Source organism: Durio zibethinus, chromosome 1 (genome assembly GCF_047325235.1).
Source record: "Durio zibethinus cultivar Kanyao isolate XHJ-2024 chromosome 1, ASM4732523v1, whole genome shotgun sequence".
NCBI classification, from domain to species: Eukaryota; Viridiplantae; Streptophyta; class Magnoliopsida; order Malvales; family Malvaceae; genus Durio; species Durio zibethinus.
The window spans coordinates 30,508,921-30,652,670 of NC_143162.1; the positions used below are offsets into that span (position 1 = coordinate 30,508,921).

General features: G+C 31.0%; 9 protein-coding genes, 1 long non-coding RNA gene and 1 pseudogene across 31 annotated transcripts; 5 read left to right on the plus strand and 6 right to left on the minus strand.

Moving 5' to 3' along the window:
* Window positions 1-21,951: 21,951 nt before the first annotated feature.
* LOC111311225 (agamous-like MADS-box protein MADS9) lies at window positions 21,952-24,931 on the minus strand. Of its 2 annotated transcripts, none has more exons than XM_022910600.2 (7): window positions 24,566-24,811; window positions 24,328-24,394; window positions 23,728-23,789; window positions 23,542-23,641; window positions 23,394-23,423; window positions 23,155-23,199; window positions 21,952-22,273 (listed from the first exon to the last, which is right to left on the minus strand). In XM_022910600.2, exons 1-7 carry the CDS (start codon window positions 24,751-24,753, stop codon window positions 22,136-22,138), a joined length of 630 nt encoding a protein of 209 aa, XP_022766335.2. In that variant the 5' UTR covers window positions 24,754-24,811; the 3' UTR covers window positions 21,952-22,135. The 2 variants fall into 2 exon arrangements, with proteins under 2 accessions (XP_022766335.2, XP_089620618.1); XM_089764492.1 differs by having other exon boundaries at window positions 22,135-22,273; window positions 23,155-23,225; window positions 24,566-24,931.
* Window positions 24,932-30,530: 5,599 nt separating this feature from the next.
* Window positions 30,531-34,765, minus strand: PTAC6 (plastid transcriptionally active 6). 4 transcript variants are annotated; one of them, XR_002692839.2, is made up of 6 exons: window positions 34,162-34,730; window positions 33,529-33,597; window positions 33,144-33,248; window positions 31,710-31,829; window positions 31,005-31,113; window positions 30,531-30,924 (listed from the first exon to the last, which is right to left on the minus strand). XR_002692839.2 is itself a non-coding variant. In XM_022912352.2 (6 exons), the coding sequence occupies exons 1-6, from the start codon at window positions 34,660-34,662 to the stop codon at window positions 30,808-30,810; spliced, it is 1,002 nt and encodes a 333-aa protein (XP_022768087.1). In that variant the 5' UTR covers window positions 34,663-34,765; the 3' UTR covers window positions 30,531-30,807. The 4 variants fall into 4 exon arrangements, 2 of the variants coding, with proteins under 2 accessions (XP_022768087.1, XP_022768088.1); XM_022912352.2 differs by having other exon boundaries at window positions 31,005-31,094; window positions 34,162-34,765; XR_016343945.1 differs by having other exon boundaries at window positions 30,885-30,924; window positions 31,005-31,141.
* Window positions 34,766-36,593: 1,828 nt separating this feature from the next.
* LOC111312260 (ubinuclein-1-like) lies at window positions 36,594-43,772 on the plus strand. 3 transcript variants are annotated; one of them, XM_022912363.2, is made up of 13 exons: window positions 36,594-37,225; window positions 37,496-37,582; window positions 37,669-37,761; window positions 37,905-37,981; window positions 38,482-39,088; window positions 39,646-39,745; window positions 39,836-39,945; window positions 40,069-40,155; window positions 40,844-40,969; window positions 41,463-41,597; window positions 41,702-41,749; window positions 42,346-42,447; window positions 42,943-43,772. In XM_022912363.2, the coding sequence occupies exons 1-13, from the start codon at window positions 36,953-36,955 to the stop codon at window positions 43,411-43,413; spliced, it is 2,316 nt and encodes a 771-aa protein (XP_022768098.2). In that variant the 5' UTR covers window positions 36,594-36,952; the 3' UTR covers window positions 43,414-43,772. The 3 variants fall into 3 exon arrangements, with proteins under 3 accessions (XP_022768098.2, XP_089620645.1, XP_022768099.2); XM_089764519.1 differs by having other exon boundaries at window positions 36,641-37,225; window positions 40,072-40,155; window positions 40,826-40,969; XM_022912364.2 differs by having other exon boundaries at window positions 36,645-37,225; window positions 40,072-40,155.
* A 109-nt stretch (window positions 43,773-43,881) lies between these two features.
* On the plus strand, window positions 43,882-51,830 carry MEI1 (transcription coactivator). Of its 2 annotated transcripts, XM_022912360.2 has the most exons (17): window positions 43,889-44,358; window positions 44,463-44,505; window positions 44,589-44,710; window positions 44,815-44,922; window positions 45,463-45,607; window positions 45,688-45,779; window positions 46,153-46,246; window positions 46,390-46,885; window positions 47,134-47,276; window positions 47,488-47,819; window positions 48,725-48,892; window positions 49,809-50,099; window positions 50,250-50,684; window positions 50,779-50,823; window positions 50,923-51,008; window positions 51,225-51,318; window positions 51,477-51,830. In XM_022912360.2, the coding sequence occupies exons 1-17, from the start codon at window positions 44,179-44,181 to the stop codon at window positions 51,552-51,554; spliced, it is 2,952 nt and encodes a 983-aa protein (XP_022768095.2). In that variant the 5' UTR covers window positions 43,889-44,178; the 3' UTR covers window positions 51,555-51,830. The 2 variants fall into 2 exon arrangements, with proteins under 2 accessions (XP_022768094.2, XP_022768095.2); XM_022912359.2 differs by having other exon boundaries at window positions 43,882-44,358; window positions 50,779-51,008.
* A 650-nt stretch (window positions 51,831-52,480) lies between these two features.
* On the plus strand, window positions 52,481-59,557 carry NADK2 (NAD kinase 2). Of its 4 annotated transcripts, none has more exons than XR_016343978.1 (9): window positions 52,481-52,717; window positions 52,826-53,077; window positions 54,159-56,120; window positions 56,729-56,850; window positions 56,942-57,083; window positions 57,181-57,405; window positions 57,573-57,713; window positions 57,821-57,922; window positions 59,073-59,557. XR_016343978.1 is itself a non-coding variant. In XM_022912357.2 (9 exons), exons 2-9 carry the CDS (start codon window positions 52,850-52,852, stop codon window positions 59,274-59,276), a joined length of 3,060 nt encoding a protein of 1,019 aa, XP_022768092.2. In that variant the 5' UTR covers window positions 52,497-52,717; window positions 52,826-52,849; the 3' UTR covers window positions 59,277-59,557. The 4 variants fall into 4 exon arrangements, 2 of the variants coding, with proteins under 2 accessions (XP_022768092.2, XP_022768091.2); XM_022912357.2 differs by having other exon boundaries at window positions 52,497-52,717; window positions 57,639-57,713; XR_016343977.1 differs by lacking the exon at window positions 52,481-52,717 and having other exon boundaries at window positions 52,764-53,077.
* A 400-nt stretch (window positions 59,558-59,957) lies between these two features.
* On the plus strand, window positions 59,958-64,134 carry LOC149520529 (uncharacterized). The gene is made up of 2 exons (XR_016343980.1): window positions 59,958-61,389; window positions 63,654-64,134. It is a non-coding gene; the product is annotated as an uncharacterized LOC149520529 (long non-coding RNA).
* Window positions 64,135-64,214: 80 nt separating this feature from the next.
* On the minus strand, window positions 64,215-65,991 carry LOC111312261 (1-aminocyclopropane-1-carboxylate oxidase 5-like). Its single transcript, XM_022912366.2, has 3 exons — window positions 65,549-65,991; window positions 65,231-65,442; window positions 64,215-65,139 (listed from the first exon to the last, which is right to left on the minus strand). Exons 1-3 carry the CDS (start codon window positions 65,648-65,650, stop codon window positions 64,542-64,544), a joined length of 912 nt encoding a protein of 303 aa, XP_022768101.1. The 5' UTR covers window positions 65,651-65,991; the 3' UTR covers window positions 64,215-64,541.
* Window positions 65,992-73,412: 7,421 nt separating this feature from the next.
* LOC111312264 (amino-acid permease BAT1 homolog) lies at window positions 73,413-76,347 on the plus strand. Of its 2 annotated transcripts, none has more exons than XM_089764605.1 (7): window positions 73,413-73,631; window positions 73,829-74,008; window positions 74,303-74,422; window positions 74,595-74,786; window positions 74,900-75,205; window positions 75,385-75,481; window positions 75,691-75,863. In XM_089764605.1, exons 1-7 carry the CDS (start codon window positions 73,512-73,514, stop codon window positions 75,711-75,713), a joined length of 1,038 nt encoding a protein of 345 aa, XP_089620731.1. In that variant the 5' UTR covers window positions 73,413-73,511; the 3' UTR covers window positions 75,714-75,863. The 2 variants fall into 2 exon arrangements, with proteins under 2 accessions (XP_089620731.1, XP_022768117.2); XM_022912382.2 differs by having other exon boundaries at window positions 73,419-73,631; window positions 75,299-75,481; window positions 75,691-76,347.
* Window positions 76,348-76,375: 28 nt separating this feature from the next.
* Window positions 76,376-100,253, minus strand: SECA2 (Preprotein translocase SecA family protein). 8 transcript variants are annotated; one of them, XR_016343984.1, is made up of 32 exons: window positions 99,892-100,253; window positions 99,643-99,777; window positions 99,490-99,559; window positions 99,337-99,401; window positions 99,069-99,189; window positions 98,628-98,719; window positions 98,375-98,440; window positions 98,173-98,237; window positions 98,008-98,095; window positions 93,723-93,788; window positions 93,472-93,587; window positions 92,981-93,071; window positions 91,294-91,377; window positions 91,097-91,189; window positions 90,890-90,985; window positions 90,704-90,789; window positions 90,468-90,546; window positions 90,211-90,324; window positions 89,912-90,007; window positions 89,780-89,843; window positions 89,363-89,652; window positions 81,498-81,553; window positions 80,284-80,401; window positions 80,117-80,197; window positions 79,575-79,654; window positions 78,572-78,626; window positions 78,425-78,494; window positions 78,091-78,280; window positions 77,878-78,001; window positions 77,399-77,548; window positions 77,211-77,315; window positions 76,376-77,027 (listed from the first exon to the last, which is right to left on the minus strand). XR_016343984.1 is itself a non-coding variant. In XM_089764584.1 (32 exons), the coding sequence occupies exons 1-31, from the start codon at window positions 100,072-100,074 to the stop codon at window positions 77,234-77,236; spliced, it is 3,171 nt and encodes a 1,056-aa protein (XP_089620710.1). In that variant the 5' UTR covers window positions 100,075-100,253; the 3' UTR covers window positions 76,376-77,027; window positions 77,211-77,233. The 8 variants fall into 8 exon arrangements, 5 of the variants coding, with proteins under 5 accessions (XP_089620710.1, XP_089620706.1, XP_022768108.2 ...); XM_089764584.1 differs by having other exon boundaries at window positions 77,211-77,398; window positions 77,474-77,548; window positions 98,375-98,437; XM_089764580.1 differs by having other exon boundaries at window positions 76,376-77,000; window positions 77,211-77,398; window positions 77,474-77,548.
* Window positions 100,254-112,294: 12,041 nt separating this feature from the next.
* APPR6 (Tetratricopeptide repeat (TPR)-like superfamily protein) lies at window positions 112,295-115,499 on the minus strand. Of its 4 annotated transcripts, XM_089764621.1 has the most exons (5): window positions 115,366-115,487; window positions 115,187-115,256; window positions 113,469-115,051; window positions 113,255-113,328; window positions 112,682-112,820 (listed from the first exon to the last, which is right to left on the minus strand). In XM_089764621.1, the coding sequence occupies exon 3, from the start codon at window positions 115,009-115,011 to the stop codon at window positions 113,569-113,571; it is 1,443 nt and encodes a 480-aa protein (XP_089620747.1). In that variant the 5' UTR covers window positions 115,012-115,051; window positions 115,187-115,256; window positions 115,366-115,487; the 3' UTR covers window positions 112,682-112,820; window positions 113,255-113,328; window positions 113,469-113,568. The 4 variants fall into 4 exon arrangements, with proteins under 4 accessions (XP_089620741.1, XP_089620751.1, XP_022768119.2 ...); XM_089764615.1 differs by having other exon boundaries at window positions 112,295-112,820; window positions 113,255-115,051; XM_089764625.1 differs by lacking the exon at window positions 115,187-115,256 and having other exon boundaries at window positions 112,295-112,820; window positions 115,366-115,445.
* A 12,372-nt stretch (window positions 115,500-127,871) lies between these two features.
* Window positions 127,872-128,614, minus strand: LOC111310762 (putative receptor-like protein kinase At1g11050 pseudogene; annotated as a pseudogene).
* Between the last annotated feature and the right edge of the window lie 15,136 nt (window positions 128,615-143,750).

Here is a 143,750-nt window from a genome sequence, read left to right on the forward strand (position 1 = left end):
TTCTTTCAAAATATATGCACAAGTTTTACATGATAAACATAGCAGTAATTTATGTATAGTTCTTCTTTTTTTTTTCTCATATTTCATATAACTAACACTTTAATCAACTTAAGTTAAGGTTTTATCTTAATTCTATATCTAAAAAAAAATCATATAAAATCTTACTTGGATCTATTCAAATCTACTCATATTCTTTATAAATTTTTACAATATAGTTTAAGTTTTAACCTATAAAACTTTATTTCTATTTTTAAAATTTGTGCAATTTAACTTTTATTAAATTTATTCAGTCTCTTCTTACCATGTTTCCATTTATCTAAAACCATGATTTTTTCAACTTTACTTTCATCATATTTAACCTAAAAAAAAAACTTTTATTAATATTGTTTTATCTTTTCTTTATCTAGAATTCAATTGGATTATATAAATTATATATTGCTTTCAATCCGATTATTAAACAATCAGAATGAAGATAAAAAAAAATGACTGCTTAAGTAAACTATATCTCATAAATAATGCTAACACTAAATAATTCTTAATGATATTAATTATTCATAAAATATAATTTAAATGAATAACTGTTAAAATACAAATAGCAAGTTCATGTGATAAATGATTTTTATATTTTAACAAAAAAAATAAATAAAGCCCAAATTCAAATTCAAATTTTGCTTTTTTTTATTACTATTTTAACTTGCTAATTATTTGGTGGTCTTTATTACAAATGTTTCTATGATTTTCCAATTGAATTAATAAATTTTTTTCATTTTGTTTATGTAATGAACTTATTAGCATAAAAAAAATTCATCAAAATATATCATGATGTTGTCTATCTTGATTTTCACTATTGTTTACTTTTTACTATTGCTTTTATTACCTCCATTAGAAGAATTTTCATGATTTATCATATCTGTATATAATTATTTCCCATACATTTTTGTATTTTCATGTATTTCACTTTGTCTAAATTGTAAAGGTAATTAAAGTATTTAGAATTTTCATTACAAATAGTTTTAATCATTTGATTCAATATTGTTTTATTTATTTTTACTCTATTATAATAAATACATCTTTAACATAATCATAAACCAACTGTCTATATTATGCTTTATTATTACAGGTATTTTTAAAAAATTTTGCTCAACAACACTTATTAGCTATTCCAACATCAATACCTATGCAAATTAATAGTTTTCTCTCAAATTTATTCAAAATGGAATTGGAAAAAACTAATGGCAGACTACGCTTGAAAAATGAATGCAAGGAATTTATTGAAGCATATAATTTTAAAAATGGTAACATTTTAATTTTCAAATACAACAACAACATGAATTTCGAAGCTTTTCCACCTGTTGAATCAACTAATCTACAAGAAATACAAGATGATATCGTCATTTAACGTGTTACATTTATTTCTTATAAACTTAAATTATGCTTATTATTTTTTCTATTGTTTCAATTAAAGAAAATTAAAAAAAACTAAATAAATTTTACTTCTGATTATAATACAAAAAATGAAGATGATACTTATACTAATAATTCTATATTCCACTATTTGATGACCAACATAAACATTAGAATAAATCCTACCTTGATAAAAAATTACTCACACACTACTACTGAGAATTACTATATCATTTTACTTATCAATAAAATTAAATAAACCATGCATTCAAATTATCTACTAATAATTTTTCATCATGTTATATATACAAAATATTCTAACTTCTTTCTATAAGTACCTCCTAGATCAACATACTTTAATCACCCTACTAATTTATAAAGAGAACAAGTCCTGGAGTGTCTATTACAATGCCTAAAATAAATCATTTACAGAAGGATGGAACAAATTCGTCATTGATAATTGCTTGAAAATTGGTTATTACTGTGTTTTTGGCATGATTAAAACCAAAACATTTAAAGTCATCGTCTATCCTAACCATGAATAATCTTTTTCATTATTATACTGTATGTGAACAATCTTTTTCATTACTTTGTTATAGAGTATAGATTTTAATTTAGCTTCTATCTTATATTTAGAAATTAAACAATATATTTTTCATAATTACACTATAAATTATATTATTAGCAGTTTGTCAATTTTAATCAAGCCGTGGCATAAAATGGGCATCAAATATAGTAACAATAATAATTGTATCTCAATTTAAATCATTAAATTGGGTCTTGACAAAACATGTGAATAAGTGATTAAAAATTTTTAAAAACCGTCATCGATTTAATAGAAACTTTTCAAAACTTGAAGTGGATTTAAAAAGATTTTGGTGGCTACTCAAAGTTTGTGCTCACTTTGAGCTGACATTTGCAAAATCTCACCTTGTTTTGATCCTTCGACATATGCACAACATAGATGTGACTTGCATGCCTTACCCATGATTTTGAAAATGGTTAAAAAGTAAAGCTTAAAGCATTTGATATTTTAATGTCATATTATATTTATATTAAGATTAACATCATAATAAATCTTTAAATTATAAAAAAATGCTTAATGTGATACCTAAATTTAATTTTTTTTTAATGTAGTACTTAAATTATAAATATGTTAACTAATAAGATATTTTCTTTTAATATAACTAGCTTCAAATGATAATATAAGGTAGACAAACAACCTTCCAAGTACCGTATTAGTTAATAGATTCATAGTTTAAGTACCACATTAGAGATTTTTAAAATTCAAGTACCATATTGAATATTTCACTATAGTTTTAGGAATTATTCATGATATTAACACTTTACATTACATCTTTTTAATTATGTTTGTTAATAACAACCATCCAAAAGCTTATTATGTAATTAATCAAATATATATGATACATATGAAAATGTCTATTTATCAAATAGTACTATTTAACAATTATTCAATTATCAAAACCTTTCAAAATTATATAACATATTTTTTTTCAGGTATTTTTAAATATTTTTTGTAAACATTTTACATGGGATTAATTTGACACAAATCTTTGTAAATAAGGTAATAGTAAAAGATGTATCTTGTATAAATATATAAAAACCAAGCCCTTTGATAAAAAAGAAAATAGTCCAATATAAATAGCTTATATTTTTGAAATGTGGATGAGTTTAAAAATAATGATATGTTCTCTAATAAATGCATTTTATTTATTTAAAATAATTTTATAATTTTTTATAATAACATTTTTTATTTAAAAATAATTAGTTAGACTAAATTAATTACATTTATTACATTTTAAATATCCAATATGTTTACCTTATATGAATAAGTTACAAGTATTTTAGTCAATAATACAAATAAAAAAAGAAACTAAATAAAAAACTAATTACTCATGAATATATTTTTATATCTTCTTATTACTTATGAAAAATTAAATGAATTTTAATGTAGTAAATAAAGAAAGAGAAATTAGTCATTTAACGAATTGACAATAATGATATCATTAAATTAGAAAAGATTTTTTTAAAAAAAAAAATAGATAGTAGATTAGGTAAGAATTCAAATTTTGTAATTTTGAAGAAAAAACTACATCAATTCTATTTTTATTACTTATTACATTATATGGCTAATAATAGTACTTTTTGAATACATTTACGATAATATTTCTTGATAGTGATATAAATAAAAATGTTTTTCCCAAAAGAATATTAAGTAAATCGAATTTGACTATTCTCCAATTTTGTTTTACTCCAATTTTATCTCTATTATCTTATAAAAAATTTATTTTGTAGTTTTATTTGCTATATTTTTGTAAATTTATTAAGGTTATAGGCATTTTTTTTGTTTGTGCAATTGTTAGGTTTTATTTTTAGAATAGTAATTTTATCAACTATATATTTTAATACAATTTTTTCTTTTCAATTTATAATTTAAAAGCAAATCTTTGATATTTTCTATATATATGTTGAATGTGATATTGTTAAGAATTCTTTTCTTTTGCAAGATATTAATTAGTATAAGCTTAACGATTTTATTTTATTTTATGAGATTACTCGATAAGGTTATGTTGATTTGCAAGATTTTACAATTAGATGCCAAGGACGATTAATGAATTTGGATGCTACCAATCTAGACAACTATGCATAGGTGGAAGCCAAATCATAAGAATTCTCAAATATTGTATTGTAAGCCAAATAGACTTAAAATGACATAGTTGATTATGACCTGGTTAAATGTCTTGGTTTCAATTGAAAATGAAAAAAATTATATTCTAAGTTTTCAGTGAATACAAACTTAGATGATGTAAGGGGTGCTAGTTTGTAATTTTTAAAAATTTTATTAAAACAATGAAACAAATTCCTCAATTTTGTGAAATTTATCACTTATTTAATTTAACAAACTCTAAAATTTTACAAATTCTAAAACTATAATTGAAACTCCTATACCCAATTTTCTATATTATTTTATATTTCTTTTTTAGATAGACATTCTTGATTCAATTTTTTATTTTGGATAGATAAATAAATATTTCAAGATGCCATATTGATATGCCACTAATTCACAACAAAAACACACACAATATTGAAATAAAAATGCCAATAGTTTGGTTTTAATGTAAGTTTAACTCATCATAATATAAGATATATATATTAATACAACTTCATCCATTTAAAGAAAATATACATACAATTAAGTTCTAAATTTAATATATTAATATTACAAAAACTTTCTTACAATTAATATAAAAATTTATTTTCACATTGATTTTTTAAAACATGTAACTTTATCTAATTGATTATTTCTATATCCCCTTAAAATTATGTGAATATATATGGTATTGTATTTAAAGTGACAATTATATCCTATATATTTAACACAAATTCATAACCTTAGAAGAAGCAGAGAGTTTTTAATTGTTATAAGCAAATTTAGAATTGTTAATTTTGTCCATAGCTTTAGGGAATCAAAGTAGCAAACTATATTGTTGATTCATTAACAAAGATGGGATTAAAAAAAAAATTTATTTTATGTCTATTGGTAGTAGACTTTAGGGGGTTAGGTTGTGGTTTTTTTTTAGAAATTAGATTATGCGTATTATTAAGTGTTGTTATAATTTTTTTTTATTTATGCATTAGAACCTTGTGTAGTGAGATTCTCAAATTTTGTATTCCTTTTGTTTTATGAATGAAATTATTCTTTTGAACAAAAAAATCTATATCATATATTTTTTTTGTTTTGTACTTTTATAGCTTTATTTTTAATAATCAAATTAATGTTATTTATTAAATTATAAATAAAATGATGATAAAAAATTATTTAGAGTGACTTAAGTTTTTTATCAGCCATTATCAATATTTTTTTTAATCATGAAAATAAAATTTAAATTGTTGTCTAAAATTGTTGAAATAATATTATATACAAAAATTATTATAGATACATTTGCCCTTAAATAATACAAATATAAAATTTTAAATGTTCAAATAAGTAATATTCGACAATCAATTTTTTTGAATGAAAAACAATAGCAATTTTCTTGACCCTAAAATTTTTAAATTACTTAATATTTTTAAATATTTGATAGAAATAAAACTTGATTTTCCAATGTTGTTATAAAAAGTCAGTACATTAAATATAGTTATATATTTATTATGTCAATACTTGCCTTCTAATATTTTATTCATAAAATTCTTTTAAAACTAATAATGTTATATATAATGAAAATTATAATCATTTACTTATTTGTGCATATCACGAGCTTAAAAGTAGTTAATCAAATAATTAGTTTCCACTCAAAAGCATGTTAGATTTAAAAATAAAAAAATTATATTAATTTTTTATAGTTAATGTGCAAAAAAAATTATTAAAAACAAAAAGATAGAGCTGCTAAATTAAAAATTATATATGCATATCAATTTTAAGTTCATGATCAACTTTCAAAATATCTTATTATTAAGCTTAAAATAAGAACAAAACATAAAGAGATAGGAAAGAAGATTCATAGTTTCTTTCCTATATAATTAATTTATTTTTATTTTATATGAACTTGAAAGACGATAGAAATTAAAGAAATTTAATTTTGCTCAATAGAAACTTTTATTTATTTTATCATTTTCTTCCTTATAATAATATTATCTATTATATATTCTAAGTTTTATTTTTTAAAATTTAATTTCCTTGTAGTATGTTAATTAGATATATAAATATTATAAATATTATATAAAATTTGAAAGTTTGGATATAATTTCAAAAAAATATTAATTTACGTATATTCATATTTAAATAAAAAAATAAATCCGTCCATAACATGAATTGCAATCTAAACTAATATTTATATTATATTACAACATATACAGTTATCAGATAAGATTTACTGATGTGCACATTTATGTAGACAATTTCTCTTTTCGACACATAAGAAAATTATTAAAATTTCTCTTTATAATGATATGTAAGATATTTTTTAATTTTAGACTTTATATCCAAAAATTTATTTCAAAATTTATTTAATTATCCAAAACTTTTAAAATTTAAATGAAAAACTAATTTAGATTTAAAATAATTAAAGGGATAAAATTATTATTTTTTATTTTATTAAGATTTTATTTAGATAAGTAAAATTAATTCTTATTTTTATTTATGGATTAAATAAATTTATTTGAAAAATTATTGGTTATCCAAATCTTTTTAAGATATATTTATTTGAAAATTTTTAATTATCCAAAATTTTCCTTGTCACTAAAAAAAATCATCTTTATTTGTTAAATACACTTTTAAATATATCTTTTTATTTTTAAAAATTAATTTTTTAATAATTTCCTAATAATTAGTTATACGAATGGGTTTGGACATGGGATTAGTCCTAAATGGCCAAATATCGAATGGAAAATCACAATTGTTCTTGATTTGTAATTAGTGCTACATTTTGAAATGCTTATATTTTTGTTACCTTTACAATTAAATTTATTGTATTAATAATTGCAAAGTTTGTCAGTGGCATATAAAAAACTTCATCTACCATTTTCAATCAAGACAATAATATATATTTTTATTTTTTAAAATTAATTTTTTAATAATTTATATATATATTTTAGATTTTTAAAATATCAAATATAATTTTATGTTAATAGACTTCATGATAATCTTTTATTATTTAAAAAGATCAAATTTACTCTATTAATAATTTTTAAATCATTGTGTAATATCATTTCTTAACATCAATTTAATTTTTTTTTGTCATTGTTCTCTGTTTTTGTGTTATCTCATTTTCTTTTTATATTACAAAGTAAAAGTTGTAGAAGCATTTATTTTTTTCTTCTTTAGATACTTATGTAAGTCCTTTGTCTTTAACTTTTACTTTTTTTATATATTACAAAATGTAAAGTTATATAAACACATGTATTCTTATATTTTATAGTTGTTGTTCACAGATCTTTTTTTCTTACTTTTGACTCTTCACTCAATTAGGTAATATTTTTTCTTTTAATTTGCTCTTTTTTTTCATATATTACAAGATGCAAAGTTACCCAAAATATTTATTCTTCTATTTTGTAGGTACTGTTTATAAGTTTTTTCTCTTTATATTTAACTTTTCACTTAATCAAGTAATTTTTTTTCTCTTAATTCAACTTTCTTATAATAGGCAAAAACACTTTCATTAATAGTCTGCTTGATTACATTGATATGAACCTATTATTTATGTCAAAATATTGTTAGAAATAACAAGAACTAATTGGATTTTGAAATCATATTCTATATATACTAGTATAAAGGCAAGCACGATGTTGTGAGTTTGTTTTAATAATGAAAAAAAAGTTGTTTGTGATTAAAGAAAAGTAGGAAATATAGTAATTTGAAGCCAAAGTCTTAAAATAGTTTAAAAAAACAAAGGATAATAGATAATGTCAAAGTTATAGCATAGTAAAGAAAGAATTTATTCATAGTTAGGATAGATAATTACTTTAAAAGTATTGCGTACGATCATAGTCAATAGACAATAATTGCCAACCTTTAAGTAATTATCAGTAACAAATTTCTTCCATCATTCTTCTACAAAAATAAAATCAAACATGTTTACTTCAACAAATGATTAGAAAAGAAACTACCTTGAAAAGTCATCTTACTTCCATCCTAGAACATGTATTTCAAATAGAGTAAAATGGGTGACTCATAGCAATTCCAAGTAGTCAATAATTGAGTGAATTCTATGGAAGCCACCTTTTTTCTTATTGAAAAGAAAACACACCTATTATAACTATGTGCGTAAAGTCTCCTTTTGCATCATTTGCTTATTTTCTTGTTGATGTTTTGGGTTAAGATAAGGGTATTTGGTGCAAAAAACATGATCTTATCTTGAAAAAAAAAGTATGACTTGAGCATTTAAGGTTAATAAGATAACAATAACATAAAAGAAAAAACATATATAATACCTGCTGCTACAACAACTCTGATGCATTATTTATTCTTTCTAGTGGCTTAGTATTATAGACTTGATCCAACATCTAGATGATCAAGATACCAAACACTTTGATTGGTAAAAATACATCTGAATCCTTTTGCAACACCCTTTGGACAAATCATAGGGCCTAACCTACAATGACAGATAATATGATTCATGTTTGTAATACAAAATAAAATTTTTTGCATGATTACCTTTTAGTTAAAACTTAAAAAGTTTAAAACCCACCAATTATACACCAAAGTTCATGGATTAAGATTTGATGCAAAAGCATTAAAGGTCTCTTTCCTAATATGAAGAATATTCAAATTCTTTATATATTGATATATTTTTAAGGAATAAATAAGTAAACATTTACAAAAAATGAAATAGTAATGTAAAATAATATTTTGATAGCTGATTTTTCTATTTACTTTTATGGGCCACGCACATTTTTTAAATATTAGGCAATTTATTTTATATTAATTTTACTACATCCCACAACTTTTAAGAAATCTTATTGAAAATATAGTGAGAATAAATAGGAGTAGACCCAACAATTTGTCATGCAAGAAAAATCCAAAAGCAAAGTCATGCTTAGAACATTAATAGCAATTGTAGAGCATGGATAAAGACATACCAATTGATAGGTGTCCAATCTTTTGAGATTGCCATTTCTTAAGCCTTAAGTACAAAAAGCTATTAGATAGTGCATGTGCTTTTTTTTTTTCCTTAAGAAATAATAAAGCAAAACCATGAACCATGAATTACCTTTTATCTAGATTTAAACATAAAATATTACATAAGAATTAAAGCAATCCACAAAAACTTTGTTTGTAAATAAAACACAACTATAACTATGGCTGCTCATTGTTTGTTGAGAATGTTTATAGCCAATTTGTGTACATTGACTTAAGTATCATCCACTTAGCATTTTTAGTTGCACTTGTTTTCCTCATAAAATAACCATTGATCAATGCTTTCAATTATTCCCACATGATGGGCCACTAATAGTTAAACTTTTGTTTCTCTAATTTCACCTTATTCCATGATTTAATTCTACTATATCTTTAATCTTAACTTAGTTACCTCTTGAACCACCAAAACTATAGCTCAACATATATAGCAATTATCTATTTAACTTTTTAAGTTTTAAATCTTTTGTCATATGAGTATTGGGTTTTTTGGACTTTTATATACTGCAGCACTTTGTTGGAGAGACAAATGTTGGTTGCCTAATTTTGTATGGTTCATGCCAAGCTTTTGTTTGCTAATTCATTGGAAATTTTGATGAGTTTTCATTAGGCTTGTTAGACAATGTATATGATTTAATCATAAGAACTTTTAAAACACTCTAGTTATTGTTAAGGTTAGCTACTATTTCATTAGGCTTGCTGGACTATCTATAATGTTTTAACTATAAGAACTAAGGTTAGACAGAGACATAATAGCATTAGCATTGCTAATAGCTTTAACAATAATTAACTTATCATATGAAATACAATAATTATCGATGAAAACTTAACTTATCATATGAAAGTAATACCTAAAAAAATAGTAAAGGTAAAAAAATACATTTTTCCTACTCCCTCTAACTGCCTGAGATTGCTATTGGTAATTGTAATAATTTGATTGAAAGTCGCTGCTTTGAATATTGGCAATCTCAGGGGAAAGCATCTGGTGTATTCAGCTTTTACCACACTTTTCCTTGAGGAAAAATTGTCTTGTTTTGTATACTTGTAGAAACTTTAAGCTTGCTGTTGTGTCTGAAAATTAATAAATTAAAATTTTTTTGAAAAGATTGAAAAGAAAATTTTAACTTGAATTAATTGAAAATGATTATGTACTATTTGAATTGTGTTGGTTGATGATAAAAACATGCTTGAAAAAGAGGTGGCAGGCCTTGGCTAATCATAGTAATTATTGTCTTTCTATTTGACATTTTGTTGGTTATTTCTAGAATTGGATTTCTAATTAAAAACCTAAGCTAAAAATGTTCTAGTGGTAGAAGATGGTAAAATGAGTGGCACTGACAATGGATTTGGAGTAAGGCTTTTTGGTGGTACGTCTAATTTTCTTCATAGCATCTTGGGCAATGTCCTAAATGCATGTAAACAACATGGAAACAAATAAATAACTGGGCATGCAAACAATTAAATATTAAAGGTAGTAATTTTTAATCTAATCATGCAGATCGCACGATCTTGCTATTAAAAGTAAGAAGCAGTAAGTGTTGATCCTAGATAAATTAGTATTGAAATAGCTAAACTTGTATGGAGCTAAGAGTAATCAATAGTTTTATAGAAACAATTAATAACTCATAGCTTAGGTTAAATCATAAATTTACTTTTTAAGAAGAATAAGTAACAATATATATCTTGAATAGTCAGTCAAAATTTTTAATTATTTCTAGTAACTTTTTTATTTAAAAAGGAATTCCTAAGTTACTTCAAAGCATAAAGATTTGGTAAAAGAAACTAAGAGCCTTTACAGAACAAACTTTCCTAGATACATTACATAATAAACCTTTCCAGATACATTGTTACAAAGTTGTACTTCACCTCAAGTTTTCTTTCTTGGAATAGAAATATACAAAATTTATATAATAACAGGAACATGAAATGTTGGAAGCATGTAATAAGAATTAGATAAAATGTTTAAAAGCTATATACTTGAAGTCCCTATTATCATAGAGAGATTCAACAGATATTGGAGCTATTGTATTTGCACTTAAAATTTCTTTTGTACATTTCACTTGTTTCTTCAATTTAGCCATTGCCTTGGGATAGTTCCTGACATCAACCTCATTTCCAATTTGTTTATTGAACTTGTCAGCAAAATACTCCACTAGTCATAATTCCATGTTTTGTCCTAGTTTTAAGTCCCAACTAATATCCTTTACTTGAAAAAATATTAAATGTTAATTGTTATGATAATAATAAACAGTTGTGCTATAATATGATATTAAAAAGTGTAACCGATCTGAACAATAAGTATCACCTAATTTATTACAGTTATTTGAAGGGTAATATAAAAAACAATTGATTATTTTTCTTGGTATAATAAAGATGCAACACTTGTCCTTATGGAATCGCTATTAGTTGAAAAACATTCCAAAAAATGATGGAGTTTTGAAAAAAGGTTCTTGTTAAATGAAAACATAAGCCAACAACAATGAGTATATGGATTATGATGATGAAATTGAAGCAATTTGTAATCTTTTAACAAATTTTTTGTAAGTTTAAACTCAACCAGACTCGAGTTATTCTCATTATGAAAGATTCTTGTTCAATTTTTATCCTTTTAATACCAAACAAACATGATCTTTGCTCATAAGTTACTATCTAAATATAACTATTGCAATCTCCTAAATGAAATTGAGCTTTGTAATGTTGAATTGCTGATACTTACCTTTTTATGTTGCTTTCTATACATAGCTGTCCATTTAAATTTTGATGACTTCAAACGGTTATGGAAGTACCTCTTGTATGTTGAATTACAAAAGAGCAAAATCTAAAAAATCTTAATGAAGAAGACTGCTTATTGCCAGTGCAATAATATAACATCAACAACTTCATATCATAACTAGATAAAAACTTACCTAAGAATCAAAATGAACAAATCTGATGCCTTTCCTTGGGTATATCTTGACACCAATAAATCGACAAAACTCTATCTTAAAGTGTAAGGTTTTCAATCAAAGAAAATAAAATTCAATGATCAAATTTTGGGCATGCTAAATAAAATAAAATGTAAGACAAATCCTGTAGGTAAATGATTTTTTTTCCTAAAATGAAATGAATGTTTTTCAAGATCAAATCATGAAATCTATTGAATGTGCTTAGAATATTCACGGAAAACATTTAGAAACCACATGATTTTCTTTTCCTAGTTAAGCTTCAATTACCTTCCCAAATGAGAAAATATTAGGCCTTTCAGACATTCTTTTAACAAATAAGGATTGTGCCTCCTTCAACTTCTTAAGTGGCTCAATTTTCTTATTCTCCAAGCATAATAAAAGTATCAACATAAAAGATGAATTGTAGCAAACAAAAACTTAAAATTTCAAATAAAGAGAAAAAAACCTTGAAATACCGGTATGATAAACCATTTGTGCTTTTTTGAATTGCCTTTGGCTTTAAGGAAATATGCATACCACTCATAAAATAGAGAATATCCTATACATATCTCATTCTTCTCCATTTCTCTAAAAATACTTTTGAAATATTTATTCCCTTCAAACTGAAAAAAAAACCCGTAAAATTGAGTTAATGCAAATATTTAGATCTCGATAAACTTATGCATCAAAGGTACCGAATCCACAGAAAAATTGAAGCATTACTTATAAGTATGTAAAAAATTTTAAATGTATGCAAAATTCAAGCAATGCTAAAATGCAAAAGCAATAAGTGATCTAAACCCTAAAAAAATCCACTATAAACATGATTCCACAAATTGAAAAAATTTCAATACTTTTTCTCGATAAGGACATATAAGCTTTAACTATATAAAATTATATAGATCACGAACAATCAAATCAAACCCATCAAATAATAGATCATCTACCTTAATCAATTATAGTAATATCTTGAACCCAATTATAATATTTTAAAATTTTCAAAAATAAAAGCAAACCATAGGAGAAAGAGTAAGTAGATATAATTACACAAATGAACCAAATCTTGATAAATTTAAGGTCGTTTCGATACTGGGCACTGTGTTTGAAAGTAGACATATAATCTAATAAAAGTTTATCGAAACTACACCAGTGCGATTCCTTGAATACCATTTGTCTAATGCCTTTTTTATTGACTTGGATTTGCAACTGGTTAGAAAAAAAATGAATTCATAGAAAACAATTCTTAAAAACTTAAGTTTTAAGAAAACAAAAAGAAAGAAGAATATAGGAGCCATGGGAAAATACCGTCTCGAACCATCGATTCCCTTTCTTTCCTATCTCCCTTCAAAATAAAAGGTTTAACAATTGTAAAACAAAGACATAAATTTTATAGTATATCAAATTTGACAGACCATTTTTTCAACTAATACTTATTGCAGTCAAGAAAATGTTTAAACCCAACAAAAAATCAAAACCCAAATTAAAGAAGAGTAAAAAAAAAAAAAAAACCAATATAAACAATCAAACCCTTAACTTTATCAATCAATAATCAAAGCTCATTTTAAAAAATTATAAAAAAAAATGAACAATGAAAACCAAAATTTTATGACTTAATAATAAAAAATATATATTATAAGAATAATAAAAAAATTGAAAAAAATAATAAAATCAAGTTAGAACCATAGAGATCAATTCAAAACTAAGTCGAAAAAGAACTTACTAGAAAAAACTCATATTTTGACAGATTCCTTAAAGGTCAATTCATTATCGAAAGAAGCCTTGTAGTTTGAGAGGGTGTTTGAAAAAAGCCATAAGAATTAAGGAAACATGAGAAGAGTTTAAGAATGTGCTAAAAGAGAACTTTCTAGATTTGCTTTATTCGAAAATTACCCATGTAATTCTATTTTAAGACATTGCTAAGGTGTGTTGACAATACAAAATTAGTGATAATTTTTATTTATAGTTATAGATAATACAAATAGCCCAATCGATCATGATTTTGTATAAAAATTTATAATGTGTTATACTTCTTCCTCTTCATAGTCGTATCACTCTTTTTATTTATAAAAAATTAAGATAAATTGAAATTCAATTTGATTTCATTCTTTTTTATTTTTCAAATCAAATCTCATTTAGTAAGCACTTGATATTTTCTTACACATAATTTTAAAAAATATGAATTTAAAAAATTAAGAATTGTCCATGAATTTGGTGACATCCAATTGTAGACATTTCTAAATTTTAAATTATGTTTCAAGTCAAACTCAAATCACCTATTCAATTTATATTTATCATTAAAATGTTAATATTTTATAATATTAAATATATTTTAAATTTAAAATTAAATATTTTTTAATATAATAATATTTTGAATCCATACTTAAAAAGTTATGCATAAAATCATAAATTCGACCCATAATCTAACTAACAAATAGGTCTATTTCCTAATAAAATTAAAAAATTATATTTAATTACGGTTCATTTGCTTTTTTTTTTAATTTCCTTTACTTGAATTTTAAAAAATATTCATTAATAAACATGAATATGAATTTTAAAATATGTATTTTTTAATTTATTTTAATTAGTTTAATTGAATTAAATTTATTTAACTAACTTTATAAGATTTGATTGATATAAAATTATCTATTTTTCATATGACAAGCAATATTATCATACCTAAAGCATATGGGATTATTTGGCAAGAAAAAAATAATTGAAATTAAAAAAAATAATTTTATGATTTTTGAAATAACATTATAATTAACCATGGTTTATATGATTTTTTCCATTGTATTTTAACTATATATTAATTTCAAGCATAAACAATTAAATATATATGATTTTGTCTTTCTTTTAAATTTTAAAAATTTGAATAACTAATAATTTTTTAAATATATTTATTTGATAAATAACATAAAATTAGAAATTATTTTACGTGTTATCATGAAAATAAAATTTTTTACACTCATAAATTATTTATGTTTACCTTTTTAAATAAATAACAAATAACTAGATTAAATGACAAGAAGTTTTTAACTTGCTACATCACAAATTAATACTCCTAAAAAAAATGGTTTCAAATACAAATGAAAAATAATTAAAAGAAAATTAATAAAGTAAGATAATTTGTCTATAACATGAATCACAATCTAATTTATTAATATAATACTTTTCTCAAATTAAATATATAAAGATCAAGCCTAAAATGGAGGTTCAAGCATGTAGGGTTTAGGTGAACAGCTCAACCTTTGAAATTTGAAACTTTACATCGAGATGATCATGAAAAATTATTGTTGTGGATAGTTACAAATTAAAAAAAAAAAACACTTATCTTTTACAAGAATTGCAATTTGAAAAGTTACTCAGAATATAATTCCTAAAAAGATTTATTATTATTATTTAATTATTTAAACCTAATGATAGCATTTAACAAATGATAAAAATTTGATCAAGAATTGATAAAAAGTAATTTTAAGAGGATATAATCAAATAATGATGCAAATGGATATTTATAAAAAAAAAAAAGTGAGATCATAAAATTTTTTTTGATAATTGCATATATGTAATTAATTTTAGTGAATAAACATAAGATGGCTGTTCTTGTGAGGGATGAAAGTAAGATATGGGATAATTCAATTTCAAATTCTTAAAATACAATTATTACTCCCTAAAAACATTTATCAATTTTTATAAACACTTTATTAATGAACTTGATATATTATAAATATATTTATTTTCATCCTAGCAAACAAGTAAAATTAAACAAGCCAAAGATAAAATGGAGATGAAAATGTCTTAATATATATTAGATTTCAAACTCATGTTTTGTTAAGGGAGTAATTTAAGAGCATAAGGATACTGATAGTATGAGAAGAAAAACCAGTTGCCCAAAGAAATAAGCGAAATATAAATCATGTAATGAAAAACACAACATCTCACACAAACAATCAATAATTCACCTCAATAACCAATGCTTCATATATATAGATAACTAGCATAAACATGATATTCAAATGAAAGATCTAAATCAAGAAACACGAAGCAGTACTGCAGTAAACAAAATAATATCCTACAATTACTAGCTAAGGTGCAAATGAAAAACCATCAACACCATACAACATGCTAGTTACTATAATGATCAGCCAATAAGCAGTAACAATATCCATTCATTGCATAAAAACCATAAATTTTACTTATCTTGAGGATAAACAAGAATCCTTTGAACAACAATAAACACAAAATACCTTATACAATATATTTGGGTTTGTGGGCAGAAGAACTTTGGCATTTTTACAAAAGCCTCGAAAGGAATTAATGCAAGAAAAGTGTCACTTGACCTTACATAAAAACAAAAAAGGCAAATCAAGTGACATATTACAATTGATTAGAGAAAAATGCCTTGTTAACAACCTGAAATTCTATAGTTTAATCCTAAAAGGTCAAAATAGCAAAAGACTATTGAAATCTTAAAGCTCAGTCATAGTGTCTATAGCTTTCAATAGTATAGCAAGACAATTAGAACAACTGACCAATAAACCTTTAACAGTCAATGATATTGGGCTACAACTATCTGATTCCACATTCACTAGTTAACATACACTAGTTCAAGGGCAAATTATAACTTATAAAAGAGATAGTTAACATGTTATATAAAAAATTTAATAAAATGGTGTGTGAAATCATACCACAATAATAAGTGGCTAAAACATAAGCATCATGAGCATAAGCATGAATCTCCATTGCCATGTTGCGAAGAGATTCATAATGTTTCGTATTCAATGGCTACAAAAAGAATTACATTCTTATCAATATATCAAGATCATCATATAATACTAACACACAGCAATCAATATGTTAATGACTATACAACAACATCTACAACTAGAAATACAACAAAGAATGTAAGACTTTTGGCACATCCAAAACAAGTATAAAATTGTATAGATGATCAACTTCATTTTATAAACCAAAAATAGTAGAGTAAAACTGATACATCATGTCTCTTCTAGGATGTTAAGTCTCATTAACATGGCATGTAACAACTAATTTTTCTACCAATTAAAACAAATAATACCTTATCCTACAGATACAAATAGGCTTTCTTTTGATGAGTTTTTGTCTTTAAGATCTCAACTTCTTTCAGCAAATAATCCTTTGTTGCATCATTACTATGCCATAGCTAGAAACTATTCCATCAACATACCAACAAAACACAACCAAAAAACACATCCTTAAGAAAATACCACATACCAATTTGATAGTAATTTCATCTCCAATTTGCACATTTACCCCTTAACAAAATCAGAAAAAAGGCACAATGCTGACAAATAAACAATACATATTTTTCATAAAAGAAATATAAAGCTATCAAAGATCTTTGGATTATTATACCTAAATAGAGCTCTCCAAAAGAGCCACTACCAATCTTTCTTCTAAACTTGAATAGTCAATTCTTCATGTTTCAATGTGAGTTTAACACATAATTAAACAATATGGTTATGTTATATAAGTGAAAGAAAATATAAAGTAATACCTTTTTATCATTTTCTTTTTGCTCAGTTGAGGACTGTATTCTTCTAGTCTGCATCAAGGATAAAACTTGAAACTCATGCATTATAAAATTAATAAGCAAAAAGCAATTACAAGGGAAAAACTTACAAAGAAGATTTTTCAAAAGAAATTACTACTAAGGGATCCAAAAGCAAGGTATATTCTAGATACATATTCTAAACCTTAATTTATACATTTATAAAATATAACCAGATAATCAATAATAACTATCTTGGTTGATGGACCAACTGGCTTTCATTTTTACTCTTTTCTTGATTGACTCATCAACTAAAGGGTATGTCAACAACTCTATCAGCCAATCATTATTCTACAAAATTCAAGACCAATAATGAAACTAAAATGCAATAAATGCTTCAACAAACTATACTTGGAATGAAACTAACCAATAATACATGTCCTTTAATGGCAATTCTATAGGCATCTAGAGATACTTGAAATTTACACTTTGTCACACATTTCCTATATTGAATTCTTTTTGAAAGAGCCTGTAATGACACATGAATATTTAAGCATCCAATAGTTCCCAAAACGACAAGTTGTTAGAGTACAATCACTAGTTAGATGAAAGAACTAATTCGAACAACAGGACTCATGCATGTGACAAACACATTTTACAACTAATAATCCTTCTTGAAAGCACTGGATTGTCTTGGTTCTCTTTTTTTTAGTGTTAATTTGTTGATTATGGAAAGAAATCCAAGTTGGGTTTCACTGTCTACCCTAAAAAATAAAAATAAAATTGTATATTTTACATATAGTAACAAAATAAATAAAACTCAAAAAATCAAAACTCATAAGATCAAACCTAAAAGAAAATCTTTTGCACTAGTCTCATACCTGATAAAAAGAAAAACCTTGATCAAACATTAGTCACAGACCCTAAGCAATCCACCATCTTTATAAAAGAAACATTACTCTTTTGCTATTTTTTCTTTTTCCCTATTTTCTTTCAAAGTTCAAAATTACTATCTTTGGTTAGCAATCCACTAAAAAACCATGTCTTTGAGCTTTAATACTTTCTCCAAAACAAATTATTGAAAAAAACCTATTTTGAAAAAAAAAATAGTAACATTCGTCTATTAAAACTAACAATTATTATACACTTTTGTTTGTTTCTCTAAGTGATCGGTCCAAAAATAGGAATATACCTACCAAAAATTTCAATATATTTTTTTCAACAATGAAACCTTAAATATCCAAAAGTTTCAACACATGAAAGAGAAAGAGAAAGGGAAATATAGCTCTTTCTCTCTCTTTTTCTCCATCTCTTTCCTCTCTCTTTCTCTCCATCTCTTTCCTTTCTCTCTCTCAATTCTTCCATCCACTTGGCTTACTCATCATTCATCTACCTAAAACCCAAATTTACCATTTAATTATTTTTTTAAGACATAAATGCCATGGATAATAAATTTGCAAACTTTTAATCTTGAGACTACTTAAATATAATAGTACATATATTAAAATAAATAATCTTTTTATTATCTAATAATCGTTTATATATTAAAATTTTTTATATAGTAAATGTATTTCAAGTGAATCTTTCTCTTTGTTTAGGGTTAGAGAAAGTATATGAAACTTAAACTTTAATATATAGCTAGGCTTATGATCCCCTTACTATTCTAACACAATAATATAAATCATACCACAATCTACCAACAAACAATGAACTTTAAGGCAATTAAATAAACATAATAGACACATAATCTTACTTGCAATGGAACTGAGAGTTTTAAATGCTTCATGCCTAATCATTGGGTGATAACTTATAATCCTGAATATATTACTAAGTGCAGCTGAAATTGCTTTATTTTGCAATTAACCCAAGGCATAAGTAACATATATTACGACAAGGTAACAAACATAAAAATCAACATAAATCCCATAAAAAAAATAATAAAAGCTACTCCAAATCCAGATTAAGTTAAGTGAGCAACTACAAACTTCTACAACCTTTGAACTGAAAAGAATAAAATGTAATCAAAGAAACACTCTCTTTCTAACTCTATCAATCTTTATTCCCTCTCTTTCTTTCCTTCTTGTCTCTCTAATTTAGAAAAAAAAATTAAGGTTTTTAAAGGAGTTAACTTTTTCGTTTGGTTGGTGAAAAATTGATAAATTCTTTTTCAGAGGGTTTCCCTTTGGATTACACTATGTTTGGATTGCAGAGAATGGAAAGAAAAGGAAAGGAAAATAAAAGAAAGTAATGGAAACAGAAAAACTCTTTCTTTGTTTGGATAAACTTTTAACTTAAAGAAAAGTAAAGAGGTGGAAACTCAATATCCTTTGGTTTTCTTTCTAATACTCACTTTTTTAATACCCTAATTTAGGGGAAAAGCTAAAGAAAAGAAAGTAAAAAAAAAAAATTATTTTTATAAATATATTATTATATTAATATTTTTATTTTGAAATTAGATTTGATTATATAACTAAAACTTCTTACAAAAATAATTTCTTTTTACGAGTATTTTATATAACATTACAGTTTATAAATATTTTATGATTTTTCAAGTTTAAACAACAAAACAAGCTAAATTATTGTCATAATAAATAAAAAAATTAAATTAAACATAAAATTAAGGGTAAATCAATAACTAACTAATATATTTTACCATATTAAACATGCTCAATTTTGTTTAGAAAGATTTATTTATACAAGCTAGGTAGTATAAAGATATACTTGTATATTATATGTTACTTTATAAAAAAAAGTTAATAATTGAAAAAAATATTATAATAAATTATTTCTTTTCCTTTTCATTATTTATCCAAACAATAATTGTTAGAATTTTTTTCCTTTCCTTTCTTTTATTATTTTTAACTATCCAAACAAGGTGTACATGTACCTTTTTCTTTCTTTTAAAAAACTTTCATTTCCTTTATTTATATGTATTCAAACATAGCGTTAAGTTTTTTTATTTGTGTTTAAGAAGCTGGATCATATTTGTCTTCAAAAAGCTTTTGGAAAGTGTTTAATTCTAAAATTATTCAAACATTTTTTTATGACATTGATGAGTTATGAATTTCAAATCAGATAGGGACTTATATTATATACAATTATATATATATATATATATTCAAATGCATTTTTCATATTTGTTTTCCATGTGATGTGTAAATTGCATTTTGAAGCTTTTTAAAATGATAAAAATAAGCAAATAATTAATTAAGAATAACTTAGCATTAATCTTTATATCCATCGTCACAAGTGCATCTCCAAGAATTCAGTTGCCTTGTTGAAAAAAAAATAGTCATCATAAAATTTTTTTAGGTATATGATTGGTTACATAAAACAACCTACCATTTTAATTAAATTCTAAAATTAATTAAATTTTATTAAAAATAACTTTTTGTCTACAAAAAATAAATTTAGATTTAAAATATGATTACGCGCAAAAAAATATATTAGTATCCTACAATGCCTATTGAAATAATGATACTTAGTAATCATATGTTATTCTTTTAACCATGATAAAATGATCTTAATTTAATGTTTAAATGTAATTCCTTTAATCTTTTTTTTATTTTAACCAACTTCATTTTTTTAATTTTTCTTTTATCCATTATTTAAATATTAAAAAATTTCAAAAGTCTTTTAGATTGTTGGTACAACTTAAGAAAAACCACTCTTTATATATTAAAGACTTTATCGTGAAATTCATTTTGTATTTTAAGAAAAGAATATAAATTTAAACATTTTATTCAATTTTTAAAAAAAATTAATTATTTTTTATAATTTTTGATTTATTTTTATTTTTATTTTTCATATTATTATTATTGTTGTTGTTATTAATCAAGCCATGCATGACTTAATAAGTGTAACCCAGCCCATTACATGTTGGATTAGGCAAGGCATGACCGATAACGCAAGCAAGTCACAAGCCGTGTTGGACTTACCCTTAAGAAAGTTGGGTCGAGTCATGTTATGGTGGGCTGGATTGGCATTTACCGCCGCCACTGTGCCTAATATTAACACTGCAAACCCAGCTTATTTTGCTAACTCTAATTTTACCTAAAATTTCATTTTCAAAAAAATTATTCAAATAACAGGTAATTTGTAAAAATTTAAACTTTACCAGGAACCCAGTCTGACTGAAATCATGCTTGATGATGCTATTAGGGTTTTGAAAAGTGGATTCAATCTGAAAAGGGATTGAGTGTTTTGGATCCTTGTTGCAAATGGTGACGATAACGGCGGACAAAGTAAAATGATTTTTTCGGTGCAAGGGGTCAGGTTGTCACTTGTAAAAGGAAGGGAAAGTTTGAAAAAGAGGGGGGAAAGCTTGAAGTGGAGGAACAACAGGCGAGAGAAGGGAAAGCTAACTGCCATGCTGAGCCATGGCTCTCTCTTTTTGTCTTTTAATATAGATCATAAAGACACTCAAAAGTAGATATAGCAATCGTCCACAAATCAAGTTCATAGTTGATATTGTAATTCGTAATACGGGTTAACAATTATTACAAGTTCATAAGGTAAATGCACGAGTTTAAGATCATCACAATCCCTGGAAGTAACACGAATATTTATTATCAGAAAGCAAGCTAGAGAGAATTTCAGGCTTCAGCTAACTAGGCCACAATCTTATTACATCCTCTCTTGTAGGTTTGGCTGTATTGGCTGCACACGGAAGGCGAAAGGCATCCGCGAGATGTACTCCCGGGCTCGCTGGCATCCACCATCCATCTGTTCTCTTGCATTATCATAAGCTATTTGCTGTTGATTCTGTTCATTACAATACCCATTCATGAATATCAGCAAACTATGGGGGCTACGAGTTTGAGACAAGAACATATAATTATTACACAATATATACAAAAATTTTAATTATCTAAAAAATAGTATATAAATGTAAACATGCATGCCAATGAAACTTTATTTGGCGTCTAAAAAAGTGGAAGATTTACATATAGAGGGATAAACAAGAGGAAGAATTCAAAGACCTTTAGCCTTCTACTGATCTAGAAAGATCCTAGCTTCCTAGGCCTGGGGCTCATATTCTTTTGTACTGCTTTAGAGAAGAACTCTATGCTCCTCTGAGGTGATATGTCACCTCAACAAGGTGCTGCAATATGCATTGTGCTTTGTTTGCATCTTAGTTGGCTACTGGGACTCTAGAGCTAACATGACATTGCACCACTCAATTAATCCCAACTTATGGGAACCCAATACCACTTTTATTTCTCTAATTTCGTTTTTATTCCTGAAAACTAGCATAATTTGTCTGGTAAGTGTAGACAACCCTATCGATATTCGATGAAAGTCGAAACTAGGTGTATGAGAAAGCTGACCTTAATTAGACATTTTCTCTGCCCCTCCCCAGTCCCCATCTTTTTTTTTTCTGCCCTTGCTGCCATTTCATAACGGCTTCTTTAATTACATGCACAAATTAATCCCAAAACTTTCAAGTTATGATCACCCTATTAGTGAAACGCCAGAAAAAATCTTCACCAAGTGCTAATTTCTGTGCGGTGCCCACTCCATTAAAACATATGCTATATAATTTTTTAAAAAACAAAAATACTAGGTCTACAAGGAGAATTAATTAAACTGAGTTTCTGAACTTTGGATGGGAAAAGATAGATGCGGTTTAGGAGAGTAAATACCACAATGAAGTTGAGCTGCTTATTGTCCTCCTCCAAGAATTTCGTCTGAGAAGCACAACCAAAAGTGTACACTTAGGCAAATAATCTTCTCAGTTAACAGATGCCAATTAAAGAATATATATGTCTATATGTGTGTGTGCGAATAAGTAAATTAATAGTAATTCTATCATCAATTAAGAGTAAATTATAATCACAAAAATACTGTACTACTGGTAATTATATTATTACTATATGCATACGTTTTTCCTTGTCACATCAAGGACGTCCATCTGTACAAAAAAAAAAAAAAGGAACCAAAATGAGATTGATAGGCTTTAACTTACATGCATATACGGGGAAGTTAAGGGAAAATAGAGTGTTATTAATGTAAGTAACTAATATACTGGCCTGTTTGGTACGGATACAGGTAAGGCCATGCTCAAGAGCCTCCTCAATGGCCATCAGCTCCTTGTAAGGCAAAGAGGTGATATCCTCCCCTTTCAAATGCCTAAGGAAAATACTTCAAACATATAAGACTAAGAGACAGATAGAGAGATGCCAAAGAAACAAAGCTGAAAAAGTATAGATATATACCTGAGTTCAATCTGCATGTTGTCATTCTCTTTCTTGATTCTATCTATTTCATTGCTGAGGTTCTGCAGTGAGTTTTTGTTTTAAGAGAAAAAAAAATCTGTTTGTTTATCTTTCCCAAGAAAATCATAGCTATATATGAGCTTATTATATATTGGTATATTGGTTAAATACTTAAATTCATGCTTTAGACCAAGAAACCCTAGAGCTTCCATCATGAACTAGGTAGATCTTACTTGGAGATCTGTTACATCTATTGTTGTTTTATGACTTTAAACTGAATCCCATATAGTTCTTTCAGTTTTTACAAGGAAAAGGAAGGTGGAGAATAACATTTTATTACCATATCTGTTGATATATGATGTTACATTTCAGATACTTTTCAACCAAAAAAATATAAGCATAAGAGAGAAAGGGCTAAAGCAGCACATCAATTCATCCCATTTGTAGATCTATTCAGGGAATTCATAGTTCATTTTTTTATATATTTCTTAGCAAGAAGGGGGTCATTTTCCCGGTACATGCCAGAGAATAGCAGATGCCCTTTGCAGGGGTCACAACAGATAGAAAAAGAAGATGAAAGAAAATTTTAATCAAAAGTACCTCATGTTTAGCATCCCACAACTTCTTTCCTGAAGTCTTCTGATATTGGTCCAAAATATTAATCAATCTTGATCATATGAGGTTTTTTTTTTTTTTTTTTCAAAAAATCAAAAGGAACAAGCAAGTTCAGAAAACCCATCAAGAAAAAAAATACAAATGAAAAAAATTCCTTGCAGTTAGAAGCAAAACCAAGAAAGTAAAAAAGAGTGAGAAAACAAGGGAGAATAAAGCATCATACGTAGTGGAAGGGCTGCAATACTCATGCATCTTCCCAGAACTAGCAAAGATAACAAGAGAAACTTTAGCATCACACATCACGGTAATCTCCTTAGCTTTCTTCATAATCCCATTCCTTCTCTTTGAATAAGTAACCTGCCTGTTGCTTGAGTTCTCAATCCTCTTAATCTCAATCTTGCCTCTCCCCATCTTTTCTCTCTCCTTGCTCTTCTGTTTTCTTTTCTTTTTTGCTTTAATTTGCTTGTAAAATGATGAAGAATGGAGCAGAAAATAAGGTTTAAAGATAAAGATAAGAGAGGAAAAGTAACAGGGAAACATTCTACATCAGGTTGGAGGATAGAAAACTTTCTTGATGTCACAGTAGGGACATGTTTGTTTCAGGGTTATTGATAAGGCTAAGCCACCTGTCTTTTCCTTAACAAAAACAACTCTGATAGCTTTGTGAGTTTTGGTTTCACCTTGTTAACCATTGGTCTTCATGATCCTCTCTATGTGATACTACCTCGTAGTATTAATTGAACGAAAGCTTTTGAAATGGAAATTTGGACAAGACTAGGGGGAAACTGATGAGATTGAGAAGGGAACAACAAAGAATTTTGTAGGGTGGCTATGTTGATACATAAACTGAAACGAAAAGAAATTGATGTGCATGTTTAAATGTTTAAAGGACACGTGTCATACTATGGGGCCTTTGAAATCGGTAATAGTGGTAGTAATCTATAATAAATCATTTCTTAACCATCAAATCAAAATCAAACAGAAGTTTTTCTTATAAAACTGAATGTGTGAATAAGTAATGGAGCTGAATTAAAGCCAAAGGTTGAGAAGGAAAAAAAACAAACACATTATAAGATGTGTGATTCTCCATGAGTCAAAAAGTATCCAGTCCTTTCATAAACAAAAGCGCTAGGAATTGGCTCGGGCAGATGGGGATCTATGCTTTTGCTTGACTAGGGAGACAACAGGCATTAGTTTCGAACATTATGCAACACTGTAAAGTTAACTTATATTAATTCGTATATCTTATTCTTATCATAAATGTATAAAATATAAAAAGTATAATATTGATTTTGATTTGTTCTCAAACCCATAAAATTCAATCATTCCCATCCCCTTTTGAAAAAGCTAATTTCGGTATTTTAATTTTAATTCGACAAATAGTTTAGATTAATTTGAACTAATAAATCATTTGTTTTGAATCCCACTTTCTTAATTATAGCAATAATTGATGATACTAACACACAAATATACCAATATACAGACGCATACATACATATTTATGGCCTCAAAATTAGATATAGTGATAGTCGAATGATCAAGTTCATAGTTGATAGTAGTAATACAGCTTAACAATTAACAAGTTGAGGTAAATTAATGCGTTTAAGATCAATCATCACAAACTATGAAATATGAAGAAAATTAAAGTTATTATTATCAGAAAGCATATGCAGGCTATAGAATTCCAGTCTTCGGGTAGCTAGATACCTGCCCCAACCTCCACAATCTTCTTAGATCATCTCCCGCATGTTTAGCTGCATTGGCTGCAGGCGGAAGGCGAGAGGAGTTTGAGGCGAAAACCTGAATAAGACAATAACTCGTTTAAGATATTGGGTTACCGGATCACCGGTTGGTTGAGTCATTTGAATCAATTCTGGGATCAACAAAAATAGTTTTAAAAAATTATAAATACATTAAAAATATTTCACCAATTTATAAATAATTCTAATTAACTTATTGTAGAATTGAATAGCATGAAAAATCAAGATGTGAATTCTATATAAAAAAAAAAAGACAATTACATAAAAATAAATTAAAAAAAGAGAAAAAATACCTTTAAGCTTCAAAGATCCAAACTAAAAAACTAGTAAAACTTGAAGGATAAACCAATGAAGCTTAGACTTCGTGTATTTTGGCCGGCTAAAAATGGTGCCATTTGTCTTAATTGGTCTTTCATATCCAGTAAAAAATGTGTAAGAAAACTAGAAAAGCAAAGGTTAGGGTTTTTGGGAAAAATTTAAAAGACAGGTTTGTGAAGTTTTTTATTAAAAATGATTAAATAAAACTTAAAATTGAAAATCAAAATGATAGATTAAAACATTTTGTTACATAGATTAAATATACAAAATTTTAAAAAATAATAATAAATTTTGATATATATATTTTTAGACAGATATTTTTAGTAAAAATATTGACAAAATTTTTACTCTTGAATAAGTATTATCAAATTTGAATCATAAATAATATTTTTTAATATTTTTTTATATATTACTGATTTTCATATTGAATTCTATTAATCTATCGATTTGAATTTTTTATTAAATTATTTTTAATAAAAAACTTCACAAATTTCACCTAAAAAAACTTCATGTAAGTTCTATCCTAGGGTTTTTCATTTCATGCATAAGATATCATATCTTTATTTTTTTAATTTTAATTTTTAGTTTTAACTCTTCTTTTTTAGCTTTCAAAAAAAAATGTAACATAAATTTCAAATTTTAAAATATTAAAAATTTAAGATGAATTATTTTGGTTAAATGACAAAAAAATTCATAATTTTTTTTGAAAAGTTAAACTAATCATGGTTTTAAAGTCATTTTAGTAAAATATATTATTGACTGGTTTAACAAAATTCATTTGATTTTTTTATGCTTATTTTTTTTAAATATAAAGGCTAAAGCCATGCTACAATACTCCTACAATGTATGCACAAAGGAGATTTTCTTTACACAAGCGTAAAGATGATATAACCTATTTATAATGTTATTATACTTCCATGGACTTTTCGAAACTGAATTCAATCAAGAGGTAACAACCAACGAATCGGTTTCGACAATAATTTCCAGAAAGCGGTCTATGTTAGCATCAAGAATAATCAAGAGAGCTTCTAGAAAAGCAAAATTTGAATATTGAATTTCTATGTATTTGGAGGAAAGCATGAGAACCTGACCTTTGTGACCGTACCAATGCGGAGCCATCAACATTCACCTTCCATACACCTTCAGGAGGGGGGATCCACTTAATATTTATCCTGTCTAGTTTGACATGTCGCCGCACTTTCAGATTTTGGATGTTTGATACGACGTCCAGAGAAGTGAAGATTGTTTTAGGAAACTTAGCTTTCATCCATCATCCAAGTCTAATACAAATCAAATTATAGAGATCATCGGACGAGAGAACTTCTTGGCTGAAGATCCTTTCGTTTAGCGCTAGCCAGACTGACCAAATAACAGCATATAGCAACGTTCCCCAAATCTGCTTGTCGGTTTTCTGCACTGCAAGTTGATTCCAAGATTGAAGTAAAAGCCTTAGAGTTCCTGGGATTGTTATGCTCCACTGCTTGCAACACCGGTTCCAGATATTTCAAGAGAAGTGGCAGGAAATAAACAGATGATTAACAGTTTCGATCCCCTCGCAGAAAGGACATTTATTCTCCGCCTTCCTTAGACAGCCTTTACTTTGAAGCACGTTCCTGAAAGGAATGCATCCTTTCACAGCTTTCCTCGCAAAGATTTCAACTTTAGGTGGTGCCACACCTTGCTAAATGAACTTTTCGAGCGATGTCGCATGGGATGAGATTTTCTCTAACTCCAGTCTGAATGATTTAGGATTAAAGACACCGTTTGTTGAGTGTGCCCAAATGGATCTATCAGGAGCCAAAGTCGATAAAAAGACAGTCTATTGTCTTCAGAAAGGCTTCCCATTGATCATACTCCCAATCAAAAACATTGTGCCTCAGTTCAATTTCCATTTCCTTCCCCAAATTCCTTGATATATCCATCTTTTTTAACAGCAAGAGCATATATTCTTCCAAAGCTCTGTTTCAATATGTGGCTTTCAATCCTTCTTTCAATCCAGAAAGGATCCTGGGACCATCACCTGCAAAGAAAAACAAACTAAAATTCAAAATTTTAGAGAGCTCTCCACCCTGCCAAGTGCTTTTTTTATGGGTTAATTACGAGAACGCTTAGAATTGGATTGATGTCACCATTGGATCACCAATTCAAACGATTCGACCAGTGATCCTATCCAGTCCTAATAACTATGATTATAACGTGAGATTGGTTACCACACATTTGTAACATACGGAAAGATCACTTTTTTTCTTTTTTTATTTTTCCCCTATATACGTACCATCTTATAAACCATCACTAGAATTTAGTAATTTAGTGTCTAGAAGTAGAATATAAGAACTACTATATAGACCATAAGCAAATTAATAGTGATTATATCATCAATTAAGAACCAATTTATAAACAGTAATATATGCATAAATTTTTCCTTGTCATATCAGGGATGTCCATATGTGCAAAAGAAAAAAAAAAAACAAAATGAGATTGATATGCTTTATGTTATAATATATATATAGGGTTATTAACGAGGCCAACCCACCTCCCTTCTTTTTTCTTTCTGAAAAGAAATGGCTTGGTTAGTTTTGGTTTCACCTTGTTGACCATTGGTCTCTGGTGTTTTCTCTGTGTGATAACTGTAATAGTCTTAATACAAGGATAGCTCTAAGGGTTAAAAACAAAGATTGAGCAGGGAACAACTGATGAGATTGAGCAGGGAACAACAAAGATTTTTTAAAGCGGCTTTGGCTTTGATGTGCGTGATACTTAAAATGAAAGAAAAGAAATTGGTATGCATTTCGTTTAATTCATGTAATTATTTTTTAAAATATTATTGAATAAATTTAAGATTTGAATTTTTAAATTTGCAATACTCCATTCTATTCTAAATTATGATTTTTTTTTAATACCATAATATAATGAAGCCTTTGAAATAAAAAATACTACCTGTTAAGGGTTTGTAGTGATGGAAACTAAATACGATCTGTATATAATAAACTAATCATATCATACTGGGAACAAAATTAATTATATCTTAACTGTCTAATAAAAATCAAAGAGATATGACAAAAAATCTAAAATCAAAGAAAGTTTTTTTTTTTTAACTGAATATGTAAATAAATAATGGAGAAATGTTAAAACGAAAAAAGTATATATGATTTTTAGTTAAAGTGTTAGGTTATTCATAAAAAAATTAAAAATATGATACAATGATACGATATAAATATAATATAAAAAAACATAAAAATGACATAATTTAAAATTTTAATAATAATTATATATGGATTTAATAAAATAAAAAATATATTTTATATTTTCATATTAAAACAAAATATTGTAATATGTAATGTTCATATAAAATATTATACAAATATATAAATTTTAATATTTTACACAACATAAATACTAAAATTATTATGTCTTAATTAGGAATTGGGTTGGATAAATGTTGGCACTGTTCTATCCCAATGCTGCTTGGAAATGTTTTCAGAAAGGAAAATTCACATAGGAATTAGGATAGTGTATTGTTTGACGAGGGAGGCAATATGCATTAGTTTTCTACATTATAATATGTACAGTATAGCTCATTTAAATATGTTAATTTAAAATATTATTCGGTAATATAATATAAATACGATAAAAAAAAATAAAAATGATACATTTTAAAATTTTAACAAAACTTATACATAGACATAATAAAAACAAAAAGATAATTTTATATTTTTCATGTTACAAATTATAACATATAATTTTTATATAAATCATTATATAAATTTAAAAATTATGTACATGTTCACTCATTCCTCTTTTATCTTGGCCTTCCCTCTTTTGAAAAAATAATGTTTTTCACTTAGAGAAAAGGGAATTCGATCCTGTTTTAAGAGTAACAGGATCATTTACACACTACCTCATCAAATTCGGAAAAAAAAAAAGTTACTTTACTATGATCTTTCGAAAAATAATTTAGCTATATTTGAATTACCAATTAATTTGTTTTGAATTTCATTTTTTTATTAATAAAATGTTTAGGCCTTTTTATGGAAGAACTTCTACATAAGGTCAATTTGTTAAAACATTTTTTAAGTTGGCAAGCTCGTGTAGAATCCGGAAAAATCAAAAGAGCACCAAGAACAATAATTACAACAAGAGCAATAATTACAAGTTCTCCTAACTACAACAACATACAACAAAATAAAACAGGGCAGGTGCCCCAAGAACATCCGGTATTTCAGCTTCAGCAGGGAACTACTGGTGAAGGAAGTCATTTTTTGCTCTCAATTTTTTTTTTTTTTTTGCAAGTTCAAACTTCGATTTCCTATCACACTGACACATCCACATAATCTGGACTTGTTGCATGATTCTCTTCTTGAAGCAACCTCTAAATTATGTTACTGGATTAGAACCAATTTGAAATGTTGAAGTCCCGTAGCTTTCTGAGATGTCTTTCCATGTCTTGCCTGCTCTTGGCCCACTCTTCCCTTTCTATTACAGTTGTTGGATCGTCTCTTTCACTCTGAAAGCATAGAAAAGAAAAGTAATTAGGTAATGTAAAACAGGCAACTACAAAAAGTGATTTGGAGCATGGAGAGTCACCGCATGAATAATTTTGAAGGAGTTTCCGTTATCACGTATAACAAGCAGGTCACTCTTTCTATCCCGGTTTCTTCCTCCTGGAACTGTGACCTATAGAAAGAATCAATAACTTAAAACATGGCAAATCACAGAATGAGCTGCAACCATCCAAAAAGGATCGCATGTTAACTTTTAAATGTAGGATGAGGAGGATTCCTTATGACCATAAAAAAAGACCAAAAAAAGTACAAGTCTTATTGCCAAGTTAAACATGTCCATACACAATTAGGAGGCTCTTTTTGGGGGTATTTTAGCATTATTTACCAATTTATATATCATAAGAAATGTAGAAACATTGTGATATTCAGTTGTTGCCACTTGTTGTTGTTGTTGTTCTTCTTCTTCTTCTTTTTTTTTTTTTTGCTTGAACCAGCAGTCATTGTTTAATATGTTATAATGTTCAAGTTGTCCTTGAAATAGGTTCTAGGGCAAGCTCAAGGATAAGAACAAGACTGCATCTTCACCCTTACAATGCAAAGCGTCATAAAATAAAATTAAAAAAAAAAAAAGAGCAGAGGAATATTTCTTATCTGAACCCACAAGGCTAAAAATTACTTAATCTAAACCAGAAAGATACCAAAAAGAGAATGGAAGACACAAATTTTGTTGTAGCCTCATGTGCAAAAGAAGAGTATTCAATGTAGATTTAACTACAAAATTTCTTACCAAAACTTTTGCTCTTGTAATTGACTTGGTCTTTGAATCAATCACATATATCTCCTCAAAGTCTAGCACAAATTCTGGGTCACTCAACCTTCGGTTCCTGTAATGTTTTGTCAAAAAAACCTGCAATAAAAAAGCAGCCAGCCATATATTGCTCAAAGAAAAACAATGATCCTATACCTCTGATTGAGATAACAGACAGATTCCCATGTATTGCAAATGAGAGGAAGATTTTTGATTGTTCCGAATTCCTAAATTCTGTAATTTGTGAATCTGACTTATATCTTTGTTTTGGTATCACATCAAGGTTAAGTTGTAATTTGCATACTAGCACCAGCTTCCACCCAATTTTCTTTCTTCTTCTATTGCTTATTCTTATTTCACAGTTCTTCTGGCATGTCCCTTTTTTTTTCTTTTTATTTCTCAATAAATCCCAAATCCTAATTGTTGCAGAGCTATAAAGAACAGACTAACTTATAAATTTATTCAATAGATGTCAAACAACAAGGTAGGCTGCAATTGACAAATACAAAAAGTAGGGCAATAATTGGGATGTTAGCTCTCTTTATGTCAAATCTATAAACTGGTTGAATCTTATGTCCAATTGATAAGCATTTAGAAAGCCTTTATCATGAATGGAAACAGCATAGAAAGATAAGTTAGATGAGCAAGATTGCATATAATAGGACATGGCTAACCCCACATAATGGTTGAGGATTTGCCGAGTTAATTAGCCAAAGATGAGATTGGACCAAGCTTATAGAGAACAGAAAAGACAGATATAACCAACTCTCCAAAAGGTGATAAAAACCTGAAAATTACATTGACAAGAGTCTACCTATAACTGCTAGCCCTTCAAAAAGGCAGTCCTAGCCTACTAATCAAGAACAGAGCTAATGTCAGCAAAGGTAGTTAACACTAGACTCCGGAGGAAAAAGGGCGCATCACACTTCTAAAAATACTTGCAAGAACATGCTTGTAGTATCCAATCCCTTTAGCAATTTTACATTTTTTTCTTTCTAAAGAGTAAAGAAAATGTCATCCCTTAGCAATATTATAACCTTCAAGGGTTGAGAAGGCATAAAATCTAAAAGCCTGGATTAGCCTTTTATTTTAATATCACTAAAATGAAGCATAGGCAAATTATGGAGTTCTATCATAGCTTTGTTGAGGAATAACAGATATTTTTGTAAGAAAGGTCAAACCAACTCAAATTAACCAAACCAAATGCTCTTGAACCAACATAAAAACGAGTTAAAGAATAGCTACCCATAATGTTATTCAGACTACAAACAAAATTAGAAAAGATACACTTGTATCAAGTACATTTTTATCTTGGAAGGGTCAGGTTTGCAGGAGGAGGGAGTGAAAACTAGAAGGCTATTGGATTCACATGTTAAACAAATGACACATTATGCCGCAACAGATAAGTCATACCTTCATGATCTCTTTCTCAGATTTATAAAGTGGATCTCGAGGCGCATCAATGGGTGGTTCCGTAACATTGTAGCAGCCATAATCACTCATTGCACAGCGGATGTACTGTAATTTTGATAAACAGAATCGCACCCATTAATGAAAACGAATCAAAAGACAAATTTAAAGCATGCCAATTTGAGTAGCCATTACCAAAAAGGTCAAATGATTATAAAAAAAAAAAATGAGACAGAGTATCATAAACAATTCAAATCTATAACACATTATAGCCACATTATTCTTCCTCCTCAGAACATTATAGCTACATTAACTTTATATAAGGAATCAGAAATTTCATGTCCAAAAAAAATAAAACCAAAAGAAAAAAAATCAACAATTACACTACCTTTTGAGGCATTGGAGCCAGAACCTTGGGAATGGAATACACATCCGTATCCGGTGGAGTAACATACATCTAAGAAAAACCATATAAAAAAAAAAAAGATAAAGATGAAAACCACATTAAAAGTCCAGAAACAAGAATTAAACACAAAAAGCTAACCAAAAACTCATATTAATGCATTGTGAACAGGGGGTAGAAACAAGAGATCACATTTTTTAGCTTAGCACGTTTTCTAAAGAAACCAGACAGAGGGCATTGATGATCTCAGTTATCCAGAGGAAAGTTGGTAACCGGAATGAGGAATTCAATTGGGCTATAACAAAACTTAGGGACAAAGCCATTATCACTCTTATTACTTTAATTGTATGGAATACTATTGCATATTGGGTTTTCCTGTAATTTGCAGGTTGTAAATACTGTAGAACGACATTCCTGCTTCTTTGGATAATGAAAATTAGCTTAAAAAACAAAATTTAAGTAAAACCCATATCCAAAAAACCAACAAAAGTAACACAAAACGATCAGAAACAACGATGCAAGTGCAGAAAAAAAATTCTACCAATATCCATAACATATATAAAAAAAAACCCCCGAAACCAACAGGGAAAAAATTAAAATGAAAGAAAACTCTCTAACCTCCCTGAAATCATAGACATCATTATCCGGGTCGGGTGGCTTCCGAATAAAAAAGTCACAATCCAATAAGCTGATCTTATGAAACTCCTCCTCGTTTATCCTATAATCCACCACCATATCCGAGTCCCATCCTTGAGTCGACACAAAGCTCTTACTCTCAATAATGGCAATGTCCACGTCAACAGTAGTAGCGGAAGCGGTAGCAACAGAGGCGGCCTCTAAAGGGTCGTATTCGACTTCAAAGTCTTTCGTGTTGTCGAGTTCGACTTCTTCTTCGTCCGCGTCGTAGTCGCTGGGTCCTCCCGGATCGGCGTCGCCGTCGCCGTCGTCGACTCGGACGAGGAATGAGGGTTTTAGGGTGGGGGTTAACGGGAAGTGAAGGGGTTTGGGCTTGAGGGAAGGGAAGGGAAGGATGGAGCGGGTGAGGAGGAGGGACGAGGAGTATTTTGGGGTGAAAAATGGTGGGGTGGGGAAGAGAACGGCGGTGGCAGTGGAGGTCATGGTAGCTGGAGAAAGGGGGAGGGAAAGAGCTGACAGTTTGGCTAAGATTTTTGAAATACTTCAAGGAAGCATCTTAAAATCATTTTTTTTTTATGAATTATTTTGAATAAATTATTTTTGTCTTTGAGAAATATATATTTTTAGATAAATTATTCCATGTAAGTTGAAAAGATAAAATTTCTTGATGCAATTTTTTACCGTTCATTCAACCTCATAAAAACCTTTTTTGTAAAGGAGGTTAGTAAAATAAGAAAAAGGATATATATAATTAACTATTAAAATTTAAACTTTAATTAAATGTCATTTTTAAAATAATTAAATAAAGCCAAATATCGAGTTAATGATTTTTTTTTTTTTTTGCTTTTGGAGGGATATTGTCTAATAATGACGTTATATAAATTAGTAATTTGTCTAGTGTTCCCAGTTAGGATAATTTTTTTTATTTAGATAGCTTTTGTTATTTGAAAATATGAATTTTCTTATTAAAAAATTTGTTTTTTCCATATCCTAATATATATTAATATCACTCTAATTATATGTTGTTAATAATGATAATTCTAAAAATGAAATAAAATAATAAAAATAACATAGATTAAAATTATTATTCATTAATTATCTAATTTATATCATAAATATAATTGCAAATGTAATTGATATCTTTTGTTTTTTAAATTATTTTTTATTTAATTATATAATCTAATGTATTTGAGCATTTCGTGATATAAAAAAATATAATAATGTTCATGTTCTCAAGACATTCATTTGCGAAATTTGATTGGATTATTAATAATAAAATTCATAATTTGTGGCATACTCTATTTATATTCATTTAAACGAGCATACAAATTTTCCTTTCACTTCAAAACTTATATAATTTATATGTAATTATTTTAAGTGAGTAAAATAATTAAAAAATCTTGTCATTATATTACATTTACCCTTATTAAATGCTTTAGCATTGTAAAAATATATAGACAAAATTAAAAATTTATTGAATAAAAATATACATATATCTCAAGTATAAAATTATAAAATAAACCCAAAATTAAACAAATAAATTTAATATTAAATTAAATTTTATCAAAATAAATCTATATATTTATATATAACAAATTCTCACATCAATCCTTAATTTTAAAATTTGATACCTAAATTAAAAATATCACTTTAAACTTCTTTCAAATATACATGTAAATCTACTAAACAAAGTAATTAAATTTCATTTTAATGATAGATGATAGATGAATGTGTAATATAAATATATTATATCTAGAATAAAACATTGTAGGAAAAAATATTTAAAATATAACATGCAACAAATATAAGTTTTAAAATTAAGATAACTTATGTGTAATTGTTCTTTTAAATTAGATAAGTAGTAAGGAGGAAAAGTTTAAAAGTAAATTATGAAATTAAAAAAAAAGTTTTAAAATCATTTTTCACATAATATATATTAATGATTGATATTAATTAATTTTTTATTTACATTTATCATATCAATTACGCAATTTTTTTAAAAAATTTGTTTATGGACTATTTTTTCTTAAAAATGGTAAAATTATTTTTTGTCATTTATTTTTTTGTTAAAATTTGCCTAAAAATTCCAATTTTAGAGAATTCACATAACCATTCTCGTTATCCTTCAATTTTTTTTATTTTATTTAACAAATGAAAATTTTTATTAATTTAAATTAGCAGCATTTTGATTAACTAAAATAAATAAAAGGAAATAAATAAAAAAGCTCTTTTTGAAATGGGTTTATTAATTTGGTGATTTGGATCAACAACTCAAGTTTGAACCAAACTAAGTTGGCCCAGCAAATCAATATTCCATTCAACCAGGCTAGCGAGTCTAGCCCACGCACCTGGATCATGTGACCTAGAGCCCTGCTCCCCCAAAACTAAATCACAGGCTTGAATAGATCCGGACCGTCATGATCTCATCTGCATGTAACCCCATCCTTTCCCTTTCTCCGTTTTCTCCCTCGAATTTCTCAGGGAAAGAAATCCGCAAGAAAATTAGCCCAAAAAACCATTAAAATTTTTTAACAACCCACAATTGAAAAGAAAAGAAAAGGAAAAAAAAAAAAAAAAAAAACCCAACCCCTCCCAAAGGGAAACGCTTTTTTTTTTTTTTTTGTCCCGCGCAGCTCCCTTTCTCATTCTCTTCCTCAATCAAATTCCCCAATCTAGGTCCCAAATTAGAGCCTTCTTTTACTGATTCTTGAATATTCTTTCGTTTTAATTAACCCTAGGGATAACAATTGGGTGACCCGAACCGGAATTCTTGATGGAAGAAAAGAGTGCCGGTGGTGGAGGAGGAGCCGGTAGTGGTGGTGGTGATTCCTCGAGAGTGGTCGTGCCGAAGGTGATGAAGTCTGGTGACCGGCAAGTTTTCACGGTTGAGCTCCGACCAGGAGAGACCACGTATGTTTCCTGGAGGAAGCTTGTCAAAGACGCCAACCGGGCCAATGGATCTTCTTCCGCTGAGGCTGTGGTGGCGGCGCCAGCACCTGAGCCGCCTCCTAATGCTCATCCTAACCTCCAGTCTCGCATCAACCCTGTAAGAGCCGCTTCTTCAATCCCTACGTAATTGCATTTTTTACTCTTGAATTTATTATATATTTTTTAATTTTTTTACGTGCATGCTTACATGAAGTTTAACTTAGTAGTTTTGTCGCGTTTAATTTAAGAAATTGTGCTTTGAATATTTTGGTATATTTGAATGTGTTTGTATTGTTTGGCTACCAAGAAAATGTGGGAGAGTGAAAGAAAATCTAGTAATTGCTTTTTTCCTTTTGGACCATCCTTAATCATGCTTGACATTATCTAGGGACAAGCGGCTGAAAAAGAAGCGAAAGATGAACCACCTCCAAATCGATTCAGTGCTGTTATTGAGAAGATTGAGCGTCTTTACATGGTATTTGTATGTTTTGTTATGCTTGAGAGTATTTTGAGAAGCACTTTGATTAATTTATGTTAATATGAGGTGAAATTCTTTCTCAGGGTAAAGATAGCAGTGACGAGGAAGAACTGGATGAAACTCCGGATGATGATCAGTATGATACAGAAGATTCTTTTATTGATGATGCCGAGCTGGTGGGTACTAAAATCTATTACTTCTAGTTTTAGCCTGTCTATGTTGGTTTTATGCAACATCAGTCGTGCTGTTCTTCTTGAAACAAGGACCATGTAATGTATTTTTATTGCTTTATAATGTTGCTTCATTGCTTGTTATGCAGGATGAGTATTTTGAAGTTGATAATTCAGCCATAAAACATGATGGGTTCTTTGTTAATAAGGGAAAGTTGGAAAGAATGTGAGTTTATATGGACTGGTTTCATTTTGCTTCTTCTCCATTGGTTGGTGACAAAGCTTTACTAATGATCCTGTTTAGATGGCAATTCATATGTATGCTATGACATACCAGAAGAAACCATACATCTCTTATCAGTTAAAGCTAAGTTAATTTATGAATTATTTCTCTTAAATGGGCACAAATTTGGCTCCAAGACCAAAATAAAATGGTACCTACAATTAGGCTTGCAACTTTAATTGAAACAGTAAGTTAAACTTATGTCAACAATACTGAAGTGGTTGTCAAGGACCCCTTGCTCTTATTGTCTAAAGTAATCTTATATCAATATTTATTTTATGTTTCTTTTGTCACAGCAATGTGGGTAAAGCTAGTACACATGATTTATCTTTAATTTACCTTATCAAACTATATGCTTTTTCATGCTGAAAGTTCATTAGTAGTTGATTTCTTCCAATTTCGCTTCCCTGATTTCTTTTATTTCTTTTCCTTCTTTTTTCAAGAAATGAACCTCCTGTGATACCTAACCAGCAGGCCAAGAAAAGGCGAAGAAAAGACGCTGCAAAACCTCCTGGTGAGAGTGACGAAGGTTGTGTGCCAAATAAACATGTAAAGGCAGCAAAGATGACTGCAGGGAGGGCTGAACCATCTCTTGTGAAGGATATTTCTAATTCTTCTCAGAATTTGACTCCATTAAATGAACAATATAGGGATTTAAAAGCTCAGAATCAATTATCATTTTCTGGTGTTTCTTCCAAGAAGAAATATTCTGAGACAACGCTAGCATTGGATTCTTCATATTTGAAAATTCCAAATGGTGATACTTCTGTACCTTTGGCAGATTTCAAGGACATTGAAAAGTCGAAAGTGGGATTTCTGCTGTCAAAAAATGTTGTCAGTAGCAAATTGAAAGATGCAATTGGATCCTCTGATATTTTGTATCAGAAATACCATGATAAAAATGCTTACTTACAATCCAAATCCCAACATGGAAAACTAATTGGCAATATTGACGAGCTTGAACAATCAGTTCGACCGAAAGAAAAAAATGGCATCCGTGAACTGCCAGACATTAATGTTTCTGATAGCAAACATGCTATGCTGTCAACAGTAAGTTATGTTTTTAATCTTCAACATTTTTTTTTCATAATTTGTTCCATTTCTCAATTTTATATTGGCTGGTTAATAACTTGTTTGTCATAATTAGTAGCTGCATAACCTAGTTTGAGTGTTGACATGAACACAGGTTTCTGTTAATGACAACCTACAATATCTGAAAACAATAGGAGTTTGATGGCTGTGTCTGTATGTATTACAATAATAAAAGCTTTGAACATGGATTTACATGCCATCCACTTCGTCTGAAAGATTGGTGCTTCGCATTAGTGATAAAGATAGGGAAAATTGAAACAGTTCTGGGTTAATTTGTTATATTGGTCCGTCAAATTTCACCTGAACAGTACGTGGACTACTGAAAACACCCTGGAAAGTTCAAGGGCCCCATAGACCTCTCTTTGTGAGTGTGTGTGCATGTAGGGCAAAATATTGGAGTAGAGGTTCCTGCTATGTTCCAAATTATTGTTCATCAGAGAGAAGTGAGCTACTACTATTGCATTAGATATTAATGCTATCATATTGGTTTTGATTATGTGTAATCTATCATGCAGAAATCTTCACACATGCAGAAAAAGGATGGTTCTACTCTTAGGCCCAAAAGTTCTGTACTTGAAAAGGCCATTAGGGAGCTAGAGAAGATGGTTGCAGAATGTAAGTGTATATGTGTTTCTTCTACAATTTAATTATGAATGGTTCCTTTTAAAGTAAAATTCGTTTTCTTTCCTGTCTGAAATATCACAGCAAGGCCGCCTGCTATGGAAAATCAAGAGGCTGATACTTCATCCCAAGGGATTAAGAGGAGATTGCCTAGAGAAATAAAGCTCAAGCTTGCTAAAGTTGCTAGATTAGCGGTATGGACTGTCATTAACTTTATGTCCTGTAAAATAACTCACTTTCTGATTGTCATTTTTTTAAAATAGCATCTTTCCTTTAGACAAAGGTTAAGTTTTTCCATTTTCTTTTGATATTTGTAGCAGGCAAGCCAGGGGAAAGTTTCTAAGGAGTTACTAAATCGCCTGATGAGCATCCTTGGTCATTTAATACAGCTAAGAACACTTAAGGTATCTTTCCTTTTTTATGAATGAGTATGACACTCATGAAATTTTCAATGGCAATTCCAACTTTTTGCCCTTACTAGATCAAGATTGAAAGGGGCTTGGAATATTATCATGTTATGATTGCATGCCAACATACCGATAACTCCCAAGTCTAGAAATACTTTCTGTTAAATATACCTTTTCTACTGACTTGGCTTTTGCTTTTAATTCACGTGCTGTAGTTTCTTTTGTTTTAATGAAGAAAAGTTGGTACACCATACATTTGACTACTCGTGATCATTATAACTGCAATTATGGTGGGTTTGTAATGTAATTAGTGCATATGTTTTGGGTTTTGAATCATGCAATCAAATTTGTGTGATCTTGAAGCATTTTTTGCTTGTGGTTATAATCCAAGTTCATTGGGGGAGCCTATTGTAGAACTATACCACTTGACCAAGTTTTCTGACTTTTAGAAGAGATTCTCGAGGTAATCATCTTTATGCTTTGAAACGCAGAACTGGTAAAAGAATTAATGGAACAGTGCAAAACTATGTAAACTTTTGTGCATTAATCCTTTTTTTCCCCCTAATAATAGACTAAATCCTCTTGTTTTCTCTCAATGATCCTTTCCAATAAAGTTGTTCTACCAATTTGGATCCTCTTTGTAAATTACGTATCTTCAAATATTGAGGCAGAATTTTGGTTGCAGAGGAACCTCAAAGTCATGATTAGTATGGGTGTGTCAGCAAAGCAAGAAAAAGATGATAGATTTCAGCAGATAAAGAAGGAAGTCATTGAGATGATAAAGACAAGAATTCCTTCTTTTGAGACAAAGGTTTGTTTTATTCTCTTTCTTTCTCTCTCTGTTCCTCCCCCTCACTATTCTGATTTTTATTTCATTTTAGTTTCTGTTTCCTTTCTTAGTTTATCCTGATTCAACTGTCTTTATCTTTTTTTTTTCCTTTACTCTATAATGAAAAATAGTGTTTATTCTGCTTTGCTTGTAACCAAGAGCAAAAAATTTTCTGTTCTACACTATTCCACATAGTGCCTGCACTTCTGTTAAAATATGCCTTTTCTCATCTTCTCGCCCTATGCTATTGTTCTTCTTTTTTTATCCTTCCTTATTTTCATGTGGATTGTTTAGTTTAAATACTTCTTCATTGTAGATTCCATTACTATTTTTCTCCTTATTTTCTCTTTTCTTTTCTCCATCCTGGTATATAAGATGATGGGCTTTCATCTTGTTCATAGATAGTACTCTATATTATCAACTAAAGTGAGAAAATTGTGCTGCTCTTAATGAAAAATGGATAATTGTTTTTCAGATGGTGGAGCCATATTCCAGAGCTTCTGATGATTTTCAAGAAATTGGTTCTGAAGAAAGAGTTTTTAGAAGGAAATTTAGCATGGACACACCATTGGAGAACAAGATTTGTGATCTTTACGACCTCTATGTTGAGGTAATCATAGGCCCTAGTGTGACCTTAACAAAATTTCATCTCTGTTGGGGAACTCTTCTTTGCAGTGAATCTTATCTTTGCTTTTTTTTGTTTAATGATTGTAGGGATTGGATGAAGATGCAGGTCCACAAATTAGAAAGCTTTATGTAGAGGTTGGGCACTTATCATTTCTTTCTCTACTCCCACGGTTGCTGTATTCATACTGAAAATCTTTATATTGGTGGCATTAGGTGCCCATGGAGGTGGCTAAGTATGTCTCTGCAGTTATTGTTTCCTGATGGTTTTTGATAGTATCACTCTCTTGCCATTTGGATGAGAAGGGTGCATGACACATCTGTTTCTATTCTACGCACCTTCTCTCTTCTGTCTTTCCCTATTTCTCTTTTATTGTTTGTATCCTTCCCTTGTACAATTGCACTCTCTGCCCCTTCAACTGCATCTTCTCTTTTTATAACTCAAAACAAGCCTTAAATTGCTTGTTATTCAACAGAATTCCATAGAATTCGCCCTACATTTCATTATTGTTCTTTTTCAAATAATTTGCATCAATCTGGTGATGTCCTTCTTGAGGTCATTTCCTGCTGTTACCTTAAACAGATCTTTTGTTCTTTGTTTTGATTATGTTCCTTTTGCATGAATTTATTGGTGACAAAACTATTGATTATTGTTCTTAACACTCTATTATACTCCTTTTTTATTTTTTCTCTGTTACATTATCATCTCACATTTGGAGTCCATCTATGAACAGCTTGCGCAGCTGTGGCCAAATGGTATGATGGACAACCATGAGATTAAACGTGCAATTTGTAGGGCAAAGGAAAGACGGAGAGCAAGGTACAATAGGCGTAAGGTATATAAAATCACTTCTCTGCTTTTTACACTTGTGTTGGTGTGTTTATGTTTTCAAATTAATTGGTAGGTCTTCTGCTGATTGGATGTAATCTATCTTGACAATTTTATGTACTTACGAGATTTGAAGCTTCCTAAGGCTTGGCAACCAAAAACCATTTTTATCCAAATATGTACAGCAACCTAGTGCATGCTTGTGATTATTCTTAGGGTTTCAGATGAACCAGTATTGGGTGGATGCTGGGCGTTTTTCTTGCCCATGATCTCTATTTTTGGTGATATATTCTTTAATGGGTCTCGACCCAGAGTTATGGGATATAAGGCCTAATTTGTTGTTGTTGTATATTCTTTAATGGGTCTCCTGTTGTAATGAGCAGTCAGTGAGATGAGATGACAGACGTGCCCTCTTGTGTGGACAAAAATGTTTGTTCTTTTCTTCGATTTTTCTCAGGTTGATATCTGTTGGCTTATTGTTTTCAATTTTCTTTTGTAAAAGGATCAAGAGAAACTGAAGAGGGAAAAGTTGTTGGCACCAAGATTGGAGGAGAGTGTTCGAGTAGAGTCAGCTTCAAGTGCTCAGCCCCAGCACGCGCGAGAGAGGTCGACTACTGATTCTGGTAGTCATGTTTTACCTTCAACTAATAAGTCAATTTCAAGCACAACAGCAGCTGCTGTCCGGATTCCTAGTCCCTCAACAAACGGTTCCAGTCTTGACAGACTAAAACAAGAGAAGTTAATGGGCATTTCAAGCAATGCCATGGATGAAATAAAGGTGGCAGATGGCTCACTGCCCAAGAAAAAGGTAAAAAGGAAGCCTGAAATGGAGTTGGGTGAATCTCATTTCCTCCCAGAGAAGTTACCTCAGCAACAGGGTGACGACAGGCACAAGTCCATGAAGCAGCCTGTGAATCTACCTCCGAAATCAACCTTTCCGCCAGCTGCTACTAGTTTCGAACAGTCAAGCTAACATCAAGTCGTTCATTTAGGGGTTCACGCCATAAAAAAGGCGTGATTAGGTGCCTTTATTTATTTATTCCTTCTTTTGTTCTTTCCTTCTCTACTCATTCTCACCTTTTAATTTTGTTTCTTTTCTTTATGATGAGCTTCATTCGCTCTGACCTACTGATATATCACGTTATCTGCCAGTACCATTTTTGTAATTAAATGTTCTTTCTCTTGCAGTCATGAGTTCTATGTTAGGAAATTAGCTCCTACATCTCATTCATGAAGCAGGAGATCTTTTTTTCTTTTCTTTTTAGACCCTCCAAAAGGTTAGGAGAAAATTATTTTTTTAATACAATTAAGAGTGTTTATATGTTTTGTTTAGCTTTTTTTTTGGATGATATTTTTCTCATGATCGTGTTCCTTTTCACGTCAGTTTTTTTTTTTTTTTCACGAGAAAATCACCCCACGGAGAAATAGCTAGGAAAGAATCTACAAAAAAAATTTCGGAAAACATTAAAGGGCGGCCTTGTGTCCGAACCATGGAGTGGCCCAGGAACCGTCCCATTAAACAAAAAGAGCAAGGTCCACATCAACAGACCATCTCGGCCCAGACCCTTCCCGCGTTTTTCCATTTTCCCTTCTTCATTCCTTTCCCAAAAATCTACCCCAAATTGAAGCAGGCCACTCTCTAACTCTCCAAAACCTAACTCTCCTCAACCTTCTCTTTAATAAACCAAATTTTAAAGAAAAAGAGAGAGAGAGAGAGGGAGAGAGAGAGAGAAAGACGATGATGAAGACGAAGGCGTTCAAGGGATCGAACGTGTTCATGTCACGAAACCTCGTCCCTCCCGAAGTCTTCGACAAGCTTCACGGCGTTCTCAAGGATAATGGAGCCCAAGTCTTCCTCTGTTGTGACCCTTCTCGAAACGGCCCCGATGACTTCCATGTTATATCTTCCATCGATCACGTAATCTCCTATTTTCCCGCCATTTTCATTTCACAAATATTTGAAATAATTTTAAAACAAGTTTTTATTTTATTTATTTAACTAATAATTTTTTTTTTTTGCAGGATAAATTTGAGGATCTTAGAGCTAAAGGCTGTAATTTGCTAGGTATTATTTTGATTTGTCTCGTATTTTTAAACTTACAGTGCTGGTAATTTATTGGTGAAAATTTTTTGTGATTTGGGCTTCAGGTCCTCAATGTGTGCTTTCATGTGCAAAAGAAAATAGAGCTTTACCTAAACAAGGGTTTACTTGCTGCCTTGCAATGGACAGCCTCAAAGTATTGGCATCTGGTTTCGACATAGATGAAAAGGTATTGCAATTGGGGTTCGTGTAAACACGTTAATTCTAATCTACTTGAATTTCATACTTACGACCCTAGTATTGATAGTTTTTTATGATGGTTGTTGGTCACAGGTTAAGATTGAAAAATTAGTTACAGCTATGGGGGGAGTGTTGCATACTAAAGCATCTTTAGAAGTGAGCTTTGTTGTTGTAAAGAATGTTCTGGCTGCAAAGTATAAGGTTTGATTCTTGTAAAATTATTTTCTCTCGTTTTCGTGCCAGCATGTGTCATGTTTAAGTGTACAAACATGGTTTTGTTAATGTCTTTAAGAACTCATTGTTTGGGCTTTGATATTCTTAAATGCTAGTATACTTTTGTGAACATAGAGTGCATCATGGTAAAATCAGTTAAAATAATATTTTTCAAGATCTTTTCCAACTTGAGTTAGGTGAGAACTATATGAAATAGGTATATGATCCCCTTCCTCTCACATATTTGCAGACCCTGCATGCATGTGGGGGGAAAAGCTTGAAAGCATGCCTGAAAGTGCTAATAGAAATATCTGTTCTTATAGGGAATATTTTAGTAATACCTTTTGAATTTTGTGCACATTCTGCTTTGAATTTGAGTTTCAATAACTCCTGTTTATTAGACTGTGAACTCGAGAGTGATTATCTTTGGAGTTTCTTGGAGAAGCTATTATCAAAAGTAGCTAACATTCATACATTGCTTTATTAGATGCTATCACTGATTATTGTCATTATTTTCTATTTATGCAGTGGGCTTTAAATGTTTTAAAGAAACCAATTGTTACTATTCATTGGTTATATCAGTGCTGGAGTGAGCACCGTATTGTCCCTCAGGAGTCATACAGGGTTCTTCCTTTTTCTGGATTGACAATATGTGTTACCAGAATTCCTGCAGGTTATTATGTCAAACTATGTATTGGCCCTCCTTGTGACAAACTATTTAATTATTGAATTCTAATATTCTCTTCCTCTCAGATGAGCGAAAGGAGATCGAAAAGCTTATCATACAAAATGGTGGAAAATATTCAGCTGAACTCACCAAGAAGTGCACGCATTTGATTTGCGATATATCCTTTACATTGTTCCTTAAGATGAAAGAGCTGATGTTATTAGTTGCTAGTTGCTTATTCTTAGTCTCCACTCTCATAACAGTTGCTTATTCTTAGTCTCCACTCTCATAACACAAACAACATACCTTAAGTTACATCTATTTATGCAAATTTCATAAAGCTGTCTATTCATTTTTGTTAAAGGAATGTTATTCAGTTTTTGAGCCTAGTTTTGTCTCTTCTATTTGATGTTTATGCATTGCACCTCAATCATCATTTTTACTTCCATCATGTACTCTTCTCAGAATAATCATCCATGGCGATTTCTGTTGGGGGAAAATGACTCTTAGCATTCTGATTGTCATTCATTTGTGATCTTAACTCTCTGTAAGCTCCTGAAGGTGACAAGTATAAAGTTGCCCGAAGATGGGGCCTCGTTCATATTGTAGTTCGGAAATGGTTTGATCAATCCATTGCTAGAAGAGGTAATGCTTTATGTTATTAATAATGTCAAGTTCTAGCACTCTTGAGTTTATGACATCTTGACATATTTGTACAACCATGTATTATCACTGATTTTAGACATTGTATCTGACCATGAATAATCCTGTTTGTCCTTGGTGGATAGCATGTCTTAATGAGGAGTCCTATCCTGTCCAGGGTGGTTGTGCATCTTTAAAGAAAAATGTGAGTGTTTCCTTGTCAGCACAGCATAGTCAAGACAAGTTTAGGGGAAGTTCAGTGTCTGCAACCTCCTCAGTGGTTCCTGAATTTAATTTGTCCACCACGCCTTCTACTGGATTAGGAGACCCAGATCTTGAAGCTACTCTCTCACAGAACATGTCTTCTGCGGTATCAGATGCTCAGGTCATTTTTAAAGAGGATGGTGGTGAAGCACCAATTTTGCAGCCCTCTAATGACACAAAACTTGATGGTTGTGTTGCCAATGATTCTCAATCAGAAGACAATGATCTATACTTGTCAGACTGTAGAATTTCTCTTGTTGGCTTTGAAGCTTCTGAAATGCGTAAACTGGTTACCATGGTGCGTAGAGGTGGTGCATCCCGGTATATGTCATGTAATGATAAATTGACACACATAATTGTTGGGACTCCATCTGAAGTGTAAGTATTTCTTCTTTTTTTACAAGCTAAGTTGTGAATTTATTTCTTTGTTTCTTCTTTTCTTTTGCCATATAATTTCCTCCTTTGGGTTCTTTTTATATCATGCTTTGCAAGCCATGCTTTAAATCATGTGGGCTAAGTGTGATTTTGTTACATTTGGCTATTTAGTGAGCATGCTAAATTTTTTTGGAATATCATCCTGTATTTTCATAAAGCTTTCTCTTTCACATGCTTGTCTTATTGCCTAGGGAAAAGAAAGAGATAAGAGGCCTTGCAGCTTCAGGTGTTATCCATGTGGTAAAGCCCAACTGGCTTGAAGACTGTGATCGTCAAAAGAAAGAAATCCCTGTTCACCAGAGTCATGTTGCATATGAGTTACTTCTTCCTAAAGGTTGCCAAATATTCTCTGGCAATCACTTGATCTTGAATTCATCTTCATGCAGGATGTATATTGTTTTTTTTTTTTTTTTGACATTTTCATACCATAAAAAGATAAATTTTGTTCTGGCTTGTTGAATTAACAGATATCATCAGTAAGCTCTTTATTGTTTCTGTTATGCGTTATTTTTCATGTTGTTTAACTGATCATCATGCTTGCACAGATTCTGTACTCCCTGTTAGAGGAGCAGTGACAGGAATGATTAGTTTGAATCAAAGCAAATCCTTAGTTCTTACAAACTCCAGAACTGAAATGCCACCATCATTGGGGAAAAGTCTAGATGATAAGCCCAAAATCGACATGAAGGGGTCCAACTCTTTGGAAGCTACTGTGGGATCATCCAAGCGGGGCCTACTTCCTATTGTAAATAGTACAAATAATGGTGCGCAGAAGCAGCAATGTGACTCCATAGTCCAAAATCTCAAGAATGGGATGCCATCAACTGTATTTAAGGGGAAAACATTTTGTTTTTCAATTTCCTTTCCTGAAGATAGGGTAAGGATCTTGCCTCAAAAATTGTTTCTTAGCATGACTTTTTCTTTGTGAATTTCTGAGATGATTCAAGTTTTTTGAAAATGTCGACGTCTTTCCTGAAGATACATAGTCTAGAAGACTTTGGAAAAAACTTACAAATATGCACAAAAAGGTTGCCAAAAGAATTTATGCATCAGAAAATAACCACCTGAAACCATTCGCCTTTACAAAGAAGAGGATTTGATTTTATGTGTTGACTTTGGCAGTAAGCTGGTCAAGTTGATTATGTTGGCCAGTGAATTAGACTTGAATTAGGCTTCAAACTTTATGCTTGGTTTGCTATTACTTTCTTGTGCTGGTTTGCACTTAGGAGATTTAGGCATGTTATGTGAGTCAAGCCTTCTATTGCAAGCTAAAATGTGTATTTTGTGCTTTTCTGTATATAAATTCTTGTTGAGATACTGTAGAACTGGTTTTGCCTGTGGATGGGTATATTTGCTGATATTTTCTTTGGCTAAGCAATTGAATCACCCAAATGAAGAAGGGAATTGCCTTGTTTTCCCTCAAACCAAAATTTAGACTGGCGAGGGGCTGTGGAGGAACAAAGGACACTTTACTCTTGCAGTTGGTCAATGTGGGATGCCCCATTTAGTAACTAGAAAAATTCTGAAGCTCCTCATTTAAAGTAAGAGGCACCTGCCCATATTAATGGATTAATAACCATTTAAAGCTTCAATGTTTTTGTTGTCTAACATCTCAAGTATTTAACTGCCTTCTTTTAGCTGTTCTAGCATGCTGTATTCATTTTTCTCTGGTATATCTTGTTACTTTGGATCTATGTATTGCTATCTCTTTCTCAGTTTCCAAAGGTGGCTGTTTCTAGTTCTTTTTTTTCAATACACTAAGTTTTGGATTTCTTCTGCCAGAGAGCTGAAATTGTTGAATGGGTGGATCAAGGTGGAGGACAGTTTGTTGCGGATCAAGTAAAAGGGAATGTGAATTTCATTATTGAGTGTCATGGTGTGATACGCAGATCTATGATTGATTCCCAAATTACTTATGTGTCTACTCACTGGGTCCGATCTTGTTTAGAGGTATGGTTGAAACTTCGTGTTTGGTCATGATATGCCTTTTTCCCATTACACAAGGTGCAATATTCTATACTTGTCTACTACTGTTGCACCTGCTGCTCTGCTGTTTCCTTTGGTTTCTTCTTGACTTTAAACCATCACGCCTAATTATTATTAATATTTTTTTTGAGTTAATTATACTCTTGGTACTTGAATTTAGCAAAATGTACAAATTGGAACCTAAAGAAATAAAATGTACAACTTGCACCTTGAACTTTTAAATTATATATCATGTTAACCCAAACTTTAATCCCACTAATCATATCAGCTTTTATGTGTGACATTTGACAAATATTATCAAGTATGTGTTCACTACATATACTATCAACATCTTTTTTCAATATACAAACAACAACAATACACTAAACTTTTTATCCCATACTCTGGGGTTGGCTGTATGAAAAACCAAATAAGAGAATCAAGTTAGGTTGTATTTTGAATCTTCTTGTGCCACTCATTTCTATCAACAACCACCTGTTCACCTTTTTTCAATTTAAATTAAAAAAATATATTTTTTGCTTGAATTGTAAAATTATCTAAGATCGGTTGATTATTATTTGTCAAATGACATCCACATGAATTTTTACAAAATTTTTAACGCCTTTTTTAACAAATAATATGCATATAATAAAATTATATTAGTTAGATATCATATAAGCGAGTTAAGTTAATAGTATCAAAATTTGGATTAAAATGATACATTATTTGAAAATCTAGGGCGCCAGTTGTTCATTTTATTTCTTTAGGTACCAATTTGTACATTTTTCAAAGTTCAGGTACCAAAGTTGTAATTATATCTTTTTTTTTATTATTATTATTTGGTTGTATTATATATCTTTTTTGTTATCTTGTCAATGCTGATGGAAAACTGGTATTTTAGGCTGGGTGCTTGCTTGATGTTGGTAATCATATTCTCTACTCACCCCTTCCCTGTCAAATTCCTTTTCCTGGGTTTAAAGGCTTTCGCTTTTGTGTTTCACAATATGAAGAGAAGGATAGACTGCTATTAAGAAATCTGTGCTTTATTCTTGGAGCTAAGTTTGTGGAAAAACTTACAAAAAAGGTGACCCATTTATTGTGCAAGTTTACTAGTGGACCAAAATATGAGGCTGCTTTTAAATGGGGAATACATTCAGTTACATCAGAATGGATATATGAATGTGTGAGGCAGGTATGGTTCTGATTCTCTCCCTCTCTCTCTGTGTCTCTATGTGCAATTTTGCTGTTGTGAGCGTGTCTGCCCCGAGTTTATGTTTGTTTATCTGTTTCATTGGAAATGAAAGACAAACAAATTTTCATGTGTGCAATTTATATCGTCTAGAATAAAGTTGTTTCTCTGGATCCATTTTGCCCAAAAGAAGTTACGGCCCAAGACCAAGAGGCAGGATTATGCACTGTGAGCCAATTTCCGACTCAAGCTGTTCAAATGATGTCTGTAGACATTCCATCTCAGTTTATGAGTCAATCACAGGAACTGAGAACACAAGCTCTTGGTGTTAAAAATGGAACCATTATTGGTGATAGAAATGATGGCTATAGAGATGGGGCCAAACAATCAATTGTTCATCTTAAAAAGGCAAGGCACTTGGAAGATGATGGCCAAAATGGTCCGCTTGCTTCTGGAGTGCATTTATGCGAGCCTGTTTTGAATGAGAATTCTACTGAAAACAACAAATCAAAAATTGCGGGGGAGGCTGCCCAAGTTTTGCCCGATGTAGCTGCTGCTATAGAAGACTTACTGGAGCAAACTAGTAAGGTAAATATTGATGTTTCTCTGTCTGTACCACCTAATTGTTTTATTGCATTCAGATTGCTTGTTGGTTAACTCATTTCGCTGTTTCATTTTTAAGATTCATGATCAGAAGTCACCAGAGAGGGATGCTTGTGATAAAAGTGTATCCTTATATTTGTTGATTTTTCCAATATTAAAAATGTCTACTTTTCATTTCTTATGTACGTTTGTGCATTGGTATCAATCCTTGACGATAGAACAGATTTTTGCATCTGATTGTACGGGCCTCCATCAAGACCATACAGATTCTCATTCTGTTATTGGGTTATCTAGACACTGGTTAAGCAGGTAACCTCTTTATACTATACAAAAGAAGTGTTCTCCCCTTTAGCCTTGTTAATCTAATGGCTGAACTATTCCCCTTGCATGTGCCTGCTAAAGCCTAATAAAGAAAGAACCTACTGAATTTTGGGACAATAGCAAGGCCAATGGGGAATTTTTTATCATTATAGGGGGAAATATTGTTTCATTTCTCATCTCCGATTAACGTTATGCTTTTTTCAGGACTGTGAGAAAAGATGAAATTAGCAGTTATTCTGGAGATGTGAATGTGGGCGGCCTATATGATGGTTTCAGTGAAACACAAACAGAGTCTCAGGTTTCAGATCTTGTCATAAAAGTTTCTTTTTCCCTCTCTCAGCAGTTTTCTAAAAGGACCTGTGTTATTGACTTTGAGAAGATAAAAATAAGTAATCCCAACATTTCATCCATCAAGTTTTTGATTGTAATGTTAGTGCTTAACATTGGAAAATGCAGGTTGTGGGTTATGAAGAAGATTTATCGGGCAGACAAATGCTTATAGACCGAGTTCGAACCCGAAGTAGCATGGCCTGAAGTACTGGAAGTCCACCCTTGCTAAGCAAGTAAACTTGACACTGGCAACCAAATGAAGTTTGATGGTTAACTCAGGTTCGCTCTCAGGCTTAATGCATCAATCAAGTTTTTAGCCTTGCTTATGTACATGCTCTAAAAGGGAGATAATGCAAAGGTAGTTGTAAAACTTGTACATGCTTGTATTTTGAGCCTGTAAATCATTTATTGATCTAGGGAAAAATAATGTGCTAATTCTGCCTATTCTAATTGGTTATTCATGCGAATTATTTTGAACTATGTTACTTTTACTTTATGATTTGAAGCTGAGAGTTTTGATGGGAACTGGAAAACGACGTAAAATTCTTAGTTTCTTTGGATGTGACATCCATTTGTCCGCTGTGAATGTATTTGGAGATAGGCAATTTAAAAGAAGATAATTATGATATGAGACGAAAATAATATAATAAAAATGAAAGTAATATTATTTAAAATTTTAATAAAAAATTATAAAAATTTAGTAAAAATAAAAAATATATATTTTATATTTGATATGTTGATATAAATCATAATAGAATAAATATTTTATATTTATTTAATATAAAATAATAAAATATAAATATACGAATTATCATATTTAAATTAAAATATAAAAAAAGCTCAAAAAAGAGAATTTATTGAAGTTCCTTTCTTTATTTTAATAAATGTTTCTTTATTTTTTGGTCTATTAGATCTTTTTAATCTTCTTGTTGTATTTATATATTCAATTTATATACACCAAATCAAATGTAATAAAATGTTTTTTTTTTCTCATTATTTATAACTTATTTTAACAATTGTTATTTTTTTTATTTTTTGTAATTTTTGTTAAAAATAACATTTATGTTTTGGTAGAAGCAATCAAATCTCTAATCATATTCGGAGATTTACAATTTTTATTTCTAAAAAAATGGCTATAGAATTTGATTGGGGGAAAAGAAAATTTCATAATTTTCTATTGGTCATAGAAAACCAAGAAAATAAAAATTGCAGGCTAGCCCCTACAAAACCTAAATACATCAATTCAAAAGGAAATAGACAAATTTCCAAATCACAGAAAAAAAAAATAAAACAAGAAGGCACCAGAACCACAACAAGGGCCAATAGTAGCAATCCAAAAATCCAAAATCTCGACGTTTTGCTTTTCGGTATTATCCACAACTATTTAATTTTTTTCTCATCATGATCATCTACACACACAAATACTAATAAATAGTTCCCAACTTAAAAAAAAAAAAAAAAAAAAACACACCCAGAAACAAATATTAGAACTTTCCCGTATGGTGGAATGTTTCTACGTGTGCCACGTGCCTATCGTCGACATGAAGAGGTTATCTCCGGTGGCCGGACTGTCATCACCCCTCAAGTTCGATAGAGAGAGCAAGGTGTTCGGGTTTGGGATTGGGTTCGGGTTGAAACGGAAAGCGGTGCTAAGGAAGAGGCTGAAGCTTGTAGTGAACGCTGAGTTATCCGAGTCTTTCTCTGTCAATCTGGGTTTGGACTCTCAGGTTTATTTTCTTTCAGTTCATTCTTTCCTCTCACTTGGGCTTTTTTCCTTAGTTTTATGTCAGTTTCAAGTTTACCATGTTATTTAAACAAATATTGTTCGATGAAATGACCGGCAGAGTCTTGGGCTGATGTTATCCAATTTGTTATTACTCTAATATTATTTTTGGTGAAATGATTCTGGTTTGATCAACAATGTATTTTTAGACATTGCAATTGGTCCGTGATTTTGTTTTAAAGCATCTTAAGCACAATAATGATCTATGACTTCAATACGTGGCTGTTTATAATCTATTGGTTTTCATATGTTCTGAATGATTTTGATGAGGTTTTAGTTTGTTGTATTGATCATTGTTTGTTCTATTTCTCAAAATTTTTTGGTAGTTGATGTTATTTGATTTCATCCTAACTAAGAGTTCAGCACTCTATCAACATACCATGTGACTGTTGGCTGTGAAATTTCTCAAATTTAAATTTTGTATTATAGTTCCTATCTCATTTAAGTAAAAAAAGCCTGGCAATTTGTGTTGCCGCGTGATTCTTTAGTTTAACTGAAGTAGCTGGTTTTGTTCTCTCTTTGTTCATTGTGTCTGTTAAAATACACAATATCAATACTGTTTCTGAATGCTCCATTAGGGTTTATTTAGTATATGAATGAAGAGCAGCAAGTAGTTTTAAAGAAAGAGATTGTCTCTTGATTCTCTCAAGCATTTTGTTGAACTCATGCTGAATTGGATACAGTGATTATTGCTATTCCTTTGTGACAACGAATCATGTACTCCAGTGAATTAACTACATTCTCATTATGCATATCTGTGGAGTACAGTGAAACAGCAATAATGATTGCTCAAGATTATCCTTCTGAAAGCGTCTCCTTTGTTTATACCATGTCTTTTTCTTATGATGCTAATGATGGTAACTAGTAGCAAGTACATCTGAGTTATCTTGCTACATTTTTCTTCTTCCCTGGTGCAGCAGACTACACTTTTTTTTGGCTTTTCTCCTTTAATGCGTACTTTTTAAAGAGGTGATATTGAATTCTGTTTTTTCTTGCATTATTTGACATTGCTTTATTTGGAGTAGAAGACCATCCAGTCAAATGATGCATCACAGTTATGGTGGATTGGTCCAGTTCCTGGGGATATTGCTGAAGTTGAGGCTTATTGTAGAATTTTTAGAGCAGCTGAAAGGCTCCATGCTGCTTTGATGGACACTTTATGCAATCCATTGACAGGCGAATGTAGTGTTTCATATGATTTTACACCAGAGGAAAAACCATTAGTAGAGGATAAGATTGTGTCTGTGCTTGGTTGGATGCTATCTCTTTTGAATAAAGGAAGAGAAGATGTTCTTTCTGGAAGAGTCTCAATTATGAATACTTTTCGTGTGCCAGATATAAGTGTGATGGAGGATAACCTTCCACCACTTGCTCTTTTCAGGAGTGAGATGAAGAGGTGCTGTGAGAGCTTACATGTTGCTCTCGAGAACTATTTGACACCTGACGATTGTCGAAGCCTTCATGTCTGGAGGAAGTTGCAAAGGTTGAAGAATGCTTGTTATGATTTGGGTTTTCCACGCAAGGACGACCACCCGTGCCATACATTGTTTGCAAACTGGCAACCTGTTTGTTTGTCCTCCTCTAAAGAAGAGATAGAGTCAAAAGATTGTGAGATAGCATTTTGGAGGGGTGGTCAAGTAACAGACGAAGGTTTGAAGTGGTTGATTGACAGAGGATTCAAAACTATTGTTGATCTAAGAGCTGAGACTGTTAGGGATAACTTTTATCAAGCAGCCATGGATGATGCTATTTTTTGTGGGAAAGTTGAATTTGTAAAAATTCCAGTTGAGGTTAGAACTGCACCTTCAATGGAGCAGGTTGAGAAGTTTGCATCTTTGGTTTCAGATTGCAACAAAAAGCCCATTTATCTACATGGTAAGGAAGGAGTACGGAGAACTTCCGCAATGGTCTCTAGATGGCAGCAGTACATGACTCGCTTTTCATCTCAGTTTGTCTCAAATCAGTCAGTGAGTCCCAGTGATAAATTGTCACAAGATGCAGATGGACCAGGAGAGCTTCTGGCATCTTCCAGTACAGAAGAAAAGCTCAAGTTACAAGAGACAAATGAGTTATTGCAAGAGAGTTTGAATGTGATTCACAGTTTGAATGGAGCGTATCATGAAGAAGTCTTCTCAGACAGTGATAAAGATCACAGAATTTTTGGGGCCAAAAATGACCTTATTTCTAGCCAAGTTACAACTTCTGGGGATGCAGTTGATAATGTGGAAGGAGCTATGATTAACATCTATGAGAACACTGATCCTCTAAAGGCTCAGATTCCTCCTTGCAATGTTTTCTCCAGAAAAGAAATGTCCAGGTTTTTGAGGAGTAAAAAGATCTCTCCTCCAATGTATTTCAGTCATCAGCTCAAAAGATTGGAAACCCTGCCTGTTTCAAGACGGACTTCTATTAGAGCAACATGGGAAAGTGAGGTGTTTCATGCTAATACTAAATCACAGCTTGCGGAGACAGGAAGTTCCAACAAATTGCTTAGTGCTAAAAATCAATCTCAAGAGCGTAAGAGCACTGCTGCTGGCAGTGGGAAGTACATGAATGGGGCTAGTTATGCTTCCAGTAGCCCAAATGTTAATGGATTTCTTGAAGGGGAAAGGTACTCCATGACTGAAACCAAAGTCACAACTTTAGATGGGAATTTCAATGAGCACAATACATCTACCTCTTCTAGCAAGAGCCAGAAGAGCAATGGAAAGGCCTCCTCATATTTAAGTGATGATGAATTGGGGTCAATTGAGGGAGATATGTGTGCTTCTGCGACTGGTGTGGTAAGAGTGCAGTCAAGAAAGAAAGCAGAGATGTTTTTGGTGCGGACAGATGGGTTCTCTTGTACAAGGGAAAAGGTGACTGAATCCTCCTTGGCCTTCACTCATCCTAGCACCCAGCAACAGATGCTTATGTGGAAATCTACACCAAAAACTGTATTACTGTTAAAGAAGCTGGGGCCTGAACTAATGGAAGAAGCTAAAGAGGTACAATTTGAAGATTTTGTTTGTCCATGCCAGTAATTTCCTCCTTACACATTGAAAACTAACTACGAAACTATTTCTATTTCATTGTTGGTGTGCTGGAAAAACTAATCTGAAGCTGGAATCACTTGAGATTAGCATTTATAGTATCTGTGATGTTGATGGTGCAGAATGTAGACATTTGTAGCTGTGATGTTTACATGCTTGAATTGTTCCACCTATGAGGGTTTTATTTGAGTTGGTTTCAGTTTTGAGTCCTCTTATTATTATTGTTGTTGTTGCTGCTGCATTGATTAGTCCATTATTAGCAACTATTTAAACGTTTTCAGTATTTAGTGCTGGAATTATCAAGAGGGGTGGGGAAGTTGTTGGGTTGAACTAGTAATCTGTTGTTAAAGGTAAGGTGTGGATAACATCAGGTGATTGACAAGGATCATTGTTGGTAGGAAGTTGATGTAAAGCAACATCCTCCAAGTCTAACTTGAGCAATGGTAGTTTCTTGAACTGTCAGCTGGAAGTTTATCTCACTTTTATCTGCAGTTGATAGCATATATGCAGTTGCTTGTTTGATATGCAACAGTTGTAACTGCATTTTTGTGTTTGACGTGCAGGTTGCTTCTTTCTTGTATTATCAAGAGAAAATGAATGTCCTCGTTGAACCTGACGTCCATGACATATTTGCTAGAATCCCTGGGTTTGGATTTGTTCAAACCTTTTATAGTCAAGATACCAGGTACCTTTTTGATTTATTGTGTAATAGAGTTGATAGTCCAGTATTCCTCAGACCTGATTGGAATCCTACTTGTTTTATGCTCTTATGACAGTGATCTCCATGAGAGGGTTGATTTTGTGGCATGCTTGGGTGGAGATGGAGTTATATTGCATGCATCAAATTTATTTAGAGGTGCTGTACCACCTGTTGTGTCATTTAATCTTGGATCTCTTGGATTTCTCACTTCCCACACTGTAAGCTGCTCAGCTATGTGATCTTTGTTAATGGATATTGGATGTCCTCAGGATTGCCCATTTGTCTAATTTTTTCTACCTCTTTTGATTGATATAGTTTGAAGACTGCAGGCAAGACTTGAAACAGGTCATTCATGGTAATAACACAGCAGATGGTGTTTACATAACTCTTAGAATGCGCCTAAGGTGTGAAATTTTTCGAAATGGTAAAGCGGTTCCAGGAAAAGTATTTGATGTCCTAAATGAGGTCGTTGTTGATCGGGGTTCTAATCCATACCTTTCTAAGATTGAATGTTATGAACATGACCGGCTTATAACAAAGGTTAGTTAATTATTTTCTATGACAAGGAAAGGAAAAAAAAATTTAAGCCTCAGTTGTTAGATAAGCAGTGAGTTATATCTGTTATAACTAATTTGACACCTGTTATCACCAGCAAAAGCTATAGATTATTCTATGCTCTAAATGTTTAAATATTTTATCTTATATAGGTTTAGAGGTGGTCAATCTTTTTGTGATTTTTCCAAGCTTTTATTTAATTAAAAATGTGCCTTAAGGTGCAAGGTGATGGAGTCATAGTAGCCACACCTACTGGGAGTACTGCTTACTCTACAGCTGCCGGAGGTTCCATGGTACGTTGTCCTTTTAAGTTTCAGAGATACATATAAGGTTTATTCTATGTAGGCCATTTTGGTATCATGGTTATTCTGTAAATAACAATAGACTGTTGCTAATGCAGGTTCATCCGAATGTTCCTTGCATGCTTTTTACACCTATCTGCCCGCATTCCCTCTCATTTAGACCAGTTATACTTCCAGATTCTGCAAGGCTTGAATTGAAGGTAAAATTATTCACATAAGGGAAGGCCACTCATAATTCATTGTAGAACTTTCTTTCCCATCTAATTAGAATCTAGTGAAATTCTTTTATGCTTTGGTTTAAACTAGTATACAATTTTTGCTTAAATTGATCAAACTAGGTTAATGTTCTATGTTTCCAATAGATATATCATTTCTCGTGTTCTGTGTTAGAAAAAGATCATTACTTTTTTTTGTTGTGCATTATGGCTCAATGCTTGTCAAAAGATTCTAACAAGGGAAGAATACATTTAAGTTCTTTGAGTTGCTTGGTCTATCAATCCTCTTAGTTTGTCATCATATTATCTACATTACATAGGTGTAGGTATGATAGTGTGTGTGGATGGGCATTGGAGTCTGCTTTTCTAACCTTCAAGTGAAACGGTTGTGGTGCTTTTCAAGGATTTGGCGTTACCAAATCTTTGCTATGTTATTTGAAGATTCATTTATTGCTGTTTGCAATCCCTGATTAAACTTGTTATGTTTCATTGTTATATGAGAACAAAAGTCGTTTCTGTGCTGTACTTGGCTGGAAGTTGCTTGTGGGTACAGTTGTTATTAAGAAAGATTAGTAGAGTGTTGCCTGACAAACCATCAATTGGCCAGTTGGACTCTTGTTTGTAACTATTTTTTCATTTTCTTGGGTTTTGTGATTTTTTTAAAACAAGGTGTTTGCTTTAATAGAGAATTAGATAGAAAAAGACAGTTTAACTTTCAGGGTTTACTGGCATGGCATTCCAATTTTGAGAGCTCAATACCTCATTTGATGTTACTTTGTCATCCCTTCTCAGTAATGTCTTACTAATGGCTATATTTGATGTCAAAATCTCAAATAGCTTAACGGAAGTAAATGTGGAGATTTACACAAATGAAGTTGTATTTCTGAAAATGCTTCTCGTTTTTGTTATAAAAGTTACAGTCTGGTGGAGAGTTGTGGGTTTCTTTTGCTGAGGCTGAGGGCATTCGCTGCTAAACCAGGCATAAAAAATTGTATGAATATGCCACATTTTGTCGGAGAGTTAATTAAGGATGACATCACTGTACCTGTATCTGAAGGCAATTTCTTAGCCAAGTTACCAAAATCTTTTTATGTACATTATATAAAGCATTGAAACGTTGTTTGTGGTTTCACAGATTCCTGACGATGCTCGGAGTAATGCCTGGGTTTCTTTTGATGGGAAGAGAAGGCAACAACTCTCACGAGGACATTCTGTCAGAATATCTATGAGCGAGCACCCCCTTCCAACCGTCAATAAATCTGACCAAACAGGTGATTGGTTCCACAGCTTGATTCGCTGCCTGAACTGGAATGAGAGATTGGATCAAAAAGCCCTGTAAGGCTTCTGACATTGGGTAGGAAGTTTCTTCATCTTCATGGAAATTGCTGTACAGATATAAATTGGAAAGAGTGAAAAAAGTTTAATATACTAATAGTTAATGTTGTTCATTACCAACATAGGCTTTCCCATGAAAATAGAGTTAGTCAATTTTTACCCGTGAATTTTACAAATACTCAGTTACGATACTTACCTCACGAATTTGAAATTTAGCATCGAATGTGCTGTATCGAAGTCGTAATTAGTCCTTAAATGATCAATTACTTGTAAATCTTTCTGGTAGTTTTTGGTACAGATTTTAGTTATAGAGGATGGTTCCTATGGCGATCTAATTTTATTTGGATAAATTGGCCATGTTGATTTCGATTTTAAGTTAGACGTGTCAATTTCGAATGATTTGAACGTTTTAATTTAATAAAATTTATTTTAATTTTGTATTAAATATTTAAAATTCATGTTAAGATTTTAAAATTATTTTATGTGGACTGAAATTCTCTTAATCAAATTTTGAGTAAATTAGGCTTAAGGTTTTAAAAAAGCTCAAGTTGATTATTCCAGTCCAACTTCAATTTTGAAATCCAAATTTCAATTTTGGGTTCACTGTCAATTTTGGGCTAATTTTATGAGTTTGGAGGAAAATTGAAGTCCAATTCTAACTTAAGGCCTATACTCAATTTGGATTAATAAAAAATTACCAAAAAGAAAAAAATCTCGGTCACATGGCAAATAGTTTTCTCTAGATTTTTTCAGTTGCATGCCCACTTTTAACTCTGTTTGTCACCCATAAATTCACCCTTGGATCCTAGCACCGATTTAGTAAGCTCCACTATCCCAAATGCAGAAGCCACTGCTGTCCAGTGTAAGAATACTCCAAAAACCACAATTAAACTTTCTCAGAGGCGTGGAAGGACTCTGATTCTGGATTTGGGGAATAAAACCCACAACACACACACCATGGGAAAAAAAACACCAAACAAAAAAAATTTTCACACAGAGGAAACAAAAATTTTCGACTCTGCTTATAGCCAAGACAACCCTTGACCCACCACCAAAAAGACCGAACACCACTGCTTCCACCGTGATTGCCCACTAGCCCATACCTCGTCAGAATTATCTTAACCAAACCAGCTTTCAACAGATCCGGCCACCCCATTCTCCACAAACCATATTACACCACCATCAAAAACAAAAAAATCCCACACCTAAACTGCCCATGACAAGCCTCCATCCAACAAAAATAAAAAAAACCAGTAAAAAACCTTTTTACCATCTGTTCCAAATTTCTCAAAGCAAAAAACCAAAAAAAAAAAAGAAAAACGAGTCCTCACTGGATTAGGGAGGAACCCAGCAGTAATAAACCAAAAAAAAAAAAAACCCAAAGAGAGTTTCGGTTGAAGAAGGGTTTTTTTAGCAAGGCTTTGCGTCTTGGTTGGAGAGGGAGAATCAAGAGAGAAAGAGATGGTTTTTGGATTGTAAGTGGCGTTGTAAGCAACGGTGATGTAAACAACAACGGCATGAGGTGGCTCCCGACTGCCTGCGACTTTTGGACAATCGGGATCGGTGAAAACAAAGATCGAAGAGGGAGGAACAACATATTAAAAGATCAGAAGGATCAGACGGTGGGATTGTGATTTTTAGCGGTTTGAAGTTTTGGGTTTTGGCTTAGATCTAGAAACGTGAAGGTTGATTTGTGAAAAATGAACGTTGGATTCGTGATGAGGAGACAAAAAGGAGCTCGGGGCTCAAATTGGAAAGTCTAAGAATGTCAGCTGTCGGCGAGCGGCGGTCCGACCACTGGCCAGAGGCTTGGGTAGTCTCTTGGCTTTTTTTTTTGGGAAGAATATGGATTTTTTTTTGTAGAAAAAAAAGGAAAAGATATAGCTTTTAAAAAAAATGGTTATTTATAGCGTTTAGAAAAAAAAATGGAGAGAGGGTTGACTGGGTCAAACCCAACCCAAGACCCTAGCAGCCCGTGCCCACAAGACCCATCCCGACTTTTCGCGGTTTTCCTTTTCCCTTGACCCAAACCCAGTTTGACCTGCCTCTTGGAGTTGGGCTGCCAGCTTGACCCCTTTGTTGGTGTTTTCGGTCCAATTTTAAAAGCTCCTTTTAAGGTATATTCTTTCTCTTTTATTTATTTATTTTCTTAAGCCCTTGATTATTATTTATGTTTGTAAACATTGTTTTAGCATTTTTGAAAAATAATAATAATAGTGATTGTAGTCAATAATAAAATTGAAAATACATTTTTTTGCAAATTAATTTGCTTATGGATGATTAGTAAAATAAAAATGAACATTAAGTAAAAAGTGAATGGTAGTAATTTTATGATTTTAAAAATGATTTTCTCCAGAAAAAATATTTTTATGGAAACAATATAAAATGACATTTTAAATGAAAAAATAATATTGAAAACTTTGTATAGATGTTGAGGAGAATTCAAAATTGTGTGTGTGTTTTTTTTTTTTAATAATTTAAAATAATATTTTAAATGAAAAAATAATATTGAAAACTCTATATAGATGTTGAGGAGAATTCAAAATTGTGTGTTTTTTTTTAAAAATAATTTCGCTTAGATATTGAAAAATTAAAGAATTAAAAACAACAAAAAAGTTAGTTAAGTTAAATTAAATTAAAATTTAAAAATATAAAGTAAAAAATTTCATAAGTAAATTAAATAACTAATAAAATTTATTTCATTTTTAATTTTTAGAAAGAAAATGATAATAAGTAAACAGGAATAATATATATATATAAATGATTAAATGGGTTGTTCTAATTTTTAGTCTTCATTTACATAATTTATTTGTTTCATTTTGCATAAATATAAAAACTGTTAAAGAAAAATAAGAATTACAAAAACCAAACTTGTTTTGAAAGTTCGTCTAAATGTTAGATAGAGATAATTAAGGAAGTTTGGGCTATTGATAATTTTAATTTTTCTCATAAGAAAATAATAATAAAAAAAATTCTTCGAAATCCTAAAACTTCGGAACTCTAAAACCTCGTGACCCTAAATTCTAAATCCTAAAATCTCGAAACTTTAAGCCCTCAAAATCCTAAAACCTTAACCTTAAAACTTCAAAACCTTAAAATCCAAAATCTTGAAACCCTAAAACACTAAATCTTAAAATCTCAAAACTTTAAAATTCAAAACCTCAAAACCATCACAAAATTTTAAGGATTTGTATGAAAATCTCATGAAATAGTTTGTTCCTAAATGCCGCCTAAAAGATGAGGTATTTAAGAAATTTTATTTTGTTAAATTTTTCATACAATTCCTTAACCCAAAATAATAATAAGATTAAACAAAAAAATAAAAATTTAGACCTCAAATATAAATAGTTACATCTAAATTCTGTCTAGATGTTGAGAAGTCAGGGTGATCTTATTATATCTAAAAACTCGATATCAAATTTGCATTTCATCATTATGCATTGCATTCATTAGTATATATGCATTTATTTATTATTGTTTACGCTTGTTTTGTATATTTATGCCTTTAATTATTGTTTGTTAGCTAATATTATCATCACTAATTTTTTCGAATAAAAATGTTTTATTTTAAAAAATAATTTAAAATGTGGAAGTATAAAACAAAACAAAAATAATATTTTGAGAGAAATAATTTTTAGCATTCTGCCTAAATGTTGGAGAGTTACTGAAAATTATCTTTTACAAAGAATGCTATTTTCAGTTTTATGAAATGTTATAATAAATTTTAAGTGAAAAAAATTATCTTTAAATTCTGTCTAGATATTGGAGGATTTTAAGTAATTCTTTAAACTAAAGATTTTTGTAATATTCCTAAATAAAGGACTAATAAAATTGATTTTCTTTTTTGTTTCTAATAAAGGAAATTATTATTAAATTTAAAGTCAAAATCATTTTATCCAACCTCGAAGATAAGACAAGATTAATTGGTATTGATTTATGGGCTCTGTGAGAGTATTAATTTTTTTTTTTTTGGTATTTTAAGGGAGGCAAAGCCCTACAACAAGAGAGTAGGGGAGAAGATTAGGGTCGAACACAACCTTGGTGTCTTCTAAAGGCTTTCTTTTTCCTATGTGATACGAACTCTCTCTCGAATTCAATCTTGTTTTCATAAATCAATATTATTTTTTTGATAAACTTTAAACTTATTTTATTATTTTATTAAAAAAAAAACACTTTCGATAACTAATCACACATAATAAAAAAAATATGATGGCTCTCTTTATTTTATTGGATTTTCCAAAATTTTATGTTTTAGACGGTCGCAAGACCGTTATGACAGTTCCTTGATGTTGAAACTATTTCAATTGTCCATGCAGAGCATGATGCCTGACGTATTATAAGATGACTTTGTTATTGACTGGAATTGTTGCATGTTTGATAGGGCTCTTACCTTTTGGTACTTTACCAAGGATAAAAAAGATGGAGCTACCCAAACTTACAGAAACTACCCTTCAGTTCCTCTTTTTCATTTTGATCACCTTCCATTACTTCTGCCTAGTTAACTATGAACCAAGGAGATTTGGGATACGGCTTTCAGCCTGGTGCAGTTATGCTAGTAAAAGAATATAGACATGGCTAAGAGCAATTAATCTGTCGGTTGGTGCCTCTGGTTGGACATAGATTTCCTGGTCATATTGCAGCTTGATAAATTTTCTGGAGCATAGATTTCATGCACTGAAAAGTGAAAACCATCCACCTCACAATACGCCATAGATTGTCATTTTCTTTTCCATTTTTTATAATCTAGCTAGAAAATCTGAGATTAGACTGATAAATTTTGGTCCTCTTTCCTCTGTACGAACTGGAACTTGCATCTCAGTTACATAATAAATTAGAAAGAAAACAGAAACTCTTTGATCGTCTTTTCTATGTGCTGTGAGATGAATGTCTGTGGTTGCATCTATTTTCTCTGAAATAATTGTGAAAATTAAATAATAAGAAGTCAAACAGGAAAGCTTTTTCTTCAAATAAAGACTGAATTCATAAAATACATATGATTCTAATTTACAGAGCCATGAGCATCCCATCATGTTCATCACCCAGAAACAGTCCAAACTCCTAAAGCAAACATCCTAGTCATATAGTAAACTCACTTGGAGCTCTCTATCCTTCCCTCCAATTTTATTTTTAAGGAAAGAAAGGGCTTCCTCTTTAGGCATGACTTAATTATACAAAGAGCCATATAACAAGAAGAGAAACTAAAAGGTAACCAAAAAAAATAAATAAAAAACACATCATTTTAATGTTTTAGCTTCTTACCTTCTTGCTGTTACATGGCCCTTACAGCTTGGAACCTTGGTTCTTTAGGGAGGAACTTTTGCTGAACATAAATAGACATGTAGTCACCAAAAACAAACTTGGGATAAGTTTGTTCCACTTCTTGGTTTGTTTTCTCCAGCAGCTGTGGTGCAGGAGCAATGGTGGCCTTAAGGGATGGATTATAAAATGAAGCAATTGATCTCCTGTTGCCATCAGTGGAACTCAAAATACGGTGCCAAGCGCTCTTGTATCGGCCATTGCTCAGGACCTCTATCTGATCACCAGTGTTGATGACAATGGTATTTGGCAAGGGCTGGACATCAATCCATTGCCCATCTTTCAGGACTTGAAGGCCTCCTACCTTGTCATCTTGGAAGAGTAAGATCACACCGCCTGCATCAGTGTGAGCTCGAAGACCATTCACTCTCTCAGGGTGAGGGCATGGTGGGTAGTGGCTCACCTTGGTGCCAAAGAAGGCATTCTCGCCTTCTCCATCATTGAATGCATTCTTGATGTATCCCTTTGGTAAGCCTAAGTTTTCATCCATTACTTCCATGACCTTCTCACCCAATTTCTTCAACTCAAATCTGTATTCCTTCATGGTTTCCCTACCATGATAACGTCAACAAGTTAGAATGTTATATCCAGTCATAAGCAAGCATTTAATGAGTTAAGAAATGATAGAACAATATTGCTTACTGGAATCCTGGTGTTTCAGATGGCCACTCATTGTCATCCAAGAGGATAATGACATCCTCCCAGTCCACATTCTCCAACTTTTCACCAGTCTCATTCAGCAAATTCACCAGCTTTGAGTTCTTGAAATTTTCTTCCCTTTCCAGCTTATAGAACTCGGATGAAACCTTCTTCACTCTCTCCAACAGCTCCTCTGAAATCCCATGGTTCACCAGCTGCAACAAATAGGATTACACACCTTAAGAATTTGCATATATAGAGATATACTAAACCAAATACCATTATTTCCTATATATGTGGTTAATGATAAGAAAAGGGCACCTGAAAGAATCCCAATTCCTCGCATGCATTTGCAATCTGAGCCAGTGTCTTGGCCCTCTCCTCACCATTGAGCTTAGAGAAATCAATCACCGGAATTGCCATTGAAAAAGTGAAAAGTAACGAACGTAGTGGGAAAATGGAGGAAAAGAGAGTGGTGCTTAAAGCAGGGAATGCTGAGCCAAGTTTTTAGTTTGGTGGTTAACAAGGAAGAGGGTTGGCCCTATTTATAGCAAAGCAAAAGCAAGTTTCCCTCCATGTTGGATTTGTCAACCCCTTTTTGTTGAAATCTCTTTCTTTCTTGTTTCTCGAAATAGCCGTCGGGGTGAGGTGTGGGACGGTGACACAATCATTTATAAAAACAAGGTCAATGCCTACTGCTAATCCAACTCAAACCATACTTTCTCTCATGGGTAATAATATTACTAATAAAACTTTAATATGCCTAACCATTTCTTATGATTAAACTCTTTTATTATCATTAATATATAATCAACAAAATTCGTGTTACTAGTCGTCCTTCAAATTTCAATGTAATAGATTGAATTGAATTCAAATATTCAATTATTGATCTCGTAATCATAATAATTAAATACAATGTGTTATTTTCACCAAACGTCGATGCATTTGTCAAATGCATATAATATTTGGAGTTTAAAATTCAAATAATCAAGGCCAGGTGGCTTGCTCAAGTGTCATTCATGTGCAATATGTTCTCTTTCTTTCTCATCATAAATTACTTAGACGATGAAGTTTTCTTTTTCTTCTTTTTTTTACTTGTAATTTAAATCTTTGCCGACTACTCACCATTTGCCTTGATGTATAATGTTTTGACTCCTCCCCTTGATCTTGTAGGCTGTAGCCCCCATTGCCATCTCTCACCTCCTACACAAGAACATGCTGCACTGTTATACATGTAGCCATAGTTTAAGGGTTAAGGAAGGCAAAGCTGAAGACTATATTATATTATAAACAAAGCTATCATCAACCCCTTTATTTAATAATGCTTTGTCAACTCCATTGCATTATATTCAAACAAGCTTTCCCTTTCTTACTTTCTTTTTTCTGTCTTTTTATCTTTATTCTTAATTGGGGAAGGTTTGGGGATATATAATTTAATAATCAACCTTTCAATCCTGAAAGCTAAAGTCAATCTTTAAATATCAAAATCTTTATTATATATCTTTAACATTCACTTTCTATGCTTTCCAAGGCTTGTATAAATTCACCTATACTTTTTTCTAAAATTAAATTTATTATGTAACATAAGGCCTATGCTCAGAAACTTGAATTTTGGATCATGACGACATTAATTACTACAATGGTAAAATTAATTACAACTATCGATCCATTACTTCTATTAAAGTTTGTGCTCATTTACAAGGATTTTAGAAAATAAAATGTACAAAATACACTAATATTTACTTAATTATAGTTAAGTAATAACGATATATGGAGTTAAGTTGGCATTAATTGGTGGTATATTTTTTGTAGGGTAGAGGATTGATCTGTAATTGAAGCTTCTCCACTGCATGAATAGTTGGCCATTTTCTGATCTTGATTCCAAAAATGTCCGAATGTTAGTGTACAGCTCTGAGAAGACAGGCTAAGGGCGTCTGAAGAAGAAATTAGCATCATAAATTTAATTATTTCATTGCTATACTTGTTAGTACCTCTCTCTCTCTCTCTCTAAAAATAAGCATTTGTCAAATATTAATACATTGATCAAACTCTCAAGATTTGATGCCTAATTGGCATCTTTTGGATCTTACGATACACAATTACTGCTGCATCATGCGCCACGCTGCATGATTCTTACTCGTTGTTCTCGACCTCTAAGCTTTACCTATACTACATTATTTCACTGCCTTTTGTATGCATAATTTGATTATTTTTACAAAGAAAAGCTTAATTTCTTAGTAATAATAAGAGAATTAATGAAGTTGTCACTTGGACTTCGTTTATAACGTTAGACTGAGATTTGCATAAATATTTTTGGTTCGAGAACTTCAAAGGTTAATTCATAATAATATATATTAAGGTTGTTGTAATTAAGCTGGAGTTAATTAATTAATATTGAAGACAAATAATTCAACCCGTGACCATGACTTTAAAATTTAATTAATAAATTGTGAGTATTGGTAATTAAGTAGAGATGGAACATGGGTTTGTTGGTCAAATGTCAACTTAATTTGCAATTACAAAATCTAAATCACCATAATTAAAAAAAGGTACAACTTGTACTAAGTACTAACTAACTAAAAAGACTCTTCCCCCAGTCCACCAGTCTCTGAAGCAGCTACCATAATATTATCATTTCTCCTCTCGGCCAATCTATTAAACACCAAATCAATCTGCAAAATTCACTTTTAATTTCAAAATTAATTATTTTTGTGTTTTCTAATATCTCTTTCTTTAATCCTTTTATCATGCAAATAATAAGGTTGAAGTTGTTGGCTTGGGCTTCATGTAATATATCTTATTAAATGGAAAAACTTTGGGATAAATAAAAATGCAGGTTGCATTTTTTTTATTATTCTTGAGGTTATTGTTAGGGATTGATTCCCCATCATGATTACTGAATTTAAAGCTGAAAGGGTTTAAGGTACTAAATATATAGAATATTTTTATGAAAATAAAATTAGTTAATGATGTTTTTATATATTAAAAAGAAATAATAAGTCTTTAACTTGTCTTTGGGTGCATAAATTACCATTTTAAAGAGTTAGGAACATGGATTTGATCCCTTCTTGGGCTTAACACTTCCTGTCCTCGCATTTGATAATGTTTTCTTAAGCTAATAATTAATTTAATAAATTGGCAAAAAAAATCCTAAATAATCTAATGAATGCAAAAAGAACACAATAAGCAACTTCTCTTAACTAACAACAGAAAACAGCTTAAAAAATTTCTCCTCATATCATATTTAATTAACTAACAATAATAGCATGAAATAAGAAATTATCATAATTGTAGTAATTATCACTATATATTAATATTTAATTTGAGGCAGCCATAGATTCATTCCCCCAAGACATTGTTTTTGGATTGGAAGCGCTTTGGGAGAAGTGTGAATTGAATTGAGCAATAATATTAATTGCATGAACTAAGGGTTAGGGTTAAAATTAAATTATTAATATTAATAATTGAGTAATATATATTATATATATAGTGATTCCTTTTTCCATAGCTTAAAATCAAAGAAAGTCTCTCTTCTTTCACTTCACATGGTGCTGACTAATGGGTGTCTCTGATCAGAAAACATTTGTTTCCATGATAAAGAAATGGTCTAGGGAGTCTGTACATTGATTTGGTTTTCTGGTCTTATATGTCTTCCACTTTTTAAATTTAATTGAGCTTGTTTAAAAATTATATCTTCTTATTTAAATAAAATTATTTTTAATCGATTTAATTAAAGAATTTATATGGGCTTTGCTAACGTATGCTATGATGACACTTTTTAAAATTAGTTAAATATTATTTATATATTAAATGTAGTAGAATAAATTTAATGAGATAAATTTCAATATATTGAAACAAATATTGCCTAATATAATAAATTTAGTCATATTTAATATGTAAGACGGTAGATAAGAATGGATGATAATTATTTTATATTATATTTAGTTTGTATCTAAAGAGATTGATAAAATTGTAAGGATGATTAGTATCATTTTGATATAAGATGACTTAAACTTTCTAAAGTAGAAATAATTATTTTTAATTCAATTATACTCTTAAAAATTATATTAATAATTCAAATTGTATAAACTTTGAGGAATGATAATTTTGATCAATAAATAAATTATTCTCTCCTAATACTTGCGCAAATCAAACATAAAATAAGATAATATTATTTAATTTAATCTTATTCATAATATTATTTTATCATATCCTATTATAATCTTTTACACCAAACACTTCCTTAAAAAATGTTCTTAAATTTTTTTTATTCGAAGTAGTTAGAGACTGAGTTTTGATTATTGGAAGTTCAACATGTTGTATTTAGGTTTGGGGATGACTAGTGAAATCTAATATGAAGAGAAAAACTTAGTTAAAACACTTTTAAAAGGTTTCTAATGATAATAGTTTCCCTATTTAGGTGCAAATGAATTTTTGAAAAAAATTATCCTCGGATACAATACCTAAAATTGAAGAAATTCAATATACATTAAGAAATTTTTGAACACATTTGAACCATGAATCAGCAAAATGAGAGAGAGAAACAATGAATTTATTTGGAGAGATTGAATGTAAATGTATGTTAAAATGAATGTTAATGGAAGTATTTATAATATAAGCTTCAATTGGTGCTAGAAACATTTTTCATGAATAAATATATCTTAATTAAGTGAAGAATCACCATTTTTAGAACGAAGTATCATATTTGATGGATAGTAATATTATTGAATTTTTAGCAAGGGCATTCGAATTTTATGAATCATACGAATTGTCCATCTCATGATATTTGGGTATTAAAGACAAATCTTCAGACATATTGCTTTTAAATTTGATCATTCAAATTCTCTTCATTTGAATCCCTTCAACTTCAAATATCATTTCTTCAACATAGATGCAAACCATATGATTTCAAACCTTTGTATTTTGTAAAAGATACTTAAAATACTTTAAAAACATATATTTTGATAAGACATACATCACAATATTCTATCAACAAACTATACAACTTTTGATAATATTGGATGGGGCATTTGGACGAGATATCTTATTTCAATTAAGGTTTTCAAAGGTCCAAATCTTCCATCTTTTTACTACATATGACCCATCATAAAATATAAAATTCAAAAAAATAAAATATCAACTTATTTAATTTTAATATATATATTTTTTATATTTTTATTTTATTAATAATATCTATATATTTTTATAAATCTAATGATATTCAAATTGTATATTTGATTTATACATATATTATTTTTAATATCATTATTCTTCTTTTATAATTTTTTATCACATCAAATTCCGATGAACTAAATTTTTTAAAAAAATTATTCAAACAAAATAATTCCAAATGCTAACATTTTAAAATAATGCATTTTATAATATCTTCTTTTCAAATTTTTCAAAATTTTAAAATTTTTCATCCAAATGCACTCTAAGACTTGAGACTTGTTAACAAAATTCAATAAATTTTTGGAGGAAAAAAAAAACCTTTGAGATGGTATCGATATTAAATTATATTTATTTATAATTAATTAGATTCATAAATATTAAATATTTATGAACATTAAGTTCGTGAATATTAGATTCATTTAATTTGGATTTAATTCATTATTAATTAATAATAAATATAAATCTAGATTTAATTTTAAATGACACGAAATACAAAATATATTTATTCACAATAAATTGAGTTTATAAATATCATAAATTCATTAATATTTACATTCATGAGTAGTTAAAGTACATTAATTTATAATCAAATAAGATAATATTTGGCATGAAAAATTAATGATATTTATATGATAAAAATAAAAATAATATCTGACATGATAAACAACTTAAATGATGCTTATATAGCAGTATCCACATGGCACAATATTAGAAACATGAGAAAAATATACGGAAGTAAGGTACATATATTTATATATATATTATATGTGATTGACTATTGATTAATTAAATTGTTCAACAGGGTAACTAAATTGTGCCGGCCAATGTGATAATAAAATAAATAAATTCAGTAGAAAAAATTATGAAAATCGATTGGTTTTCTAACTGCCCAACAACCGATTAAGGGTTTCGTAGCCATGCCGCAATTCGAAAATTACATGCCGAAAAGTCAGCCAGGATTTAATTAATTTGGTGCTATCATTAATGTTAATGTTTTCATGAAGATGGAATTTTGCAAACTTAATTCAATTAACATTTGTATTTGACTAAAAAGAGGAAGCTTTTCTTTTTTTAAAAAAAAAAATTTTTGAAAATTGTCAGCTCGAAAAGACTTAGACTTGTAATATGTGAGAATTCAAAACATATAAAAACATTTCTTTTAAGCAACGATTTTTCTCAAAACTAGTAAAATATTGGTGTTTTTTTTTTTTTTTTGAAATATGTGGACGAAATTGAAAATTTGAAATCTAACTACAATATGTTTATTCAAATATCATTATCGTGCATGCATAATGTTTGAAATCTAGCAAGCAAGCCATTTAACTTATAACTAACATAATGTCTTATTAATTAACGAAGACAACTAATCTCTTTCACACATTGTCTCATTTTAGTCGGCTTTCATAGAATATATATATATATATATATATATATACTTTTTTTTAAAATAAAAAATTATCATTTAAAAATTAAAAAAAAATTATACGCATTGATATTTGAAATCCAAATGTATAATTTTTTTTCGTTTATATAATCACTTTCCTAACATCTTAAATTAGTAATAGCATCTCAAGTTCAATTCCAAATGAATTACTGTTTTATAACCAAATAATAATTACCCACTCTAATTAAACAATTTAATTGGCTACTTTCATACCATATCTCATACATATATAGATCATTGATTCGTTGTTCATTATTATATGTAAAATTTTGTTACTTAAAAAACAAATATTATAAAGGGTAAATTTCACATATACTTTGTGTGGTATGTAACTTTTTTGCTTACATTTTTTTATAAAATTTTTTTTCTCATTTATAATTTTATGAATCATTTTCGTTATTAGAAAGAGTAACAACATTAAAAAAAAAGAAGATAATTTTGTAATTTTATTAAAATTTGTTTGATTTTTAATGTTGTTACATCCATCTATTAATAAAAGTGAATAATAAAATTATAAGTGAGAAAAATTTTTCATAAAAGATATAAATAAAAAAATCACAAATAAAATAGAGTGTATGTAAAGTTTTTCCTCTTATGAATGATGATAGTGATACAAACTTGAACAATAATGACCCAATTAATTCATGAAGTAGATGTTTACGTTTAAAAAATTAAAATAAAATTTGGTTATCTGACCTAATCTTGACTCACTTGATCGATATGGAAAGAAAATCTGCTCTTTGAGAAAAAAATAAAATAAAAAACAAGAAATTATGTATTGCCATGTTAGCCTTTTACTCGTGGCCGCTAGACTGACAAGGGTTGCAGGATTAAAAAACAACCAGGCTTAAGCCCCAATTAATAGGCTCAATACTCAGAGCTGACAAGTATGCTCCCAATCTAAGCCCAGTGGAACCGAAGTCTGATAATGAGATTATAAAAAATAAGGGTAGGATAATTAATGATTAGAGCGGTCCTTCTTGTATCTGTGTTGTATTTATTTTTTAAAAAATATATTAAAATATTAAAATTATTATATTATAATTCGTGTGAATATGTTAAACATAAAATATATTATTTAATTTTATTATAATTTTAATTTTTTTTATTTAGTTATTTTTTATATCGTGTCTGCATAATACGAAGCTTGAAAACAAATGAATTTGTTTGCGGATTTAGAATCCGTCTCTCAATCATAAACAATAAATAAGATCAAAAGGACCGGAGCTGCCATTTCAATCTATTGGAAGTAGGTATATAAAAAGGCAAGCTGACAAAGGAAATTCCAACTTTGGTTAATTATTTTATAGTATTTGGACAAGTGAAGATCAAAACTTTCAAATGCTTTTGTTGGATTATTCTGGTCATTACTTGGACTTAGAAACAGATAAATACAAAGAGCAAAGCCGCAATCACTGAAGAGTCAAATAAGCAACAAAGTTCCTTTTGCAGGGATCCTATAACAAACAGCACCAAACAGAAGCTTTCACACTGCAATTGCACCGATGCATTGATTTTCTACTTCGTTGACTTCACGATTACCGATGGACTTGAAAATGATGACTTATTCAAAACAATAAGTTCTCCCAGAGCTATTTACATAGACTTGGGTTGTTTCCTTATATCATCACCTGAACTAAAACACTTTTTTATAGCTAGTTTTGGCAGATGTTCAACATGGATTTGAGAGATGAAAATGCTGCGGTGAGCCATACCACCTTGGAAATGGATTCTGGAGAAAAGCGTCTTAACGAGCTTGGATACAAACAAGAACTAAGAAGAGAAATGGTTATTAGATATATTGATTACTTCTTTATGCCAAGTTTTTTTTTTTTTTTTTCTTTTTTCTTGGTCATTTGATTTGGTTTAGGGAGTACCCAAAACTCCATTTGGTGTCAACCAACAATGATGCTGGTTTTTCAGGGATGTTTGGACTAGTGTTTTTATATATTTGCATTTATTTTTTCATTTGTTTCTCATGGCAGACTTTGTTCAAGACACTTGCAATAACATTTTCAAGCATGGCAGTTTTCACTGGAACACCTTTGTATGGCCCAAGCTTGAAGTATGCAGGGCCTGCAAGCATGATATGGGGATGGGTGGTGACCACATTCTTCACTTGGTTTATTGGAATTGCAATGGCTGAGATCTGCTCTTCTTTCCCTGTAAATATATACTTTCCTCATGCTTTCTTCCTTTAGCTTTTGTTTCCTTGAGAAAATAGCAAATATCTTTAGCAACTAGCATCTATAACACAATTATAGAGTGATTCAACATTTTAACAGCAACAACTCAATAAATACATCACCTAAAAATTTAAACTTTAAAGTTGAGTGACTTTTGTGCAAGATAAAAATTTACAAAATATACATATTTTCAAATCATGTGGAGTAGTTTAGACTGCTATTTTTAAGACGTGCATGGCAAGTGAAAATGACACGGTTTTGAACATCTAACAGACAACTGGTTCATTGTACTTTTGGGCTGCACATTTGGCTGGACCTAAATGGGGGCCATTTGCATCATGGTGCTGCGTTTGGCTGGAGGCTATTGGTCTCATTTCTGGAATTGGCGCCCAGGTACAATTTTCCAATCTTCTTGGCATGTGTTTTGGGGACGAATTCTTCACCATAAATCCCTGAATATTGAGCAAGAGCAATAAATAAATAAATAAATATGCATCAGAGTAGAACCTTCCAATTCCGAAGATGGAGTTGTTTCTGATTCATTAATTCATTTATTGAACACAAGGCCTATTCAGGGTCACAGGCATTGCAGATTATCATTCTTCTGTCTACTGGAACCAACAAAGGTGGAGGATACTTTGCTTCTCGAAGTGTTTTCTTGTGCATGTATATGTGCCTCACAATCATATGGGCAGTTCTCAACACCTTTTCTTTACGGGTCATCGCAATCCTTGATATAATCTCAATATGGTGGCAGGTTTGTAGTTTGTTCTCTGCATCAGAATTACCATTACATTGTAAAAAAATGCAGAAGACTTAGCATGGAAAAGCATTTTAATTTCATTGATAAAATTGTAGCAATAAATGCAGGTGATTGGAGGCTTGGTTGTGATCGTAATGCTTCCTCTGGTGGCACGACCAACACAACCAGTTTCTTATGTGTTCACTCATTTTGAAACATCTCCTGATTCAACTGGAATAGCAAGCAAACCTTATGCAGTGATTCTCTCTGTACTCCTTAGCAACTACTGCCTATATGGCTATGACACAGCAGCTCATTTGACTGAAGAAACCAAAGGGGCTGATAGAACTGGTCCTATTGCCATACTTTCTAGCATTGGACTCATATCGGTATTTGGGTGGGCTTATAATTTGGCTCTTACATTCAGCATTAAGGTATGGTTTTCAGAGTTACCTTTTTTATTTTTTTTGGGATTTCTTGGTAGTATTACTATTAAGTTGATATTCCAAAGTGTGATTCTATTGCAGGATCCAAACTATTTGTATGATGTGAATAATGAGACAGCTGGGACACTTGTTCCGGCACAAATAATCTATGATGCATTCCATGGCAGGTTTCAGAATTCTGCTGGAGCAGTAGTTTTTCTCTGCATTATTTGGGGATCTTTCTTCTTTTGTGGACTTTCGGTGACTACCAGTGCAGCCAGAGTGGTAAGCAAAACCTTCCCTCTTGGGAGTCGCATGCTTGATCAATTTAGTTGCGAATGGACTGTAATTATCTTTACTGCCAAAAACTCCATCTCTTCTGTAGTTACAAACCTTGATGACCACAACAACGAAGGCTTTACCAGTCTCATTTTTTCAGTTACTCATTTCCATAATATCATGCATCAATAGATAGTGATTTTGGTTTCTTCTAGGTATATGCCTTATCAAGGGATAGGGGGATCCCATTCTCACAAATTTGGAGAAAAGTTCACCCAAAGCGTAAGGTTCCAACAAATGCCGTTTGGCTATGTGCGGCAATCAGCATCATTCTCGGCCTACCAATCTTGAAACTTGATGTAGTATTCACTGCTATTATATCTATCAGTACAATAGGATGGGTTGGTAGCTACGCTGTGCCAATCTTCGCTAGACTGGTGATGGATGAGAAGAATTTCAAACCAGGACCGTTTTACTTGGGTAGATCAAGCAGGCCAGTCTGCTTAGTAGCCTTTTTGTGGATATGCTATACCTGTTCAGCCTTTCTACTACCGACTCTTTATCCTATCCAATGGAGAACGTTCAACTATGCACCGATTGCCCTGGGTATAGTTTTGGCATTGGTGATGCTTTGGTGGATTCTGGATGCAAGAAAGTGGTTTAATGGACCTGTAAGAAATATAGACATGCAGGTGCAGAATGGAGATAGAAATGCAGTCTGATACCTTGAAGTAGAAGCAATATTGCTTCAGAATAGCTTGAAGAAGATGTCATGGTCGTATGGTACGGCAGCTTAGCATTAAGGGATCTGTAAAAGATCGAATGCCAAACCGAATATATACATAAGTCATTCAATTAAACCTACATACGTCTCCAGGATAAGAAAAACCCATGCGGACATTGACAAAAATTTTCATATTTGCTTTCAACTCAGCACATGACAAAAATTCCATGATCTTAATACATAAATACAACCAGGATAAACTTTGAGAAATTTTGATGGTATTGTACAACAGGCATACTCTTCATTGGTGATAAAATTTATGGTACAACCAAAGTCTTTGTAGACCATCGCCTTAAGCATACCGCAAAAATCCAGGCTACTTCAATAGCAGTGTGAAACTTTTTGGCCAAAAACAGAGCTTTGTAGGTTATATATATCTGAGTGATATAAGGATCAGTGTATAATTCATTCGCACAGTTGCAGTTGCATCTTCAATAAAATGGAAAACTTGTTCCTTAGAACTAAAAAAGCATCCACAATCCAAGTTATTAATAAGCCATGTGGCGAGACATTATCCCGAGTCCGTTGGTCACCCTGCCACCGAAAGAAGAGTTTCTTTGCAAAGCTGACAGGAGCACTCGCCTTAAAAATGAGACTGAAAATGGAATAAGAACTATACAATCCCCTTGCAAGAACTATGTGATATCTTCAGTAAACGATTGATGAGATTTCATCAAACTGTAGGTCACTGAAGACCTTGGCACGGAAACTTCATCCAATCCAAATGCATTACATACATCCCTAGAGGGTGAATATAATCAATATCAACTGCCAACAAAAAGGAAAATCTTAACACAACTCTGAAGGGAAAATGGTTTACAAAAATAACAAAAAGAGAAAACAGAAGAAATAAATAAATGAGACTCTAGTTTCAACACTAACCATAAAACTAAAAGAGTTCTAAAGCATACCCATCTAGAGATTAACAGACAAACATAAGAAGAAACAAACCGTAGCTCTGTCAACATCTGCTTTCATGACAAAAATAGCTCTTGTGATTCCATAGGGGATGACCAATAATGCAGGAGCGATTCTACAGTTAACCTTCGTGTTGCACTGAGCATTGAGATAAAAAATCGACACCCATCAATTTTATATTCTTCAAGAGGATTTCTGTGTCCAAAGCTTCTTACATTTACCTGTCAAAGACTGCCATAAGAGTGCATCTACATTTGAAAGCTGAAGAGAACAAAACAGCATATTCAGATAAATACCGCAGAACTCAGCCTATTCATGTTCACAAGATGATCCCTCCAGAAACAATCCAGAGTCTTGACAAGAACTGCTCTCTGAATTCCAATAGTAAGAAAATTAGCATAAAAAAGGAGGAAATAAACAAGTTCTTGGATGACTTGTAAGAGGCAGTAAGATGATAGGCTGAAAAAAAAAAACACAGATAATAAAGAAAGTTGTTGAAATGTACCATCTAAACAACATATACTACACTTTAACTAAAGCAAAATAAGTCAAACGCTGGTACTAATATCCACTAGAATTTGGAAGGTGAAAAAAGTTAGGTCAAAGGAACACCACGCAAAGGTCCCATACTGTCACTGGCTCAGGCCATGGATCGAAACACTACTCAAGTTATTATAAACATGCAAAGGAAGCACCTGACCTCAATTTCTTTAATGTACACATCATCATAACCAGATTCTTGTACAATGTTCAAATATGATGCAATCAATATATCCCCAAGGTATTTACGGAGAAGATTAATCATTGGCCGGTACCTCCCATTCCTAGAGTAAAAATGTAAATGGCCATTATTTAATATCAAAATAGTATAGAACTAAACTGAATTAAAGACGCATTATCAATATCTACTAACTTTGTTGAATCATCAGAGCAAATAGCAAGCCAGCGTTTAAGTGAAGAATTTTTTCTGTGGATTCCTCTGAAACCATCTGGAGGCTTTGGCAAGTTTGGAAGGTGAAAAGTGTCAATAGCTACAGAATTTGAATTATGTAGCTGTTTAAGAGATTGGAGTAAATCTTCCTCTGAAATTGCAGCAAATGAGTCTGCAGATATTCCACGACATAAGGAATTAAGTTGATTTTAGCCATCAACAAAAGGAATTATGTGGTAGGTGGTAATTCTAATCCAATAAGTGATAAATATTTCAAAAAGATATCAGCTAAGGTGATAATTAGAGATAAGCTCACCATCCAATAGGTTCCCTGCAATAGCAACGAACTCTTTCAAAAGCTTAGCCAAACTCCAGTATCTTGGATGCTACAGAATGAATTAATTGTGATTAGTCCAAAATGAAGAGCAGAAGTAGAAAATCTCTGAAGAGAAAAACTCACTACCTTCAATGGATCAGCATTTGCAAAGACAATTTCATCAACCACTGCTTGCATGTACCTATCAAGCAACTTTTCTCTTTGAATGTTCAAAAGACGGATCAAAACTAAATCTTAAAAACAGTTGATAAAAAACTACATTGACAAGCTGAAGTCTGCCAGGCAACATACTAATACTTGCATGCACGAGTTAGATATACATGTACAACATTTACTGTACATCACGATGTAAAAGACAAGTGTATAAAAAGAAATCTGGCATGATACAACAAAAAACAATTGATAAAATCAGTCAAGAAAAGGTAGAAAGAGATACTAAAAGGCTATCACATTTATTCTCTACATGCTATAATTGTTGTATTTGGTCAACATGATATAAATTTCCTTGTTGGTATGCATTATAGCTCCTATGCGCCAAAATTACTGAAATGCAAGGGCACTCTTACCAAAGAAACTTAATGACAAGGGAAAGAAGGGAGCCAACCATGCAATAAGCACGAATGTTGTTCTGCACTGTTCTGTTCTTTTTCCCTTTTTCTTTTTTTATTCATCTTTCATCTGATTTTAGATCTAGAAAATATCCACACTGAAGAACTTAAACTTCGAAGTTACTGGAATATCAATGTCGTTATCCTAGTCAAAATTAACTAAACAAACACAAAAAATGACGCAAAATGAAAACTACAATTTGAAGAACAAATTGCCAGAACTTAACATGGCAATTTATAAAGGCCTTTTCATCATCCTAAATAACCTGATTTTCAAAAATTGTATCTCAATTATAATTTAGATTACAATAAGCATAATGGCATGATGTAATTGCTTTCATATTGTTCCAATCCTCTCCGACTTGCCATAACATGTTTAAGGTGTAAAAGTTTATACTAAAAATTAAACAAGAGAGACTCATGCCACTGGAGCATGCATGTTAGTTGACTGCAATTGAACTTGGGAAATCTACTAGGCCAGGTCACACAAACATACTAAAATATATTAGAATGATACTCACTGGAATATATGTTGGGAACAACTTTCATTATCACCCGTCAAAATCAATTGCCTGAGGTCATAGACATGCTTTCTTTGAACCTGATAATAGAAGGTGAAAGAATCTAATGAACTGATAAATGATTGCTGGTCCTCTGTGTAAATTAAACATTTGAGGATTCATTTTCAGATTAAAAGATACACTCTCAAGATCTAGGCATAGGTAGCAATCCATTCTATAACTCTTGTCATTATCCCTCATAAGAACTCTTTCTTGGTTTATAAATTGAAGAATTCTAATAGAAATTAGTCAACAATAAGTCTGTTAAATGAAAGGTATAAGTTAATAGAAAATAATGAACTAAAAGTTGCAATAACATCATTATAAAGTATTTTGTAGATAATGTTCCTTATCAAATTAAAATCACGCTGCAACTTGCTAGATGGTCTTTTAGAAACTTTGAACAAAAATGAACCTCTAGTCAAACTCCTATTTAGTGCAAGACTACGCCAATAACTTTGGCAAAATGTCCAAATATGACTTTGTTGTTTCCACGCACATACCTCTAAAACCTCATCGAACTCAACCAGGCTCTTTCTAATGTTAAAGAAATACTTCTCTGCATTGATTTGGAGTGCCAAAAGCTACAAATATAAAGCCATTGAAGTCACTAATAAGGGGATGATGTTTACAAGGTTTAAAGTCTCAAACAGATGAGGTGACTGCAGACCTGCTTCACAATTGCATCACCTTCAATAGGTATATCTTCATCATTTGTAATTTTTGAAATAAGCTTCACAGCCCACTCAGTATCAAAGTTAAACTTTTGAAACATCTCATCTTGCAAGCTGTTACATCAATAAATAGTAAACCAATATTCTAAATGATGTTAAATATACCTTTAAAAGACAAGAAAAAAAGGACACATATAAAGAAGTCCATTTTAGTTAATGAAATTATTGAGCATTCAGATGATAATGCAAATTCCACTGCCGTCATGATTGGGTTCTCCTCTATAGAAATTCGCTTTATGGAAAAGATTAGAAGGGTGCACAAGCATCAGATTCCTGTCCCATGTGTGCTATTGTTTCTTTGAACATGACATTTTTTTAAATAGTCTTGGAGAAGAGTTACAGTGGCTTTTACAGAAGCATTTGCAGCTCTTGAACTCACTTGTCCAAATCACCTTCAGTGCATTTCCCATATTTCACCCTCAATTGGTGCCATGCAACTCCAACCTGTTTTTTAGATGCACTCATTTCTAATAATTTATTTTCACCCTCTGCCCTTCTAACTTGAACACCAACCGCAAAAATTAAAATAAATAAAATTTCTAATTTATATAGAAATCTCAGACAGAGTTTCAGGTTGCGATAATTTTGCCGACGCCGCCCAGTTGACCATCCCCACCTTTGTAAGAGACATAGACAATTGGTAGAGCACAGACCAATTTCCTTGAAAGAGAATTTTTTATATTAACCAATGTTTATTATCTTAAAGAATTAGTTAATATATGCACGATAGCCTTGATAGCAAAATAGTTTTACCTCAAAGCACCACTTGGCCAAAAGAAGCCCTAAAATAGTGGGTCAAGGCTATGTGGAAAACTAAGGTATCCCATAACATGATAGCAGAGGTTGAACTGGCCCCAAGCTCAGTTACAAATCTAGTCCTGTTGAGAAAATCAATTCCTACATTGAAAGTATTTTGTCCTAATTTAATACAAGCTAGTCCAACATCTAAATGGAAATATATTGGATGGGCTGATAATGGCATGATGGACAGGGAAAATCATTTAAGCAATCCCTAGTATCTTGTGCACACCAGCTGAATTAAGCGGAACTTGGGAAACAATAATCTAGTTAAGCTTTACTTTTTTTAAGTCTTTGCCACAAAAGCCATTTTAGTCTTAAAGACATAAAGAAATAATTAATAGCACATTACCTCACCATAAACCGTGTGGATCCAGGATCCCCTTGCCTTCCTGCTCTACCACGAAGCTGTGAAAGACCATTGTTATTTTTATTTTAAAATTAGATCCATGTTTGAAATGCAATATATAGAAAATAAATAAAAGACACATTATCAGTTCTCTTCCCCCAACCCCAAACCCCCAAAATATGAAAAATAAAAAACAAGTTTAACATTATTGGTTTTCCTATAGTAATCTATCAGAATGTATTCTGCCATTTGAATTGCAGGCTATCAAGAGTAACATGAAATGATTGTTGAAGAAGGGAAAAAGAGTATGCTTACGTAATAGTCAGACGATGTTTATCACATATCAAATTTTAGATATCAACACAATCCATCCAAAAGCTAAGTCATCTAAATTCAAACAGAGAATGAGTATTTAATGAATTTGTGCCTAATGAAATCTCATATGGTAAAACTTATGACTTCCAAAATACACATGCATGTTTATACATGTACAAGGATAGTGCTATCTTGTAATTTACATTGCTACATATGTGAACAAAAACATCGCTTCAATTGAAACTTACAGCCTTGTCTTGCATTTATAGTTACATCTAGATTTCTATCTTCCTAGAGGAACGCAACCGTTTGGCTAACGGTGACATGGAACATGTAACTGTGGGAAAACACTTAGTTACAACTGGTTGTAATCTTGTAATCTATATATTTATTTTAGTATCCCTAGAATTAAGCATTTGTATCCCTAGAATTAAGGACAAAAAATTAGGATAGATAATCCCTCAATTATAGGATCAGTTTTAAGAAGATTTAGTTTCCTAGTTTACCCTTTAGTTAGTTGTATATAAACCTAAGTTGCTTGTATAATTCTTAAGAGAGCAATTTGTCAAAATACATTCAATTTTACTCTTAGTTTTTCACACATTTTTATTTTTTAGTTTCTCCACATAGCATCAGAGCTTTAGCCTCTTCTTAAGAAGCAAAATTTTCAACATTCATTACTAACTTCTATTTTAAGCCTTCATTGCCGAACCCTATTAAAACCTTCATAGCCATTTTATTTTGTCCTTCTTTAGCCTTCATTGCTAAGACTCATTTCTAATTATATCTTAATCATTAAGACTTGTTTCAGTCTAACGAAAGATAACAAAATCTGCTAACGCTACCACCCAATTTGAGGAAGTGCCAACTGGTAAAACCATCAGAGTACTACAAATGTATCAGGAACAAAGAGAGTTGGACAGAAAAGAGATTGAGAAACTGAGAAGCCTATTGAAAACCTTTGAAAATCCTACTGGGGTATGTTTCTTGGGTAAAGTCTCTAATTCAAGTAAAATCTTTTATTCTCATGGATTAAATGTCTCAATTAAGCCTATTATGAGTTCTTGGGTCATTGACTCGGGAGCCACAAACCACATGACACATTCCTCACAAAAGTTTAGTACATATACCTTGTGTCCTAGTAACAAGAAAATTATTATTACAGATGGTTCACTCACTATAGTGGCAGGATTAGGAGATGTTCAAATTAATCCCTTGTTTGTTTTTAAAAATGTCCTTCATGTTCCTTAATTGTCAACTAATATGATATCTATACAAAAACTTACTAGAAACATGAACTACAAAGTGACTTTTTATCCCTCTTATTGTGAATTTTAGGAACAAAGTTCAGGGAAGAGGATTGGACTTGCTAAGGAAAATGATGGACTATGTTATCTTGAGACACCAAACACCATAAGTAATATCAAGAATAATTTACCTTTGTCATTTCTTTTTGAAAAATCTCCCAATAAAAACAAAATCTAACTTTATCATTTTCATCTTAGACATCATTCTTTTAGAACTTTGAAAAACATGTTTCCTTCTTTGTTCAAATGATTAAATGTTGAAAATTTTCATTGTGATATTTGTGAACTTGCAAAGCATAGACGTGTGTCTTTTCCAATTAGTAACAAAAGAAGTTCTTCTTTTTACTTGATTCATAGTGACATCTAAGGTCCTTCTAAAATTCCTAATATTTTTGGTGCAAGGTAGTTTGTTTCATTCATAAATGATTGTATCAGGGTTTCTTGTGTCTGTTTACTTAAATCCAAATCAGATGTGAATAGTGTGTTTTTAAGATTCCAAAACATGATCCAAAATCAATTTGCGTGAAAGTCAAAAGATTTAGGTATGATAATGCAAGAGATTATTTCAACTAGGCTCTATCTACCTATTTCCAAAAAGAGGGGATTATCCATGAGTCATCTTGTGTTAATACTCCACAGCAAAATGGAGTAGCAAAGAGGAAAAACGACCATTTACTAGCCACAACTTGAGCTTTACTTTTTCCAGCAAATGTATCCAAATCCTATTAGGGGGATGTTGTTCTCACTGCCACACACATTATAAATAGGTTACCTTCAAGGGTTTTGGGATTTAAAAGTCCTATGGAACTACTTTCACAATTCTATCCCAACTTTAATACCACAAACAACCTCACACTTAAGATATTTAGTTGTACATCATTTGTTTATGTTCACAGTCATAATAGGGGGAAGTTGGATCCTAAAGTGGTTAGATGTATTTTTATGGGGTATTCATCAACTCAGAAAGGGTATAAGTGCTATCATCCTCCAACCAAAAAATTATATGTGTTTGTAGATGTCACTTTTGAAAAAAGTAAATCATTTTTTACTCAAACCTTATTTTTCAAGGGGAGACTTAATTCATGGAAGATAAGGATAAAGAGTTCTTTTTTCTTGACTTGTCCTCCTTATCAACATTTTCACTAATTAATTCTTCTAAGTCTAAACCTATTTCCTCTTCAACATATTCACCCATCAATTTTTCTGAGTCTAAACCTATTTCTTCTGAGTCCAAGTCAAACATCGAATTTGAGTCTAAACCCATTCCAAACAGAGAAGCTACTACAAAGGATAATATTGTTCTTGATTCTATGAAAGAATTACAGGTTTACTCAAGAAAAAAAGTTCCAGCTCTTGAAACTATGCAAGTCCAAGAATCTGATCCTAACTCTGAAAATAAGGTAACTATAGTCTCTGACTTTATTTCTCAAAATGAGCATGAATCGCCTAAAACTAAAAGTAGTAATTATGATTTGCCTATTGCCATTAGGAAAGGAATCAGAAAATGTACTAAGCATCCACTGTATCCAATCTCTAATTTTGTGTCATTTGAAAAATTCTTACCATCCCACAAAAATTTTCTTGTGAGCCTAAACACTATTTCTATTCCAACTACATTATTTGAGACATTATCCAGTGAGAAATGGAGGCAAGCCATAAAATAGAAATGAAGGCCTTAGAGAAAAATAAGACATGGGAACTGGTAGAGTTGCCTAAAGGAAAAAATCTAGTTGGGTGTAAATGGGTTTTCACTGTAAAGTACAAGGCGGATGGTACTGTTGAAAGGTATAAGGCCAGGTTGGTGGCTAAGGGCTACACTCAATTTTATGGAATGGACTATCAAGAAACTTTTGCTCCAGTTGCCAACATGAATATAATTAGGATTTTGTTATCCTTGACTACAAATTTCAATTGGCAGCTCCAACAATTTGATGTAAAGAATGCTTTTCTACATGGTGATTTGGAAGAAGAAATATATATAAAGGTTCCAATAGGATTTGGAGGTCATTTAGAAGCAAACAAAGTATGCAAGCTGAAAAATACTTTATATGGGCTTAAACAGTCTCCCAAGGCTTGGTTCGGGAGATTTGCCAAAGTTATACTAGCAATGGGATATAAGCAGAGTCAAGGGAATCACACACTGATTATCAAGCACTCAAACTTAGGGAGATTCATAGTTCTATTAGTGTATGTGGGAAAACACTTATTTACAGCTGGTTGTAATCTTGTAATCTGTATATTTATATTTGTATCTCTAGAATTAAGTATTTGTATCCCTAGAATTAAGGAAGATTTAGTTTCCTAGTTTAACCCCTAGTTAGTTGTATATAAACCTAAGATTCTTGTATAATTGTTGATAAGCAGTTTTTCAATAGACATTCAGTTTCCACATGGTATCAGAGCCAGCTCTAAACCGTTCGATCCACGCCAAGCGCCTCGAGGGAGGTAGGCAGGGTGGCCGGCCTTCGTGACGAGGACGTCACGAGGTTGGGTGCAGGAGAATGTCACAAACCTAAGGAAGAGTGCTGAATCCCACATCGAACATAATAGGAGGGTCACTGGGGTATAAAAGTGTTCACACCACGTCCGGCTTGTAAGGCGCCTTTTGTAGGACAAAACCGTAAGGCCAAGGGGGCAGAGAGAACAATACCTCACAAGGGTGTGAACCGTAACAGGAAGGCTGATCTGGGACGTCGAAAGGGTGAATGCCCGGGTCCCGTAGCCGTACGGGTTCAGAGCTTAAGTCTCAACCCGTGACAAGTGGTATCAGAGCCAGCCCTAAACTGTTCGATCCACGCCAAGCACCTCGAGGGAGGTAGGCAGGGTGGCCAGCCTCCGTGACGAGGGCGTCACGAGGTTGGGTGCGGGAGAATGTCACAGACCTAAAAGGGAGTCCTGAATACCACATCGAACATAATAGGAGGGTCACTGGGGTATAAAAGGGTTCACACCATCTCCGCCTTGAGAGGCGCCTTTTGTAGGACAAAACCGTGAGGCCAGGGGGGCCAGAACGGACAATACCTCACAAGGGTGTGAACCGTGGCAGGAAGGCTAATCTGGGACGCCGGAAGGGTGAATGCCCGGGTCCCGGAGCCGCGCGGGTTCGGAGCTTAAATCTCAACCCGTGACAAGTGGTATAAAGCCAGGTTAGTGGCTAGGGGCTACACTCAGACCTATGGAGTGGATTACCAGGAAACCTTTGCTCCAGTTGCCAAGATGAATACAGTTAAGATTTTGTTATCATTAGCTGCAAATTACAATTGGCATCTTCAACAATTTGATGTAAAGAATGCTTTTTTACATGGTGATTTGGAAGAAGAAATATATATGAAGGTTCCACCGGGATTTGAAGGTCATCTAGAAGCAAACAAAGTATGCAGGTTAAAAAAAGCTTTATATGGCCTTAAACAGTCTCCTAGAGCTTGGTTCGGGAGATTTGTCAAAGTGATGCTAGCAATGGGATATAAACAGAGTCAAGGAGATCACACATTGTTTATCAAGCACTCTGATTCAGGGAGGGTCACAGTTCTATTAGTGTATGTTGATGATATAATTGTAACTGGAGATGATGAAAAAGAGAGAGAATCTCTAAAACAGTGTTTGGCTAGAGAATTTGAGATAAAAGAGCTAGGGAGATTGAAGTACTTCCTAGGAAGTAGCTCACTCACGGCATGGTATTTTTATCTCACAACAAAAATATGTGATGGATCTTCTGAAGGAAACTGGGAAGCTTGCATGTAAACCTGCAAATACCCCTATAGATCCTAATCATAAAATTGGAAAAGCTAATGAAGATGCTGCTGTAAATAGAGAGATGTACCAAAGATTAGTTGGAAGACTCATTCATCTCTCACATACTAGACCTGATATAGCATATGCTGTGAGTGTGATAAGTCAATTTATGCATAGTCCTAAAGAAGTGCACCTACAGGCTGTCTACCGTATATTGCACTATTTGAAGGCCAATCCTGGGAGAGGTATCTTATTCAAAAGAGATTCGGGGTTAGTTCTAGAAGCATATACAGATGCTGATTATGCAGGTTCAATAACTGATAGAAGATCTACCTCAGGCTACTGCACTTTCTTAGGTGGTAATCTTGTGACTTGGAGGAGTAAAAAACAGAATGTGGTGGCAAGATCAAGTGCTGAAGCAGAGTTTAGAGCAATGGCTCAACGAATTTGTGAACTACTATGGTTAAAGATTATCCTAGAAGACTTGAAGATCAAGTGGGATGGACCAATGAGACTCTACTGTGATAACAAGTCTGCAATAAGCATTGCACACAATCCTGTGCAACATGACAGAACAAAACACATTGAAGTAGACCGGCATTTCATAAAGGAGAAACTAGACAGTGGGTTGATTTGTACACCTTATGTATCAACCAAGGGTCAACTTGCAGATGTGTTGACTAAAGGTCTCAGCAGTGCAACATTTCAAGAAATTATTTCCAAGCTGGGAATGGAAAATACCTATTCACCAGCTTGAGGGGGAGTGTGGGAAAACACTTATTTACAGCTGGTTGTAATCTTGTAATCTGTATATTTATATTTGTATCTCTAGAATTAAGTATTTGTATCCCTAGAATTAAGGAAGATTTAGTTTCCTAGTTTAACCCCTAGTTAGTTGTATATAAACCTAAGATTCTTGTATAATTGTTGATAAGCAGTTTTTCAATAGACATTCAGTTTCCACAGTGTATGTTGATGATATAATTGTAACCGGAGATGATAACAAAAAGAGAGAGCTTCTAAAACAATCTTTGGCTAGAGAATTTGATATAAAAGAGCTAAGGAGATTGAAGTACTTCTTAGGAATTGAAATAGCTCACTCACGGCATGGTATTTTCATCTCAAAACAAAAATATGTGATAGATCTTTTGAAGGAAACTGGGAAGCTCGTATGTAAACCTGTAGATACCCCTATAGATTCTAATCATAAACTAGGAGAACCTAATGAAGATGCTACAGTAGATAGATGCACCAGATATTAGTTAGAAGACTCATTTGTCTCTCACATGCTGGACCTGATATAGCATATATTGTGAGTGTGATAAGTCAATTTATGCATGGTCCTAAAGAAGTGCACCTATAGGCTACTTACCGTATATTACACTATTTGAAGGCCAACCCTGGGAGAGGTATCTTGTTTACAAAAAATTTGGGGCTAGTTCTAAAGGCATAAACAGATACGGATTATGCAAGTTCAGTAATTGCTAGAAGATCCACCTCAGGCTATTGAACTTTCCTAGGTGGTAATCTTGTGACTTAGAGGAGAGAAAAACAGAATGAGATGGCAAGATTAAGTGCTAAAGTAAAGTTTAGAGCAATGGCTCAAGGAATTTGTGAACTACTGTGGTTAAAGATTATCCTAGACGACTTGAAGATCAAGTTGCATGGACCAATGAGACTCTATTGTAATAACAAGTCTACAATAAGCATTGCACACAATCCTATGCAACATGACAAAACCAAACACATTGAAGTAGACTGACACTTCATAAAGGAGAAACTAGATAGTGGGTTAATTAGTACACTGTATGTATCAACCAAGGGTCAACTTGCAAATGTGTTGACTAAAAGTCTCAGTAGTGCAACATTTCAGGAAATTATTTCCAAGCTAGGAATGGAAAACACCTATTCACCAACTTAAGGGGGAGTGTGGGAAAACACTTAGTAACAGCTGGTTGTAATTTGTATATTTATATTTGTATCTCTAGAATTAAGAACATAAAATTAGGATAGACAATCCCTCAATTATAGGATCAGTTTTAAGAAAATTTAGTTTCTTAGTTTACCCTCTAGTTAGTTGTATATAAACCACAGTAAATGAGTGTAGAATATTGACCTACTGAACAATGAACTGACTAATTCAGCAAAAAATAAAATAAAATAAAAATAAGGGATTGACTACCACAAAGCAATTGTACTCATTCTAGAAAAGTATCGAGCTAGAAATATTTCATCTTGATCAAGTGATACATGCAATAAGCCAACAACATATGGGATGGAAATGACCAAAAGAGAATAATTATATTGACCCTTAGCTTTAAATGCAGGAGTTGACATATAAGAAATAAACAGCTAAATTGGATACTTGGCACTTCATTATGGAAGTTTGAGAGTATTTCTCGAGCTTCTGATACCAAAAACTGTTGCAATTTTCTTAAAGCAAGATAGATACTTCAGAAATGCTAACTAAATCAAGGTTTAGATGTGGAATAAATATACATATCATTTACTCACCTGGTTATCTATTCTACGGGATTCATGCAAAGATGTTCCAATCACATGAAGCCCCCCAAGCCTTTTGACTTCAGACCCTTCTTTGGTGCAGTGTACTTCACAATCTTTAAGAACAGACAAATAAGTAATAGCTATAGAAGGGCCAAGAGGGTACATCTCAGACTGTTCATCAATAAGCTTCTGAAGCTCTTTCAGAGGCATTGACTGGCTCATTTCCACAGACTCTGAGATGATAGATTTTGCTTCCTGATATGTCCAGCTCTTTCCCTCACTTTTGCCAACATATTTGGCTGTTTGATTCACATTGAAAAGAAAAGTGGCATCAGAATAATAAAATATCCATGCCAATATCACTAAAATTAATGTATTTAAAAGAGAAGAAAACAAGCTAGACTAAATGCTTTAAGATTCACAAACCCATTAAGGCAGCCTTAACTAGCAAAGCCATTGATGATGGTCCAACCTTTATCTTTGACAACACCTACACCAAAAGATTGATGAGAATCATAATTTATTTCTTGCCAACTAACAATAACAAGAAAGAGTTACCTTTCTTGAAATTTCCATGCCATCGATTTCAACATTAGGAGCTTCTCTTGTCAGAAAGGAAAGCAAGCTGTCCTCTATAATTTCTCTTGCAAGCATCTTGATATGGCATAACAAGTGGTGTACAGTTAGTTACTTCTCATCACATATTTTCGGATAAAAGAAAAACAACTCCACAAGAAGGAAGTAATACATTAAAAAGTTAAGAGAAATGCATACAAATGCATATCATCAATTGCAATAAAATGATCCTGCCAGTACTTTTTTCCACATAAAAAAAATCATCCAACAAGTACACTTACTTTTGGATTTCCCCCAAGAATAATGTCAGTTCCTCTGCCAGCCATATTGGTAGAAATCGTTATAGCATACTTTCGCCCCGCTTGGGCAATAATTTCAGCTTCCCTTCCTGCATACTGATGGAATAGAAGGGAAAGAAACATAATGGTAAAAGAAGCTTGCATAAAGGTGAAATGATTGATGCCGAGCAAGAACTAAACCCATACACTAAACTATACATCCAACTGCAAGGTATCATTGAATTAAAACCCTAACAAACCTTAGGTCGTGCATTCAGGACATTGTGAGGGATATTTCTCTCCTTCAGCAGATCTGACAGATGTTCAGAGTTCTCAACACTACATCAAGAAGATGATAGATCATATCCAAGGGTGTTCTTGCTTTTGAACACTCTTAACAGATGAAATTCGAAATTCAATTAGCATTCCATAAAATAGCAAGATTCAAAAGAAAAGAGGAAAGGACAAATTACAATGAGAGCTGCTGGAGAATTACCTAGTGGTCCCAACTAAAACTGGACGGCCCTGTCTAAACATGTATTCCACTTCTTGACTAACATATTCCCATTTCCCACGAGCAGTCTTAGGAGAATAGCAAACCAAAAAACAATCAAGAAAAAACAGTAACAAAAAAAAATAGAAACATTATTAAGAAAAACAGTACAAGTATTAAATGCCCTACAGCAAAAGCTTGTATGGCTAAATCTTTACGAATATTTGGAAGATTAGTGGGCACTTCAATAACGGGCATCTGGAACATTTTCAAGAACTCCCTCTCCTACAAACATGAAGGTTGAAATTTCTAATTTAAATTGCATAAAAAAATAGTAAAGCATTGATAATTAGAAATTGCCAAATATAATGTAAAAAATCCAGTTATCATCCATACTTCGGTTTTAGCAGTCCCAGTCATCCCAGAAAGCTTTGGATAGAGCTTAAATAGTGATTGGTAGGTGATTTGAGCCACAACAACTGAATCAGCCTAAGAAGTATACGAAATTTACAACTTCGAATTAGACGAATGAGATCTATATTTGATATAGGTCAAGACCAAGTTAAGAAACACTTTTCAGACATCATATCTACCTGAATTTTCAAACCTTCTTTTGCTTCTACAGCCTGGTGAATCCCTTCAGACCATCTCCGTTTTTCTTCAACTCTGCCTGTCAGCTGCAGATTTTCATAAATGTTTCATTGCCATCACAAAACAAAAGTTATACAATTAAAGTTGCAAGGATTAGGGGATTTGTGATATTTCTTAGGCGTAGGAGTTGCCAGATCTTATGAGAGGATTTCACCATCCCAAAGGAAGCATGTGCTTGACTTACTTTCTGAAGTTGGATTGTTAGGATGCAAACCTATGGATACTCCCATGGATCCTAACACCAAATTATTAGCTAATCAATGTGATGTGTTAGCTTATCCAAGCTATTATCGAAGATTGGTTGGAAAGTTGAACTACTTGACAATTACTAGACCAGATATTTCTTTTGCAGTGAATGTTGTTAGTCTTTTACAGTCTCCAAGAACGAGTCATGGGATGCTCTTGTTCATACCTTAAGATATCTCAAGGGTGCTCCACGTCGTGGCCTACTTCATAAAAACCAAGGTCATCTTCATGCTGAAGGACACACTGGTGTAGATTGGGCTGGATCTCCAAACTATAGGAGATCTACCACTGGTTATTGTGTATTTGTTGGAGACAACTTAGTGTCTTGGAAGAGTAAGAAACATACAGTGGTTGCAAGATCAAGTGCTGAATCTGAGTATTGAGCCACGGCAAATACTACTTGTGAGTTCGTTTGGTTGAAACATCTGTTGGAAGAACTTGGCTTTAAGCAACAAGAGCATATGACTCTATTTCTGATAAGCAGCTCTTTATATAGCCTCAAATCTAGCGTATCATGAAAGAACTAAACACATTGAAGTGGATTGTCATCTAGTTTGAGACTAACGTATGCAGAATGTGGTTCTTACACAATCACCAAGATCTGTGGACCAACTAGCAGACTTGTTTACAAAAACTTCGTTCTAGAGTAAGATAAATTTATAACAAGCTGGGTAAATATGACGTATATGCTCCAGTTTAAGAAGGAGGATTAAGTATTTAGGTTAATGGGTATATTAGTCTTTTGTACTTAATGTTCTAATATAATACAAATACATAGGAGACTACCACATTCATGAACTCTCCACTTTTCCCCGAATTCTCTACCATTAACACAAACTAAAAAAACACCAAGAACAACAAAATTCTTATGTTTTCCCAAGCTTTAGCCTTAAATGTAAAAAGCAACAAGATAATGTTCTACCTCAAACAAGGTTTAATGAAATCAAGCTGTCTTTACAACATAAAAGAAATCATCAATTTTGCACCTAGTAATGTTTGCAATAGATACAGACATTGGGATTTGCAATTTAAGATTTTGGTAACCATCTGTATTAAAGCTAAGTAATTCAACTAAAAGCTATTAATAAAGAGCTTAATTTTTAAAAATAGAAATCTTGTGCCATCGACTGGTAATGGCACCCCACAATTCAAACTCTTAACAGCCATTATCTAGTGCAATGATCATCATGTTCAGGCTGACAAACGTAAAATGATTTTTCTTTAGCGCAAGCTTGTGCTAGCACAGGCTAGTTAGAAAATTTGCAGGAAAGTCCTTTCCAGTGATTACATCCAAACATGGTTGAATATTACATGAATGAAATAAAAGTAGGAATTGGCACTGCAACAAAGACACTGAAACATAAAAAATTACTATATAATCACCTCATTGATAATGAGAGCTTTCCCATTTCTGACAATGTATTGGACATCCTGCCGATAAAATTCTTTAGCTTTCAAAGCATTCATCACAAATCTGCAACAATATAAATTTTAAATATCAAGCTAAAAGATAAAGGAAAAAAACATAAGATGAGATGTGTATCGTGTTTGCAATGGATCATATTCAACCACAAGACAACAGTATCCAGGTAGTTGGTTACAATTCAGTCCAGAAAGTTCTAATATACAATGAATGAAAGAAAGAAATCAGTTTGAAATTGGTCAAACATTTTCTTTTGGGGCCTTTTACGTTTTAAAAGCACCATGTGTTAGTGAAGACTTGAAACACAAAAACTTTGAGAAGTTGCTGACAGAGAAACATATATTTAGAACAAAGAGTACAAAGGGCATAGTACTTATGTCCTCAATAGCATCCATCAGCTTTACAATGGAAATTAGAGAATGAGAACAAAGGGAAAAGGGAAACCATTCACCTTGCCCAGGGATCATTTTCATCCCACAGATCACTTGTTTCAAGAGCCAACTCAGCAAGTGCAATTCCTTCTTCAGTCAACTCCACTGAATTATCTTTAAGCTCAGTGTTGTAATGCTGTTACCAAAATTTATCATACAGAAACTACTTAATTATAAACTGTGTAAGATAACTGTACATGATTACAGTGGCAGCTGATTAGCAACAAAAGATTATGGTTTAACCAAAGTGAAGACAAACGACTGAACTCACCAGACCCCTCATTAGCAGCTCAGCCACCTTAGCAGCAACAGGATAACGTGCAGCATCTTTGCTAGCCTGGACACAACAAAGAAGAGGCAACAGACTATTACAAGCTATTTCTGTGGGAAAACATTTATTTATAGCTGGTTGTAATCTTGTAATCTGTATATGTATATTTTAGTCTTAATAGCCAAATCTTGTTAAATCTTTTAGTCTTATTTTTTCTTTATTGGTCTTCATTGCCTAGAATCGTCTTTGGTTAAACCTTTACGATCAAGATTCATTTCAATCTTGAGAAAGATAACCATGTCAGAGATAGCAAAATCTGCCACTAATACCTGATTTGAGGAAGTGAGAACTAATAAAACCACCGAAGTACTACAAAAGCCTCGAGAACAAAGAGAGTTGGATAGAGAAGAGATTGAGAAACTAAGAAGCCTATTGAAAACCTTTGAAAAGCCTACTGGGGTATATTCTTTGGGTAAGGTCTCTAGTTCAAGTAAAGCTTTTAATTCTCATGGATTAAATGTCTCAATTAAGCCTATTACGAGTTCTTGGCTCATTGACTCAGGAGCCACAAACCATATGACACATTCCTCATAGAAATTTAGTACATATAACTTATGCCCTAATAATAAGAAAATTGTTGTTGCGAATGGTTCACTTACTACAGTGGCAGGATTAGGAGATGTTCAAATCAATCCCTCGTTTGTTCTTAAAAATGTTCTTCATGTTCCTGGATTGTCTACTAATTTGATATCTATACAAAAACTTACAAAAAACATGAACTACAAATGACTTTTTATCCCTCCTATTGTAAATTTAAGGACCAAAGTTCGGAGAAAAGGATTGGACTCGCTAAGGAAAAGGATGAACTATACTATCTTGAGACATCAAACAATACAAGTAATATCAAAAATGGTTTACCTTCGTCATTTCTTTCTGAAAAATCTCCCAATAAAGACAAAATCCGGCTTTATCATTTTCGTCTTGGACATCCTTTTTTTGGAACTTTGAAAAACATGTTTCTTTCTTTGTTCAAAAGATTAAATGTCGAAAATTTTCATTGTGATGTTTGTGAACTTGCAAAGCATAAACATGTGTCTTTTCCAATTAGTAATAAAAGAAGTTCTAGTCCTTTTTACTTGATTTATAGTAACATATGGGGTCCCTCTACAATTTCTAATATTTTTAGTGCAAGGTGATTTGTTTCTTTCATAGATGATTGTTCCAGGGTCTCTTGGATATTTTAACTTAAATCCAAATCAGATCTGAATAGTGTGTTTTTTAAGCTTCCAAACCATGATCCAAAATCAACTTGGAGTGAAAATTAAGAGATTTAGGTCTGATAATGAAAAAGACTATTTCAACCAAAGTCTATCTACCTATTTCCAAAAGAAGGGGATTACCCATGAGTCATCTTGTGTTAATACTCCACAGCAGAATGGAGTGGCAGAGAGGAAAAACAGCCATTTACTAGCCACAACCCGAGCTTTACTTTTTCAAGCAAACGTACCCAAATCCTACTAGGGGAAGGTGTTCTCATTGCCACACACATTATAAATAGCTTATCTTCCAGGGTTTTGGGATTTAAAACTCCTATAGAACTACTCTCACAATTCTATCCCAACTTTAATACCACAAACAACCTCACACCTAGGATATTAGGTTATACATCATTTGTTCATGTTCACAGTCATGATAGGGGAAAGTTGGATCCTTGAGCAATTAAATGCATTTTTGTGGGGTATTCATCAACTCAGAAGGAGTATAAGTTTTATTATCCTCCTACTAAAAAATTCTATGTCTATAGATGTCACTTTTGAAGAAAGCAAACCATTTCCAACCTTATCTTTAGGGGGAGACTTCATTCATGGAAGATAAGGATAAAGACTTCTTTTTGCTTGACTTGTCCTCCTCTTCAACATTTTCAACAATTAATTCTTCAGAGTCTAAACTTGTTTCTTCTGAGTCCAAGTCAAACACTAAATTTGAGTCTGAATCCATTCCAAACACAAAAAATGTGACAAAAGATAATATTTTTCTTGATTCTATAAAGGAATTACAGGTGTACTCAAGAAGAAAAGTTCTAGCTCCTGAACCGATGCAAGTCCAAGAACTTGATCCTTAAACAGTCTCCTAAGGCTTGGTTTGGGAGGTTTATAGTGTTTTTGGATTGAGATGAGGGGAAGGAAAAGAAAGTAAAGTAAGGGAAAGTAAAGGAAACAAAGCCCCCTCCCCTTGTTTGGATAAATTTTTAATTTAAAGAAAGGGAAAGAGGTGGAAACCAAATAACTTTTGGTTCCCTTGTAAACCTAAAATTTTTAATACCTCAATTTGGAGGAAAAGCTAGGGAAAGGAAAGTTAAAAAAAAAAATTTATAAAAAAGACTATTACATCCATCTTTTTATTAATACTAAAAACCTAATCAAAAAAACTTAAGCAGATCATAATCATCTTGTAATTTTTTCAAAGCCATCTTTTTTTTCAAGTTTTACGTATCTCTTCCAATATAAAAATTTTTTATAATTTTTTAGTGATTTGATTTTGATAAATGGTTGAATATGAATAGACATATCATGATCCAAGAGTGCTCTAAAATCACAGGTAATGAAAGGTTATAATTGAAAAAAATTATTATAATGAATCATTTCCTTTCTTTTTCACTCTTTATCCAAACAATGGTTGTTAGAATTCCTTTCCTTTCCTTTTCTTTATTAATTTTAATTATCCAAACAAGGGTTACATGTATCCTTTCATTTCCTTTAAAAAACTTTCTTTTCCTTTCCTTTATTAATATTTATCCAAACATAGCGTTAGGGAGAATCACAGTTCTATTAGTGTATGTTAATGATACAATTGCAACTGGAGACGATGAAAAAGAGAGAGAATCTCTAAAACAGCGTTTGGCTAGAGAATTTGAGATAAAAGATCTAGGGAGATTGAAATACTTCCTAAGAATTGAAGTAGCTTACTCATGACATGGTATTTTCATCTCACAACAGAAATATCTGATGGATCTTTTGAAGGAAACTAGGAAGCTCGCATGTAAACCTGCAAATACTCCTATAGATCCTAATCATAAACTTAGCGATGCTAATGAAGATGATGCCATAGATATAGAGATGTACCAGAGATTAGTTGAAAGACTCATTTATCTCTCACATATTAATCCTGATATAGCATATGCTGTGAGTGTGATAAGTCAATTTATACATAGTCCTAAAAAAGTGCACCCACAGGCTATCTACTATGTATTACACTATTTTGAAAGCCAAACTTGGGAGAGGTATTTTGTACAAAAGAAATTTGGGGCTGGTTCTAGAGGCACATACAGATATAGATTATGCAAGTTCAGCAATTGATTGAAGATCCTCCTCAAACTACTGCACTTTCTTAGGTGGTAATCTTGTGACTTGGAAGAGTAAAAAACAAAAATGTGGTGGCAAGATCAAGTGCTGAAGCAGAGTTCAAATCAATGGCTCAAGGAATTTGTGAACTACCATGGTTAAAGATTATCCTAGAAGACTTGAAGATTAAGTGGGATGGGCCAATGAGACTTTACTATGATAACAAATCTGCAATAAGCATGGCACACAATCCTGTGCAACATGACATAACAAAACACATTGAAGTAAACCAGCACTTCATAATGGAGAAACTAGACAATGGGTGGATTTGTACACCGTATTATCAACCAAGGGTCAACTTGCAGATGTGTTGGCTAAAGGGCTAAGCAGTGCAACATTTTAGGAAATTATTTCCAAGTTGGGAATGGAAAACACATATTCACCAGCTTGAGGGAAAGTGTGGGAAAACACTTATTTATAGCTGGTTGTAATCTTGTAATTTGTATATTTATATTTGTATCTATAGAATTAAGTATTTATATCGCTAGAATCCCTAGAATTAAGGATTTGTATCCCTAGAAATTAAGAACAGAAAATTAGGATAGACAATCTCTCCATTATAAGATCAATTTTAGAAAAATTTAGTTTCCTAGTTTACCCACTAGTTAGTTGTATATAAACCTAAAGTGCTTGTATAATTCTAATGAGCAATTTTTCAATATATGTTCAGTTTTACTCTTAGTTTTCCACACAATTTTATTTTTTAATTTTTTCACAATTTCTATTGCATTGAGATTTCCTCTCAACATTTCTGAACATTTTCGCAGGCAATCAGTTAAACATTCATAAATAGCTCCTGAATAATTTTGTGATTCTAAATATTCAATATTATGCATAGAACCTAAAAAACAGTTAACAAAGGAAGAAAGGTTAATTTATATTACCTCACCGCTTATTAACAAAGGATTTCTTCCTTCATCAATGAGAACAGAATCAACTTCATCAACAATTGCAAAATGAAATGGTTTTGGCCTGTTTTTGCAAGTCTATCGCTAGTAGTCCAATAACATAAATCAAAGACCCAATTGAAATAGTGCTCTGACACATACCATCTCATCACAAGTTGATCACTGTTTCCAGCAAGATTATCTCGGAGATAATCAAAGCCTAGTTCCTAAAAATGTTCATAAATAATGGTGTGAGAAACAAGGCAAATTGCGGGGTTAAGGGAAAAGAGAAGGGGAGAGGGGGAGCAAATGCAACAGCAGTAGTCAACATTCAATTGCACCAACCTAAATTAGGAACACTTACCGAGTTGTTGGTGTATGTTATATCACATTGGTAGTTAGTTCTCCTCTCTTCAGCTGTCATCCCCTTCTACATTTGTAATCAAAAATTGGGGAAGACTATTACAATTTGGAGTATATAAGTATGCAATGGTTATTGAGATCCATTTCTCTTGCATAAATAAAACATGTCTGGTCATTGACCCAAGTTCATGTCTGCAAGAAAAATACTATTTGAAACAAGTTCTAGAGCATTCTGCCTCTCAGTAGACAAACACCTGAATAAGCCCAACTGAAAGACCTAAAAAGCGATGAACACGACCCATCCACTCAGCATCACGTTGAGCAAGATAATCATTCACAGTTACCACTGTTAATTGCAAAGGCAACAATGTCAAATTCAAGTAAAATGGAGCATTACCATTTGGTCAACAAGAGCCTACAAAAGAGTAATATGATGTAACCAGATTATCTCTGCAATAAATGGGAATTCAAAGGACTGCTGAGAATCTAGTTAGAGGTTAAACAAGATCAACAATGCTGTTCCTTCTGCTAAACATTTTATAAGATCCTTATATCTCAAAACTAATATCTGATATTCATACACAAATGTGCGAACAAGTATCTAATATTCAACTTTTTACAATATCAACAGAAACTATAATGAATAATATCATTAAAATATTTTTTCCAAACAAAAGGAAGGATACAAAGCGTACCATGGACACCATCACCAGTCAGTGCATTAAGATATGCAGCTAATGTGGAAACCAATGTTTTTCCCTCCCCTGTTTTCATCTCAGCAATTGAACCATCATGAAGTACTGCTCCACCAATAATCTACCATTAAAAAACCTTTAGAATAATATCTGATTTCAAGTGAATAAAAAATACTTGTATACAGTGATGTAATCATGGATACATGACCACACAGTATCCATGCAAGCCTACAGGCATACATTGTTGCATGCATAAAAAGATTAATACCTGCACATCAAAATGGCGCATGCCAAGCTTCCTTCTTGCAGCTTCACGAACAACAGAAAATGCCTCTGTAAAACCAACAATAAAAGGAGAATTAATTTCCATATAAATTTCATAAATTCAACCCTCTGAACAGAAGCATTAATAAACACTAACCAGCTTGAATATCCGAAAGAGTATGTCCTTGGCTTAACCTTTTCTTGAACTCAGAAGTTTTAGCAGTCAGCTACAAGAAAGAAGCTCAATCAAGTATCCCAATGACCCAAACAAAGGCAACACAAGTAATTGATTGTAAACAAGCCAACCAACCTGCTCATCAGATAGCCTCAGTATCTCTGGCTCGAGTGCATTAACAGAGTCGACAAGACGATAATAATCCCGAACGACCCAGTAGTTTAAGCTAGTAAAATCACCCAAAGTCTTCTTAAAACGCCCCACGTTCTCCTGAAACAAAACAAACAAAAAGCGTAAAAAATGATCAGTAGCAACTCCACACAAACATAAAATCAAACAGCTGGTCAGCGATTGTGAATAGTGAAAAACTACACCAAAAGTAACCTTAAGAGATGCAGCTATAGGCGTCTGTCCATTAAAACGATGTCGCTGAAGGGTGGAGAAAGAAGCAAAAGCGGAAGGGAAGAAGAAAAGGGAAGTGGGTTTTGTACAAGGGAGGGTTTTATGTTGAGTGATGGGTTTTGGGGTGAGGAAAGAAGCTTTGAGAAGAGAAGGAACAGTGGCCATTATGACAGCTGTTATTGCCGTTGGCTTTTCCTATGAATTAAGATAGCATTTCTGGCATTTCCTTCCTGCACTCACAAACTTTTGGACTCGGCGTTCCTTCTTTGGGGGCCAACTGCTGGAAAGGGAAAAGAACTATAAATACGTTGCTTTAGAAAAAAATATTTCATGTTTCCGGCGTTGCATGCGAGTTTCATGGTATACTGTTTACAATCGAAATAGTCACCAATGATTAAAAAACACGTGGCAAGTCAAAGATGAGAGAGCATCGGATGACATGGCAGTTTATTGGGCAATAAAATTAAGACATATTAGATTTGGGCGATAAAATTTTAATTTTAATTTATAATAATTTTTTAAAATAAAATAAAAGTACCAATATAAAAAGAATTTGAAAAAAATTACATTATATTTATGTTGAACAATAACTTTAAATTTTTGATAACAAAAAAAAATAATAATAATTCTAATGAAAGTTTACTAATTATCAATGTTATAAAACAACTAATTTAAAAATAAAAAAATAAATAGTTGAACTATTAAAACGTAATAACAATTCAATCACACTATAAAATTAATATGAAATTCAACTTTAAAAAAATTCTATATAATGAAAAAAAAATCTATTAATAAAAATAATTATAAAAAAATTTTAAATAAAAATTTATCACTAAATTGTTCTACGAAAAAATGTAAATCTCATAAACCTTTCTATTCTCCAAAATTTATGTCCTTATTTCATTCAACAAAAAAAAAAAAAAAAAGACCCACATATTTTATAAATGCAAAACTTCATGCCTTACAACCGTACAGTTTGAGTTAAGAATTAAAAATTAACAATCTAATATTATTTTTTTTATTAGTTAAAATTTTATTAAAATTTTAAAATTAAAAGTTGGTTAAAAGAAAATGCATAAAAAATAATTGCATTCAACATAAAATAATCATCATAAAAAAATACATGTTTCAAAATAATTAAGGGATCATTTGGTATCGTTGTCAATTTTTTTTTGTTTATGTTTTATATTTTTGAAAATTTTGTTTTTATTTTATTTTGAAATTTTGAAAACAGAAAATATGTTTAGTAAACTAATGCTGTTGTATGATATTAAAAACTAAAAATATAAAACATAGTTGGCAAGTTGGCACGAATTTTTTTAAAATTTTATAATTTATTAATGTTGAACATTAAATATATTTTAATAAAATTATATAATTGCAATATATTATTTGTAATTTATAATTTGTCTTTAATTTTGAAATATTACTAAATTATTTAATTTATTATTATATAAAATTCTTCTTTAAATTATGATTTTAAAAATTATATGTGATCTTTTCATGCTCTAAGTGTATAAATATAATTAATATTTAAATTTGATACAACTAAGATTTAATAGGATAATAATAAAATTATATAAACACAATTAAGAATACAAAAAATAGAGTTTAAGTCATCATACATACAACATTAAATTATTTTTATATATATCCCCAACATAATCAAACAAAAAACGCTTTTGATGTCGATTACTATCATGAGGAAAAGTCTGATGCTAGAAGTTATTGGTCAATTGCAGCAGGGAAGCCTTCTTACAATCGACCGCCATAGCAATTTTCTTGTTGACGAATCCCTCAAAGTCGAAAGCAAGTGATAAAATACACTTATGTGAAAAAAATAAGAAAGATAAAACGGTGAAAATGTAAAATATGCTATTGTGTGAAATTAAAATTTCACAACATAAAATATAAATTGCATTTCTTGTTGATTTTGTAAAGTAGGTTTTTTCTAGTGGTCATCCTTTTACATTGATAATGTAAGGCAACCTAAGAATTTTATTTATCAAGATAAAAGCAAAATGTAGATTTTTTTCTTTTTTTATTTTTGAAATAAAATAAAATGTAAATATTAAATGTTAATGGTTGACTAACAATAACATTAAAGTTCAAAGTAATTACACCAAAAATATTTCAATTAGTAATAATGTTTATTTAATATATGTTTAATTCCTAAAATTATAAAGGTAATGAAAATATAATCAATAAAATTTTTTATTTACGGTTGGACATAATTAACTTCACTTTATGGTAACTAGAAAATAGAATCAATCAAAAGTTATTTTTAACAATTTTCATTTACGCTTGAACAGTAACTAGCTCCACTTTATGCTAGTCATGAAAATGATAATATCAAAGCAACAAACATATCTAATGACTAAAACAAAAAAAAAAATCATAACTTAAATAAAATCATTTCATACAAAAACTAAAAAATACATACTTAATATATATGATAGGATAGATGATAGACAATCACTTTATTTTAATCTACACCTAGCTTGCTTTCTTGTTTCATGATCCAAAAAGAGAATAATAATAGGTATTTGGTATACAAGTCAATATCATAATAAAAACTTGCAAAAAAGGTATAAAATAATATGTACAAATATATATAATTTAAAACTGCAATAAAACTAACAACAATAGTCAAAACATAAAAAAAAAAAAAAAATTCAAATCATTAAATTTTCAAAAAATTTTACTTAATTTTTCTTGGAACCTAAACAGATTATTTTTAAGGGAAAACATTTTCAAAATGATTTTTTTTTCAAAAAATAACTTATTATATGATTATAATGAAACATAATTTGGAATAGTTTCACTCAAGAAAAAAAAATAGAATAGTAAGTAAAATAATACAAAACCAAACATAAATTAATAAAAATCTTTAAGAAGTAATTGATTATATTAAATTTTGTGCAGCTAATCTACCTGCATATATAATATCACAAAGAAAAAAAAAAGGAACCTAAACTATTTTTACTACATGGCAAAAGAAATATTAAGACAATGAGAAAAAAATATTGAAATGATACAATATATTTCTTAAGTATCCCAAAACACCTTTATTTATAGGATGAGTCTTATTGTCTTAGAAATAATTATGGAATGATTTGTAATTTTTGAATGTCTAATTGATTAAAATGAATTTAAGAACCAAATCAAGATCAATAATAGTATTTTAAATTGAGAGTAATTTATACTTGACAATTGTAATAATTAAACATAACGTGTATTAACTTGTTTGGGAGAAATGGAAAAGGAAAATTTTTTAAATTAGTGTAATAATGATAATGAAATTCATTTGATATTATATATACTAGAATTAATTTTAATTGATTTAATCATCTATTAATTATTTTAAAATAATATATATACTTACTAAGCGCGTACACACACAGAGATATATATATATATATATATATATATATATATATAACATAGCTTAAATGGTGTAGTAAATAAATAAGTCATAAGTTACAAAATTGGCAATTGAATTTTTTTTATACAAATGTAATTTAAGAGTTGAATATTTACAATTGAAAAAAGAGGTGACAAAATTATTCTATGGCGATGGCAATTAAAATTTTATTACATTTAATGTAAATTTAATTAAGAATGATTTAAAGTAAATAATAAAACATAAATGTAATTAAGTTATTAGAAGATACATAACAAATTTTTAAAATTATCCACATGTCAATTATATACTCTATTCATGTTGAACAATTTCTTTTTAGTCAAAGGCTTTAGCTTTTATATATTGATATAAGAAGAGATAAGATATAAGATAAGATTATTAAAAACTAAAAATGGAAGTAATTAGAGTAATTTATGGAATGTATAAAAACTATCATCTAATAAAAATTTAATTTTATTATCATTATTACATTAATTTCAAAATCTCTTTTTTTGTTTCTCTCAAATGTATTGAATACACATTATACTTGACTTTTCTAATTATCAAGCATAAATTACTCTCAATTTAAGACACTATTACTCTTGATTTGGTTCTTAATTTATTTTAGTCAATTAATCATTTAAAAATAAATATGAATAAGAATCATTGAATGTGTTTTATAATAATGGAAATAAGATATTTTAAATTAAATATATTTTACCATTAAATTCTAAATTTTAAATTTGAATTGCATAATTAATTTTTAACAAATGTAAATTTTTTAGATTATCCACATATTAAAAATGTAGACTATCCATATCAGATTTTTTTTTTTTTGTTAGAAGTTTTGGCTTTTATATATTTATATAAGATACATAAGATGGCTATTTTTCAACCATGAATTAGCCAATTGTTAGTTTTATTTAAGTTAAATTATGTCAAAGATCTCTATGCATTGCGAAATTTTAAAATTTAGTCTATGTATTGTAATTCAAATAAATTTAGTCAAAATACCATTTTGATTTTATAATCTTAGTCCAATTATTAACTCTATCAATTTTTTGTCTTTAAAAATGCTAACATTGTCATTGACTTGATGACGTGGGCGTTAGCTTTACTTAGATAGCATTGTCCTATTGACGTAGTAACTTAGATGAAATCAGTTGTTAAATAATACAAATAGTTTTTATACTCATACGAAATTTGAAATTTAATTTCTAATCTGGTATGAAATTTAAAATTTAGTCCTTTTAATGTAAAAAATATTTTTTTAAAAATGCTTTTTTATTATATATAATTAGTTATTATTATCATTTATATTAATCAATTATAACATTAATAAAATTTAAATTAATATATCAAAGTTAATATTATTTTAATTAGTTTAAATATGTTGTATAACAAAATTTGTAATGAACCAAACTATTAAGAAGAGCTGCATTTATAATGAATCTAAAATAGAACATGAATGGAATGATCATTTTATCCAACCAAATAAAATAAAAGTTTTAAACTTAAATTCTTACGAGAGACGAGATCCTATTTATTTAAAGAACGAACTTTAAATTCTAACAAAACAAAAAGAGGAAATAATTTATTTGATAAATTGAAGCATCAATGTCATGTATCATAATGAGAACTTTCAATTTTTTTATCTTCACAAAAAAACTTATCTAAATAATTATATTAAATTAAATAATAAAATTAATTCTGAAACTAATACACATTGAGTTTAGTAAATTACTTTATTATATTAAGAATCTTGAACTTATATTTATTACAAAAAAATTATTTAAAAAGCACTTAATTTAAAGGAATAAAAATACCATTTGATGGATAATTTTACCCTTTATACAATTGAATTATAATTCTAATTCATTTAATAAATTAATAAAAATAATAGTTTTATTAAAATTGTATAGTAACATATTTGTATCATAAATTGACAAATTTGTGATAGATTTTTAATTGATTTGTGTAAATTTTTTTCATATGGCCACAATATACTATAATTGTAATAGAAAAATGTGACAAATTATTAACAAATTTTATATTTTATGATGGAATGTAACAAGAAATAATGACAAAATTAGTAACAGTATTTCACATGGGTAATAAAAAATTGTGACTAATTTAGTGACAATATAGGAAAATTATGATAGAATATTATAATATATTTTTTAAAATTGTGATAGAATATTATGGCATTTTTAAAATTTTATATTTTTAAAAAACTAAAAAAATTTTAAAAATTCAAGATATTTTTATATTAGAAGGATTAAATTTCAAATTTCATGTAAGTACAGGGATTAAAATTCAAATTTCGTATAGGTACAAAACTATATGCATAACTTGATAACTAATTTCATTCATCCCAATTGTTGCATTAGCAAAATCAACATCCACGTCATCAAGTCAATGATCACATTATTATTTTTAATAGCAAAAAATGGATGAAGTTAGTGATTGGATAAAAATTATTAAATCAAGATAGTACGAGAATTAATTTTGTATGAATTACAGTATATGGACTAAATTTCAAATTTTTACAAAATATAGGAACCTCTAGCACAATTTGACATTTTATTTGCTAAGCCTATGTTTAAAATCAGAGGAGAAAAGAAAATGGAAAAGAAATCTAGAGAAAGAAGGAAATATTTTCTTTATTTAGATATTACTAAATGGGTGTCTGCGCATTGTTATGAATCAAATTTTTTTTGTTTTTTTATTTTTATTCACAATTTTTTTAAAAAAATTACCTAATTTTAAAAAGTAAACAAGACAAAAAGTATAAAAAACCCTTAATGAAAGTGACATGTGAATATATAGATTGGCCTTTTATTCTCACAAAATATATTTTCTATAAAATAAAATTATTTATTTTATTTTGTGTGCGAGACCCACTTAATACCAAGTTTTCAACAAAAAACTGATAAATAAATATAAAGAGTAAGGACCTACTTACACTAGTATAACTTTTACACTTTTTTTTAACCATTGGATCAAAATTACTAAATTTAAAAATATTATTTTGATTCAAATAGGTCATAGATTTAATTTTTATCTAAGGATCCAAAAAAGTGTAAAAGTAACACTAGTGTAAATGGATCCTTCATCATATATAAATATAAAATTAAATAGAGAATCAAATATATATTTTTATATATATCATAGGTTGGTTTAAGGTAGAACATCATAAATGTGCTTTTAACCGTATTCGATTTTTATAAAAAAAAAAATTGATTCTAGTTGATTCAATAAACACCTATATCAAATCAAAATGGGTAAAAATCTATCAGATGCTGATTATTTTGTCATTTTTATCAACCGATTCATTTGTTGTAAAATTGATCTAATTAAAAAAATAATAAACAAATAAATAAATTGGGATGCTACATGAGCACTCCCATTAACATTATTTTTCTATAAAAAAGTTGAAAAAATAAAAAGAGACAAGGAAAAAGGAAAGGAAAGAAACGTAAAATGTTATGTCAACACATTGAATAAAGATGAAACAAAAGTTAAAATGAGTAAAACTCATATAATGAATAGATGAATTAAATCTTAATTATTTATAAATATAGTAACTTTTATTAAATTAAGATATTAAATAATAAGTTAATTAATATAATACATATATAAATATAAAATGAAATAATAATTAAAAATAATTTTATATGTATACTCAAGGCAAGATGGAAGACTCCACACTTGCATTCGTTTCGGATCTCGATTTTAAAAAAGGAAAAACTTTCACTCGATCATGAAGTTTTTTAAAAAAATGTACATATTAGATTAGGACAAATCAAAACACATGAGATATGAGTTATTTTATCATCCATACGTTCATTCGCATTTTTCTTACAAAATTTATTTAATTAAAAAAAAGTAAAGAAAAAAAGAAAAATTACAAGAAAATAAGGGAAGAAAATGAAGTTAAATTAGAATGACATGTAGATTTATTAAATTAGGGTATTAAATAATAATTTTATTCATATAATACATATATCTAAATAATGAGTTTTCTTTTAAACTTAATCATTGGTTTTAAAAAAGCAAAAATTAAAAAAACAAAAAAAGGACAAAAAAAAAAAACAAATTCCAAATCTAGATGTCATGTTGGCATATCTGTAATATCCTTTTCATAAAAAATTATCAAGTTATAAAAGAAAAAAGAAAAAATTTTTAATCAAAAGGGCTTCACTTTAAAAAATGTTAAAAAATAAAAAAATTATTAAATATTTAAAAGATAAAAAAATCTAAAAAAAGAAAAAAGGAAAGCAAATGACTTGATATGTGCCGTACCATTGATATCAAGTATGTTAGTTAAAAAGAATTTAAAATCTTAAAAAATATTTATTGAATATATAAAAAAGGAAAATAATAGAAAAAAATGTTACATACCATTGGTATCAAATGAGTCACACAAAAAAATTAAAATCATTAAAAAATATTAATAGAAAAAATTAAAGAAAAAAAAGAAAGAAAGCAAATGACTTGAAAAATGATATATCATTACTATCAAGTGAGTCAAACAAAAATGAACTTAAAATAATAAAAATATTTATTAAATATATAAAAATAATAATAAAAACACTAAATATGTGACGTGTCCTTAGTATCAAGTGGCTTTTACACAAAAAAAATTAAATTAAAAAAAAAACACTAATTAAAGTTTTCAAAAAAAAAAAGAAAAAATGATTAAAAAAAGGCTAAAAGGAAAAAGAAAAAAGAAAAAAAACTTGGTATAAAATGGATCCCACCTTAAAATAATTAAATCTTTTTAAAAATTATTTTAAAATATTTAAAAATATATTTTAAAAAATTAAGAAAACAAAAAAAAAAAAAGATGAGGGAGCATCGTTTGTCACCCTTTAAGGAAACTCAAAATTTTGGTCAAAATGACCAAAATTAATAGTATGAATTTAACTTGAAATAAGAGAAAGCGAGTGGGATTGAACACCCCTTATTTTTCACCAAACGCTTTTGTTTTCAATTACCCTACATTGGGAGAAAAACTAAGGAAAAAATGAATAAAATTTTTTAAAATGTAAAATAACATTTATACCTTTATTATATTAAAATAATTTTTGTAACAAATTAATCTATAATTTAACTTTTGAGGAGTGCTTACTATCAAGCTTAACAATCCACTGTTTAATCAATTTTGTAGCCAATATGCCATAATATACATAAATAGGGATGTTAATGAGTAGGATATGTGACGGGTAAAGCATTCTTCATCCTTATCAGGTATTTTTATACCGATCCTCATACCCATTCTCACGAGTATTTCAAATTTATTCCCATTTCAATCTCAATGGGTGTGTAATGGGTATGAGAAATCACCGTACCCATAGCTTTTCAAAAAATAAAAATAACTATATATTTTTTAGTTTTTTTATATTAATCTTGTATATTTACATAATTTTTTTTATAAATATATATTAATATATATTTTTTCAATAAAAATATAATAATTTTAATTAATCTAAAATAATAATTTATATTTAGTAAAAAGTCTATTTACTAAATATATAAATATATATGTAAAGTACAAGTACATGATAAGTGCTATGTTACTCGTCTCAATCCCTGTATCAATAAAAATTTAAAATTATATCATATTTATCTCCATACCCATAATGTAATACTTATTTCCATCCTTATTCGAATAAAAAATCAAGTTCTTCATTAGATATAAGTAAGATTGACATCCCTATACATAAAGAAGAAGAAGTTACATAGTTTTCCTTTTCTTATTAGATTATTGTTTTTAGTTGCCAAAGATAAAACATTTTCCACCCTTTACTATTACTTTAAAGATGCCCAATAAACTTTTAGCTTTTATTTTTTGCATTTATCTATATGATATTATATGATATTGTTGATTGATTGCGTGAAGATTTCTAAAGCATTTTTGTTACTCTATTGTAAGATCGTTCTCTTAATTTTCTTGCATTATGTGCACCGTGCTTATGTCATAACACAAATTTGAATTTCTATTATTTGTTTTGAATGATAATTTTTTTATACATGTACTATTACTTCTTTCTTTCTACTTAAAACAATTAGTTTTAAATTATTCCTATAATAAATGAAAAATTTTAATTAAAACAAGTGTAATTGGAACATAATATTATAATTAATTTTTTTCTTTTCTTTTCTTTTCATTCATTGACCAAATAATAATTATTAAAATTTCTTTCATTTTTTTTTCTTTATTAATTTTAACTGGTCAACCAAAATATACATATATCCTTTCTTTTCTATGCAGGTCAAATTATACAATAGATATATTTTCTTTAGTTGATAGTGAAATTAATCATTCTATCTTAATGTGCTCAAATTAAATCTCTATACTTCATTTAATTATCAAATTTAGTCAAATTATCAACAGTTTAGAATTGATGATATGACTTTTGACTTTTTTAATGTAGCATTTTTGCTTATGTGGCCGTTGACTTTGTTGACGTGTAAAGTCCATGTGGTCAAAGATGATGATATGACAAAATTATTTAACACGTCACCATTTTTCTACGTTAGTTTTTTTTTAAAATTATATGGCTCATCCCTATATTTTGGTTAAATAATAGAATAAGTCCTTCTAGCTTAATGTTTGTTCAAATTTGATCTCTATATATTAATTAATTATCAAATTTAAAAATTGACCTAAAATAACATATAAAAAAATTATTAATTTGACTATGACATTTTTTTCATATTTAGATAAATTTTTTTGGATAATTGAATTATTAATTGACTTAATTTAATAAATTGGATTAATCTCAAATTAGATTATAAACCCAACATAAACTAAATTATATCTTTTCTTTATCTTTTATTTATTTATTTATTTTGATTTATTTTCATTTTTTTCAATAACTATTTTTAATATTTTTGAAATATAAAAAATAAAAAATAGATAAAAAAATAAAAAGCTTTTAAAATGACAGAAATGTAAATATTAAATCAAGAAATCCAAAATCAACAAACCTAGATACATAATTAACAATAAAAGTAATTGTAGACATTTTATTTTTTTTTAAAATTATTTCGATATTAAATGGGTTTCGAAAGTCATTTTAACATTGGGTTCTAAAATTATTTTTGGATCAATTGGGTTTAATTGTGAAATTGGATTTTAAGCCTAAATTTAAAGGCCCAAAAATATTTTATTTATTATTTATTTATTTATTTTTATTGTTTAGTTTGTGAAAGTTAAGAAGTCAAAGTAAAAAAAAAAAAAAGAAATTGAAAATTGAAAAAATAAGAAAAATATGAAAATTTTTTGGAAAGATTGATTTGGAAAAATTTTAAGAATTTAACAGCAATTGATTTTTGTGTATTAATGGTTTTTGGGATAAATTTTTTCTATGATCATTGAATTTTTCAATCACTGGTCTTTAGAAATCTCATTGAAATATAAGTTCATTGAATGAGACTTGTAAAGGGAAATAAGAGGAAAATGAGGATGAAAGAGGAGAAAAAAGAAAATTAAAAAAAATTGATTTTTTTTTTTATAATAGGTTTAAACAAAGTTGTTTTAAAATATGGGTATGATATAACTAACGTGTTGACCTATTCATTGACTTTATTTATGACTTGACCTATTTGCATTGAAAAGTTTTTTTGTCTTTTATTTTAGTTTTATTTTACTTTAGGTTAAATCTTAAATTCAATAATTAATTAATGTATATGAATCAAATTTGAACACATATTAAAGTAGAAGAACTAGTTTCACCATTTAACCAAAGTAAAGGGACGAACCATATAATTTGAGAAAAGTTAACGAGGAAAAATAATGATATGTCAAAAAGACTTGCTATATTATCGTTTTTTACCACGTGGACTTTATATGTCAATAAAGTTGACAATCACATAAATAAAAATATCACGTTAAAAAAGTTAAAATGTCATGTCATGTCATCAATTTAACCGAAAAAAAATTTGAACCACTAATAATTTTGACTAAAATCGATCATTAAATGAAGTATAAAAATTCAATTTGAACAAATTAAGATAGAGTGAGTCATTTCATGATTTAATTAAAATACAAATATCTATTGCATAATTTAACTTTTTTAAAAGAAAAATTTATTTCATTTCATTTCTTTTACTTTCCTTTCTCTTTCTTTCTTTTACTTATTTTTATCTAAACATAAACATATTGAATAAACTTATTACTGCCAAGTCAGCATTCACGCAGCCAATTGATGACATAACTAACACGTGGCATTTTTCTTTTAAATTTGTTGGTCAAAGATAATTCCTAATAAGTCGTTTCCATGCTGTGGAATCGAGGGCCAATTTGAGCATAAAAACCTGAAATGGTTTTGACTTTGGAAACAGTTACAGCTTGCTTGTTGTGAGGGTTTCATTTTGTGAAAAGAAATTTTACAAATAATATGGACCAATCAGCACAACTGATGGCAAATCAGCATTGTGTTTTAAGTGTACATACTAACACATATTTTTGTATCCAATGCAGTTTCTTGTTCTCAGCTGGATTACTTTATGAGATCAACAAGATTTCGGGAGTGACGCTTTCTAAAAGTGAATCAAAAACAAAGAGACACTGAGTTCAAATGTCATTCCTTTTCACCGTAAACAATATTTGATTAGAATGTTACGTTTTTGTTCTACACGTACTAGGTGCAATCAATAGTCAGTAGTGATGTCAATTTAGAGATTTTCTTGCTGACATTACTGCTAGCCACTTGTCATTGGCCCCAAGGGGACAAGGATTAATACATGTGTGGATTGGGCATAGATCTTCCAACCCCCCCCCCCCCCCCCGGCGCACCCCTTTTTTTTTTCCATTGAATGAAGAAATTTGAGAATTATTGTTTTGTTCTCCATTTTGCTTAGGTGCTACTTGTGCTAGGTAATTTAGTTTTGGCAAATATTCTTATAATGAAGATAATGAATACAACGTATTAGTAAATTCCAGTTTGTATGAAAGCAAATGGGTGGTGCATGTTCATGATGGCGCGTAAATTCACTAAACAAAATCAAACTGTACGAGTGAGTTCAATTCGTTACCCATTAACATCGCAAAATGGGTATAAGATCAAATAACCAGGCTGCATCCATAAATCTATCTGACCTTAGAAGTCACTAGACAGTATTAATCAAGACAGCATATATGATTATTTTGCTTGCCTAATTGCCTATGACAATTTGACATCTGATTCTTATTAACATCTAAAACACAAGAACTGAGCAAATCCTTGCACCGAAGAGCCGATTTGTTCTATTTTCCTCTTGAAAGAAACCGTGACTTACAGGGAGCCCAATCTTGCATTCAACATTCTATGATATCTATAAGTATGCCCAAAAATCCAATTACAATCCTCGTCCTCCACTTTCATCAGTTACTAGAGAGTATAGACAAGGATTCAGCTAAACATGGTTGCTACTCCTCTAGCGGGATGCTTCATATGGCTCACTGTTGTAATATGTCATCTGCTTTCTTCAATTGAATAAGAGAGTTTTCTGATATAATCTGTTTCCATAGAGATTTCTGTTATTAGACCTTCAAATAAATGTAAGCAGTTACATTTAGATAAAGAGTTTCATGATAATACTTGTGTTCACTTGAAATATCAGCAATGTTAGGCCTTAAAGTATTAAAAACCACATTGGTTATTAAATTATGAAAACTTTGAATGTTCTGACTAAATTCTTCCATCAACATATGATGCACACAATGAACTTTCCGACACTGTCCAGCATTAATATAGCATTACCATTCTTAAGAAAGCATTAATTGAATTTCTGAACCATTCCTCTAAGTGACAAATCTAGTTAGACATTTGCAGGTAGATGGCAATGTACAGAGGGAAACCTATTGCTTACAACTTGGGGAAGTTTGGTGTGGGGGTACTTTCACATCCAACTCAAGGTCCAGAAGTAACTCATAAAAATTTCAAAATTTACCTGCACTTTTCCTTTGATATCTGGAGCAGCATTCTGCGCACCCTTTTTGTGACCTCTATTTAAAAGGAGAGATGCTATTTTGCCAGAAGGCAAAACTGAAATTGTTAGAAGAGAGCGAAAACAAAAAAGAAGCAAGCATATATTCTTTCTTTTATATGTGTCCCAACCAATAAATGTCACCGCTTTAGAAGAAAATCAAAGAGAAACAAGTTACCTGCACAAACTGATATGTACTTTAATACCATGTGCCATGTTGTAACCAAGTATTTGAATTCCATATGTCCAGCATTACTAACAGCGGAAAAGAAAATTCTTCAATCATATAAAGGTTCTTTGATCAGGAGGTTCATTTTCTCCTGAAGAAATTTGAGTACATCTTCTCTCCCTTCTTTTATAAGCAGTTGTCTTAACCTCCCAAAGGTCAGACTTGAGGGCTGAATGCCTTTATCTAACATCTCTTCTAGTAGGACACAAGCCTTAGCAGCATTGCCCTTCTCACATAATCCATGTATGAGAACTGAAAATGTGTGCATGCTTGGGATAAAGTGCTTCAATTTCATGTACTTCCATACTTTAAATGCCATGTCTAAGTCATCTCTCTCACAGAACATCTTTATCATTATTGTATACGTGTCTGAATCTGGTTCACATTCTTTGATCATCCTGCGGAACACCTTAAAAGCTTCATCAGTCTCTCCACGGCCTATCAAGCTGTTGAGAATGATGTTGCAGGTCCTTGCGTTTGGTGCCACACCCTTGGAATCCATCTCATTTAAGACCCTATACACATTCTTTAATTTGTTTACTTTACAAAAAGCACCAATCAGAGCATTATACACAACCACATCTGCCTTGATTCCATTTCTTTCCATCTCTAGGAATGCATCAACAGCATCTTCAATTCTGTTTTCTATCCCATAAGTATGGACCAAAACACTGTAAATAAAAGAGGTTGGCTTGCAACCATTAGAATCCATTTCCCTAACAATTCCAATAGCTTCGTCCACCCTCCCTGCCTTGCAGACAACGTCAACCATTATACCATAGGTCACAATATCAGGGTCACAACCCATATCAACCATTTCTCTGAAGATCTCCCTAGCTTTTGGCAAATTCGGAGCCCTACCCCATCCTTCAAGCAAAATACTATACGTTTTTGAGTCCAGCACAAATTGATCTTTCATTCTATCAAAAATCTCCTGGGCTTTCCTCACATTCTTGGACTTACATAAGGTACTTAGTAAGCCATTAAATGCTGCTAAATTTGGCGGTACACCATACTTCTCCATGACATTAAATGTATAAATCGCTTCCTCCACCTTCTGAACCCTTGCATACCTTCTCATAATAATACAAAACGTTTCAACATTCAACATGCTCTTGTTCCTCATCGTATTCACAAGATCCCACATGATCTGGTACTGCCTTATCTTAGCCAAAGATTCAATCATAGTATGATAAGCCCTAATACTATGCATATAATTCCGCTGCTTCTCTGCCCATTCAAAAAATCTATAAGCCAACATACCAGCATTCTCGAACCGCTTAAGAACATCCTCCACTACTTCAGGTGAAACCCTTAGCCCACTTTGATCAAGAGCTGTATCAAGCACCATTGGAGAAGAAGACATCATGATTTTACAAACTTTGTTGCTTGTAACTAAAACATCCCTTGTTGATTCACTTGAACAATAACTTCTCACCAATGCAATCCACCCCAACAACAATTTGTGACGACAATTGTAAACTTTGATCATTTTTTTTTGGTTTGAACTTTAATTAAGAATCAGAGCTCACCTAGAGTACAAGAAACAAAATAAAAGCATTAAAATTTACGAATAACATCATGAATGCACATGAAAATACTTAAACAACCCAAAGTTCATAAATTTTAATCCAATTTTGATATACCCAGATTGTATTTTGACTTACTTTTGAACGATTAGTGAGAATTAGATTGTAAAAGCCAGTGAACTTTATCAATTTGCTGTCGAAGTTAATGCTACATACGAAGTTGGCAATGAGCAAAAAATCATTTAACATATACAAGAAAAAATATTGGCAATGAAATCAAATCTAATTAGAAAGAAGAAGGAAGCAGAAAATATTACCGGAGATACCGTCGTAGTTGCCGTCGCCTTTGGGGAGGTGGAGAGTGTAATAGAAAGGTTAACTGGTTTAATCTTCGAACAAAAAACCGCACCGTATTGTGCTAATACAACTTCAAAACACGCGCAATGCAATCAAGCAAATGGCCCAAACAAAAGAAACCTTAATCAAGCCCAAGTTAAAGTCAAAATAAATAATTGTAATATAGAAAGTAAAAGTACATGAAATAGAAACAAAAAAATTCCATTATATTTTTAAAAAATAAAAATAAAATAAAATTTTGTTATACAAAAAAGTAAAAATTTTAAATTTAACAATAAGGTTTATTTATAAAATGTAATTAATTATTATGGAGAAAAAAATGACAAGGGCATTCTTTTGGAATTAAAGTTATTATTTAAGTATATGAGATTATCCACATTTAAATTTTAATTATTAAAATTAAAAATTCAACATTGTACTTACATATTTTTAAAAATTTTAATTAAAGTTTTTTTTGAAACTAAAAAATCAATTAAAGTTAAAATTTTTATTATATTATTTGTTAATTTTTTTTAGAGTTATAATTATAATCAAATATTATATTCATATAATTAATTATTACATCATAATTAACTTACTGATTAGCAATTAACAACCTAAAAAACAACTAAGCACCCAACTATTACATCATAATGAAGTTACTGAATAATCAACTAACAAACAAATTTAAATCATTTTAGCTATTTTTATATAGATTTGCTCAACGAAATGTTTCTGCAACTCATATAAGACCTCCCAAGTTAAATCTTCAAGAAAGCAATTGATCCACTGTACAAGCACTTCCGTTACCAGTTTCCCGCATTTCTTTTTCATCCTTTTGTCCAAAATTGGGATTGGTTCCTTAGTCAGAGTTCCATCGTCATCAAGTAGTGGAAGAGTGGATTAAGCTGGTGCTTTCCGAATGTTTCTTCAACTGAGATACATGAAAGACTGGATGTATACAAGTCTTTTGCCCCAACTCCAACCTGTAAGCAACAACGCCTATCTTCTGTATGACTTTGTACGGCCCAAAAAATTTTGCTGCAAGCTCAAGGCACCTCCTGTTAGCAATCGATAATTGCCTATAAGATTGCAATTTAACATAAAACATAGTCTCCTATTGTGAAGGTCCTGTATGATCGGTGTTTATCAGCCTGCTGTTTCATCTTGTTCCTAGCTTAATTCAAATGGAATTTTATCAATTGTATTGTTGCCTCCCTGGTTTTTAAACTTCTGTCCACCTCTCCCACCTTAGAGTCTCCAGGTAAATATGGCATGTATATCAGGGCAAGTTGGCCGTACAATATCTCATATGGTGTAGTCTGAATGGAAGAATGGTAGCTAGTTTTATACCACCATTCAGCCAGAGGCACCCACTCAGACCAATCCTTAGGCCTTTCTCCAGTCATTTACCGTAAATAGATCTCCAAACACCTATTGACAACCTTTGTTTGGCCATCAGTTTGAGGGTGATAAGAAGATGATAGCTTTAGTTTTGTCCCTAACAATCTGAATAATTCTTGCCAAAATAAGCTGGTAAAAACCTTGTCCTGATCTGATACAATACTATTAGGAACACCGTGCAGCCTACAAACATCGTCCAAGTAAGCTTGAGCCACAGTAATGGCTTGAGTAAGGATGAGAAAAGGTTATGAAGTGAGCAAATTTGCTCAATCTATCAACCACCAGCATAATCACCTTCTTACCAATAGATTTTGGTAACCTCTCTATGAAGTCCATAAACATCTCTAGCCATACCTTGTCAGGAATTGGAAATGGTTGCAGCAGCCCAGGATAAACTGTTATATCATATTTACATTGCTGACAAGCGACGCATTGCCTCACAAATTATCATACTTCCCTCTTCATGCCTTTCCAATAGACCACACCAGGGATTTAAATAGCGGTTGCATTCACGTTTTCGGTCGCATAGCATTTGTCGTGTTTTCAGATATAACGGAGATAATTGCGGTCACTGCGATCATCACGGTCGTGAATTTTTTTTTTTGCACAATTTATTATAAAATGTAATAATTATAATTATAATTATAAAAACTCTTATTCAATGATTTTAAAAATAGTTTATGACACTCTATGTTTTTTATTTTCTAAAAAAATTATTCACAATTTTATTTAGATTATAAAAAGCATTCATATTTGGTTTATCCATAAAATTTTTCTTGGCCAAGTTCATATTCAATATTAATTCTAGACAAATCAAATATTAACAAAACATAATATGTTAAATACCAAGCATTTAATTTAATAAAATTACAAACTTAAAAATATAATAAATTCAAATTCCATCAACTACAATTATTGATACATATTTCAAATTTATCACATGGTAGAATGACGAGGAGGATCAGATTCTCTATCTTCACTTTGAGAGCCAAGTTGACTCCATCTCCATCTCTGAGACTTTTGTTCTTGATACATTTGAGGTGGATAATAACCATATGGAGGTGGATAACCATGAGGAGGTTGAAAATTATGTTGTTCTGGTGGATAGTAATGTCTTTGAGTACTAGCAGATGATTCACTATACTCAAAGTTACTAGAATTTGGTCTCTCACCTGAAGATGAAGAACCTCTAGAAATTTCATAGTGGTGCTTCTTTGCTTTTCCTTTTGATCGAGTTGTACGTGCACTTTGACCCTCACTAGATTCAGCAAATGAATTTCTTCCGTATTCTGTCATATTAATAAAAAGTCCACCAGTAGCAGCAAGCCCAAATTCTACTTCAAGTGGGCTGTAAGGTCGATTTGCATCCATATTATCACCAAAATTCGCACCATCACCATCACCATCTCTATCACCATCATCATCTGAACTTAAACCACCATCATCATCACTCTGACTTGGTGTTGGACTTGAACTTGAATGAGACACATTCCTTTCTTGAGATTGACATGATCATTCAACATTCATTTCATTATCAGAATTATCTGCAGGCAACCAATCAGAGTTTTGACCATCTAATAGAGGATTTTCTTTCTCTTGCAACCATTCTGTTAGTGGATCATCATCTTCAAAAATATGGTCAAGGCTAATAGGATTAAAACTATTATTTATTTCATCAATGCTCATTCTTTTCTGATGTCTCATCCTCAACCTTATGTTATAATAGGTATATACAAGTTTTTGGAGTCTTTCAAACTTCAATCTGTTTCTTGCTTTGGTGTGAATATAGCTAAATGTGCTCCAATTATGTTCACAATTTGATGCAGATGTTGTTTGACTAAGCACTTTGATTGCTAGTTTTTGTAATTCAGGAACACAAGTGCCATATATCATCCACCACTCAGCTGTATAAAATTATTTAAATTAAATTTTAATGGGCTATACAATTAAATAATATAAATAAATTATAATTATTTAACTTACTATTTACTTGGATTCATTTGCTTCCAAGCTCTTTGTGCTTGTGGACTACCAAATGTTTCATGCTTGCCTCGAAATAATAACAACTACATCGATTGAAAATACAATAATAAATGAATAAATAAAAAATAATTTAATTTTTAATACATAAAACAAATGTTAAAGTTATAAAATAGTATTAAATACTAACCTGATTAATCATTCTGATTTGAGTATCTATCGAAGGTTCTAATTTTTCAATAACTGCTTTTATACCTTCTAATGTTTCCTTAAATACATTTGCAGAATGTTTCACTCCAAATTAAAATTGTGGATTTAGATAGTAACCTAAACATAATTTATAATAATATTATATTAAAGTAATAAAAAATAAATATATAAGCAATTTAAGTATAAAAAATAAACATATTTTTTAAATACCATCTATATTCTTGGTTTACTTATCAGCTGAATGCAAGTTAGAGTGCATGAAACTCCATCTATTGTCAATAATCTTTTCATATTCAGCAGAATAACGACAAGTTTGTTGAATTGCTTGTTTAGCTCTATCCACAGCCTCGTAAATAAAGCCCATTGTTGGTTTTTCATTACCATCCACAAGGCGCAACACTTTTACCAAAGGCTCATAAACTTTTATTATATCACCTGCTTTTTTTCAAAAATCTTTTCCCAAAATGATTTTTTTGACTTCATAAGCAGGTCTTGATTTTTGTTGTCCCCATTTTGAATCTTTAAATTCCTATATATTCATCAATAAATTTTTAGAGTAATATATTTTAAATTAATATTTTAAAACAATAATATCATAAAAAGATGCTAGATTTAAATAATTGTACTAATTACTAAGTACTAACCTTTGAATTGAACATCTCTCTCAAACTTTGCTTTTGCCTCATTATTTCTTTTAATTGTATGAAATGAGTGGCAAATCGGGTAAGAGCAAGACGAAGTATTTGCTTCCCTTGTGTATATTTCTTCATCAAATTAACAGTCCAAATGTGATTGTATATAAAACAAGTCACTTTCTTTGCATCATCCAAAACCTTTGCCACATTTTTTTCCCTCCCAATATCTTCAAGGCACAAGTCCAAACAATGAGCTGAACATGCTGTCCAATACAAATGTTTTCTCTTCTCCATTAGTCTTTTTCCTACGGCCTTAAGTGCTGCCTCGTTATCAGTGACTATTTGAACAATGTATTTTTCTCCAATTTCTTCCACAACTTCATTTAATAATCTGTAGTAAAAGTTTGTATCTCTACTACGAACACTTGAGACATCTACAGATTTCCAAAAAATAGTTCCTTTACCACAGTAAACAAGAAAATTAATAATATGCATTTGATTCAAACTATTGGTCCAACCATTACACATCAAAGTGACACCCAATTCATTCCAATAAGCTTTTAATCCATTAACCCATTCATGAACCTGTTGATACTCAGACTCTAAATACACATCTGAGACTTCATAAGGTGTTGGAAGTCTTACATGTTGGCCAACTTCTGCTGCCACAGAAATCAAATTATGCAACCATGGGGAATTTGCTAATTGAAAAGGAAGTCAATCATATATCAAAAATTTTGATACTGATTCACCCATTTTTCTTCTTAATGTCTTTAGAAATGAATCACTTACTTTTGGTTGTCTTGAACTTTTACTTCTAACCAATTCAGAAACAGCTACCCTTAATGAAAATTCAGACTCATTTGGAGTTGATTTCCTTGTTCTTTCTTTAAAATATTCAGCAACTGAACCATGAGAGCTTCGTCTTTCTTCATATATGTTACTCCAACCACTAGTTCTTTGTCTGAATTCTTGTTTTCTGTGCCACTCATGTTGTGATTGGATACTATCTTGCACGGCTTGTCTAGTAGCAATGTCTTCATCAATAAATCCTTCATAATCATCTTCCCTCTTAACTGTGATAAAAATTCATTTTTTCTTCTTTTGTTGTCAGCTTTTTTTTTATTTGCTTTCTTAAAGGAGTTTCATCATACTTTCTCTTATTATACCTATTAATAATATAGTTAAAAAAAAGAGAAAATTAGTTGCACATGCTTATGTAATTTTATAATTTTTATTAAAAAATTAACAATAATATTTTCAAAGAAATTAAAAAAACATAACATACCAGTAACGTTGAGGCATGGTGCAATATTGCCAGTTTTATGAGCAATGTGTTCTTTGAAACGTGTTATTCCTCCTTTTACAACTTTACCAGAAAGTTTACATGAAATATTTCCTCTTGTATTTGGTACATGTGTTCCAAAATGCCAACCTATATCATCACTTGGCGCGCCCTCTACTCCTTTACTCGGAAACTCTTCACGTGGTGGCATACTTACTATTTTGTATAAAAACAAAATAAACTTATATTTAGAAATATTAATATTACTTATTACATTATTAAAAATTGATTTTACGCTAAATTTTTTAATTTTTAGTTTTTAATCTTAAGAATATTATTAAATAACTTAATCTTTTTGATGCACTAATTGATATTAATTTTTTTATCACAAATAACTTCAAATAATTATATAATAAATACAATCTTCAATAATTACACAAGAATAATAAGAATTAATCTAATATCAAAAGAATTGACAACAATATAAATATAAAAACAACAAAAAAAATTATTAAATTTCATATACGAAATTATAAATTAATATCTAACACAATCAAAATATAATATTTAATTTTAATTAATTTTTGTCTAACTTATATAAAAAATTTATCAATAATTTTCATCTACAATCTCTATGTATATCATATTAAATTATTAATCTCTTATTTTTTTTAATTATAAATCTTCAATCCCTCTAATTAGATTTTATCTAAAAAAAATTTCAAAAATTAAAAGTTTTTAAACTTATATTTTAATAAAATTTTCAAACCTATATTTTTTATTTTTTAGTTTTTAATCTTAATAAGAGTAATAGATCATAAAATGCTAAATTTGTTAAGTAACTTAATTTTTTTGATACACTAATTGATATAATTTTTTTTTATCACAAACAACTTTTAATAATTATATAATAAACACAATCTTCAATAATTACACAAAAATAACAAGTATTAATATAATATCAAAAGAATTGACAATAATATAAATATCAAAACAACAAAAAAAATTAAAATTCATATACAAAATTATAAATTAATATATAACACAATCAAAATATAATATTTAATTTTAATTATTTTTCATCTAACTTATACAAAAAAATTTATCAAAATTTTTCATTTAAAATATCTATATATTATATTAATTATAAATTTTCAAAACCACTAATTAAATTTTATCTAAAAACTTTTCAAAAATTAATTATAAAATTAAATAAAAAAATTCAATCCAACCCTCCAAACACCCTACCACACCCAATCCCTCCCCACCCCTATCAATCCCTCTCCACCTTCCCCCAACATCCCACCACACCCAATCCCTCCCCACCTTCCCCCGAACGCCCCACCACACCCAATCCTCCCCACCCCATCCAATCTCTCCACGTGCCTAATATATCAAATTTGTTTAATTCTTTCTAGCAAACGGAGACCCTTCTAGAAACGCTCCATTTTTCTATTCATCTTTTTCTTCGTCTTGCATCTTACCTTCTCTGGTTTTTCAAAAAAATTTTCTTATTTCTTTTTTTTTTCATCTCTCATTTTCTCTCACATCCCTTTATCATTATCACTTGCTGACTTGTCTAGTATCTACAGATATCTCGTTCATCTTTCAAACTCTCACAAGACACAACAGATCATTTTACAAAAATTTTACAAAAAAAAAAGGTAATTTAACTTTCTTTTTTTACCTTGTTTGATCTTGAATGTTGATTGAAAACTTGAGGTTGATTTGAATTTGAATGCCGAAAATGCCGTTTGAATGGTTGAAACTTGAAACTTGAAATAATTGATTTGTTTTCTAGCTCGTTTTAAAATTTCTTTTGATGATAAAGATCTGAGATTGTGAGCTTTATTTTTTGATTTGGCTTTTATTTTTACTTTTGCAGGTTCGTTATTTTATTTTGCAGGCTTAAAATTTTGTTTTTTTATTAGAACTATTAGATCCGTGAGTTGAGTAGAAAAACAGAATAGCAACAATAACGGTTTGTTATTGCCTCTATTGCCCGTTACGCCGTTATTTTGCGACCGTTACTCTCCGTTTTTGCTGTGAATGAATTTCTGAATCGTTTTTTTATCTATTAACGGTGTCGGAGGACAGCGCTACCGCAATTTTGAGGCCGCTATTCCGCTATCAAACCGTTATTTGAATCCCTGGACCACACCAACTAATCTCTTCATAGTAACTTCCATCCTTGAATGACCACCCGTTGTTGAATTGTGAAAATACTTCAACAGATCCTGCCTAAGTTCTGCATCACAGCCCACAACTAACTTGTCCATTCTTTCCAATTAACTCGTATGCCAAGTATATTTAACATTTGGATCTTTAGTACATTGCAGTATGTGTATCAGCTTATTGATGGCCGGATCTTCGATTCAAGAATGCTTAATTCTATCGAATAAGTCACAATCAATCATAGAAATAGCACAAAACATGGGTGCTGGTTTCCTCGATAGTGTGTCTGCAACCGAATTAGTAGATTCCTTTCTATATATAACTTCAAAATCAAAACCCATCATTTTAACATCTGTTGTGCTGACGTGTTAGTCTCTTGATCAAGTAAGGAATTAAGACTGTGATGATCAATCTAGAAGTGTCTGCCAGTTAAGTAACAACTCCATTTCTTCACTGCAGTTAAAATTGTTAATATTTCCTTTTCATAGATAGACAGAAGCTGGTGTTTTGGTGATAATGCCTTATTGAAATAAGCTATAGGTCTATTATTTTGGTTAAGAATAGCACTAATACCCTGGCTGGAAGCGTTTTATTCTACCACAAAGATTGAATTAAAATCTGGTAGAGCTAATACTGAAGCAAATACCATGACTTTCTTCAATTGTTCAAAGGCTTTGGTGGCTACATCATTCCAAACAAGTACATTCTTCTTCAAGGGAACTGTTATGGGTCTAGCAATGGACCTATACTCATTTATCAATGGACCTATACCCCTTTATAAATCTTCTGTAGTAGCCTTTCAACCCCAAAAATCCCCTTAACTCCTTAACACTAGTTGGTACTGCCCATTCTAGTACTCAAGATACCTTCTTATCATCGATAGCCATGCCTTCCTTGCTAATAACATGCTGCAGATATTCTATTCGTGCTGCCTCAAACTCACATGTAGACAGTTTGAAAAATAATGCACGTTGCCGTAAAACATCAAATACAAGTTGCAATTGAAGCAAATGTGTCTCCCAAATGGAAGAATAAACCAAAATATAATCGAAAAAAGTGAGCAAAAATTTTCTCAGATAAGGTTGGAATATACTGTTCATATGACTCTGAAAAGAAGAAGAGGCATTCATTAGGCCAAAAGACATTACCAAAAATTTGTAGTGGCCTTGATGATTCCTAAAGGCAGTTGTATGGATATCCGACTCCTCCATTCTAATTTGATGATACCCCAATCTATCTTTTAACTTGATAAACTAGCATGCTCTAGTGAGTTCATCCAAAATCTCTTCTACCAGTGGAACCGGGAATTTATCCTTAATAGTAAGCCTAATCAACTGCCTATAATCAATACATAATCACCAAGACCCATCTTTCTTTTTGACTAACACCATAGGAGAAGCAAAAGTGCTAGTATTGTCCCTAATGATGCCAAACTCCATCTCTGTCACCAGCTTCTCAATCTCATTTTTCTGAATGTCAGGGTACCTGTATGGCCTAAGTCTGACAGCCCGAGATTCATCTTTCAGTGGTATTCTATGATCATGACCATCTGGGTGGCAATTCCTTAAGCAGCTCAAAAATGTCTGAATATTAGAATAACAGTTTTTGCAACCTATTTGACAACTCCTTGTGCCTCGATATTGTAGGCTAACTTAGCATCTTCTATAAAATATCCACTCCAGTAAGCATCATGAGACATGTACTGTCACTAGACAGTTTAATCTTAGCCAATTTTCTTTGTAGCCACTATTATCTTAACAGCTACTAATCTTTGTAAACAACACTAAGCACCTTCCCATTTAAACTACATGGTAAGATTATAACAATCCCATACGATAGGACCTAATGTCTTTAACTATTCCATCCCCAATACAATGTCGCAACCCATAAGTGGAAAAATCTACAAGTCAGTATTCTGCCTTAAGCCTTGCGCTTCCAAAGCGACTCCTTAACACATCTGCTGGACTATTAGTTTGTCACTATTCGCTACTGTCACCTTTATCCCTTCCACATCCATTGTTTTACACCCTATCTTCTTTGCAACGGATGAATTGATAAAGTTATGAGTGCTTCCTGAATCAACCAGAATAATAAGTGTTTGATTCTTAATCCTTCCCTCAATCAGCATTGCTTGAGGACCCGAAGTACCAATCAGTGCATGAAGAGAAATAGTTGGTTTGTTTATACTATCATTTCCAACGGCATGAATATCTTCCATATATTCTAAGCAGTCAGAAAATTCTTCTTTATATCATTAGTGTCCAAGCCTTCACCAATCAACAGTTGATATAACCGAGATCGCATGCATTTATGCCTACTACATACTTCGCTCCACACCATATGTACAACCCTTTTTTCTTTCTATCTTCCCTTTCTTCCCTTGTAGTTAACTTATTGGCTTTGGACTAACTAAAGTCAGGTTTGCTAACAGGCAACTTGTAAGTGTTAGTAGTATTAAGATATTTGAGTGATTGAGTATGATTTAGGAATAAGGATTCTGGAGTAGGCAATAGAGGTGGTGGGTTAGGTCTTGAAGGTTGTGAAGCAGTATGTATGGTTGGAGTTGTTAGAGGGTTTTGTAAAGATAAAAGGTTTTTTTGGGTACATTGATATAAGAGCTTCCATTTTTTGGATAGGCTATAGGCAAGGGTAATGTTTTGGTGTAGAACATTCTCACTGGTTTAGATATATCTGGTTTTAGGTTACTAATAAATATATTGAGGGCGTGCTCATCTGCTATCTGAATCAAATTTAACAAGTTTTCAAACTCATGATAATACTCCTATACGGTACCAGTCTGCTTTAAACTAACTAACTCGAAAATGGGATCAGAGAATTCATTTTCATCAAATCAAATTCTCATATCAGAAATATATTGATGCCAGGGAATCTCATAAAGTTTACCTCTATTTTTCATGTAACGTTGATGCCATTGCAATGCCCTGCCTTGAAGATGCATCATTATAATTTTGGTTTTATCAGCCTTTCTTGTCTCAGCTTCAAAAAACTACTCGACCTTAAGCAGCCATCCTCTGAAATCCTTTCCATCAAAATATGGACACTCAACCTTGGAGTATTTGGTTTTTATGACATCTGAGATGTTTTGAGGATCTGTTATAATATAAAAGTTAAAACTTAAATCTTAACTTATGAAACGTCTTTTGTTAGACAAAACCGTGAGACTTTTTTATTAAAACGGATAATACCTCGCAGGTTGAGTATGAGTTTCTACAAATAATATTAGAGCAATCATCAATCAAATGGGAACTAAATGTTATACTATGAGAGCACCTATAGAATCTATGCGAGAGCTAAATGCTACACGATGTGAGCCACCTCTAAAATTCGAACGTCTGGTGTGATCTTGATTTTGTAGTTCTGTGTGTACTTTGTGCTGGGCTTGATAGGATATCAAACTTTAAAGGAAGGAGTTTGTGATACTTCAATTCTACATTAGGATGTTTCAATGATCTATTATGATTTATAAGTTGATATTTAAACCTTAACTTATAAAGTACCTTTTGTGAGATAAAATCGTAAGACTTTTTAATCAAAGCGAATAATATCTTGTAAGTTAGATATAAGTTTCCACAGTTTGAGCTCTCTTTGAAACAGAAAGGTCAAGCTGGGATAGAACAATATTCATGCAGCTAATGTCGATACCTTTTTTTTTGTTTAGCCATATAAGATATAGCTTCCCCAAAATTAGTAGCCTCAGTTTGTTTGGACAACCCATCGCACCTTAAAGCCTAATCATCAAACATTTTCTTCAATTCATTCTCTATCTTTTCCAGTCCTGCTTGTAATCCCAATTGTAGCTCTTCCCCCAATTGTGACGCCATGTTACTTACCTTGGCATCCATCTTTTCTACCTCCTTTTATAGCTGACTCAACCTGGTGGTAGTTCCGTCTGCCATCATAGAATCGTTAGCTTTGATACCAAATGGTATGGTCAGAGAGTGATGAAATAATGAGAATACAAAATGTTTAAAGAGAAGAGAAAAGAGAGAGAAGTTTGTTTTTCATTCAATAATTGTGATACCAGAACAGTCCTTACCATTTTCCTTAAAATCCTCGAATGACAGTGCTCAGCATATTTATAACTAATCTCCCACTATACATAACTAATCCAAAATAGAATTTATGATTAACCGACTTAACTAACTTTGAAATAATAACTCCTGGACTAGCTACTAAAGCTATAGAAATAGGCCTATAACACAAACAATAAAGGTATTTTGTAAAAAAAAAATCGACAAACATTGCAACAAAAACTTGTGTAATTAACTAGTATTTTTTTGTACTTGAAAATTATCAAGAAATGAAATACTCTAAAAATGCTTAATCCAAAGAATTAACATGTCTTGACTAGTTGACCCTTGGTTGATTGAAACGAAGACAATCTCATCTCTGTAGCTTATAACACCTGCTGATCTGAAAATATACTTGAAGAAAGACAACATTCATGTCTAGTAAAGAAAAGAATTACCTATCACAAACAAAACCATCTTTGACGGTTTGAATTGAAAAATCATAAGTAATTTGTTTGATTGGAAACTTATGACCAAGATACATATTACTGTATAGCAAAGAATGAAGGCTTATTCTACCAAAAAAAAAAAAAACAAAGAATGGCTCAAGGTTGACGAGATTAGTTAATTAATTAATTTGACTATTAGGGGTTTAGGCTGGCTCTGTATACTTTTCATGTTGTTAATCATAATTTCTAATCCTCCAATCCACTCAATTTTTGGGTCAATGGCAATTTGTATGCCTAGAATTTGTCTATTTACGGTGGCTAATTCTGTGGCTTTCCATGCCTAACCCCAAGAACAGAATCAATGTATACTATGAATATGTTCGAGCTATGACTTGATCTATTACTTCCTAAAGATGATTTAAAGGACTCAGGACTAAGTGGCAATGGCCTATCTGGAAACTTGGGAATGTCAATAGCACCTTCTAACATAGAGACTTAGCAATTTTTGGCCTGAAAGCCACCATTACATGAACACAAAGAAACCCCACCCGAACAAACCTTTCCATCACCCCTTTGGGCCCTTTCTCTCGTATTGATTCATCAGAAATTTCTTGCACATTCCTTGGTTTCGCAAGCTTCCAAGCCCAATTCGTTGTCAATAGATAGGATGAATTTGACGTATCAAGTACTTTCTTCCCACTCTTAATTTTAAGAATCACAATTCCAAAGCTATAAACTTCACTTTTCTCTGTTAATTGTCCATAGAGAGCGTGTTCTGGTGCCAAATAACCATGTGTGCCAGCAACCCTGGTGGTGAGATGAGACGGTCCTTCCAAAATTTGCTTGGCTGATCTCAAATTGACAACTTTTACTTCCATTTTTGAGTCTAAAAGTATGTTGGTGGCCTTAACGTCTCGATGATAAATGGCTGGTTTGATTCCAAAATGCAAGTAAGCTAGACCCTTAGCCATATCAAGAATTATGTTCTTGCGCTGAGGCCAACTCAGTTGCTGCCTATTAAAATCATTGAACAGATTATCACCAAGGCTACTATTCGACATGAAATCGTAAACAAGATATCTTATTCTACCTATGACCATGTCACTTGTAACACAACAACCACGTAGAGAAAGGAGATTCATGTGCCTTATTTTGCTTATGATCTCAACTTCATTGGAAAACTCTTAATCGTGTTTTGAATGCAAATCAAGAATTTGTTTCTCTACAACCAAAGTACCATCTGCACGAGTTTCTTTGTACACAACTCCATATGCACCTTGGCTTATCAAATTCTTTTGAGAAAACCCGTTGGTGGCTCGTTTGAGCTTTTACAGATAAAACCATTTAGCACCTGAATTTGGTAACACGTTTGCCCTGAAACTAGTAATAAATCTTTTATGTTGGGTATTTCTTTTAATCTTCTTATCCCATTTCACGCACAAGATAATTAGTGTAAAAGCTAACAAAACACCAATAAGAGCACCCAAGAAAGCAAAAACCCATTTAAAAAAGGTTTTGTTGCTTAATTTTGCCTTCGGTTTCTTTATTGTAGGGCTATCCAATGGTAAATGTCTGCGCCAAGTTGTCTTTGAGGGATAAAGCCCTAAAATCAAAAAGAAAGAGAAAAGATCAATTAAAGACAAAAGCTTGAAGTAGTCCCAGTATTTAGACTCTGACACTTAAGTTAGAAATCGATAATGGAGAATAATAAAAAAGAGAATGTGAGAAAAGTAAAAGAAAGTAAGATGGTTAAATGGTATCTAAATAATCTTATTTATACTTGTAAAGAGAGGAGACATAAGGCTTAAGATGACATGGTAGATCGAGCTAACTTGAAATTTGACCGTCCACTTTGAGGATGACAAGTATGCATTTAGAAGGGCTTGCTGGGTAAACTGGTAAGGTGGTCGAGCTGATGTGGCCTCATGAAATCAAGTCAGCCTAACACGTTAGGTTGAACCAAAAGTAAAAAATGCACCTGGCTATCTATTGACAATCTTTAATGAAAAGAAAGATCATTTTACCCTTTGAACCTAAAAATACCCTCAATATTTTGTTCCCCTATTGAGCAATTTGAGTATTAAATTGACAAGCATTGATTAAGCCAATTTGATATGTGTTCGGTGATGCTGAGCTTAAATTCTTGAGTGTGGGCTTTAAGAGCTTTATTTAGTTAGTTCGATCTGAAGTCACCAAAGTGAATGACCAAAAGTGTCGATGTGAACGAGGATCGGATCAAGTAAACCTACAGGTGTTTGTCGATGTGTTTTGTATGTCTGACGTCACGTTTTCTTGTAATTATGATGATCGACGTAGGACTTGTACTTTTTTGCTAACCTATTATTATGATGACTGACGTGGGATTTGTGCTTTTTTGTTGTTTTTGAATTTTTTTTATGTTAGTACATAGTTGATCTAGTATATTACAGGTGTTTGGTTAATATGAATGGTCTTCACTGAAATAATCAGTTTACTCCTTCTACATTTAATTAGGAGAGAGAAAATTAAATGGTAAAATGAGTTAAGGTTAAGAATGTAAAAGGTTATCCTCAATAATCATTTTAGCTATGTGACACAATTTGAAGCGTTTATTTGATCTTTGTGTTTGCTATATAAAAGGTCCTCTATGGCTTTCATTTTTCACATTATAGCCTTTTAACTTTTGAGTCGACCTAATTTAATCGACTTTTAATACTTTTAACTTTATTTCAATCGACCTTTTTTTTTCTCCAACTCTTCAGTATGTCTTTTATCTTTTTTCATTATGCCTTTTAATTATAATATGTCTAGGGATTTTAGGGTAAAAGTAAGGGGAGATCAGCTTAACCGTGAAGATTTCTCTTTAGATGATGAAGTTCTTTCTGTTATTACAAGAAAGGATTATAGTCGAGCTACTGTTTAGTTAAATCTAATTTACTGAGGTAAAACACAAATTGAAGACAATGCTCATGCCAGGGGAAAACGAGTTTATCATAGGATGAATAAATTTCTTACTATAATAGATTTTGAGATCCAAAATCCTATAACTCTAATGCCAAAGATTAGCTCAACTCTTTCGATTAATGTTTTTTTCTTTTTTTCTGTTTCATCTCTTTCTCATTCTCACTTTTTTTACCTTTTTACTTTTTTTTTTATAACTTTCTAAGTTGAGCTTAAGGTCTAACTCTAGCTTATATTCTGAGTTTAAAGGGTTTTTTGGCTCTTCTTCACCTTTTTTTTTTTTTTTAAATTGAAGGTCTTAATTTTTTCTCTAACATAAGGCTCTAATTACTTTTTAAAATCAGAGTAATTCAATGATAAGGCTTTTTAAATGAACAGGCTCTGAATAAAGATCAAACAGAGGGGTCCCACTAAGCTGAGGATGAGGGTAAGGGTGAAGAAGAAGAAAAGATCACCTAAGGCAATGATGTAAAAGACTTTACCCCGTTCTACACTCTATGTAGCTTAGGTATAACCCTAAAGGATGTTATGCAGAGCCCAAAAAGCAAGGCCAACCCTAATGACTGCCCTAACATATGCTGAGTACATCATTCCAATGCTTTAAAGGTCAAATTTAACTTTCCAAAGAAAGGGTATAGCATAATAGCATCGACCACTACCAACTAAGCTATTATTCCCTTAACATTAACAAAATTTGGGTGTATTGAGAGTCCATAATAGCGAGTCTAAGGTTTTCTTTATATTTTTTTATTATAGATTTTTTTCTTTCTTATGATTTAACTATCATTTAATTCACCCCAAATTTTTTTCAGTACATTACAGGTTTTATTATTCTTTGTAAAAAACTAAGCTTTCTTCCTACTGTCTTTTTATTTAGGGAATATTTTATAGCTAAAAAGTATCCACATGATAAAAGCCTATTTTATGTGATAGCTTGGCCAGTTAAAATTTTTTTTATGGATTATCCATGTTCAATAAAAAGTTAAAGCTACTCTGTATAAAAAGGAGAACAAAAGGGTATAAGAGATAAATAATGAGCCTAACATTTTCTAAGGCATTCAGGTCGACCCTTTCACCAATAACGAGTTTGAAGTTCAGGGTAAAATAATTGACTTTCTCAAAAGGAAAAAGTTGGTTGTTGATGTTTATGAGCTGACCTCTTTTAGTGTTGTTAATGAAGTTAAATATTAAGGTAGGTGTGTAGTAACTTCATATAGTGTTTATGTTACCAAATTATTTTATGAACACTTAGCTTGTTTTCTTTTATAGAGATGTTGGCTGAAAGTGAACCTTTCAATTGAACTTGTTTTGTACATGCTCCAATGGTAAAAGGTAAGGGTAAAGCTCCTATCTAGTATGGTGCTCTTTCAAAAGGCATAAAAAATAACTGATTCACTTTTTTCTCAGCCCTCATCCAGCTTTATTATGCCCAGCAGAGGCAAAAGAACATACTGTAGAGGTCTCAAAAGAGGCAGAGGATTGAGGCCTTATCTTTTAAGTCGATCATAAGACTATAGCCCACTTCAAAGTAGGTGGCAACAAACATGGAGTTCGATTCTATAGAAAATGCATTTGAGGATCCCAAAATGGTTAGAAAGATCATGCGAATTACCTTTTCAAATAAAGGTAAGTATGCCTTCCAGCTCACTTTATTATTGTTTTATGATTTGTTTTATTTCTCAAGTCTAAGCTTGATTTTTGTCTTTTGTAGTCTCTAAATAGCTCTTGACCTACATCTTTTAAATTATAGGATAGGGTTTACTGATCGCCTACAAGACTTTTATGCACTACCATAAGACTAAGTAAGAACTCAAGACCTATGTTTGAGACCTTAATATTGCTACATAGGCGAACAAAAAACTCAAAGCCTACTATGCTAAAGTGAAAAAATCCAATGAAGAGCTTGGTAAGAAGCTCGAGGATATAATTGCTAGGCTTAAAGACATGTCAGTCCAAAAAACCACAGTTGAGCCCTTATAGCAATAGGTTGACCTCAAGCTCAATAAGGCCTTGGTCAAGGTGAAAAAGCTAAGGTTAGGCTTGAAACTGAAAAAAAGGATAAGCAATAAGTAATGAAAGATTTCTCGATGTCTAACAAGTTTTACGACATACAAACAAATTTGCTCGAGAATAGATCTTTGACTTTTTCAACTTAGTGTTGGACGAGGTGAAGTTCTTCTATGTTGACCTCAACTTGTGCAGGATCAACTTTCATAACCTGAAGCCTAAGCAAGCACCTACACCTACTAATGCTGCTGAGGATGAATATGAGTAAAGATGGAAGTTGTTATTGATGCTGCCTTCAAAGCTGAGGCTGGGGAGCCTAAGGCTAAGGTCAGAATTGGTAAGCCTCTAACGTCAGTTCTTAAGGAGTAGGGAAAAGAGCTCGAAGAGAAGGATGCTTAGGATATATTTTTTTTCCTTTTTGATAACTTTTGTAATTCTTTTTCAAACTAATAAGATGTTGTAAATAATTATTGGTGAAATGGAAATATATATTTTTTTACACAAGTTTCAGCTCTAAATTTCTTTTCTTTTACTTCATATCTCATTTTTCTTTAATTTCAATAACCAAGTCTTAGCTCAGTATTTCACAGAATAATTACATAAATTAAATTAACTTAAGAATGTAAATTGCACAAGTGCCAGCTCGTTATAGGATTATGATTGAGGTTCCCACTCGAATCATAAATCTGCTTCCCAATATTAGTCTTTCAATGTTAGTAGATTTTATATAATAGTTTTTAACTAATCGATCTTTTAGTGTAAGATCGATCAATTTATTTTGCTAACTTGATCAATAGACTTCAAACTTAAAACTTCATTGTTAATTCAAACTTTATTATTAACTCGAATGTACAAAAGTTAGCTCAATTTATGCATTATATTAAATCTAATATTATGTGTTTTGAATAAAGTTGAAGCTTTTATTTAGCTCAGAGAATAAGCAGTACACGTATTTTTTTAGAGTTACAAATGGTAGCTCGGTCTTATGGTCTTTATCAATAATAAACTTCTAGGTCATCTATATTCAATGTCTTCGGAATGAGATTGCAATTCATGTTTTTCAACTTGTAAGTCACATCGATGACCTTTTTGATAATGTAGGGCCCTTCTTAGTTTGGGGCCAATTTTTCACCTTAGTCATCAACTTCTAAGGCTTTTACTTTTTTGAGCACCAAGTCGCCTTTCTTTATGTTTTTTCATCGAACCTTGTTATTATAGAAATTGAATAATTTTGCTAGTAGGTTGCTATTTTGTTCAAAGCTATGTCTCACAGCTTTTTTGTCAAATCCAAATTAGCTCTTAGAGACTTTTCGTTCCCTTCTTCAGTTTTGAGCTCAACTTGAAGACTTGGAAGGTCGATCTCTACAAGCATGACGGTTTTCGTCCCAAATGCCAAATTAAAGAGGGTTTTTTTTGTAGGAACTTTTATGGTCATTTTTAGTGCCTATAGTACTCTAGGTAGCTCAGTTGGCCCACTTGTCCTTAACTTCATATAACTTTTTCTTAAAGGCTTCTACTATGGTCTTATTAGTCATTTTAGCTTGGCTGTTGGACTAAAGATATGCAACCAAAGTGAATCTCAAGTCAATGTTAAGGTTGGAGCACCATTCTTTTAAACTTCGGATTATTGAACTATTTTTCATTATTTATTATTATGGCATGAGATAAACTAAATTGACAAATTATATTATTCCAGACAAACTTTTTGACCTAAGATTCAGTTGTGGTAGCTAGTGCCTATATTTTGAGCCATTTAGTGAAATAGTTAACTACTACCAACACGAATCTCTTCTGTCTTATGGCTGAGGTGAAAAGGTCAATGACGTTTATCCTCCACTGTATTAAAGGCCAATGACTGATAACATAAGTTAGTTCGATTGATGAAAAGTGTTGTATATGTGCAAATCTCTAGCATTTATCACAAATATTCACTAGATCAATCATATTTTTTTAGATGGTCAGCCAGTAGTAACCTTGTTTGAGTATCTTATAAGCCAATGGCTGAGGTTCGAGGTGATTATCACATATCTTTCATAGATTTCCTTGAGTACATAGTTTGCCTTATTTTTATCTACGCAACTTAGATAAGGCAAATGGAAAGATCTTTTGTATAGTTTTTCATTGATTATGGTGTACCAATGAGCTTTTCTCACTAAGGCCTTAGCTCAAACCTTATCTTTGGGTAATTCACTAGACATTAAGTAGGCTCTAATTGAGGTCAACCATGACTCTTTTTCTTCAATTTGGTTGAGTTGTTTTTCATCAATGCTTTTCTCTATTAGCTCTTCCACCAAAATATAAACTAAGCTATTGATTGCTATTTCTTATGCCAACTTAAATGATGAGTTAACCATGGTGTTTTTTGACCTTGGTATTTTTTTGATCTCAACCTTGAAAAATATGACCAAGTGTGCCAATGTTTTATCCAAGTATTTCTTTATTTTTTCTTCTCTAGTTTCAAAATTTTCATTTATTTGATCAATGACTAGTTGAAAGTCATTATATGCAATGATGTTTTTCACATTCAGCTTGGCAGCTAATCTTAGATGAGTAATTTATGCTTCATATTTAGCATCGTTATTTAAAACTTTAAACCCAAACTTCAGGGCATACTAGAATTGCATGCTCTCTGAACTAATTATAATTAGGGTGGTTTCACTTTTCTTATTAGTAACTGATCCATCCACGAAAAGCTTTCACATTTTTTTCTTATTTTATTTCATCAACCTTTTTAGGTTGTTCATCGATCTAAATCGAGGTGCATTCAATGGCAAAATCTACTAGCACATTTGATTTTAAGGTCGACCTAGTTAGAATATATAGGTCATATACGCTGAGCTTTATTGTCCACTTGATTAATCTTTCTGATAGTTTAGGCTTTTGTTAAACTTCCCTAAATGGCTTATCAGTCAAAACATTGATCAAATGAGTTGAAAATAAAGCCTGAGCTTTCTAGTTGATGTGATAATGACATAAGCTAACTTTTATATTCTGGAGTAATTCATCTTGAACCTTGTCAGTACTTCACTTACAAAATATATCGATCTCTATCTTCTTTTTTCTTTTTTGACCAATACCAAGCTGATAGCCTGGTTAGTTGTAGCAATATACAAATATAACATCTTATCTATCCTCAATTTAGTAAGCATAGGTAAAGAGGATAAGAACTCTTTAAGCTTTTTAAATGCTTTTTGACATCGAGGTATCCATCTAAAATCTGAAATATTTTTGAAAATTTAAAAAAAAAGACAGGCATTAATCTTTCGATCTAAACATGAATATGCTTACAAATAGTAATTCTCCTAGCTAACTTCTGTATCTCTTTTATTGAAGTTTATGCTTTCATATCAAAGATGGCCTGAATCATTTTCAAGTTTGTCTCTATATCCTTTTTGTTGATCATGTAACTGAGAAATTTTTTCGATATGACTTTAAAAGCACATATGTCAGATTGAGCCTCATATTATATGTTCTGAGGGTATTGAAGGTCTTCTTTAAATTTTTCAAGTGTTTGTTTAAGCTCATACTCTTCACAATCATATCATCTACATACAATTCAACATTTCGATCGATATGATCCTTAGAGACTATTAACAATATACATCTTTCTCAGTTATGATGATTGTTTTCTCCTCATTCTCTTTCAACATTTTAATTTGATTGTAAGCAGAGTAAGTGTCCATAAAATTGAACAGGCCATGCTCAACATTAACATCCATTAGCTGATTTATTCTAAGTAGAGGAAAACTATCTTTTAGGTAGCTTTATTAAGATCGATAAAGTCTATGGACATTTTTCTTTTTTTCACTTTGCTTCTTTACCATCACAACATTGGCAATCTAATCTAGGCAATATGTTTCTTTAATAAAGCCTATTAACAATTTGTCAACCTCTTCCTTTATTACCTTTTGTTTCTTTAAGGTAAATGGCTTTTTCTTTTGCTGAACTAGTTTCAAGTTTAGACTAGTGTGCAGTCGATGGACTATCAATGTGGGATCGATCCCATGTAAGTCAGATGGAGTCCAGGCAAATAGGAAGGCATTATTTCTTAGAAGTTGAATTAATTACTCTTTATGGTTGAGCTTTACCTTAATTTGTATGTGTTTTTCATAATTATTCTCCCAAAATGGCACAAATATGAGATTTTCTACCAATTTTAATTGGTTGTCATCAACTTCAGGTCTTTGATTGATGATCTCTTTTTGCTCAATCAAGTCGAGATCGTTTCTTGTAAAAAAGATGAATCTCGACGTGATAATTAGTTGGTTTGTTAGTAGAATAACATATTGTAGAAATGTAGAATTGATCAAAATGTAGTTGTTGTATTTTTTTAACTAGCTAAAGAGCTTGATTCTATTAACATTTGTATGTGCCAATTTAAGAGCTTGGCTTCAATAAATTCATTCAAAAATTTTAAAAATTTGTACTATGTATAAATGTCGAGCTTAAGAGCTCAGAGAGATTTAAAAGTGTATTATTTTTCTCTCTCTAATTTCATCTTGCTTCTTACCTTGACTTTTTTGTTTTACTTTTTTAATTTTTTTACTTTTACCCTTGTTACTTTAACACCCTACGATTCTTTGGCTCTAGCTAAACTATCAATCTACTTCCTAATACTACTTTTCATCATTATCACATAAGATTGTCATGTGGTGGATTGGTTTCCCCTAACTTCTTTAACCTCATACGCTGTTAAAAACTTGATCTTCAGATGAAGAGTTGAGCCAATCATTCTCATAACAGATTGACTAAATCAACCTAAAATTATGTTGTAAGCTAAGGGTATGTCAACCGCCATGAAATCAATAACTGAAGTGATGTTCCTTAGCTCAATATCTAATGAGATCGGTAGCTTAATAATTTCCTTCATTGGTACCTGTTTATTTCCAAAACTAATCAGTGTGGTGGTATACAGTTTCAACATATTTTCTTTTATGCCTATTGTCGGCATTATGGCATAGTATAAGATGTCTATCAAGCTCATACTATCAAATAAGATTCTCTTCACCACATGATTATACACAACAAAAATGACTATAATGGCATCATCATGTGGAATTGGATCTCTTCCATGTTTTCTGAGGTGAAAAAGATCGACTTATATTTCCAACTCTTTTTTTTTTTTGGCTGAAAACCTTATTGCCATCATAATTCCTTAATCAAACTTTATTTTGGCCAAAGTAGAGCTCTTCCAATTATCACATTGATAAAACTTGTACTAGGCCTGTTATTTATTGCTCATCCTTTCTCTTTCTGTTCGTTCCTTAGGTATCCATCACCTTTTTTCCCTTTTCTCAATCCTCTTGATTCCTTATTGTCTGTTTTCTCTGATTCCTCATTCTGAAGTCTACTCTACCCTAACTATGCCTTGTTTGGTCAACAAACCTACCTAATCAACCTTTTTAGATTAGATTTTTATTCCATTTTTTAGATTGATGCACTCTTCGATATTGTGATTGATGTCACTATAAAAAACACATCTTTTTGTAAGGTCTATTCTGGTGTTTTATATAGACACCTAATTTTATTTGAGCAAAATCTTGGTCATTTGTGAAGCGTTTAAATTCAACTTAGTTCAAATTCAATATTTTTTTTTATTTTGACAAGTTTTTAAAATTAAATTTGAGACCAATATGACTTAAATGCCCCAAAGTTAACTCTCGTTAAACTTTGTCAAACTTAGTCAAATAAAGTAAAATTGGTCAAACTTTATCAAAATGGATAGAACCCAAGTTAACATTCAAAATTCACAACCAAGTTGGAATCAATGTGAATTAAGATTGAAATTTATGATTTTAAAGCACTAAAAAGTTTGATTGTACTTTGAAAAGTCTAAAATTACTCAAATGCCCTTAAAGGTATTTTCATAATTTGACCTTCTCGAAGTCAAATATTTGTGAAAACTTTCATATCATAATTGAATATAAATTCATGATTTTTAATACATTAAAAACCCAAATCGCACCTTGCAAGGTGTGAAATTATCAAAATATCATTTTAAGGATAGTTTCGTAATTTGATCTTTCAAAAGTTGATTTTTTGCAAAACTTTTCAAATAATATTTTTATAATATTTGATAATTTTTTATGCATTCAAAACTACAACAATACCTCGAGAGGTGTGAAATTACTAAAATATCATTTAGGGGTAATTTCATAATTTAACATTTTTAAGGTCAGATTTTTACAAAAAATTTTAGATCTTGATTTCATAATATTTTATGATTTTTGGTGCTTTGAAATCTTAAAAATGAACTATGAAAACATTGATTTCCAATTAAATACTAAAAATTTTGTATTATAGGTAAATTGATTTTTTCAGTTGATCCAAAAGCGCTTTAAAAATCACATATTTGGTAGTAAACAATATGGACCATTAGATCATCTTAGGAAGATGGATCCGACGGTGAAAGTTGACTCCTTGAAATGAAACAAAGAGAATTTTTTACCCTTGGCTAAGAATAGGATCCAAGGGCTAGCATTTAATCTTAAAAGATTTTTTGTTCTTTATGGGGGGTTAAAAATGTGAAGAACCAGAGGGTAAATGAGCCAAAAACACAGAAAAAAAAAAACAGAGAAGAAAAAGAAAGGAAAAATGAAAGAAAAAAGAGAAAGAAAAGGGAGAAAAAAAATTCTTTGAAAGGGGCTTGAAAGAGGTATATTTTCTAGTTTCATTTCTTGCATTTTATTACATTTCATCACATTTTCATAGCATTTTCATATTGCTTTTACATTTTCTTGGAGAAACTTTGTTGTTTCTTCATTTTTTTAATCCAACATTGGTTCAAAAATTAATCCAACTAAATAATAGTTTGGATTGAAATCAAAGAATCAAGTAACAAAAAAATTCAAAACTACCATTAAATCAAGTTGAAGGTTTGCCCAAACCTCTTCTTGGCTCTTTCTTGATGTTTGGTTATTTAAAAATATTACTTATTGTGTTAGATGATGAATTTATTGATGTTTTATATGATTCTAGGTTAGTTAATAATATATGGTAACGTTTGGTCTATGTTCTATTGGTTTATGATTTCTTGGCTATTTTTAGTTAGCTTTATGTTGGTAGAATTCTTCTTATGATGTTAATGTCCTTACATGATTGTTTGACAAGTAAGCGATGCATGCTTGAGTGAAATGAATGAAAATATATTTGGTGAAAGTATGCTTGGCCAAAAGTTGTTCATCATTTTGTGGCAAAATGTTGCTTGAATCAATGTGTATGATTATATTCTTTGATATGTTTTTCAAGTTTGTTAGGTGTTTGGTTTAATTTTCAAAGAATAAAATGTTGGTTTATTAGGTTATTTTAGTGATTTTTTTTAGTTTGTTTGGTTGAATTTTCAAAGAACAACATGGTGGTACTTTTAAACCAAATTCAAAGGTTTTTTTTTTCTTATGTTTGATCCATTTTATTCTTGAATTTTCATGCATAACATGTTTGTGACTTAATTTTGAAAATACCTTAGCTTGTAATTATTTTTCAATGTCATACTTTTGGCACATGCATTCATTAAAGGTATTTTTGCAAATTGCTTTTGTCACATGTATTTCTTATGAAACCTCAAACTTAACCCTAGACCCTAAATTCTAAACTTTAAACCTCAAACCCCAAACCCTATACCCTATACCCTATACCAAACTTTAAACCCCAAATCAAACCTTAAACCCTAACCTAGACTCCAAACCAATCTGAAATTCTAAACTAAATCCTAAACCCTTAACCTAGACCCTAAACCAACCTAAACTTTAAACTGAACCCCTAAGCACTAAAAATCAAACCAACCCTTAAACCCTAAAACCAATCATGTATTTGCATTTCATTTCACCTTGTCATCACATGCATTTTTATATTGTCATGCATTTATACTTTGTCATTCATGTTATATTGCCATGCATTCATCATATTTTATTATGTTTATGCATCTCATGTATTTATTTTCAAAAATTGACTTTTAAAGAAAAATATTTTAAAATAAGATTATATCTTAAGTAAATATAGTCATTGAGATCTGACCTAACTATAAACGGATTCTCGATGTTTATGAGAATTGTTATCACGATTTTGAGAGACAATTTAAAACCCTTTAAATTATAAATATTTTTAAAACTCTAACTAATTATAGGAGAGTGAAAGAAGTGTTTCGATCTTTACAGTATTTTCATTTTGATCCAAAAATAAAAAAAAAATTTTCAAAAATTGATTTGTTTTTTTTTTTAAAAGGAATTAATTTTAAACATTAAAAAAAGTAAGATTATTTTTTCCAAATTAAAGGATAACATGCAATCGATTAGTACTGTCTTCGAAGAGTGTTGTGAGGGTGCTAATCTTTCCCCACTTATAATCAACTTTCGGACCCAACTCTTATTTCGTAGATCACAAATTTATTCTTTTTATAAAACTTTAAACTCATTTTAAATAATTTATTAAAAGGATGAAATTTATGGGTGGCTAATCACACCCTAAAAAAAATTTGTTTTATTTTTATTAAAAATATTTTTATCCCTATTTTTTAAAATTTCCTATTTGTTCAGCTTTTTAGTCACCCATCTCCTGGTCCCGAGATGTCGCGATATTATATCTCAATGGCTTTGGCCATCTGAGCTTAAGGTTCTTTTTAACTTTGACGGTTTAGGCTGGCCCTTAGGTGCCCCGATCTTCTCTTTTTTGAGGTATTGTAACTTCTTTTCCCTTTTCATAGGCTGAGGAGAAGGGATATGCCTTCCTCATTTTGGTCATCGATAAGAGGGGATGATCCTCTATCACTTTGACTATATTTTATTATAGCTTTAGCATTAATGTATTTCTCTACAATGAGTAGCATGTCGGCCAATGTTTTTGGCAGTTTTAAGGAAAGGGAAAGTTTGAAGTGGTACTTTCTATCACTAAGCCCATTGGTTAAAGCAGCAATAGCAACTATTTATTTTAGGTCTTTCACTTAAAAGGCTTCTGTGTTAAAATATGTGAAGTAATCTTTCAAAGATGCATTTTTACTCAGGTAGATCGACATCAGATTGAGTGTAATTTTTTTTGTTCATTGACTATTGACAAATCAGGACTAAAAAGAATAACTAAGCTATTTGAACATAGTTATTGACCTCTGTTCTAAATTTCAATACTAGGATTGAGCTACCCTTTTGAGCTTAGTGGCTAATCCTTTACATGTTAAAGCTTCATCAACTCCCTGTATCATTATACTAGTCCGATAAAGCTCTCAATAATCAAAAGGGTTAGTAGTACCATCATATGTCTCCAAGGTTAGTAACTTGAACCTTTTTGGGGTTATAGTCCAATCTATTTCCTTGATGAAGGGTAAGGTCTCTAAAAATTTAAGTTTATCTTTGAATGTGATAGCTTTTCCTTTCAATTTTTTCTCTATGGCCTGTATCCATTCTTTTAAATCTCTATTCAGTTGAGGCTCAATGATGATCTATTTGGATTTTGGAGTGGTAGTTTGTGTCGAGATATAGGTATGGTAATGGCTGGTTAGAGTGGTGTGTTCTTCTTTTCTTGAAGTTAAGGAAGCTTTAGTGTCATTATAGCTCGATAGCTTTTCTTGATGTAGATTTCTTATGGGTGATCGAATCGGGTGCTTTGGATGTTTATGGTGGAGTAAGGTTTTGGATCATCTCTTTGAGGGACTGTAATTATTAGTTTAAGGTTAAAAATTGCTCCATTATGGGTCATGCTAGTGTAGGTCAGTTTGTGGGTCGACTAGTTTAGGTTTCTGTCCCAATTGCAACAACTATTCTCTTTCCTCGGCAACTCTTTTTCTTGGTGGCATGGTATTTTAGCTAAGCTAGAAAAAGAAATACCCCTACCTAGCATGTCAAATGTTTGTACTGAGCTGTTTTCGAAGGATAAAACCCAAAAATAAAAAAGAAAGACAAAGAGAACGATTAAAGACAAAGGTTGTGAGTGGTCCCAGCATTTGTGCTCTGACACTCAAGTTAGAGATTGACAAATGAGGATAATAGGAAAGAGAATGTAAAAAAGTAAAAAAAAAAAAAAAGTAAAATGTTGAAATGGTACCTGGATGATCCTATTTATACTTACAAAGAGAAGAGACATGGGTAACCCAGGACATCTCTATTAGCCTTATTTTTTAACAAAATTAATTTGATAAAAAAACATAAAACAAAAAAAACAAAAAAAAATTAAAAATAAAAATAAAAGATAAATAGGAAAAAAAGTTCATTAGGGTATTACATAGCTATTCCAATTTAGTTTAAAATATTAATTTTTAAAATTACGATATTAAATTATAAGTTTATTAATTAAAAATATAAAACAAGAAAAAATAAACAAAAAAGAAAAAATGAATAGAGAGACCATTAAGGTGTCATGTTGATGAGTTTAAAATGTCAATATCTTAAATTAACTTATCAAACAATAACTTTGTTAGCCTTGAATTGATTAAAAGTTTTGAATTGACAAAACAAAAATTTGCCTAACTTGAATCAAACTCTTCTAATATTAAATTGAACATTGTTTCAACCTTCTATCTTGCCAAAATTCATTTAAGAACTAAAATAGGATAATTTCTCAAAACAAAATAGATTAAGGCATATTTTGATATAAGGGATTGATCCCCTAAAGGAAGGGATCGATCCCCTCCCTTACCAGATCGATCTTTTGGCTAAAGCAATCGATTCATTTTTCTTCCATAAGCTAATTTCATAAGGTTTTGGCAAGAACCAATCGATCTCCTCTTTGTAAAGATCGATTGGTTGAGGTTTAAACTTACTCGATCAATCCCTCCTTAAAAGGAATCGATCTATTTTTTATACAAAAAGTAAAATGAGGTTGAAATTTCACAAAAGAGATCGATCCCCCCACATAGGGGATCGATCGCCTAAGTATGGATCGATCCTTCTTTAAAAGGGATCGATCTGTTTTCTTGGCAGAATGCTATCATGGTTTGAAAAGCAATAAAAAGGATTGATGCCCCCATATAGGGGATCGATCAAGTATATTACCTGATCGATCGGGTAAGCCTTTTTTAAGGCATAAATGGGCTTTCTTCATAACTAAACCAATCGATCCCCTACATGAGGGGATCGATCCCTTGATGCCCAGCAAGACCCAATGCTATTTTTTTGTTTGAAATTTTACAAGTTTGAAACATTAAATGCAATGCAATGGTATCAACTCCTTCCTATATATAAATGAAGGCTTCTACTACAAATCAAGAGGTAGAATAGCTAAGAGAACTTATTGCCTTCATCAACCATCTTGTTCAAGCATTCAAAC

Coding starts and splice junctions, on each gene's coding strand:
- SECA2 (XM_089764580.1), bottom strand. CDS start 100,074: ATGGCCACTGTTCCTTCTCTTCTCAAAGCTTCTTTCCTCACCCCAAAA. Junction 98,720..99,068: donor GACTGGTGATGGTGTCCATG/GTACGCTTTGTA, acceptor TGCAATTAACAG/TGGTAACTGTGAATGATTAT. Junction 89,844..89,911: donor GCATGGAAATTTCAAGAAAG/GTAACTCTTTCT, acceptor CTTTTGGTGTAG/GTGTTGTCAAAGATAAAGGT.
- LOC111312260 (XM_089764519.1), top strand. CDS start 36,953: ATGGAAGAAAAGAGTGCCGGTGGTGGAGGAGGAGCCGGTAGTGGTGGT. Junction 37,762..37,904: donor TTATTGATGATGCCGAGCTG/GTGGGTACTAAA, acceptor CTTGTTATGCAG/GATGAGTATTTTGAAGTTGA. Junction 40,156..40,825: donor TACAGCTAAGAACACTTAAG/GTATCTTTCCTT, acceptor TCAAATATTGAG/GCAGAATTTTGGTTGCAGAG.
- NADK2 (XM_022912357.2), top strand. CDS start 52,850: ATGGTGGAATGTTTCTACGTGTGCCACGTGCCTATCGTCGACATGAAG. Junction 57,714..57,820: donor CAGCTGCCGGAGGTTCCATG/GTACGTTGTCCT, acceptor TTGCTAATGCAG/GTTCATCCGAATGTTCCTTG. Junction 57,923..59,072: donor CTGCAAGGCTTGAATTGAAG/GTAAAATTATTC, acceptor GTGGTTTCACAG/ATTCCTGACGATGCTCGGAG.
- LOC111312264 (XM_022912382.2), top strand. CDS start 73,512: ATGTTCAACATGGATTTGAGAGATGAAAATGCTGCGGTGAGCCATACC. Junction 74,423..74,594: donor TTTCTGGAATTGGCGCCCAG/GTACAATTTTCC, acceptor ATTGAACACAAG/GCCTATTCAGGGTCACAGGC. Junction 75,482..75,690: donor CTACCAGTGCAGCCAGAGTG/GTAAGCAAAACC, acceptor GGTTTCTTCTAG/GTATATGCCTTATCAAGGGA.
- LOC111311225 (XM_089764492.1), bottom strand. CDS start 24,882: ATGTTTCCCTGTTACTTTTCCTCTCTTATCTTTATCTTTAAACCTTAT. Junction 23,642..23,727: donor AACATGCAGATTGAACTCAG/GTATATATCTAT, acceptor TATTTTCCTTAG/GCATTTGAAAGGGGAGGATA. Junction 23,226..23,393: donor TTGATGTGACAAGGAAAAAC/GTATGCATATAG, acceptor TATTTGCCTAAG/TGTACACTTTTGGTTGTGCT.
- APPR6 (XM_022912384.2), bottom strand. CDS start 115,011: ATGATCAAAGTTTACAATTGTCGTCACAAATTGTTGTTGGGGTGGATT.
- PTAC6 (XM_022912352.2), bottom strand. CDS start 34,662: ATGACCTCCACTGCCACCGCCGTTCTCTTCCCCACCCCACCATTTTTC. Junction 31,830..33,143: donor CTGAGAAAGAGATCATGAAG/GTATGACTTATC, acceptor TTTTTATTGCAG/GTTTTTTTGACAAAACATTA. Junction 31,095..31,709: donor TTACAAGAGCAAAAGTTTTG/GTAAGAAATTTT, acceptor TTCTTTCTATAG/GTCACAGTTCCAGGAGGAAG.
- MEI1 (XM_022912359.2), top strand. CDS start 44,179: ATGATGAAGACGAAGGCGTTCAAGGGATCGAACGTGTTCATGTCACGA. Junction 45,780..46,152: donor GCACGCATTTGATTTGCGAT/ATATCCTTTACA, acceptor AACTCTCTGTAA/GCTCCTGAAGGTGACAAGTA. Junction 48,893..49,808: donor GGGTCCGATCTTGTTTAGAG/GTATGGTTGAAA, acceptor CTGGTATTTTAG/GCTGGGTGCTTGCTTGATGT.
- LOC111312261 (XM_022912366.2), bottom strand. CDS start 65,650: ATGGCAATTCCGGTGATTGATTTCTCTAAGCTCAATGGTGAGGAGAGG. Junction 65,443..65,548: donor AGGAATTGGGATTCTTTCAG/GTGCCCTTTTCT, acceptor TATTTGTTGCAG/CTGGTGAACCATGGGATTTC. Junction 65,140..65,230: donor TCTGAAACACCAGGATTCCA/GTAAGCAATATT, acceptor TTATCATGGTAG/GGAAACCATGAAGGAATACA.